Raw genomic sequence first — 144,179 nt, 5'->3', positions numbered from 1 at the left:
TTATTTTATTTTTGTATATTTGATGTATCACGTGATACAAGGTAAAACTTAACTTGATTTATCAACTTATAATCTAAATTCTATTATCAGTTTTATTAAAAAGTTTAATTAAAATTTAGAATTTGTTATAAAGAAACAAAAAATTTAATTGTATAATATTGATAAATTATTAAAAATACTTTCAAATGTTAACTAACTTGCAAGAACATTTCAATTCTAATTTAGATTATGATTTTGTTATGATAAATAAAGCAAACTTGTATTAAACATCAAAACTTGTATTTCAAATGATGACGGTGATATTACTTTGATCTAAATGTAACTTATTATTTTCAGAAAAATAATTTTTAAAAAGTAAATCTGCTTTTAATTTCTTTTTCATACACAGATTATAATAATGCTACATCAAAAGATAATGAGAAGTTGAAAGGAACCCAGTCTCCTTTAAAAAGTTATGAAATTGTTGAGAGATCGTCTACAAAATGTATTTTAAAAACACAGAGCAGTGTTTCAAAAGTACCGTGTGACATAGGTAACAAGAAATCTTTGATAATAAACCAAAATACGATTCCACCAGATGAAAGTAAATTACTAATTATTCAATTATTAATAAATTCTACAGTAATTTCTTTTGTATTTAATATTAAAACCATTTAATTAGTGTTTCTGCCTTAAGCTCATTTTAAATGAATTATAATTCGCGACAGAGTTCAGGATAGAATGTTATTTATAATTTTATATGCCGTGTAATACAAGAAACATTTGAAACATTGGAATACACATATATATTATATACGCTTTTCGATTTTTCAAATATTTTCTATTACGTAAAGTTACTTAATTAACTTCTATCTTGAATTTTGTTTGAAATTATAGATCATTAAAAATAAGCCTGACAGATATCAGTTATTTAAAATTAAATACAAAAGATACATAATGTCATGTGATGTTCTCTAGAAAATGTCATAAATGAAAATTCTAATATGGAAAGTGTATTTGATAAAGTTCCAAGCAATAAAGCTTCAGTTATTAGTAATGTTCCATTTTCTACTTCTATACGGATATTACCACCTAATTCGAAACAAGAAATGTCTTTGAATCAAAGGTAAATAACAAGTTTTGTGTTACATATTTAAATAGTTTTGTATTGATAATAATGATTTAAGCAAATTATTATGTATTCTGTTTAGTGCTAGTGACAAGTCAATGAGTACTGACTTGTTATCGGAAAGTCAAATATCAATTGCAAATGAATCATTAAATAACGAGTTGAATTGGGATTGGGACGGAAATACGTTAGTAGTACCTCAATGCGAAGATAGTAATGAACAATTAGAAAATTCAACTTTTGAGTCAGATACGTAAGTCATTTTTATGAGAACATATTATTGTTTTTATAATTTATAACTAAGTTTATTTTAATATATGATTGTTTTAGAAATAATAACAACGCGATGTTGAACGATACACTCAAGTCAATCGAAAAAATCAATTTAGATGATTCTCAACAAACATGCGAAAAACAATCCGTGGTTTATTTTCCAACAAATGGTGATTAATATTTTCAAATTGAATATTATTTAAACAATTAAATTTTAATTAATGTTGACCTTAATTGTACTTTAATTGTTTTAGATTCACAAAATGATGATGACTCACATAGTGAGTATATTCCATCTGAACATTCATCTGAAGAACATGATGAACAAGATGTCTCAAATAATAGATCTGCAAATAAGAGTTTAAGAAAAAGTAATTCTTCCAATAATTCTGTTAATTCAGGATTAAATATTTCATTAACAACCAATGTTTGCGGCAAATCATCACGTAATGACGAAGAATGTTCAATCAGCTCCTCCAAAAGGATCTAAACGTATTTTTAGGAAACATTTCTGCTTATTTTGCAAAACATGGCAATCAAAAATTGGTCGCCACTTAGAAAGAAAACATAAAAATGAAAAACGAGTAAAAGATTTTACTGATTTACCGAAAAAAAGTAATGAAAGAAAAAGATTTATTAACATGCTGCGAAGAGATCGATTTGGGTAGACTTCCGAAAACGGCCCCCCTCCGATTTCGATGAAACTTTGTGAAAAGCTTCGTTTTTGGTTAAAATGAAAGCCCTTAAAAGGAATTTTGGCGACTCCTATGATAAAGCCATTTTTTTAGATAAAATGATAAAAAATATAGGAAAATCTTCGTAATTCTACAGGATGTTATAAATTGAATATATACTGTTTGTATTTAATGATTTAATGTTTTTATTATATACTTACAGCAGAATACATAAATAATATGCTTTGTAATATATTACACTTTCCACGCGAACCGAGGTTCACGCACACCCTCCCGTGCTTTCGGGGGAGGTGCGGTAGTCCCGAAATAGTTCACGCATACACTTTCCACGCGAACCGAGGTTCACGCACACCCCCCCCGTGCTTTCGGGGGAGGTGCGGTAGTACCGAAATAGTTCACGCATACACTTTCCACGCGAACCGAGGTTCACGCACACCCCCCCCGTGCTTTCGGGGGAGGTGCGGTAGTCCCGAAATAGTTCACGCATACACTTTCCACGCGAACCGAGGTTCACGCACACCCCCCCCCGTGCTTTCGGGGGAGGTGCGGTAGTCCCGAAATAGTTCACGCATACACTTTCCACGCGAACCGAGGTTCACGCACACCCCCCCCCCCCCGTGCTTTCGGGGGAGGTGCGGTAGTCCCGAAATAGTTCACGCATACACTTTCCACGCGAACCGAGGTTCACGCACACCCCCCCCCCCCGTGCTTTCGGGGGAGGATAAAAACATAAAGTCATTAAATACAAACAGTATATATTCAATTTATAACATCCTGTAGAATTACGAAGATTTTCCTATATTTTTTATCATTTTATCTAAAAAAATGGCTTTATCATAGGAGTCGCCAAAATTCCTTTTAAGGGCTTTCATTTTGACCCAAAACGAAGCTTTTCACAAAGTTTCATCGAAATCGGAGGGGGGCCGTTTTCGGAAGTTTATCCGGAGATTTTTATTACAATGTTAATAATGACGTAAATAGTGGCGAATTAATAGTTTGCAGAAGACCTGCTGAAAAATGTAAAAATACTGCGCAGGATTATGTTTGTTGCCCAAAATGCAAAGGATTCTTTAACAAACTAAATTTGAGACACCATACAGCGCATTGCATCGATCAAAAACGTAAAGGTTCTAAAGTTTGTCCTGTTCTTAGTCGACAAGTTATAGGTAGATATGCAAGCCAGGCTGATAATATTTTACGCCAAATAGTAATGCCACGATGTCATGAAGACAGAATAACGCATATTATTCGCTATGATCAATTAATTATGGAACATGGAAATAAACTTTGTCTAAAATATCTATCTCCACACCATCATAACATGATACGACAGCGATTGAGACAACTTGGTCGTTTCCTTTTAGAAATTAAACAACATTGTCAGGATATAGATGACTTATCGTCAGTTTATCATCCAAAATATTACGGACTATGTATTGATGTCATAAATACTCTTGCTGGTTTTGACATTTCAACAAAGACTTATAATACTCCGTCATTAGCAACTTCACTAGGCACATTATGAAAAACAAAAACAGGTGGAAAATTTTTTAACATTGTTAAGTAATGAATATGGCACAGCAGTCAATAAAGTTGCCTTAGAATCGCAACTGCAAGTAAAAAGAAAAAAGAAAGTTGTTCTCCCTTCTATTGACGATATTAAGAAATTGGACAGCTTTTTAAAAATACAACGTACCGCAGCTTTCAAAAATCTAGAACAAAAGTTTTCGTTTCAAGATTGGCTAAAGCTTTCTGAAAGTACATTAATATCAATAATGCTATTTAATAGACGAAGAGCAGGAGAAATGGAAAGGACATTAATCGAAGACTATAAGAACTATGAAAAAATTGATCCAAAGACGAATGCAGATGGATTTAATGCACTGTCGTCTGAATGCCAAAAATTAGCGATGGAGTACGTGCGATTTACGATACGTGGAAAGCTGAGCCGTACTGTACCTGTTTTATTAGATTCTGAGTTACAGAAATGTGTAGAATTAATTCTTCAACATAGAAAAAAAACCGGTGTTAGCCTAACAAATCCTTACGTTTTTGGCACACTAATATTGATCGCCGTAAACATACACGCAGAAAAGTGTTTGGTTGTGGAAACCAAAAATTTGGTTAAAACAACAGAAATTTTTGGTTGTATATGGCCCAATGAAACACGCTGGTTGTAACAACTAAAATAATTGGTTGACGAATTTTTGGTTAAGGCTAACTTTTGGTTGTATTGAACAATAACCAATTAATTTAGTTGTCATTACTAAACTTAAACTAGTGTGGAGTACCATAATTTATGGTTGTAATTTGGTTCAACTAATGTACTTTAATTGTCTGCGTATTAAATGTTTGGTACCTATAACCTAATTAGTTTGTTCTTATTACCAAATGTATAAACTTGTATTTTTAGTTCACTGAACCAAGATGACGTAAGTATAAATGCATATTTATAACATGGTTATTTTTAATTTTAATACATTAAAAATATTTTTTTAGATTGATATGGAAGACATGGAGCTCCTATTCAAGGATTCCTGTGATTTTTCCGTTTCTCAGGACTCTTCAAATATTGTTACTGTTGCTGGCCTTTCGCGTACCGCTATTGCTGCCGACTTTTCAAGTACTGCTGCTGCTGTCGGCTCTTCGAGATCCGCCGCTGCTGCCGGCCCTTCGAGTGCTGCCGCTGTAGCCAATCCTAGTATCCCTGTACCTGTTGTTGCCGACCCTTCGAGTGCTGCCGCTGTAGCCAATCCTAGTATCCCTGTACCTGTTGCTGCCGGCCCTTCGAGTGCTGCATCCAATCCTTCTGGTATCTTTACTGTTACCCGTCCTTCGAGTATCCCCACCGCTGCCGGTCCTTCGAGAACCTCTGTTTCTGCCGGCCCTTCGAATACCGCCGCTGCTGCCGGCCCTTCGAGAACCGCCGCTGCTGCCGGCCTCGCTGATTTAGGTAAATTATACATATTGATTATATTTACACATATATAATTGGTTATATTCATATTTATAAATATTATAATGACTTACTTTTTTATTATAGCGCGAAGAGGAAAGGGCACGAAAGCTGGCAAACATCGTAAGGCAAAAACATTCTTTCAGTTTTTGTTCCACATGAGCGACACATACAGCAGCCACTATTATGGCAGAGGAAGAGGAAGAGGAGATGGAGGAAGAGGAAGAGGCAGAGGAAGAAGTCAAGGAAATTAAGTAGGCAGCATATACAAACAAGGTATATTTATACAAGATTTGGTATACACTGGAAATATTTAGATTCAAGAAAATATTTATTCAGATAGTACAAATGGCTTATTTACTTAATATAATCACATATTTATTTAGATTTAAGTAAAGATATCTAATTCTAAATAAATGTGACTTTATTAAGTAAATAAACCATTGGTACTATCTGAATAAATATTTTCTTGGATCTAAATTCAAAAACTTATTGTGACACGCAATTTTTCTATTTCAGATTGGAGAACTGCTCGTATCGAGACTAGTACGTTTCTTTCCTTTTTCGTTTTATAGATCAAATGAATTGATTTATAGAAAAGGAACACACCACGCGCTTTCCATTCTTTTTTTGTAGATCGTCTTTTTCATTCTGTTTTACGGCAATTTTTCTTCGCGGCTTTCTCGGTGTTTTTTCGTTCTCAGCGCGAGAGAAACGTATCCCAAAAAAAGAGAGAGAATCGCGTTTCCACTCGAGCCACTTGTATAAAGCGAGAACAATTTCAATGTATTTATTCCCGCGGTAAAAGTAAGAAAAATGAGTTCTATCTTTCTGTATATTATATATATATATATATATATATATATATATATATATATATAGAGAGAGAGAGAGAGAGAGAGAGAGAGAGAGAGAGAGAATTGATCTTTATTAGCCTTCTCGGCTATTTTTTACAACACATAATCTTACAATAATTCCTCTACATGAGGTATAATATATACTTTTAACTTCCGCTTAAATTGTTCGATCCTCTCGCATTGCCTTATATCAAATGGTAGGGCGTTATACATATTTAGACCTTCATAGAATAGACTCTTTTGTCCGCCCCTCGTTCTACGAAACCGCACCACAATATTCTCAGCCTGTCTTGTTTGTCTATTACTCACATCACCTACTATTTCTATTTTGTTACCTAATTGTCTAGGCATTATTCCTCTTATTATTTTAAAAATAAAAATACATACATTATATAATAATCTCTGTTTTATATTCATAAACTGGAGTGCTTGCAGCATCAGGTCTACCTTGGTACGTCGATCACATTGAAGTATAACCCTCATAGCTCGATTTTGCGCAACTTGTAGCCTATTCAGTAATGTGTCACCCATACCAATTAATAACGTTGCACAATACTCAAAGTGAGGTGCTATAATTGATTTATATACAAGACATCTGGAATATATCGATATATCCTTGCCTATTCTATTTAAAAAACTTATCTTTTTTCCTATCTTTTTTAACATATAGTTACAGTGGTCCTCTAACCGCAGTCTATTATCGATAATGAAGCCCAAATACTTCATTATTTCCACGCATTCTATTACTGATCCATCATTACACTTTAATGTAACCCTTCCTTTCAGCTCTTTCCTTATACTCCGAACTATCATCATTTTTGTTTTACTCGCATTCAATTTTAGTTTATTTCTACACATCCATTCTTCTACTATTTTAAACAGCCTATTCATTTTTCTTTCCAGCTCTTCACAGCTTTCTCCTATCACATAAAACAATGTATCATCCGCAAATATTTTTGCATGAGAGAGAGAGAGAGAGAGAGAGAGAGATATGTGGCGTGGCGTGGCGTGGCGTGGCGTGGCGTGGCGTGGCGTGGCGTGGCGTGGCGTGGCGTGCGTGGCGTGGCGTGGCGTGGCGTGGCGTGGCGTGGCGTGGGCGTGGCGTGGCGTGGCGTGGCGTGGCGTGGCGTGGCGTGGCGTGGCGTGGGCGTGGCTGGTGCGTGGCGTGGCGTGGCGTGGCGTGGCGTGGCGGCGTGGCGTGGCGTGGCGTGGCGTGGCGTGGCGTGGCGTGGCGTGGCGTGGGTGGCGCGTGGCGTGGCGTGGCGTGGCGTGGCGTGGCGTGGCGTGGCGTGGGCGTGGCGTGGCGTGGCGTGGCGTGGCGTGGCGTGGCGTGGCGTGGCGTGGCGTGGCGTGGCGTGGCGTGGCTGTGGCGTGGCGTGGCGTGGCGTGGCGTGGCGTGGCGTGGCGTGTGCGTGGCGTGGCGTGGCGTGGCGTGGCGTGGCGTGGCGTGGCGTGGCGTGGCGTGGCGTGGCTGCGTGGCGTGGCGTGATGTGATGTGATATGATTTATTATGCCCAAGAAAAACTAAAGGGCAAAGATTAACAATACAAAAATAGAGAACAAATATGCGTGCACTCTCTTTCACAAAATAGTTAAGAGTAGAGCAAAACTTAACAGCTTATCACAACAGTATACACTGTATAAAGAAGAACTAACGCAGCTTAAAATAGGAAAAATGTAAGTAGAGTAAACTACCTAATACTAAGATTAAGACGCAACGCAACTTACAAGCTAATAACAGGGAAAAACACCGTCATAGACTACGCACAGCAATGAACATCATGCAACTTCACGCGCCAACAGATATGCTCTGAGAAGACCTTTGAAGGAGACAATTGAAGAAGCAGACGTAATATTACTGGGAAGGGAATGCCAAAAGTATATTGATGAAAGATGAAAGGAGTTTCTATAAGTGGTAGTTCTGTGAGAAGGAATATGAAAGGTTTGGGATGCAGCAAGACGGCGGTCAGATCTCCTTAACAGCGGATCAAGCAAAGCAAAATTGTCACGCAGATACGTAGGAGAGCGCATGTAAAGCAAACGAAACATTTGACAGCCAAGAAAGCATAACCTCCTGTTTTCAACTGTAAGCCACCCCAATTGTCGCCTGAACGGGGTAATATGCTCGTCACGCTTAAGATCAAATATAAAGCGAATGCAACAGTTTACAAGTCTCTGTAATACAGTGTTCAATTCTCCAGTCAAACCATGATAGACTAGGCAGCAGTAGTCAATGTGCGGCATAATTAAAGCTAATACCAGCCTTATCTTTAACCTTGTGGACAAGGAGTTTTTGTTAAACTTAAGCTTGTACAAAGAGTAATGCACTTTTTGAGAGACATGCAATATATGTTTTTTCCAAGAAAGGTTATTCGTAAAAATTACACCCAAATTCCTAGCTTCGTTGACAAAGGGTAAAGGCGTATGGTTTACAATAATAGGAGGTAGACAATGGAGGTCAATATCATTAACATAAGCCTGACTACCAAATATAAGTACCTTTGATTTTGCAGGATTGAGTTTAAGACCATTTAACGTAGCATAATCAAAAATGGCGTTCGCATCCCTTGAAATCAACTCAAGACCATGAAGAATGTCGGCACGTGTACATTGTAGATATATTTGTACATCATCCGCGAATAACATATGATAAGCAAAAGACAGGAATCCACCTATATCATTGATGTAAAGAGCAAATAGAAGTGGGCCAAGTACAGAGCCCTGAGGGACGCCAGTCGACGTGAAAAGCCACTCAGAAAAATTACCCTCATCGTCGAATACAGCTTGAGAGCGGCCAGTAAGGTAAGAAAAAATCCACGCGAGAACCCCATCAGAAAAACCAATTTCTTTCAATTTGATAAGCAAGCGAAGATGTGGGACCGTATCAAACGCTTTACTGAAGTCAAATAGAATCATGATTGTAATAAGTCTTTTATCGATTCCCATTCTAATATCATCACAGACACGTAATAGAGCAGATTGCGTATTGAAACCAGAACGATATGCAGACTGTCTCGGATTAAGCAGGTTGTGTTCATTCAAATAGTCGGTGATTTGTGAGGCAACCATGCGTTCAAGAATTTTTGACATTTCAGGAAGGTTAGCAATGGGTCGCGTATCAGACGGTGACAGTGGAGTGCGAATCTTTGAGAGAGGGCGAATCAACGCACGTTTCCATGATGAGGGAAATACGGAAGCTTCAAGTGAGCGATTGAAAAGAGGAATAAGCCACTGAGAAATAACAGGCCAAGCAATGCGAAGAACATAAAGCGGGATGCCATCATATCCAGACGCATAAGAGTGAAGAGGTCCATTAAAGATAAGCTTGTAAACAGAGTCTGGCTGTATAGTAGAGAAAACAAAATCAGGACGTTGAGAAGAACAAGAAACTGAGGCAATGGCAGAAATAAAGTTCGCATATGTGCAAGGCAATACCGTACTAGACACTGAGACATAGTAAGAGTTAAGTTGATCAAGGCCTTCACACATAAAATGCCGTAAGGACGTAAAACGTAAGCGTAAGAAAATCGATCAATCCCAATCAAGTATTTTCCCCTACTGGAGTTACGGACAGCGCAATACTTGATTGGGATTGGTCGATTTTCTTACGCTTACGTTTTACGTTCTTACGCGATTTTATGTGTGAAGGCCTTCAGGTGTGAAAAAGCGGAAGGGAGAAACCGACGTAGATTTAACCAGTCCCAAACGAGCAAGTTCTCTCCACATTTTAGCAGAGTCGGTAATATTGGTAAGGGAAGCCAAGTGAAACTCACTTTTAGCACGTTTGATATCGTTGTTAAGCTGGTTGCGAAAATGACGGTAACTGGCATAACCCAGTAGACTGCCCGAACGTTTGGCCCGCTTGTACATCTGATTGCGAGTGCGGAGCCGGCATCTCAAATCATCTGTAAGCCATCGAACAGGAGGCTTCCTAATCACGGACACACGGGCAGGAGCGAATACATCAAGTGCATCAAGTAAGGTACCAGACAGCCAGGAACAAAGCTCATCAACATTAGAAGGGCAGCCATCAACAGTCTGAACGTTAACAGCAATGGCATCCAGATGTTCAAGGAACACAGAGACATCAATGCTCCTGTAACCACGTCGCAGAATAGATTGATCAATGTCAAGCTTACGATCAAGTGAGTACGACAATTCAAGTAGATCATGACCGGCGACGAATGGACTCAAGGATTTATTATATGCAAGAACCTTATCACCATTATCAACAACCAGAACATCCAGCCACGAGTCGGAAGTGGCAGTATGAAAGGTAGCATCAGAGTTGACGATGGTCAAGGATAAGCCTGACATTAGCTCACGCAAGTAATTCGCCTCATAACAGTCAGTCAAAAGGTTGCAATTTAGATCGCCGCCAATAATAATATTTTTATATAAATGAGAGACACCAGTGAGTGATTCAACAAAATCATTTAAAAGAGTGCCGTTAGGTCTCCTATATACAGACACGAACAATACCGCTTCATTACTCGGCAAACGAATCTCAACCATGATATATTCCGGAGCATTGAACTCGATCCCGATAGAAGTTGCAATTAACCTGACTTTTAACGAATTACACGTAACAAGCAACGCCACCGCCCACACGCCCCACCCGGTCATGACGAACAAGAAAGTAGCCATCCAAAGCCACAAGATCGTCTGACACACCCGCATGAAGCCACGTTTCAGATACAGAAATTATATGATGAGAATTAGTACTAAAATGTAAGCGAATAAAGTCGATATGCCCACGTAGGGAATTGGCGTTAAACTGAGCAATGCGGAGCGAAGAAGGATTACATGCTGAGTCATGTCGGACAATCGAAGGCAACGGACAAGACGGCGAGACACGTCAGACGAGCTTAGCGAGATCAGCGTCTGAGTCAATGCGGATAATAGGTTGTCCATCGGAAGACCTTACACATATATGGCCATTTTTGACCCAAACGAACTTATAAGAATTCTCCGCCGCAATATGCTTGACTCGCTGTAGCAAGTCATATGTGTACTTCAGGAGCAGTACGTTTACATAAACATGCCGATCGGAACCAGCATCGCATATATCTCGCTGTTTAAGAGCACCCTTTTCACGCTTTTTCGAAATTATGACGTCGCACACAGTACTAGAAGCGAGAGTGACAATCATCGAGCTCGACGCTGTAGTCGCCTTGGAACGGCCCTGAGTAGCAGATGGTGCTCTGCTGACCATTCTCACGCCCAGAACGTGACACGCCAAGTGAGGTACATTTAATGCCGCGAGTACATTTTCAGAGAGCTTTGCAGGAGTAACGGATGTTGTCGATGGCAAGCCGGATATAATAAGCTCATTACTCAAATGAGCGTCATGAGTTGACCGAGCAGACTTAAGATCGCGGATCTCACGAACGAGATTGGCATTGTCAAGCTCCAATTGCGCGGTGCGCTGACTATTTTCCGCTACAGTGTCAGTAAGACGATTTAAGCAATTAAGTTTATCATTGAGCTCCTCATTGGTACGTTGCTGACAGTCAATGAAAGCAGAAATCTTAGCATCTGTCGCCTTCACCTGCTCGATCAACCCACGCAAAAGCTCATTTGTAGAGTCGAGCGCGGCACCGCCTGCAGTATCGCGCGTAATAAAATGCGCCTGCGCGCCTGAGTGCGCGGCACCGACAACAACAGACGCGGTGTCACTCAAAACAGTAGGAGAGAACGCACGGCGTTCATCTCTCACGATCGACATACTCGACAGCTGAGACTTGCAACAGTCACCAGCAGCTTTCATAGTTAAGTACGATTTGACACAACCTGGATGAAACTCCCTCGCGCATACAGTACAGGAGACGGATTGACCAGCGATTGTTTTGGTGCACTTGATGCACACACGCTCGCGCTGCATGAGCATCTCAGAAATAAACTATGTAACTATAAACTGGTTACAAGAGCACAAGGTTCACAACAGTTCTCAACAGTGTCACTCGACGCAATATCACCAGAAGTCACCACCAGTATCGTACTGCAACCAATCAGGCAAGGCCGCTCACGCAGATCACCGCAGGCACCACTCAGTTAGCTGCATGCACACATCCAACCAGAAGAAAGTAAAGAGCAGGAAGAGCAGATCGACAACGCATGCGCAGACGGAGTCGACGTATTTTACAGGCAACTCCGAGAATTACACGATGATTCCAAGAATAGGTTAGGATGAGAAATGAAGCTTGTCACGAAAATACTCGGAGTCAAGTGGCAATCTCCAAGAAAGCGAATAAGGCGCGTGACAAGCAGAAAAAAGACTTGAGAGAGAGAGAGAGAGAGAGAGAGAGAGAGAGAGAGAGAGAGAGGAAGGAAAAAATTTATTATATGAGATATTGTATTTAAAAAGTATCGTCTACCATACTGTAGTGTTGCCAGTTTGGTGATTTGGAGAATTCTAGAGATTTTCAAGCTCGTTTTTTGTAATGTTCCAAAATTCACTACCAGCGCTGCCAGCGCTAAAAATCTATAGTTTACGTTACATATACTATAGATTTTCAGTTGACTCGACACTTGCTACGTGAGACTCGTGAGAAGGATATTGTCGCGGGAGAACACTGTGTGCCGATTGGTCATTTCGAATTGCATTTATCGCACGGTATCATCGTGGTTGCGATCTCGTCGCGTGTGATAACCTTCTCCTCACATTTCGCCGTTTTTTGCGACACATTGAATCCTGAAACGGACATCGAGCGCGACGTCGAATCGAAAAATCCATCGCTACATCGTCCATCGTTGCGCGTGGTCGTCGATCGTACGCGCGTTCTCGTGTGTAAGGTGCAGAGAGTTAATCGTCAGCTAATCGCAGCTATCCATATCCGCCAATTATCTGGTGATAGCTACGACCAGAAATCTGGTGATAGTTGTTGATACACCGTGACATTATCTCATCATCTGTGAGTGAGTGAAGGTTATATTGTTGTTGATATATTGCGATATCTCTGAAACAATATCTCTTTCTGTGAGTGAGTGAATTGTTTGCTAACAGATTACATCCAGCGGACGGTGAGTCGCGTCGGCACCGCCCCTGCTTTATCCTGTATACCCGCGCGGCCCATAACAAGGTAACTATTTTCTTTTATTTCGAAGTTTATGTTTCATTGTATAACGATGATTCAGCAACGACGCTGAACATTAAACAAATTCAATTTCATTTCTTTGATGCGTCAAAGCGAAACTACCACATTCACCTTGTTGATGACGCTCATTTTTAGCGTCTCATGAATTGACACCTTGAGAAAGCAATGTGCAAGTTTCTACTTGCACACTTAAAAACTATGAGGAAGCAATGTGCACATTTCTACTTGCACACTTTTTTTATTGTGATAAAGCTTTATTGCAACTAATATCTGTTATACTAATATCTGTTATTTTAACGATACACACTTTATTTACAGTCAACAATTTTCAATTCATAAGCAATTAAGTGAAACCAGCGTCAAGCGTCAAAGCTGAACACAGTTGAGCTTTTGCCATTTGCCGCTGAAATTAAAAAGACTATCACGTGACCTATCACGTGATCAATTTTGACGCTCAACTCGAGCGTCGAGCGTCAGCATGAAAAAGCACCATAGTTTTTAAGAGTGCAAGTAGAAACCTGCACATTGCTTCCTCATAGCTTTTAAGTGGGCAAGTAGAGACTTGCACATTGCTTCCCCATAATTTTTAAGTATGCAAATCATAAATTTACTGAGTTCTAGAATAAAATACCTTTCCCAGGTAGCACATACACGTTTCAAAAATGTTTTACAAGCGTTTTTCCGAAACGTTTTATAATCGATTTCCAGAAACATTTAATTCTCATGAGTAAAAATGTCCATTCGAAAAACGTTCAATGAAACTTTCTTTTTTGATAAAATAACGTTTAAGAAATTATTATAGAAACGTTTTTTTAATAATAATTTATGACGTTTTTAAGACATGCGTGAGAATGTTTTAGCTTTATGCATTATACCATCTATGGCGTCTATTCTTTTTCGAAGAAATTTCCTGAACTGGTACAGGCAACTGATTCATGCAATAAGTTAAAGTGAAACAAAATATACTTGTTTCACTCTAACTTAAGGAAGATCGGGGCTCGTTGGCACAAGAGGCAAATTAGCAATGCGTTCCGTTTATGTATTTATGGAAAGAAACAATGTGGAAAAGTTATTACAATTGCTGAACTGCCTAGTTCAGAGTTTATTTCTGTTACTCCACCTTGCGACATTGGAAGGAAAAAGATAAACTCTGAACTAGTTCAGCCAGTTCAGCAATAGAAAACAGACTCAAAATATCTTTTTTATGACATAGATACTTTTCCCAAAGTTTTATTTAAATCAAACAAGTATTACAATAAAAAAAGAGAAAACTGATTCAAGAGGTGGCAAGTAAATTTTCGAGCGTTTCAAAATATCGTATTTGTTCTTCAGCTTGAGAAGTAAATCAAAGTGACGTATTATTGTTAGTTAAAAGATAACAACAGTAAATTATTTTAATAAAATGACTTAAATCAAACGTATGTAAAGATGGGATATGTTGACTTATATTGATTAAGGTACGTTTAGTTTGACTTGCTGTTGCCGCGAGCGTGAGACGTGTGTAAATATGTGATTTGCTACTTATAATGCTAATAGAAGTTGCTAGATATATTTATATTTATTTTTGTACTTATAATGCTGATAGAAGCTGCTATATATATTTATGTTTATATATCGAAGAAAGCTACATCTATAAAATAGTTAACAATTTTTTGCAATAGCATTTTGTTATTCGATAGCGAACTTACCCTCTACTATCGGGGCAAGCTGGCTACAATGCAGCATGTTCATATTTTACTTATTACAAAGAAACTATATAGTATAAAGGATCGTTCCTGCTATGAAAATGTAGAGAAAGGTTCTCTCTATCATATTAGTACTGTTTAATCATGATAATTAGTTGTTTAAAAAATCAAATGCTGAAATTGTGAAAACTGTGCCAACGAGCCCCGATCTCCCTTACTGATGTGCACCAGTTTAGGAAGTTCTTCAAAATAAAACAAACATATAAACGTTCTTTTAATACAGCAGAACGTTTATTTTGCAACTGTTGGAAGTTTTTTAAGCTCAGATTTGTCCGATGACAAATAGATTAAGACTGGTAGGACAAAATTAATTTAAGTAAATAAGTGGGTATATGTGCATGGATAAAATAATTTATTTTGTGCAATAATTAGTGCAGTAGGGGTATTCAAATAAGTTAGAGTTTAACGGTTTGACAGGTTATGTCGGGTTAAAGTCGAGTAAAAAGTTAATTAATTAACTTTGGGCGTGCTACTTTTTAAGGTTATGCAAAATACATAAGTGACTCATTAACCTATCACATTAATCTTTGGGTTAAAAGTTTAAAAATTAACTTTTTACCCGACTTTAACCCGACATAACCTGTCAAACCGTTAAACTTTAACTTATTTGAATACCCCTAATATAAATTCAAATGTTAAAAAAAGACTATTAAAGCTATTATAGGTAAATATGATATTAGGTCAAACCTCACCGATGACCTTGACCTTGACGTATGTCGTCAAGGTCATCGTCCTGAATAACCTTCAGAAGGTTTTAGTTGGCGGTCATTGTTTATTAAAAAGTTATAAACAAAAAAGTTTGAAAAATATAGCAGTTATTTTGAGTACTAATAGACATAAATGATTGATATTTATGTGGAAATAGTACATGTATGAACAAAGAAAAATTATTTAGTTTGATAAATCTCTGAACGTTTATGAAGGTGTCTTGCAATTGCTATATGGGACCGGAAGTGGTACTGTATTTATGTTGCAACATTTTATATGATACATATATATTATATGATTATAACATTTGTATTGTTACGTCCTGCGGACTCCACGATATCCCTTTTTCGCGGGAATTCTTATGCACCTAAAATAGCCCTAAAATTAGGATAAACAAGCCGCGTACGGACGGTTATCGATCGGGGTGAGGTTAGATCTCGCATTCCTTTTTTTTATGATCAAACTACCTATTTGCTTGGGCAACTAAAAGCAACCTCTCAGATGACAAATTACTAACAGACGGGGAATATGGTGACCAGATTCTCGTCAACCTCGTCTGGCCCATAACTATAAACCCGGCGACACGACGCGCAGAAAGGAGCTTTAACTCCAGACGGGGGATGATGGAGATCTGTATTATATTGCGATGTTCCGACAAACAGAAACGAAACCTAATACGTGCTTTTAAAAATCTTAAGAGCACGTGGCGGAAGTTTCTGTTTGCAATAAAACTGCACTTAAAATTGAGAAGTATGGATCGTCTGTCAACATAAAAACAGGGTCGCGAGATAAGTAAGGAATCCCAATAAAAGAGAAATCGGCGATAGCCAAAAAACAAATGCGTCACTGGAAAGAACCGATGGGTTACACCCCCAGTAAGACAGTGGGGCCTTAAGAGGGGGCTCACCAATGGAAAACCGGAAAAATCGATAACCGTCTCTAGCTTTCTAGGATAGGCGTAAACTCAAAATCTACCCCTTGGGCGATAAACATCTCGCCCAATAAGAATTCCCTTAAATAATAATTAGAAACATTCCGCCAACCAGAAATCCTTTAAACGAAAACCAGACACATCCCACACGAAATCCACCCCTTCCATCCTTCGAACCTTCCTATTTAAATCGCGACGTCGCAGGACTCGCCCTCAGAGAAATTTTCTCAGCCTTCCAAGTTCCAGTCTGCATTGCTCGGTATTATAATCTGAATCTCATTCGTTTCGAGTCTCGACTCCACGTTTAGAGTCAGTGCAACAGATCCGACGAACCATCAGTCGCCCCGACTCACCCACCGACGAGTCCAACGTCCATTTCAGAGAGAATCAACAACCACCAGAAATTCATCAAGTAGTGAGTCCCGTAATTTTCTTGATTCTTTCCTTTTCCGCGTTATCGCCCCCCTTCTTAACCCCTTAACTGTCGATGACGGCTATAGCCGCAAAAATAAAAGTGGCCAAGAGTGCGTATGACGGCTATAGCCGCAACGTAGAAAAAACAAAGTAAAACTTTTTGAATTTGCTTGAAACTTGTTACACGGGGGTTTTTGGGGTCGCTGATTACGAATCCGAAGTCAGATGTACAAAATTCAAAATGGCGGATCCAATATGGCGGATCAAAATTACAAAAAATGGTCTGATTTTTATGAAATTTGGTACCCTTATGTTTTTTGAGTTTCTGAATCCGAATATGAAGTCAAATGTACAAAATTCAAAATGGCGGATCCAATATGGCGGATCAAAATTACAAAAAATGGTCTGATTTTCATGAAATTTGGTACCCTTATGTTTTTTGGGTCTCTGAATCCGAATATGACATCAAAATTAAAAAATGGCGGATGTAATATGGCGCTAATGTTAAATTTAGATTCGGAGATCTAAATAACTTCAAAATAATAATAAAATTCCGTCTATTTTTTGTAATTTTGATCCGCCATATTGGACCCGCCATTATTTAATTTTAATGTCATATTCGGATTCAGAGACCCAAAAAACATAAGGGTACCAAATTTCATGAAAATCAGAACATTTCTTGTAATTTTGATCCGCCATATTAGATCTGCCATTTTGAATTTTGAAAATCTGACATCATATTCGGATTCAGAGACCCAAAAAACATAAGGGTACCAAATTTGATGAAAATCAGACCATTTTTTGTAATTTTGATCCGCCATATTGGATCCGCCATTTTGAATTTTGTAAATCTGACATCATATTCGGATTCAGAGACCCAAAAAACATAAGGGTATCAAGTTTCATAATAATTCGATAAACTTTTTTTCAACACACTTTTGGCCCAAATAGTAAAATTCTCTTAAACAGCCAATGGGTTAAACGGTCTATCGATTGTCGGATCCTCGGAAGCTTATTATTTTGGGGTCGGTCAGTGTAGGCATCAGGTTCCCAGCGGTCGTTGGCGTTGTCGTGGGCCTGACTTGGCTCCCGGCGTCTTCGTCGCTGTCGTGGACTCAGCCGGTCCACTGACCCCCCTGAGCTCGTGATCGTGGGTCGGTCGGTGTAGGCATCAAGTTCCCAGCGGTCGTTGGCGTTGTCGTGGGCCTGACTTGGCTCCCGGCGTTTTCGTCGCTGTCGCGGACTCGGCCTGTCCACTGACCTCCCCTCCCTTGAGCTCGTGACGATTTCCTTTTGTTCGCTTCCGACCGGGTCCGAGAGAGAAATCGACTAAATAAATAAATAATTTTAGTGAACCCGAAAGTCCTACCCCCTCGAGGACAGAATCTCCGCACGATCAGGCGACAGAGAAATCGACAGAACAAGCGGGCGCGACGGGAGGTCGAACTCCCCCGGGAGCAGCTCAACGCCGGTCCTCCGCGACTCGCCATTCCACCGCCCCTACCAGTTTTTTTGGAGGAACCCTGTTCTTCACATCAGAATCGCCCCGCTATCATCTTGTCTTATCGCCCAGTTGTCCTACCCTCTCGCCCAATTGCTGAACATTCTCGCCCTATTTGCCGCGTGGCTCCGTTTCCCGTGGTCCCGCCTCGCGTGGTCCCGGTTCGCGTGGCCCCCGTCAACCCCGATCCAGCCCGGTTCCTAGAACCTCCCGATTCCCCCTCCTCTTCCCGAAGTCCGTCCCCGACCTCCTCAACCGCCTCGACTCTCGATTTCGAGGACATAGGCGATCCTGAAACCATAACATTAGACTAATCTTAACTTCATTAATTTACATACACTTTAATTTTAAGCCCGACTTAATTTAGTTTACACACATATAACACCTACCCAAATTCATGTAATCACATTCTGATTTCAATTGTAATAATAGCGGGCAGGATGTTCATTTCCAAGTAGGTTTAAAGATCTTGCCCGACCACCCCCGCACCTATGTAACTCCCGCGATAACTACACACTCACACACACTAATGACATTCATTTCGCCTCCGTTCATTCATCTCAATTGCCTCACAATTTCGATGTTTTTTATGTGATTAATGTTCAGCTCAATGTTATCAACAAATATCATTTTTATTGTAATAAATGTTTAGTTGTTAGGAAGGTTAAATTAAATGTTTTTTTTTTTTTTTCATTTTAAATAAGACCTCGCCCACAAATTACCTCCCTTTCTCGAAATTGCACGAGGTCCGATCCTGAGTTAAAGGGATTAAATTCTCTGACTCGAAAAAGGATCGACGATCGCACCGCTCACAAAAGGCGTCCTAACGTCTTTACGGACGTTGACCCTTTCTGAGTCATAAAAGTGCGCTCGGCTCGCGCCACGCGTCTCAGAGCGCGTACCTGCGAGCGACATTTGTAAGTATCTAGCTGCGTCCTCCCTTCCCCCGACCCTTCTGGTTAGCCTTTCCCTTGCTTCCCAGATTTTCATATCCTAATCCCGGGGTTGGACGTAACAGTATCATATAACATATTCACGAAATTAGCAACAACAACAAAATAAATTTTAGTAAATATGTAGTATAATAACGGCATCCTCTCAGATTTCTTTGAAACTTTTAATTTGAAAAATGTTCTGGGATAATTTAAAGGATTACAATTAAAACAGATAACAGTGCTTTTGGTTAAAGCCTCGGTTAAAGCAGAGAATACTCTGTATTTATGCTTTCTACTATTCTCTGCTTTAACAAAGATTATAGTTTTTCGTGTGTGTATATATGCAATTTATATATTGTATAGATTGCATCCATTCACGTAAGAAAAAATTTAAAAAAATTTGACTTACACCACTATCAAGAGACACGGTAGTGTCTCGCGCCAAGTACGCGCGAAGCGAGACGCACCGTGACTCTTTTACGCGAACGCATGAGTTGCGAGTATCCGAGATTTTGAGATCTCAATAACGAGTGAACGGATCAATTTCTAAGTAGGTTCGATCGATAGCTTGGGGTTTGATTTATAAATAAGAGTTTTTTTCCGTTACGTGCCCTACGAGCGAAGATATTGCGATGCAAAGTCCAAATGTGGAAAATTTTTTTTTAAGAAACGTCCACGTCGGACAAAAATGGCGGCTGGTGTGTCACTTTCCCATTTTTGACACGAGAGTGCATTCGTGCACTGTCGCAGTGCGTGACAGTGACAGTTTTTTACAACCTAGAAAAGGATAAGTGTAAGTGTGTGATAGTCGTGACCGTTGCCGCGTCGTGACAGATAGTGAAATATATATAACCGTAGAGAGCTGATGCCGATAGATCTTTAAGAAAGAAGGTGTATCTACAAAATCGTACAAACACGTACGTATATGCTGTCTTGTAAAAGTTGACAAACTGTATGTTTACGCGAGCGTTACTTCTGTAGTAACTTACGATAATTCACTCGTTTACGCGGAGTAAATTATCGTAAGTTACTACAAAATCCCGTTTACGCGAAGGAAAATTCTGTTCACGCGAAGGAATTATCGTAAGTTTACTACAGAAGTAACGCTCGCGTGTAAACGTAGTAAGTGAAATATATAAAGTATTATAACCACAGAGAGATGTCGAGGAGATCTTTAAAAGAAGGAAGGTATATTCAAAATGGCACACGTACGTATATGCTGTCTTGTAAAAGTTGTCGAACTATATGTTTACGCGAGTGAGTACATCTATAGTAACTTACAGTAATTCATATTAAGATACGTCGTCGTCTCTCAATCAGAGAAACGTAACCTTCACTACTTTCAACGGTGGCTCTTGATTTCCGATCATAATAGTTACTATAAAATCTCCCGTTTACACGGAGGAATTATCGTATCGTAAGTTACTACAAAAGTAACGTTTGCGTAAATAGGTTATAAAAATAACACGATGTTATATACGTGGTTTGCCGTGAATATATATATATGTGTGTGTGTGTGTGTGTGTGTGTGTGTGTGTGTGTGCGCGTGTGCGCGTGTGCGCGTGTGCGCGTGTGCGCGTGTGCGCGTGTGCGCGTGTGCGCGTGTGCGCGTGTGCGCGTGTGCGCGTGTGCGCGTGTGCGCGTGTGCGCGTGTGCGTGTGCGTGTGTGTGTGTGTGTGTGTGTGTGTGTGTGTGTGTGTGTGTGTGTGTGTGTGTGTGTGTGTGTGTGTGTGTGTGTGTGTGTGTGTGTGTGTGTGATTTCTGCCTAGTGCTCTGAATGTCATCTAGTCATACATATCAAGAACTTTCGATGGGCTTCTTCAGAAGATAGGATATGAAGAAAATCCTAATGCATGATGACGATACCACAAAGATGCTAAGGCTAGATGCCACGAAATGTGCATGTATCGTCGATCACGCGGAATGCAAGAGAAAATCCGCCGTTAAATTGAGCGAACATTCACGAATCCTGATACTCACAAGTAATTTCTTACAATCTTTTTATGATCCTGATTATCTCATAATTTGTATTTTTGTACGTGTATTTTATGCTTTGATAGAAGGAACGTGAAAAAAAGCAAAAAAAGGAAAGAGCACTAGCGGCGAAGCAGACAGAAAAGAACAAACAGAAGAGACAGATTCAAGCTTTGTCTTTTAATCTGGACGAAGACGAAGATGAAGCTGAGATGTCTTCTGACGAAGACAATGCCGAAAAATCCCCGCAGTCAGAAAATGTGCAATCTGATGGCCCTGCGATTAAGAAGATTTAGAAAAATCCAGATGTAGATACATGTTTTTTGCCAGTAGGGAAAAGGACGAGGAGAAAAATAAACTTAGGGAAGAATTGAGACAAGAATGGGCTAGAAAGCAGAACGCGTTGAAGGAAGAAGAAATTGAGATCACATTCAGTTATTGGGATGGATCTGACCATCGTCGGAGTGTTATAATGAAGAAAGGTGAATGTCTCAGTGGTTTAGAGAACGTTTAAGTTATTAAAATACTCCAGTGTCACTTTTGGAGTAACATTGGCATGATATATAATGTTCTGCTGCATAAATTAAATTTTCACATACAGGTAATTCTATCTATTAGGTTCTTCAGAGATGTTTAGAAGTTCTGAGGCCCGAATTCAGCCAGCTTAAAACAGTAATGGCAGATCAGTTAATGTATGTCAAAGAGAATCTTATATTACCGCACCATTATACGTTTTACTGCAACTGTAACTGATTTTATTGTAACTAAGGTAAATATACCAAATGATAAAACTTATGAAGCAATATCACAATGTTGGCATGTTATTTTAATGTATGTAATATTGCGATTAGGCACGAGGAAAGAGCGGGCCTCTGTTCACATTTGACGTTCACGATGATATTCGTATTATGCACGATGCTTCTGTCAAAACCGAGGAATCACATGTCGGAAAAGTTTTACTTAGGTATTTATTATTAAAAGAATATTTTGCATAATTCTTTTTTATGTTATTTTTTTATTTTTCTCATTAGATCATGGTACGAGAGGAACAAACACATTTTTCCAGCGAGTAGATGGGAACCTTTTGATCCAACGAAAAGTTACAAGTATACAGTGTCGGATAAAAATAGGAAGAAAGCTAAAATCTGATCTTAGATTCAACGAATTGTCCAATTTTGTTTAAAGAATTCAGATTCAAGGACTGTAAATATTATAACCAGATAAATAACTTTGTTTCATCGTACAATTGATTCATTATAAAACAGCTAGATATATATATATATATATATATATATATATATCTATTTAATCTATTTACAATGAATATATATATATATATACCTATATATATATATATATATATATATATATATATATATATATATATATTATTATACAATATAATAATAAAATATAGGTATAGATTTAAAAACAGTAATAGTTTTTTAAAGCGAAAGATAAGAATAGGAATAAAATATGTTTATAGTTTATGTGTTTGAAAGTTAATTTATAATCTTTAGTTTAAAATTATTCAAAGTTATGTTAATAATTTAGAGTTTTTCTGTTTTACATTAAGTGTTTTTATTTTCAATTTTGTTTGCTACAAATATTAAACGAGAGAGAGAGAGAGAGAGAGAGAGAGAGAGAGAGAGAGAGAGAGAGAGAGAGAGAGAGAGAGAGAGAGAGAGAGAGAGAGAGAGAGAGAGAGAGAGAGAGAGAGAGAGAGAGAAAGAGAGAGAGAGAGAGAGAGAGATTGATTGATTGATACGTTTAATTATGCCCGAGCAATGGCTAAGGGGCAAAAAAAGACAACAATGTCTGATTACAACTGCATATGCTCACTCTCAGACAAAGTAATATAATACTAAAACAAACTTATAGCTAACGCAACTTAGGGACTAGCGCAACTTAAAACCTAATAGGGTAACGCAATATAATACAAAAATAGGGAGTGCACAGAACAATGAAGAAAAAAGAAGAAAGAACACAAGACTTACACGTCCGATTCAGATGAAAGCAAGAACATGCGAAGTAGGCTTTTAAATGATGCAAAAGACGATGCTGAGGTAACTGAGTTAGGAAGAGAATGCCAGAAGTAAATGGAGGAAAGCTGGAAAGAGGATCTATAGGCGACTGTTCTATGAGCGGGAATATGAAAAGTTTGAGTAGAAGATGAAGCAAGCCGGTCAGACTTCCTAAGAGTAGGATCAGGCGGAGTAAAAAGTTCACGCAGGTATGATGGTGAGCTCAAGTGCAGGATACGATAAATCTGGCATCCAAGAAAGTAGTACCGTCTATTTTCAACGGAAAGCCAATTCAACCTACGTCGATATGGAGTAATGTGTTCATCTCGCTTAAGGTCGTAAATAAACCTAATACAACAATTGACAAGTCTCTGCAACTTGGTGTTCAGTTCCTTGGTCAGACCATGGTATACAAGGCAACAGTAATCAATATGCGGTATGATCAAGGTTGTTACGAGCTTGATCCTGAGATTGATGGAAAGAGAGTTCTAACCGTTTACGAGTCATTTATAATATTCGTTTTTCTCCATTCTCCTTCACGTACTTGTCCATTTATACAAGTTTTGTCAACGTAACTTTCTAAACAGTAATACTAAGTATCCATCGAAAGATTATGTAAACAAACCGTTGCTTCAACTATCGCATCTGCCGTTTCGAGACTAGTATTTATAGGTTTATGGAAAATACGCCGACTTGCTGGTATGCCAAATGCATTTTCTACCACTAGTCGAGCTCTACTCAATCTATACGTGAATATTCGTTGTTGCCTGATTAGCCTGATCGACGATGGATATACGGTAGCGTCATAAATGCATTCGGTTGAAAGGCCTCGTCAGCTACCGTAACATATGGTACATTATGTCTGATGTTAATGGCAGTGGGATCAGGTAAATTAATTGCATTATTGTAAAATCGTTGTCCCATTGCGGAATGTTTAAATACTCCTCCATCGCGCTGTGTCTGCCTTGAGCACCGATATCAACGATTAAAAATGTATACTTAGCGGACACAAGCGACATAAAAATTATACTATGGAATCCTTAATAATTATAATATGTGCTTCTTGCTTTTTCGAGACACTGTGAAAACAACAGTTATTTGAATCTGTAATAATTTTTTTTCAACTTTTCAAAATTAGACGTTCTTAAAATTGTTTTTATATAATCTTACAATTATAGCAACGCATGCTTAACGTGTAAAGCACCGATACAATTTGGAAAGTTCCATATTTCTTAAAATTCCTCAGCTATTTCTCGTCATTTATCTTGTGTAGGAGTAAATAACACTTCTTCGTGAAAACAATCACATATAGCTTGACAAGTTTCCTTTATTATACCTCATGTGGTACTTCTCCCAGTCCGATAGCGTAATGAAATGCTATGGAGCCCATCTCCACTTGCTACATAACTACAAATTCAGTTCATGAATGCTAATTTAGTATTTATCTTGTAAATATTTTTTTATGTATTGCTTAATATTAAATATTTTAATTGTTAATGTAATTACACTACTGGAAAAAATTGACAACACTTTTCATACCCTGAAAGCCCAATTTTTAGGATATAAAATATTTCCTATTTTTTTACTGCTATACATACCGTATAATCATAGCTAATCTTGCAGATGCTGGAATAGGAACTCTCCCATTAGTTTCCATTTTTGTTATCAAAGGTCCTACCTTTCGTAATATATAGTCAAACGTATCGCGTCATCTTCATGTATTCGAAAAATTTCAATACATCTTGCGACCGCGTTTCATGTATCAAATTACGCCAATCTCCTTGTTGTTTTCGTCGAAGAATAGGATGTACCCAATATTTTTTGTTGCTTTTAATCGAAATAAAATTCATAGAAATTAAAGTTAAATTGCTTGAAATTCAAATAAAATTCCTGTTAAATTCAAGTTTAATTGTTTAAAATTTAAGTGAAATTGAAGTAAAATTCATAGAAATTAAATTAGTTGCAATAATTTTTGGAAAGAGTACTGAAATAATAACATCTGAAAATCGATAGTTAGAATAATTTTGAGAAAGAGTACTGAAATGGTAAAATCTTAAAGACGATAGTTGGAATAATTATGAGAAAGAGTGGTGAAATGGTCAAGTCTGAAAATCGATAGTTGGAATAATTTAGAAAAACAGTGCTGAAATAGGAAAATCTTAAAATCGATGGAATAATTTTGAGAAAGAGTACTGAAATGGTCAAATCTTAAAGACGATAGTTACGATACTTTTTAAAAAAAGTGGTGAAATAGGAAAATCTTCAAATCGATAGTTAGAATAATTTAGAAAAACAGTGCTGAAATAGGAAAATCTTAAAATCGATAGTTAGGAAAGGGAAAGAGACGGGGGCGCCAATGAAATCTACGACATTTATATCAAAGTTATCATTAAACGCTACTTTTTTTACAATATATATACATTTTTTTTACACCTCTACGTTGAAACAACGTTCTCCCTTCGCGGTTGTTTTTTCCCCTTTAGCGAAGACTGAAATAATAAAACAGGGAACGATTATAGCTAGCGTACGAACGCGTTAAATAAAACGAAATAGAGAGAAGGTGAGGAGTGTATATACACTCGTGGTGTATACACTCGAGGTACACTTACCGACGGATCTTGGCGCTGCTCGGCCCCGGCTGCGGATCGTCGGGATCCTCGTACTCGTCCTCCTCGTCCTCGTCCTCGTCCTCCTCCTCTTGTTCCTGCTCCGCCTTCTCCTCCTCGCGCCTGATGCTGAAAAAAGATTAAGTGATCAACACGCAAACGCACGCACGCACGCACGCACGCACGCACGCATACCTTTTCTCCCTTTCCTCCCTTTCCTTCTCCGACTCCTCGTCCAATTGCAGCCTGAGGCTCTCAATTATCCTTTCGTGGGCCTGCCAAACGTCCTCGTCATTGGCCGATCTCGACATAATGTCGGCGGATATATTGCAAAAGAAGTCGGCCCGGACGCGGAAATGTTCCTCCTTGTCCGGCTGCCAACTATTCAAATCTAGATGGGTGTTGAAACACCCCCTAGGCCGGACGGTCAGATTTTCAACGTCCGAATCGGAAGGCGGCGAATTGGGGGTCTTCCAATTCCTCATAAATTGTTTACAGGCTAACGACGCTGCCGCTCCGCCACCCTTTCGTACGACGATGGCGTGGAGTTCGGCGTCCCTCCTCCTAATCCAATACTCCTGTCGTTTTGACAGGTGTATTGGTATCGCCCATTCGTTGCCGCTGTCGTAATCGGTTTCGTTGCCGTCGCTGCTGCTGCTGCTGCTGCTGCTGCTGCTGCTGTCTCTGTCCGCCATCTGTACCAAAGTGAACGTTTAAGAACAAAAGTTGATCGTTCAACTCGACCGTGTGTAAGAAAATGTAACGAGGATCGAATACTTACTTTTCGGTTTGACGAGGTCTCGAATAATTAGGCTTCTCGCTCTCGGGATGTCTAATTATGGAGGTCTCGCTCTCTGGAATCACTATGAAACATAAAAAGAAATAATTATTAGAAATAAAATGGTCCATCGTCGCGCGTAATCGTGGCCGCTCTTGATCGCGCCGCGCGTTTCCTCCTCCCGCGCAAGGAGGGAACACGCGGCGCTCAAGCACCGTCACCACGTCAAGGTGACGGCCACGTCGACGGGGGGGAAAGGGGGAAATGGGAAGGAAAGGGTGGGAGGGCAATGAAATAGACGACATTCTTGTCAAACCTTTTTTTTATTAAAACAAGGGGTACAATTCTATTAGCGCAGTCCGTATCTTCGCGCTACTTCTCCTCCTTCTCGTCCTCGTCCTCGTTCTCGTCCTCGTCCTCGTCCGTCCTCGTCCTCGTCTTCGTCCTCGTCCTCATCCTCGTTCTCCGTCTCGTCTGGTGTGTCGTGCAAAAAACTTATAGTGCACTTTTTGTTGTTTTCGTTCTTCGACGTTGTCGTTAATCGTTTTGGCTTGTAGTGCGGCTTTTCTATGTGCCTAGTGTGGTGATCAATAGGTATCGGTTTGAAGGGTTCCGGCGGCTTATCAACGATAAGCGCTTCGCGCTTGATGCTGAAAAGAGAAAAAGTGATTAATACGCACGCACGCACGCACGCACGCACGCACACACACATACACACGCACGCTTAGTATATATACTCGAAATACTTACCGACGTATCTTCGCGCTGCTCGGTCCTGGCTGAGGATTGTCGGGGTCCTCCTCCTCCTCCTCCTCCTCCTCCTCCTCCTTCTCCTTCTCCTCCTTCTTCTCATTCTTTTCCTTCTCCTCCTGCTTCTCGTCGTCGTTTACGTAGCTGCTGCCGCTGCTGCTGCTGCTTTCGTCGGCCATGTTCGTCTGTAAGAAGGAAACGTTAACAAGATTAAAGTTATTCGTTAAAGTTGATCGCGTAATAAAATAAATAAACGATCGAATACTTACCTTTTTCCGAGTGATGCTTGAATGAATGGATTATCTGAAACGTGAGAAAAAAAATTATTAGGAAAAAAAGTAGTCGAACGCTAGGAACGACCGTGGATTCGCGTAGGGCTCGTCGAGACGAGTAAAACGAGGTGCGACAACATGGGGTTTGGGACAACCTTCATTGTCGTGTAATTGTAGCCGCTCTTAGTCGCGCTGCGTGTTCCCTCCTTTTTCTCTTGACAACGTAACGTAAACATTTTTTGACGGTCCTACCACTCACAAGCGACCCATTTTTTTGTCAGTCAAATATCATAATAGTCGTAGAATATATCAAAGAATTATGGTGCAAAATGACTGACGTACCGAAATGACTTGAAAAACATATATTTTGCACAAGTGGGGGTGGCTGTACCACCCAAAGCGACATACTTTTTTGTCAATCCCCGGAGCTTTAGTCATTGAATAACATTATGAATCACCACAAAAAGTTTCACAAGTACCAAAATAATCACGAAAAAATTGAGCTAGCTCACCTACTGGAAGAATGTGTCGATAAAAATGAATTAGATGAATCAACTTTAAATACATTTAAAGAAGAAAGATTCGCGTATCGAGTAAAATATAATTCGTTGAAAAAATTGAAAATTCTGATTGTTTTTTTACATTAACGTTACGTTTATACGTACTTGGTATTGTGCGTATATACTTACATGAATATTGTTTCTCATATATTGATATATTCAATTATGATTTGTGCAAACAATAATCGTCATTCGTACAGACAGAAAATGAGACTCTTCTTTCACTGTCGTTATATAAAGAATACGAAGAAGCTGTAAGCAGGGGAAAATTAACATACGGGAGTTTTTAATAATATAGGCTGCGTTCCACTTATCGCTCGCGACGCTCGCGAGCATCGTTTCGTCCCTGTTTAACATTTGACGAACGAGAAAGAAAAGATTCCATGAGCGTTGTGACGAGCGATAAGTATAACTACGCCACCCATAGCGAAAAGTATGAATTCCGAAGGATATATATGGAGTTACTGCGGCACAATGCTCTTGAAAAATAGACACATTAAAAATAGTACAAGTCTAAAGGATCGTAACGCCCAAAGTGGCAACAGCCCAAAAACCTGTGATTTTTATGAGGTTAAATATATTATTCAAATATTTAATTTAATTATAAATATATGATTATGTCTGTACATTGTTTATATTGTTTTGTAGCAACTCGATGAAATATTTTGTAAATAAAACTTGGATAAATCCCATATCAACCGCAGGTTCTAATTTGCCACTCGATAACAGGCCAGTAAAATGACAAAATTCGGAGAAAATAATACTGACGGCTGAAATTTTTCAAACGGGCTTCTTGTAGGGTACAGTTTTACGTATTAAAAGTCGTCGTCGTGTGTAGACGCTACGTTGCGGGCAGGGGAGGCTCCGAAATGTAAAAAAAAAAAAAACAGTTATTCGCTAATAACTTTGGAAAATATCAACTTTACGGAAATTTATGTAGATATATGAATTGTAGCTTAAAAAATTTCGCACAATTTCGTTTTTTATTCAAGTGCGTACGAACAAATGGAGCAGAGACGAACGTCTTTTCAACACCGGTAGTTTTGCGACGCAAAAAAGGTATACTTGTCATTTGAAAAAGTAATAAAAATATAAGGAAATGTAAAGAGTATTAGGGCTTAAAAATATACACAGAATATACCTGATCTGAATGATAAAAAACAAGAACAGACTGCTATTTGTAGCGTAGTATTAATTTAAAAAATTAGTCGTCTTTAGAATATGTCTTGAAAACAACATCTACGATATGACTTACATCGGAATCATGTATCTTTCTTTAGACCGTACAACTTTTGTCTGAAACATTGTTCCATAACTTGCTAATTTTTTTAGATATTTGCCTGCGTCGATAAAATGACTCACTCTGTATTTAAAAAATAAAAAGATATAAATAATTGCTTAATAAAGAAAAAACAATGATACGAGGATATAGATAATTGACTGAAAAAGAAGAAACAATGATATAGACAACCTTAATCGTAGTGAATTAAATATATCTCATTTGATTAATGTTACAAATTGTTGAACCGTACAGACAAACTGACTTTTATATCACAAAGTAGATTGTAATTCAATTTTATGTACAATAAGAATTAAAAACCAGAAAATTCTAATAAATTTGTTCCGAATAAAAGTCATAATGCGTACGAAAAATGTTTTAAATGTTTTCAAGAATTATATTTTATTGAAAATGGAACGAGAGACATTTCCTGATATAAAAATTTACAAAAAGATATTATAGTTTCCTGTCCTCACCATCATACAGGCGTATCTTGTTTGGAAGAATTAAATAAACAAAATTAAACAATTTCCATTGGACACTTTACATTTGGTATATTTTGATAAAACTAAACTTAATACAATAATGAAAAAGAATTAAGTTATGTCAGTTTTTATCATGTACGGAACCAATATTTTTATTAAATAATGTACCCTCTTACATGTACGCATATTTTTTACACCTAAATATAAATATTCAAATATCGAATGTTAAATATTAAATAGCTGTGCTGACAAACTGTTAAAAAAGTTTTTTATGTTATTATACTGAATATTTATGGAAATTAGAATATAATATATAACGTAATGTTCTCACAATTTGATACATAAATTTAATATCAAAAAATAAACCAGAAAATTATTAAGAGAATTATTGATAAGACAAAATAAATGTATAAATTTTAATATTTTGTGTGCTAATTATCTCCTTTAATTATCTAAGAAAGTATTGACAGAGGATGCCAATATATATATATATACGATTTTATTATATTTTAGATCCGCGAACTATGTTGGGTCCAATAGCGCCCAAGTTAAATTATTGAAATAGAAATCTTCATTTTTTTTTGTCTTTTTTTACTTATTAATTTAAACAACTTTTGTCCGAAACATTTTTTTATGTGTAATACTTTTTAAAATGTAAGAAAACTTGGTGAATTTTTAAAAATATTTTTAGCTCTTACGATATTCTCATAATTGTCCGTCAGAGGAAAAAGTAGTACAGGACTTTCTGACTTGATTTGATCTCAAGAATATGCTGTTGCAATAGTATCTCAAATTTTTTACAAAAAAATATATTTATGTATTAAAGCTCCAAGGAGATATGTATATATCTATACACAAGTATCAAAATGGGAATATTATTGCAACAGCATATTCTTGAGACAAATACTATTTTTTCCTTCGACAAATAATTATCGAGATATTGTAAGCTAAACATTTAAAAAATTTAATTTAGGTCGTACTGGGCCCAACACGGATGCTTGACCCAAAATCTAATAAGATTGTTTATTGGCCCCTTCTAAACCGTTCAACTTTTATCTGAAACATTTTTCCAACGAACCAATACTTTCTGAGATAAATGACGGAGATAATTGGCACTTAAATTGAAATCACCCTGTGATATAGGGTGCATCATTTTAAGTGATTCAGCTGAATATCTCTTAAAGTAAAAGAGATTGGAAAAATTGTTTTAGACAAAAGTTGTTTGGTTCGAAGGGGGACGTAAGATGGTGTCATTGGTTTCACCATGAATGGTCGTTTAAAGCTCACGTGAACGACACCTGTAATTTTTGAAATGGAAACCCATATTTTCCAATACATATTCTTGTAGCTAATTTCGCCAGCTTTTCAAAACACTATAATTAAGTATTTTTTCGTTAAGAACTTTTGGAATTATAAGGCATGAAAGTTGTAGTATTTAGACATAAAATACAAAATATCTTGTAAAACATTATTTTTTTTGGTAATGTTACTTTAAAACTTTTATGCACAGAATAATGAGACGAATCAATTGATACGAAAAAAGGCATAGTTTGTTTAAGAAAAAATATGTAATTTGCAACACGCATCTGCATACTTTTTCTTAAAAGCAACTATGTTTTTTTTTTTCATACCAATTGATTCGTCTCATTATTCTGCGCATAAAAGTATTAAGGTAACGTTACCGAAAACTTAATGTTTTACAAGATATTTTGTATTTTATGTCAAAATACTAGAACTTTCAAGCCTTGTAATTCCAAAAGTTCTTAACGAAAAAATACTTAATTATATTGTTTTGAAAAGCTGGCGAGATTAGCTACAAGAATATGCATTGAAAAATAGGGGTTTCCATTTAAGAAATTAAAGGTGTGTTCGCGTGAGCTTTAAACAACCATCTATCGTCAAACCAATGACACCATCTTATGTCCCCCTTTGAACCAAACAACTTTTGTCTGAAACAATTTTTCCAATCTCTTTTACTTTAAGAGACATTCAGCTGAATCACTTAAAACAATACACCCTATATATTTCGTATGTAGTCTACTATGGAACACAATAATTAACATTTTTTAAATATATTTTGTAATACGGAAACTTTTTTAAAAGACAGCTTTTTAAATTTATCTAAGTTTGACAGTAAAACCATATAATAATAAAATATATATGTAACATTCACAAATTATAAACTCAGATATTTAACATGTATATACCATTACTTGTATATTTTAATGCTACGTATAAAAGAAATGTAAAACATAATTTTTTATTTTTTTTTACAGATGTACTTGTCTTTTACAAGCTGTATTGTTATAGAAAAAAATATTTTTGAAATCACTTTGCAATATTTTGCAAAAAAATATATAAAAGTAAAAATTTTTTTCGAAACACCCGAAAAAGTTAACTGTTATAATTGTTGGTTGTTTAAAATTACAATAGTTGTGATTTTTCTTATTAACGATGTATTATTGACATGAAATTCTATATAAAACTGTCTATCTAGACTAAAATAACTATCGAGTAAGACAAATGAAATTTCCATTCTAAATTTTATTCTCGATAATGTAATAATAATTCTATATGTATATTATTATCATTATAGCTTCTTAATTGTACGTAATAATTATACATCTCGAAATTATCTCAAGAGACTGTGATTGAAATTGATCTCACGAAGCGTAAAACATCGCGTATTGTATAACATACATCTTCCAAAATACAAACACCTGTAAAATAATCATATTTTATATTTTTATTTGCAAGAATGAAATAACAATAACAATTTCTGCAATATATCTCACCGATTTTAAGGTAGTACATCCGTAAACTCATTTTTTTAGGAATCTTGCAAAAATTTAGACAGCATATTAACGTAAACGTGTTCTACACACATGTACAATGTAAATAAAAGTTAGCTTTTTTTTACATACGTGTATTTAATGAAAAACTAGATGATAAAAGAACTTGTAAGAATATGACGGCTAACCTTTAAAGATGTATAATAGTATACATTAGTGTGTGTATATATATATGTGGACAGAAAGGTTGTCCGACTTATACACCCGTATTCTACTGCTACGAATACGGCTCAAGTAGTCGGACAACCTTTCTTCGGACAACCTTTCTGTCCGCGACTATACATATGAGATTTACACACATCCGTAACACGGACAATCCCAGCCAAATACCACAATGTCGTTTATCTGTATAATTGACTGTTTAACAGTATCGTCACGGACAAACTACCTTAAAAATGTTCCAAATGATATCGAATGATCGAGACGGTAATTTTATATGTATTGTGTTACATACCTTTAGACACCGTAAACACACACGCGGTTGCGTCAAATTCCAGAGACAATCCTACAAGTACATAAATATTTAATATTTTTCATAATTATACGCAAAAAGGGACAGCAAACACTCTACTTACAAATTGGAATACTAATGGCTTCTTTCGTTTGCTTCGTTCGTTATGAATCCTTGCTCAGTTCACGGATGCGCATCGCGTCATTGACATAAAATATCAAGACTAGAACCACGAACGTAATAAATCATGATAATCGCGCAAACTATCCCTGTCGGTAATCCTCTAGTTTGTTGATAATCGCGTATCGACGTATCGATAAACAGTATGTATTAGCAATCTTATAATACATAATGGTGGAAAAAAAGAATTAATTATAAGATATTACAATACCGCGCGGGATCCCATACTGGAAGTCTAGCTTGCTTATACGTTTTTCTTTGTGCGTTGGCTTACGTGTCGCGTAACGCAAGACGCGTACTTGGCGCGAAACGCTATACCGTGTCTCTCTTGATTTTACAAAATTGCGAGATTTGAGTCAAAAAGAAGAGGGGGAGGGTAGTGAAAAATATCAAAAATGCAAATAATGCACTGCAATTGCTTGTATGTAAGATGAAAAATATTGTCGATTTAGCTACGAATGAAAACAAAAATTTGTTTTTAAAAGACCAAAAATGGATCGCACAGGGTATCATTGTAGCGCCCAATACTAAAGAAATGTATGATAAATGAAAAAAAAGTTGTAATAACGAAGAGACTGAATATGAATGTAAAAATTATTCTAAACTACTGCAAAAAGTTATTGATAGAGCCAATTTGTCATATGCGATAAGAATAATTAATGACGTTGAAGAAAGATGTAATAAATAGTAAGTCTCTTTGGAATTATGGTTCGAGAGAAACGAAACGAAAAGAAATCTAAATCGAGTGGTATATGTATAGTCAAATTAAAACCGAGGGGAAAGTTATCGATGATCCTATAAAACTTAGAGGGTGCAGTCCCATTAAGGTGCGATTTCAATGACGCTAGAAACCAGCGCGGCAGCGTCAAGAAAATGTAGTGGGGGAAGAAGTTTCGTTGAATTTTGCGGTACGCTAAAAAGTTGAGACGGTCTGAACTTCGAGACCCCACTACATTTTCTTGACGCCGCCGCGCTGGTTTCTAGCGCGTCAAAGAAATCGCACCTTTTTTAATTATTGAACGCATATATGTGGATTTTTTTTACAATGTGGTTTTACCACATTGTTTTTCCATATGGTTTTAACCGCATGATTTTCAGCACGTAGATATTTTCATTGCGAACAACATATCAAATATTATGCGATTCATGTAGTTATACATGTGTTTGATATTTGCAGGCTGTAAAATGCGGTTACTGTGGGCAGATAATGTACGGATCCTGTGTGTGCGGAGATTCAAGCCCCCATAAGTGCTTCGAAAGCTATGACGAAAGTATTCGTGTCCTCGCGTTGTCGCGACGAGAAGGGGCGTGCTACAATGAGTAATTTTATTTGAAAACAAATATTTTTTAACATTTGTTTGCAAAAATTAAATATATTTAATAAGTATATAATTTATGTGTAAACAGAATTGAAGGAAATAGGAGAAAGTACGCAGAGAGACGCACTACCATCGGAGATGAGTAGAGCGCAATGAGTCTACTTCATACTCGGCAGACATCATGGACGAGATGCTCATCGATGCCGTAGAGCAGAGACCAGGTCTATGGAATCAAAAGTTGCCAGTTCAAAAGCGAAGCTCCTGTGTACGATGAGAATTGTGGAATCAAGTCTTTAATAATCTTGGTAATATATATATATTATCATTTTACTTTGTTTTATGTACTCATAAATGTATATTTAATGTGCACTCGCAAATGGGCTAAATATGTACGTTTGTATTCGTGTAAGCGAGCTGTAGCGGGATTTCCCATAACTCCGACAGTTTTAGTATTATATATGCGCAGGTATTATATATGTTAAAAAGCTGCGCAATGATATCGAAACTCGTTAAGGATTTACAGAATCCTGCCTCTGAATTCGTTATTTAAACTAGGAATTTTCAGGTTTTAAAGATGTAGCGTGGATGAAATCTCGATGGACATACCTCCGAGAGACTGCTATTCGAAAGCTCGTAAAAAAATGAAAAGTTACGTACGCAGCGAATCGTGTGCGGAAGCGGGACGTCCGCCAGAAAAGTACATTCCGCTTCTGTTCAAGGATGCAATTTCTAGACGAGGCTGCACAAGAAACCCCCCGTACGTAATAACTTGTCTTATATGGATGGGTAAAAGCTATATATAGTGGTGTAAGTTAAAACTGAAAGTCAAATCTGAAAAATGATGGAATATTTTGATGAAACAGTGCTGAAATGATCGAATCTTAAAGACGATAGAATAATTTTGAGAAAGAGTACTGAAATGGTAAAATCTTTAAATCGATAGTTACAATATTTTGGAGAAACAGTGCCGAAATGATAAAATCTTAAAAACGACAGTTGGAATAGTTTTAAGAAACAGTGATAAAATAGGAAAATCTTTAAATCGATAGTTAGAATAGTTTTAAGAAACAGTGATAAAATAGGAAAATATTTAAATCGATAGTTAGAATAATTTTAAAAAACAGTACTGAAATAGTCAAATCTGAAGAACGATACTTAGAATAATTTTTAGAAAGAGTGCTGAAATGGTCAAATGTAAAAGACGATAGAATAATTTCAAGAAAGAGTACTGAAATGGGAAAATCTTAAAACCGATAGTTGCAATAATTTTGAAAAAGAGTGCTAAAATGATGAAATCTGAAAGACGATCGTTAGAATAATTTTAAAAATCAGTGCTGAAATGATAAAATCTAAAAGACGATAGTTAGAATAATTTTAAAAATCAGTGCTGAAATGATAAAATCTTCAATTCGATAGTTAGAATAGTTTGAAGAAAGAGTGCTGAAATGGTAAAATCTTAAAAACGATACAATAGTTTCGATATAAAGTGCTGAAATGGTACAATCTTAAAAACGATGCGATAGTTACGAGAAAGAGTGCTGAAATAGTCAAATCTGATAAACGATAGTTACAATAGTTTCGAGAAATAATGTTGAAATAATTAAATATAAAAATCGAACTTTTCAGTTTTAAAATATTGACTTGTGTGCATAGATGCGATTTATATATCGCACAGATTGCATCTATGTACACGAATCAATATTTAAAAAATTTTAACTTACACCACTTGCACTATGGCTTTTACCCCTCCATATATAGGCTTTAATATATATGAAAAAGTACACTTTTTTACATATCTTTGCTGTTCAATTTTAGTACAACGAGCTCTCTACCACGGAACATATGTCGCGATGAAGATAATGCGCGGATCCTGAACGATTTGGAATTAGAGGAATGTAATGTGTCTTCTCCAATAACTTGTAGCACGCCAGACAATCCTGAAAGAACGGGAAATTGGGCTAATTGTAGACCAGTGAAAAAAAAAGTGAGCTAATTTTGAATAATTGATAATAATCGACACACGTCTCATACATTTTCATAAATAATTGATACATCTTCGTATTATAATTGTGTTGTTTTTTTCATGGACAATCAGCTTTGTTTAACAATGTATGAAAATGTAGGAAAATTCATTACTTTGAATGCGTCAAATGGAATTGTTTGTGTTACAGGAAGACAGCGCGATCCCGCGATGCGCAGGCACTGCGTAACAACATATTGCAGCGGTTACTTCGCGAAAATGCGAGCCGAAGAAGGATGTGCGGTGGACAATTTCCTGGAGCAGTTGGGAGATATCCTGCGTAGATTGTGTGTTATCTTCGAAGAAGGCAAATGCAAGTAGAGCTGCTGCGTCTCGTTCGCAGGACGGAAGACGAAGAATTAGCGGAGGCGAAACATATGAAAAGCGACAAAATTTTTCGTATTATTATTCTATTATATTTTGTATTCTATTATCATTATAAATTTTTATCTTTCTACCAATACATTATACATTACGTAATAAACAAATAAAACATTTATTTCTATTTCAATAATTTTTTCAATTTTTTTCTATTTCTATTATTTTTTACTAATTTGTTGCTCGGTACAAAATATAATGCGCGTGTAATCGTCTGTTTTATTTCAGACTGCGAACACCATCCGTCCACCGTCGGGAAGCCTTTCGTTGGCAAAAACGTACGCGTTCTTCGTCGTACCATTTCACATTGTGTACCGTGTGCAACCGTGGAATAAAAGCTCTCGCATAGATATAGCAAATGTCATTGGCGCGCACTTTTCTTTCCCTTTCTTTCTTAGCGCTCGATCCATATTCCCCCGAGGCGTAAATCTGAAAAACAGTACAGTTTGTTGCATTAATCGTTAACCTCACAATTCTTAGAATATAACAGATAAAGTACTTTGTTAACAGTTGCGGCGGTCGACAGACCGCGCACGCAAAAAACCGCGCCTGCGGAACGGCAACCAATGTTACGCGTACCAAGCCGACGGAGCCGGCAGAACGGCAACCCGCCGACGCGCGTACGATAATATACTACAGTAATATATTATTAATTACGAGAAAGTGGTCTCTAATCGGCCATCAATACTCGTCATTATGCCGATAGTAAAGTTAGGGACACTATTGACAGCTAATCATAATAACAATGTTGGCACGATGACGAGTGTCGTGGTTTTTATGAAATGGAGCGAGTGACCGATTCAGACCAGGTGACCGATTGAAGACCATTTTCTCCTATATATAATTATTAGTTATTTTAATTAACCAGTTATTTTTATTCGTTCAATCATTTATTAGTTATTTTTAAAAAGAATGTAATAGAATATATATTAATAATTGAAATATCATTACAAAATGACATGGTACTTAATCTGTTACTGAAAACTATTACAACCATTGTAAGTGTACGATGATGAAAAAGTTAAAATTTGTTTACAAAAAGTTAGTAATTGTACGTTTGTTTTTTGTATTTTTTTTAATATTACTCAATTACAAATTAATAGTTGCTTTCCATTTACATGGAAAATCAGATAATTCTCACTTGTGACGTCGTAACTCAGTTAAAAGCACATTCTTTTTGCATGCTGGCAAGAAGAGATTCGACTCAGTTTTTATCAACCGATCAAGACCGTGTGCTTCAACAAATCTAATAAACTAACATTGAAAGTGAGTACGTGGACCTGTATCGTTATGCGATAGCTTTGTCACCAAAATAAACAGGTAAATACAAAACGACATATCCTACCCGAGTATGAAATACTCAGAAAACTGAGTGACATTGATCACTCGAGTGTAAATGGAAAACAACTAATGTTATTTAGTTTACGTTAACTATGAAAATTAATGTTATTCGTACACATTTCGAACCATTTAGTTTTCAAGTTTTCCAAAACAAAACTTACGAGATTTTATGTCACGAGATGAAATGAAAATAGAGATATTGAAATTGTTTTGTGGATAAATCTTGTATTTTCAGACACTGGCACTCTGTGCAACGTTAACGAAATTGACAGTTACCGCTAAATGGATCGAATGAAAAGATATAGATTATTTCTGGAGACCTTTGCTGATAAAGAATGGAGCACGCGGTAACGATTGCTTTGTCATTTAGATATAAAGGATCTCTTATTGATTATGCAACGAGAAAGGAAAGACTTCTGCTAGATATGAATAAAAATATGGATACAAAAACATTTAACGACTTTTATAGCAGTGGGACTGCCAGACTTCATTATGAATAAAATAGACAGAGAAGAACGTGAAGATTCAACAAAACTGTTAAATGAAGTAAGGAGAAATGAGAGTTTAGTAAATAAAAAAAAGTTTTCCAAAGAAGAAAGAAGAGAAATTTGAAAATAAAAAAAAGACTGAAGAAAAAAGGCCATGCAACAACTGTGAAAGTTTAAGCATATCCAGGAAAGGCATATCCGGATATCATCCGGAGGAGTCGTGCTGGAGTTGAAGAAGAAAGAAAATAATAAACCTAGTGTCGTAGGAAACAACTTAGTAATAGAGGTAGAATTGAACACAGAGGAAATAATTAACTAGATACAACACCATTAGTCAAAATTAAAGTAATACTAGAAGATAAGTTGGAGATAAAAGAGATCTGTGAGACTCAGTCTCAGATCTCACTGATAAATTGAAAATTAGTTAGTCGCGTAGAAGATAGAGATATGAATAAAATACATTTAAAAACGGCTAATGGTGTGAAGAGAACAAATGGTGTAACAACTATTGAGGTAAAAATCTGTAATATTGCAAAAAATGACAGATGTACATATTGTTGAAAGAGATGATTTTGAAGATTTTATAATAGGACTAGAGACACCTCATTGAAGAATATCATACAGTCCATTTGCAGCATCGGTAACATTGGCATTTAAAAAAGAGGAAAACAAAATGTGTAGACTTTGCATTGACTTTAGAGACCTAAATTAAATAATAGTACCACAAGCTCAACCATTCCCGATGATGGACGATTCGATAATAAAAACGAGAAACTGCAGATATTTCACAACGCTGGATATAAACTCAGCTTTCTGGTCTATTCCATTCCGAATTGAAGACAGAAGTAAAACAGGTTTCGTTACACAAGATGGACACTTGCAATGGACCTCTGCCTACCATTTGGCTTGAAAACATCACCGGCAATTTTTCAACGAATTCTAAGTAGCATCTTAAGAAAAGATCGATTAGCAGGATTTGCAGTGAACTACATCGATGATATCTTGATATACTCACCGTCGTTTTTTGGAACACATTGAACATATAAAACAGGTATTACCGGCAATAACCGAAAAAAAGGTTTTAGATTAAAGTTTAAGAAATACACATTCGCCTCGGATTGAATAAAATATTAGGGCTATATAACGACGGTACAACTCGGTAAGACCAATTAAAGACAACTTAGCTTCAATTAGAGAATTCCCCACTCCAAAGACACAAAAGGATGCAAGATGGTTTTTGGGGTAAATACATTTTTATCGCGAGCACATACCAAGAAACGCCAATACTTTTAGATCCGCTACATAAGCTGTTAAAGAAAAATGATAAGTGGGTATGGTCGGAAGAGTGTGAAAAATCATTAAAGAAAATTAAAAAACTCCTGTGCTCCCAACCAATATTAGAGATATTTGCTAAAGATCTGCCTATACACAGATATGCATCAGATAGAAGGTATTGGCGCAGTGCTGAAACAAGAGCAACCAGATAACAAAGAAAAGCCAGTTGCATATTTTTCGATAAAACTTAATGAAATGCAAAAAAGAAAAAAAGCTATATATCTAGAGTGTTTGGCAATAAAAGAAGCGGTAAAATACTGACAACAATGCGGCTTATAGGAAGATCCTTCGCGGTATTAGTAAAATTTAAATATAAAAGCAAAAACATATAAAGACATGGGTGATGTAACCTATTATTTATCGCAATATGATTTCAAGATAACATATATTTACCAGGAAAAAAGAATTTGGAAGCAGACTGTCTGGAGCAGAAACACAGTGTAGTTGGAAGCAAAAGAGAACAAAGAGGAACTGTGGAGAATAGTAAATTTAATAAAAATAGATGATATGAAAAGAGATGGAGAGAAAAATCGGGTAATAAAAAACTAGAGACCAGGCATAATATAAAAAGATGGAATATTCTATATAGAAAAAGTAAGAAAATAAGAAAAAATAGTTTTGTCAGAAGATTTCAGTAGGAAGATCATGAAATAAGTCCACGAGGAATGGTGTAATGTAGGGGCATTAGACAAACGCGGAAGAAAATTAGCCCGGTCTACACAGCGAAAAACTTGTATAAAAAATGTAAAAGAACCATGCAAAAATTGTGAGGTATGTAAGACAAATAAATCGAGGTCAAGGAAAATACGGGTTAATGTCATACTTTGGACCAGCAACGAAACCATGTTTGAAATAATGAATTAATAAATGAAACAATTGTAATCATGATTGAAAAATAAATTAAAATTATTTTGTACTAACTTGTTACTTGGTACAAAATATATACTGCGTAATCGTCTATTTTATTTCTGACTGCGGTAGTAAACACCATCCGTCCATCGTCGAGAAGCCTTTCGTTGGAAAAACGTACGCGTTCTTCGTCGTACTGTTGTATATTGTAACCCGAAAGCTGTCTTTCTCCATTTTATCCTTCACACTTGATCCATGGATTCCCCCGAGGCGTCTGAATCTGAAAACGGAAAAGTTTTATTACAATCGTGTGACGAAATCAATTCTTTCCTTGCCCATCGGCGTCGATCCGTCGTTGTCCGTCGTTGTTTTCAAGGTATGCGGTGTGACGCGAGGATCCGGGAAGTCGGCAGCGGCAGCAGCAGCGACGATCCATCCGAGGCAGGGACCTGAAACCGATAAAAAAGAATTACTAAACAGCACTTGCGATTTTTTCTATACTATAGGCACTAATCTAGCCGGAATGATGTACATTCCTAATCGTCCCGACTTAAAAAAGAATCGGATAAATAACAAATCGATTTTTCTTGATCCTACTACAGCTGGAGAAACAACTAATGTCACAAACGGTCTACGAAATAAAGACCTGGTGGAGCTGATGGGGGATCGGTGCTCAGATTGTTAAGTCGAGATTGTATGCGAAATTGCAGATCCACTGAAGTATGGTTTTAAATGTATGTATGAAAAATGGTGAATGGCTGGATAACTTAAAGTATGGCCCGTTGTTGTAACCTATTTGCAAAGCTGGGGAAAGGTGCAATGTGTGACTGATTACCGACCGATCTCGCTATCTAACTTTGCAGAAATTATCTAGAAAATACTCCGTAAAATAATGCACAAGTTTTTCACTGACTCAAATATTCTGTCTGAGAAACAATTTGGGTTCACGAAAGGTAATAGTCCAGCAGCCACCGCCTGTTTTTTTCAGTGATCGATAACAGGCTAAATTTTTGTCGAGTAGGTTCGGTTCGACAAAACGCCCAAGTTCTTCCCTGTGAAATTTCTCTATAAAGATAGCTAATGAAGTGCACAGTTGTAAAACATGTTAAATTGATGTGGGGTGCAAAATTATCTGACTAACAGTAAGTTTGTCATTGAAATGTTAAGATAATTGGATAATAAACTGGAAAAAACAATTGTTGTACAAAATGGATGTGGTTCGACTGGAGCGTCCTCCGCTCCGAATATGTCCAAATAACGAGACCATAAAAATTATTAATAACCAGCTGATTATTTGTATGCAGCTTAGTAAATATTTGTATAATGAAATGACCACATAGTCCTACAAATGTGACGGTACGTTTTCCCAGTCCTACTTTCAAGTTGTCTATTCCACGGTAACACTTATTTCATTAATAACAATTGACAGGGAAGAACTTGGGCGTCTTGTCGAACCGAACCTACTGGACGAAGATTTAGCCTGTTATTAATCACTGAAAAAAACAGGCGGTGGCTGCTGGACCATAAAGGTAGTAAGGATGCTCTCGCACTAATCTCAAATTATATGTACGAAAAATTGAACGATGGTACATGCGCGATTGCAACTTTCCTTGACTTGGCAAAAGGCTTTTGATACCGTGAATCATGAAATACCGCTGGACAAACTGTACGACTACGGAATAAAGGGAAATCGTTACTCATTGTTGAAAAATTATGTAAATAATAGAAAACAAGCTCTGATTATGATTGTAAATCATTCTCGATGCTAAAAGGAATGATTATCGATGAATGAAACAATTGTAATCATGATTGACAAATAAATTAAAATTATTTTGTACTAACTTGTTACTTGGTACAAAATATATACTGCGTAATCGTCTATTTTATTTCTGACTGCGGTAGTAAACACCATCCGTCCATCGTCGAGAAGCCTTTCGTTGGAAAAACGTACGCGTTCTTCGTCGTACTGTTGTATATTGTAACCCGAAAGCTGTCTTTCTCCATTTTATCCTTCACACTTGATCCATGGATTCCCCCGAGGCGTCTGAATCTGAAAACGGAAAAGTTTTATTACAATCGTGTGACGAAATCAATTCTTTCCTTGCCCATCGTCGAGAAGCCTTTCGTTGGAAAAACGTACGCGTTCTTCGTTGTACTGTTGTATATTGTAACCCGAAAGCTGTCTTTCTCCATTTTATCCTTCACACTTGATCCATGGATTCCCCCGAGGCGTCTGAATCTGAAAACGGAAAAGTTTTATTACAATCGTGTGACGAAATCAATTCTTTCCTTGCCCATCGGCGTCGATCCGTCGTTGTCCGTCGTTGTTTTCAAGGTATGCGGTGTGACGCGAGGATCCGGGAAGTCGGCAGCGGCAGCAGCAGCAGCAGCAGCAGCAGCAGCGACGATCCATCCGAGACAGGGACCTAAAACCGATAAAGAAAAATTACGAAACAGCACTTGTGGCGAAAGTGCTTGTGAAGATGGTGATTGAATTTGACGTTAACAAAAAGGAGGATGACGATGCGGTGAAGGTAGAATAAATGCTGGGAAAGAAGTTTGTCCAACACTCGTCGTCTTTTTCATATTCTTTTGACATGTAATTACTGGCAGTTCCGAACCGTCGAAATGTATACGTACCATTATACATGTCAATGTCATAAAAACAAACTAATTTTATTTGTGAACGAAGAACATACTTGCGAGGCATAATTATACTCTGTCCGTCAAAAATAAAGATATTGACAGTAAAGAGACCATTGTGGCCCCACGTACAGGGGTGCACATGTACGCTGTCTCTTGTCCATATTTACCCGTTTTTGAGCTACACTACGACCTGCTCAGGTCTTTCGCTCTACCAAATCGCTGGCGAATTAACGTAGCACGCATTTCGGCGGAATCTTTGCCCGATGGTAATCAAATCAGGCGATGAGATTATGTCACTCGTGTTTCGATTTGATTTCTGGATATTGATCGCGTATCTCTTTTGTTGGTGTAAATTGTGAAAAAATTAAGTTTTATTAAGAAATATTGAATTCGACCGGTAAAACTTTTCACTTTTTACGAGTTTATGCTACAGGGAAACATACGCGTGTGATTATGATATCCAGAAATGACACGAAATTATAAATGACATAACCTAACCTTATCGTCACACGCGACACGCAAAGTAATTTATATATGCAACTCACCTGACGTTTTATTCGACGAGCTACCCCACATCCGATGCTCCTCCGAGTCGTCTTTGCAAAAATTTTTGCCGGTATATTCCTTCCACTTTTTCGCGCGTACACGTAGTTGGGATTAGCTTTGACAAAAGCGATCGATTCTTCCTTTATCCAAGCGTCGCGCGTTCGCGTCATCCTCTTCGTCATTTACGTCGACGAACATTTCTTCGTCGGACGTGCTATTTTTGAATATTTTATTCGATTAAAGACGAAAATTTATGTAAATAATAAAACTGACACACGGGTTGCGTTTGAAAATTCATCGACTCACTCAGCTCCGATGACAGAAGACCAAGCAGCTGAATAGCAGTCGAACGTGATTGGCTGTTACTTTGAAACTAAAACCAATTTGACGCATTGTCTGCTGAACGCGCCCTATTGGCTCGCGATACCTGCCGCGTAAACCGTATTAGGTAGTATGCGGTACGAAATGGAAATATTTTCTACGACTACTGCTACGACCTACGACTCTGCATTGTAGATGGCCCTTCGAGTAAAGCCCCTTGCACAATGCCAGGCAACAGGCAATAGGAACAGGGAATAGAAATCAGAAATCATGTATAAATGCAGAATAAACAGTGACACAGGCAATAGACACAGAGTTTCCGTCACGTTGGAAATTTTATGCCTATTGCCTGTTGCCAACCAATCATAGCATTCAAACTTTTTAGGTTGTAATTAACGATTTTTTGGTTATTTCCTGTTCCTATTGCCTGTTGTCTGGCATTGTGCAAGGGGCTTAATAATCTTAAGCGACAGGTCAACGCACTCGTCAGGTACCGCGCACGGCGTTTGTGTACCCGCGCGTGTTTGATCGGTCGCTGTGTCTCATTGTGTCTCACGCTGTGACCTCATCGGCGAAAAGTGAATAAGCTTGCGAAATATACAGGTAACTTTTCAACGGTTTATCCAAACCCCATATCGTGTCGCGTATCGTTTTACTCGTCTCGACGAGTATTTTACGAGCGAATCCACGGTCGTTCGTCGCGTCCAACTTGTTTTTTCTAACAATGTATTTCTTACGTTACAGCGTGCGAATCCACTGCGGAGCCTCTATTGTGATCGTCATCCGAACCTGCTGCCTCGGCAAAAGGTAGGTATTCGATAGTTGTTATATTTTCTTGTTACACGGTAAAGTTTAACGAACAAATTTTATCGTTTATTGTTTTTCGTACAGCGATGGACAGCGACAGCGGCAGCGACAGCGGCAGCCCGATTGACGAGCCACGCGGTATGTGATATACCCATATAGCGTTTTTCTTTGGCAAAACTGGTGCGCGCTCAGTGCACATAAAAGCCGTTGTACACAAATCAACGTAATGCGTATGTTTAATATATACGGGTTAAGTCATATTAAGGCGAAAGCCTTAATATTCTTTATCGTACTGTTTGGTAAAATATGTATTGGCTATTTTATCAATTGAAATATTTGCGTTATACTTAAAATATTAAATATTAAATCAGTGTACAACGGCTTTAATGTGCGCTAAGCGCGCACTATTTCTGCCAATGAAAAACGCTATTACTTTTTCTTACACATTTAACACGGTGACAAATTACTTAATCTTTTTTACATAATTCTTACAGATATAGAAGAGATACTTCGATATATTGAGTATCGAAGGCGTCAATATTGGGAGAGACGGAGAGACGCCAATCTGCAAAAATTGATCGTCCGGGCGGGTGGCGGAGCGGCGGCGTCGGTGGCAGCGAAGAAATTTATGATGTCGTGGAAGAAGGGAGACATCATGCCTTCCAATTGGCGGGAAATAATCCAGTCGTACCGGCCAGGAGATTTGAACACGCATCTCGACTTAAACAGCTGGCAACCGAAGCCGTACGAAGCCGACGATTATTTCAATGATCACTGGCGTTACACGCCAGAATTCGTCGCCAATGTAACACCAAGGCAGGCAGCGAAAAAGAGGACCGCCGAAAGGAAAATGTGGCTGGCTGCCGAAGAAGAGCTGGAACGCCGATGCCTCAGACTGCCGAATGCGACAACAAGGTGTGCGTGTGTGTTTTTATGAGCGCGTGCGTGCACGAGTGCGTGCGTGCGTGCGTGTTAATAATTTTATTTTGTTTCAGCGCCACACGAGAACCATCGCCACCGTCGACCTCGTCCGAGGAATCGGCGGAAGACCCCGACGACGATCCACGCCCGGGGCTCAACAGTGGAAAGCGTCGTCGGTAAAATACCTAAAACCTAACGCTACCTTCTCTATTTCGTTTGAAAGTTTATTTCGTTCGAAGCGTGCGTGCGTGTTAATAATTATATTTCTTTTCAGCGCCACACGCGAACCATCGCCACCGTCGACCTCGTCCGAGGAATCGGCGGAAGACCCCGCCAATCCACGCCCGGGGCCGAGCAGTGGAAAGCGTCGTCGGTAAAAAAAAATAAAACCTATAAGATTTACATTCTCTATTCCGTTTCAAAGTTTATTTCGTTCAACGCGTACTTAATCGTCTTGTATTTTATTTCAGACTGCGGTAATACACCACCCACCCGCACCGACAAAGCCTCAATGTTTCACTGTATTTCCCTACTTAACCTCCAGCGCGTAGTTATCATAAATGTCATTGGCCCTCCTTTCCTCCCTTATTTCCCATCTACTTTATCCATATTTCCTTTCCTACCCGTTCACCTTTCCACCACCCCTCCCCCCCCGTCGATGTGGCCGCTACCTTGACGCGGTGACGGGGCTTGAACGTGCGCGTTCCCTCCTCCTTGGGGAGGACGCACCGACCAAGAGCGGCCACGTGTGAAACGAAATGTCAAGATTATTACATCGTTGTCCATCGTTGTCAATTTACACTTTTGTGCTCTTTAGGAAGAACGGCGGCGCGCTCCTACTTCTCCGGCCCGCTGACGCTGCAGCTACTGTGTATAGAACTGCCCCACCGCTACTGCCACACTGCCTCAGCTATACTGTAAATGCCACTGCCTCGGTTGGCGGCGCCGCGCCGCTCCGATCGACGATCACCGCACGCTCCTACTCCAAACGAATCTCGCGCGTCACACTGTCCTCCTCCTCCTCCTCCTGACGTTGCGAACGGAGCATGCGTCTGATAATAGTGGGACGTCGCTCCGAAGTAGGGGCGTCGTTGGACGCGTCCGGCAAAATGTCGTCTAGACGATAATGGTTGCTCGGTAAATGGAATTGTAAAGCAAAGCTTTGACGGTAAAAAATATCCCGGAAAGTCCAAAAGAGAAATGAATGAGCGTAGAAATTTTCATAACATTTCACAGGATTCTGATAGCGAAGACGATAACGATATACTCTCGCTTAAAAGAATCTCGTGCTTTGTTAATGAATTGTTTTTTGCCGCTTGATTATACGGGTCTGCTGCTCCTCCAAACTCTTACATATGCATAGAATATGCCGCTCTCAGTTATATTATATGTGAAATAGATGTTGAATAATGTTAATGAATAGCATAAAATATTACAGTTTATATATACAACGTTTATCACAGGTCTCATAAGATGAGTATACAAACCGTATTGCCTTAATAATGCAGAATCAGCGCTTTGCATTGTAAAAGACTAATTATTGTGTGTCACACAGCACTGACGTAGATTTTGCAACAAATACCACGATACGCTGTTTGTGCCAAAGTGATGGAAATTGAAGTGTCACTGAAAATAAGAAACATCTATCGTATTGGAGTATCTCTAAGAATGTCACCAAACTGCATTTTTATCTTGTTCGAAACATATTCGAATAAACGATACTTACTAAAATAGTGACGTATCAAATTAATGCTCCGAGAAGAATTGGTTCCAAATGACAGTTACAATTATATTTCATAGTTCCCGATATGTTCTTTTTCTTTATGATTACATTAATTTATCTCCCTTACGAATGGTCATTGAAAGGACACGTAGTCCGGAAAAGAAGATATGGAAAATGTACAATTAAGTATGACTCTGCAAATATAATAATAATAAGTTACTTATATAGGCTCATATATTCACATATAAACTCCAATATTTTATCCTATTCATTGACATTATTCAACATCTATTTCAGATACAATAGAACGACCTATTCTATGCATATATGTAATAGTTTGGAAAGCAGACCTGTGTAATGAAGCACCGAAAAAGAATTCGTTAACAAACCATGAGATTCTTTTAAGCGAGAGTATATATCGTTATTGTCTCCGCTATTAGAATCCTGTGAAATGTTATTAAAATCTCAACGCTCATTTATTTCTTTCTTGGACTTGCTGGAATATATAAGTCTTTTACCGTCGAAGCATATTTTGCAATGTCATTTATCGTCCGGTACGAGTAATATAAAATATGCGGTATGATTCAATGTGTTACATATACACAGAGAGCAACGCCATGTATCAATTGTATTGTAGAATTAAAAGATTACGTTGTACAATATTTGTATACTTACATATGCGTGTGTAGATTTCTTAGGAAAATATCTAAATGTATACCATGTGTAGAATTTATACAATCTTACACACATGTATTACATAAATATATAAGTATTCCAATATACATAAGCGCGCACATACGCATACGAGATATCTGAAATAGGCGTTAAATAATGTTGTTAAGCAGCAAAATATCTTAGAATATATACCGAACAGCTTTAGTAGAAATTGATAATAAAGTTAATCTGTACATGGAATTGTATTATATTTTCTTATTTATCGACACTATTGAATGCTTATTTCAGATATCTTATTTATATTACGATACTCATATTGAAGTAATATATGTGCGTAAGATTGTATAAATTCTACGCACGGTATACATTTAGATATTTTCCTAAGAAACACACACTTGCATATGTAAGTAGAAACATTGTACAACGTAAGCTTTTAATTCTACGATACGATTGATACACGGTGTTGCTTTTTATATGTAAAACATTGGAATCCTATAATGCATATTTTATATTATTTGTACTGGGCGATAATTGGCATTGCAAAATATCTAATTTGACAGTAAAAGACTTATATCCCGGAAAGTCTAAAAGAGAAATGAATGAGCGTTGAAATTTTCATAACATTTCACAGGATTCTAATAGCGGAGACGATAACGATGTACTCTCGCTTAAAAGAATCTCGTGCTTTGTTAATGAATTGTTTTTTGCTGCTTGATTATACCGGGTCTGCTGCTCCAAACTCTTACATATGCGTAGAATATGTCGCTCTCAGTTATATGATATCTGAAACAGATGTTGAATAATGTCAATGAATAGTATAAAATATTAGAGTTTATATATACAATTTTTATCAGGTCTCGCGATACGAGTATACAAACCGTATTGCCTTAAGAATGCAGAATCAGCGCTTTGCGTTGTAAAAGACTAATTATTGTGCGTCACACAGCACTGACAGAGATTTTGCAAAAAATACCATGATACGCTATTTGTGCCAAAGTTATGGAAATTGATGTGTCTCTGAAAATAAGAAAGATGTATCGAATTGGAGTATCGCTATAAGAATGTCACTGCATTTTTGTCCCGTTAAGAAATATTAAAATAAACGATACTTACCGAAATAGTGATGTATGTAATTAATGCGAGAAGAATTGGTTCCAGGTGACAATTGTAATAAAATTAAAATTTTGTCTCTGATATGTCCTTTTTCTTGACGGTTACGTTACTCCGTCGACCGTCCCTTACGAAGAGTCATTGCAAGGACACTTGGTCCGGAAAGGAAGATGTGGAAGATTCACCGCGGTTAAGTATGACTCTGTAAAAATAATAATAAATTGTTAATTATATATATGAATAATTATTGTTATTACTGTGCGATGACATTAGGAGAAGAGGTTGAGAATACCGCGGTCTGTCATGACCGCGGTATATTAACCGATTCGCAAGCCGTTGTATTTCTGCTTTTTGCCTGGCGTGTGCTCTCTGTAAATAATCGATAATGTTATTGTATCAGTTCGTAAATTTACCTATAGCGTACCGTTGTTGTGACAAATGTCCTAACCTATCGTCGCGCGTAATGCGTCATCGCGTGGAAATAATTAACGTCGGTTTATATCGCACGATAAAAGCTGCGGTCCACTTGACGCTATCGGAGCGTAAAACGCGCGTAATATACCTATTATAGCCAAGTGTCAATTTACACTTTTGCTTTTTAGGAAGAACGGCGGCGCACTCCTACTCCTCCAGCCCGCTGACGCTGCAGCTACTGTATACAACTGCCCCACCGCTGCTGCCGCCGCTACTGTAAATGCCACACTGCCCCTCAGCTACTGTAAAAGCCAAACTGCTTCGGTCGGCGGCGCCGCGCCGCTCCAATCGACGATCACCACGCTCCTGCTCCAAACGAATCTCGCGCGTCACACTGTCCTCTTCCCGATGACGTTGCGAACGGAGCATGCGTCTGACAATAGTGGGACGTCGCTCCGAAAAATAGGGGCGTCGTTGGACGCGTCCGGCAAAATGTCGTGTCTAGACGATAATATGGTTGCTCGCCAAAAAAGGAGTGGTAATTAACGATATAAATTAAAAAAGTAGATTTAAGAAGAAAAAAAAAGTTAAAAATCGGTTTAAATAGTAAAAAGAAATTCCGATACGCGCGCGCGATCCTTTTAATAATACTTGACGCTTTGTTTTTAATAATACTCGAAATGCTTTTGAAGAATAACCATGAAAGAATTGTGCGATATAAAATCGTATAAAATGTTGCGATAGAAATGTTTTTCAAACCTTTCGCATCAAGATAAATTTTCACAATTCTTACCCGCGAGTTACCTGCTCTGAATCGTTTAACGCGTGAAATAATTTTATAAATCTTTCGATCGAACTCTGTTTCTGAAAAACTGTTTCTCGCGCGATAAATGTGAAAACTTACCAAATTCTTTACTTTGTCAGTGTCAAAAAAATTAACGCAGGTCGTATAAGTTTGACCAAACTGACATTTAATATACTGAAATTGAGAATTATATCGCCCAGTAAGTGAAAAGAATCTTCGGCGAGTATAAGGTCGCATTGAATAAACTTTAACGGGGGAAAGCTTCATCGTCCAAACACAAAGACAAATGGGAAGGGATCGTCTCTGTTCCAGGCAGAGAGGTTCTGGATGAGGTAATTCAATCGATCCTTGTTCCAAGCTGGAACCAAAGTCACTGTGAAATAAACAATGGACGATAAAATTTCAAAGAAATTAATATATTTATCAAATAAAATAAAATGGTATAAATGATATAGTAAATAAAAAAAATAATAGTCGTCCTCTCCGCGCGCGGGGACCACCCGTTCTTCTCCTCATATCTGTCGTGCGTGCCAGGCCTGAAAAAAACGTAAAAATACGTGAATAAACACGTAAAAAATTGTGAAACGCTTGCGATACGTAGCCCTCGGTATCATTTATATCGCACAAACTTACCCTATAGAATAAACGACGGCGATACTCCTCGTCGTCGGCTCGCTGCTGCCGCCGCTGCAGCTCCTGGCGGTAGGCTCGCCGCCGCTCCTGCCTTACCCGCCATCGACGCTGTCCATCGATGTGCCGTCGACGGCGCCGCTCCACCTGCTGCTGTGCGAGACGCGCGATACGTCGATCCATTGCTTCGGATCGACGTAACAATGATCGCAATAGTTGCTCGATCGTCCGACGGTCGGTGTCGGACGATGATCCGCACGGCGCCAGCTCGATGGGGGGACGTCTCCGCGGTTGGGCCGGCGGCGGCGAGATCGTCCTGTCGGTGTCGGACGATGATCCGCGCGGCGCCAGCTCGATGGGGGGAGGACGTCTCCGTTGGGCCGGCGGCGGCGAGCTGCAGCTCGGCAAGTCGCGATCGTCGAACCTAATGGGCCGCGGATAGGCGGGAGTTGTAGGAGGGACGACGACAGCATCACCGGCGGCCAGCGCGGGACGAAGAGACGCATCGGCGAAAACTTCGATAAGGACTCCGGGCATTTCTTCGGCCGCCCGCCGAACGTGCACACCGTAAATTTTCTCGACCCTCGCCTGCTCGCGCGCCCGAAATTCAACGGACGAGTCGTCCGACTCGTCGTCGCTGATTACGATCGCCTCCCGACGATGCTCGTCCACTACTCGCTCATCCATGGTTGTCGGTTCGCGTTACGTTTTCTGAAAAGTAAAAAGAAAATGAATTACGTACGAGTTTATAAAAGATAAATGTAATAAATCGCGTTGAATGAAAGGAATATCTCACAAGTACGTACCTACGGACGAGACGAGACGATACGAGACGAGACACACGTGCACGCGGTTCGAATGGTTCGATGCTGAACGTTCTAGACAAACGGGTAACGTGGCGCGTCGAATGACGAAAGCGCGCGTGTAATTACTCATCCCGCCGCCGCCGCCGGCGCCGCTGCCGCTGCCGCTGCTTTGCGAACACGGATTAAAAATTACTAGACTCACTAGGCCGAAGGAGGCGCTACACCAGGGAGCGTCTATTCGCTAATAGGATTCGCGAATCGTGCATTTTGCATCGTGCATAGCGTGTTTGTTTATACCTTGAGTTTTTCTCACGATAGAAAAAAAGAACGTTATTTTCAAAGACATTCCCAAAGACGCGTGAAAGCGTTTGACGCATCTACATATGCACGTCCTTCAATTGTCAATCTACATTGTATTTCACCTGTGTGTGCTTTTCTCGAATGTCCATTGCCAGGAGGCTTATACGTTCGACGATGTCGTCACGCCTGATACGTGAGTATTTTGACACTTTAGTGCGCATTTTGCCGGCAAAAATAAATTCGTCATACATATGCGGCACAATTGCTTCCTAAGCTGCGCGCAGTGTACTTATATTTCTTCCTTATATCTTTTTAAGCAAAACAATCCACCAATCGCTTACAATCGCAAGAGCTGCTGTCCCGGATGCATATAAATATATTATTAATCGCATTGTTATATATTACAAATAATACACATATAAATGTATTTTTATTTTGGATACTCTATATATAAATGTGTATCTTTTAGAGCCACTCCAGAGGTCAGAAATATTATACACTCGTTCTTCTGTATGTCCAGCGAAGAAGATTTGTCTAGGGGTACGTGTTATTCCATATAAGATATAAAATTTTAGACAATTAGTTGATAGATCACATTTTGATTCCTCTTAAATTGCAGTTTGGCTCCAGAGACAAGGCTGAAGAACGAACAATCGCTTAGCAATGCAATGGCACAGCCATCGACGAGCAGCAGCTGTCGAGAACTGGACGAACGAAATACTCGGGAAGCAATCTTCTATAAACGTTTGATCGCTATATTATTATCAAATCTCGCGATACAGGCAAGTAGTTGTGTCACGTATAATCCAAGAGCGTGGTCTATAAAACCAACGAATCTCGCGCGTCACACTGTCCTCTTCCTGATGACGTTGCGATGAACGGAGCATGCGTCTGATAATAGTGGGACGTCGCTCCGAGAAATAGGGGCGTCGTTGGACGCGTCCGGCAAAATGTCGTCTAGACGATAATATATGGTTGCTCGCCTAAAAAGGAGCAGTGGTAATTAACGATATAAATTAAAAAAGTAGATTTAAGAAGAAAAAAAAAGTTAAAAATCGGTTTAAATAGTAAAAAGAAATTCCGATACGCGCGCGCGATCCTTTTAATAATACTTGACGCTTTGTTTTTAATAATAATACTCGAAATGCTTTTGAAGAATAACCATGAAAGAATTGTGCGATATGTCGTATAAAATGTTGCGATAGAAATGTTTTTCAAACCTTTCGCACGAAGATAATTTTTCACAACTCTTACCCGCGAGTTACCTGCTCTGAATCGTTTCACGCGTGAAATAATTTTATAAATCTTTCGATCGAACTCTGTTTCTGAAAAACTGTTTCTCGCGCGATAAATGTGAAAACTTACCAAATTCTTTACTTTGTCGGTGAAAAAAATTAACGCAGGTCGTATACGTTTGACCAAACTGACATTTAATATACTGAAATTGAGAATTATATCGCCCAGTAAGTGAAAAGAATCTTCGGCGAGTATAAGGTCGCATTGAATAAACTTTAACGGGGGAAAGCTTCATCGTCCAAACACAAAGACAAATGGGAAGGGATCGTCATCTGCTCTTCCAGGCGGAGGTTCTGGATGAGGTAATTCACAATCGATCCTTGTTCGAAGCTGGAACCAAAGTCACTGTGCATCCACACGCTCCACCATCGGATATTGAGCCTGCAAAACAAGATTTTTATGAATAGAACAAGATTGTTAATACAATAAAATATCGTTGTTCGGATATAATTACTATGTACCAGAATCAGCAATGTCTATATACCCATGAAAAAGACATAATCGGCATTACGCAGATTGCCGCGTGAGAACGATCGAAAATAATATTTTGTAGTTAAAAAACTGAGAGCCTGAATTTTTTGGGGCCTGAATTCGGGGATGTGCGCTTCCCTGCGTCAAGTGCCCCCCTATACAGTTAGGGAAATTCCACTTTTCATAGAATCCATCAGCTACGTTACGCGCCAATCCTTTCTTGTCGTGCTGGGTGGTAGGTATATTGGCTGAAGCGAGCTCTTATATAATTGCGTTACATGTCTCGCAGGGATAATCTTATAAACTGTTGAGCGGCCAATGCGGAAAGACCATAAATCTTCGACCACGCGTACTATCAGCGTGCGAGCAAGATATCTGAAATACAGTAATAGGAAAAATATTAGGCTCTGCATTGATAAAGAAACTTATTGTCTTTATTTACCCAAGAGTGACGGCGAGTCTCTCGCACAATTCCGGTGGAAACGGACGCCTCGCATATGCTACGTTTCAATAAATACGGATATGTTTTTTCCAACAGCCAATTAAACTGCGGTCAGGAGTGCGGATTCTTGTATATTCGAAGAATTCTTCGTGATCGCGCATTGGTCTTTAGTTCTTGGAATAGCTGTGAAAAATGTCCTAGTTGATGAAAATGATTATTCGCAATGGCCGCCGACGCCACCATCCAAAGACGTGATAACGTGATAAAATGTGATAAGATGACTGTCAAAAAGACGAAAATAATTAGCTTTGATTAGCGAAAATTATAGTGGTCAAGTATACTAATCTCCTTCCTTATTGATTCCGTCGTGACTTGGGCCTACACCGCGCATACACGATGAAACTGAATGTACGGCATATTTGCATCGACGTTAAAATTAATAATAAATCGTCTTCCCCATATCATCTTTTCACAATTTTGCACGGTAAACTTTTAAATTTGCAATTAAGTTAAGTAAAGTTTGTACTAAAAACAAATATACGATATAATGCAGTCGTAGCGCGCGCGTAACACCTTAATCTTCCGCCACGAAAATTGTCTCATCTCTGATTGGCTAAATTATCGCGTGACATTATTGGTCCGCTACGACTCATTGTACATGCAAATTTCCTACGACTAACGACTCGTGACTTCTGACTTACGATCCAGCAGCGTGCTGTGATTACGACTAACGACTCATCGTAGACTGGCCATTTTATAGATATTTCTGAAATAAAAGTTTCTTGCGCTGTATATGGGAATAGAAATGAACAATGGACGATAAAATTTCAAAGAAATGTATATATTTATAAAATAAAATAAAATCATATAGTAAATAAAAATAATAAAATCAAATGAAATCAAAAGTATATCACACATACTAGGTGCGCAACTAAGTTTCCGGGTTTCACACATAGATGGCACCAATAACACATGTACTCGATTTAAATGTTTGAAGTTGTCTGAAGTTATAGCTTGGACATCTGTTAACAATAACCAGTCGTTATACCAATACATATCGCAACGCAAAAATATTTTTTCTAACAATGGAGATGTCGAATTTTGTGCCAAATAAACAGCATTTGCGGGAAGTTTTGCTTTTCTGTTTTAACTTGAAAAAAAATGCAGCTGAAGCACGTCGTTTGCTTGAGGAGGCCTACGGCGAACATGCACCATCGAAAACTACCTGTGAAGATTGGTTTAAACGCTTCAGAAGTGGCGATTTCGACACTGAGGACAAGGAGCGCTCCGGAAGACCAAAAACAATTGAGGACGCCGATCTGCAAGCGTTATTGGATGAAGATGATACGCAAACACAAAATCAACTTGCGGAGGCATTAAACATGACTCACCAAGGTATTTCCAAACGTTTACATGCCATGGGAAAAATTCAAAAGGAAGGAAAATGGGTGCCGCATGAGTTGACTGAGAGACAGATGGAAAATCGAAGAGCCACTTCCGAAATTTTGCTTTTGCGGCATGAAAGAAAGAGTTTTCTTCATCGAATTGTTACTGGCGATGAGAAATGGATATATTTAGAGAATCCCAAACGCAAAAAATCGTGGCTTTCACCTGGTGAAAAATCAACATCGACGGCACGACCAAATCGTTTTGGAAAGAAGACAATGCTCTGCGTTTGGTGGGACCAGAAAGGAATCGTGTACTATGAGCTGCTGAAACCGGGCGAAACTGTCAATGCGCATCGCTACCGACAACAACTGACCAATTTAAACCATGCATTGCTCGAAAAACGGCCAGAATGGTACACGAGACACAAACGAGTGATATTGCAGCACGACAACGCTCCGTGCCATCGCAGTTCCATCGTCCAGGACACCATCAAAACGCTCAAATGGGATCTGCTACCGCACCCGCCGTATTCGCCAGACCTGGCGCCTTCCGATTATTACTTGTTCCGGTCGATGGCGCATGGCTTGGCTGGGCTACACTTGACCAATTTCGAAGAAGTGCAAAATTGGTTGGATAAATGGTTTCGGTCCAAAGACGCGTCGTTTTATCGTCGCGGTATTCATGTATTGCCAGAGAGATGGCGAAAATGTATAGTTAGCGAGGGACGATACTTTGAATAAGCCATTTTTTGTATTTCTCTTGAAATTTTTCATTTTTTATTGATAAAAAAAACCCGGAAACTTAGTTGCGCACCTAGTATATGTTTAAAATTATAAAATTAAGAGTACATGTCCTCTCCGCGCGGATCCGTTCTTCTCGTCATCTCTGTCGTGTGCGTGCAAAAAAACGTAAAAAAACGTCGATAAACACGTAAAAAATTGTGAAACGCGCGCGATACGTAGCCCCCCCCCCCCATTTCATTTATCGCACCACCTTACCCTATGGGAAGAACGGCGCCGCTCCCGCTCCTCGTCGTCGGCTCGCTACTGCCGCCGCTGCAGCTCCTCGCGGTAGGCTCGCCGCCGCTCCTGCCGCTCACGCCATCGACGCTGCCCATCGATGTGCCGTCGACGGCGCCGCTCCACCTGCTGCTGTGCACGACGTGCGATACGTCGATCCAATGCTTCGGATAGACGTAAGAAGGATCGCAATTGTTCCTCGATCGTCCTGTCGTCGTCGGACGATGATCCGCACGGCGGCGCCAGCTCGATGGGGGGACGTCTCCGTTGTGCCGGCGGCGGCGGCGGCGGCGGCGAGCTCTCGTCCGATGAGCTGCAACTCGCGACGTAACATTCGTCGCGTAAAATGGACCGCGAATCGGCGGAAGTTGTAGGAGGGACGACGACAGCAGGTGATGCGACAGCAGGTCCCGCCGGTGAGGCGGCCGCCAGCGCGGGACGACGAAGAGATGCACCGGCGAAAATTCGGGACATTTGTTCGGTCGCCCGAGTGTGCACACCGTAAACTTCCATCAGCCTCGTATGCTCGGCCGCAAAAAAATCAACGGACGAGTCGTCCGACTCGTCGTCGGTGATTACGATCGCCTGCGGATACTCGCGGTCCACTCGCTCATCCATGGTCGTTGGTTCGCGTTACGTTTTCTGAAAAGTAAAAAGAAAATGAATTACGTACGAGTTTATAAAAGATAAATGTAATAAATCGCGTTAAATGAAAGCAGGAATATCTCAAGTACGTACCTATACGGACGAGACGAGACGATACGAGACGATCGAGAGACACGCGGTTCGAATGGTTCGATGATCTCTGACGATGCGTGAGACAAACGGGTAATAACGTGGCGCAAATGACAAAAGCGCGCGTGTAATTACTCCCGCCGCCGCCGCTGCCGCTGCTTTGCGAACACGGATTAAAAATTACTAGACTCACTAGGCCGCAGGTGGTGCTCTACACATCAGGGCGCGTCTATTCGCTAATAGGATTCGCGAATCGTGAATTTTGTATACCGCGCCGCTTACGTGACGCGAATCGCGATATTTGTCGAAAACGCGCATAGCGTAGCCCAAGCGCGTTTACGCTTGACGCGCTCTCTACCTAATCATAATCTACACACCCAACGGTTGTACCATTTTACATAATTACGAGCCGATAACGTATGTCAATTCAGGGCGCGATAACGTGTTATTTCGACGAGAGTTGTATGCGGTTTCAACGAGATATGCTTCAATTGCGCGCGACTGTCAGCCAATGAGGAGAGCGCACACTTTTGTCTCTCTCGTTGAAAGCCAACGATGTATCGGAATAATGTTAGAAGAATGCATCGGATACCGGAAATGAGAGAAATTGTTAACGAGACGGAATAATTTTATAAAAGTTTAAAAATGGTATAAATTGTAAAAAAGGAGACAATTTTTAACGTTAGTCCGAAAATTGAAAAAATTTAAAAACGGTATTTTATTTCGAATAAATGAAGAAAAAGATTATCGTGGCCGCTCTTGGATTATTGTTGCAGCGCAAACCGCAGACGAGCCTCGCGCTCACAACTAGAAACAAATGCTCTCCCCCGTTTGGGACAGCTGCTCTCCCACAAACTGCGCGACGACAGCGACCCGAAAGCGCGCTGGTAATGCAAATTACCAACTCTGCATTACCGACGGTTTCGGATCACAGCCGCGTCGCGCAGTTTGGGAGAGCAGCCGTCCCAAAAAAAAAAAGCACCTGCTTCCAATCGCGAACGCGAATTACCCATCCGCGGTTCGCGCTGCGACAATCGGACAATTTTTTCCGTGTAAGTACCTTGAGTTTTTCAAAACGATAGAAAAAAAAAACGTTATTTTTCAAGACATTCCCAAAGACGCGTGAAAGCGTTCGACGCATCGACATGCGCGTCCTCCAATTGTCAATCTACATTGTATTTCACCTGTGTGTGCTTTTCTCGAATGTTCATTGCCGTCGGGAGGCTTATACATTCGATGACGATGTCACGACGCCTGATACGTGAGTATTTTGACACTTTAGTGCGCATTTTGCCGCCAAAAATAAATTCGTCATACATATGCGGCACAATTGCTTCCTAAGCTGCGCGCGCGCGGTACTTTCTTCCTTATCTTTTTAAGCAAAACGATCCACCAATCGCTCATATACAATCGCAAGAGCTGTCCCGGATGCATATAAATATATTATTAATCGCATTGTTGTATTACAAATAATACACATATAAATGTATTTTTATTTTGGATACTCTATATAAATGTATGTCTTTTAGAGCCACTCCAGAGCTCAGAAATATACACTCGTTCTTCTATATGTCCAGCGAAGAAGATTCGTCTAGGTATACGCATGTTATGTCTGCCGTATAAGATGTAAAATTTTAGACAAGTCGATACATCATTTTGATTCCTCTTAAATTGCAGTTTGGCTGCAGAGACAAGGCTGAAGAACGGACAATCGCTTAGCAATGCAATGGCACAGCCATCGACGAGCAGCTGTCGAGAACTGGACGAACGAAATACTCGGGAAGCAATCTTCTATAAACGTTTGATCGCTATATTATTATCAAATCTTGCGATACAGGCAAGTATAGTTGTCACGTGTCGGTAATCGAAGAGCGTAGTCTAAAACCATTTAGCACGTACAAGTTTATGTTACTCATCAAAGTCAATATGTACATTCTTATTCGTATATATATGTATAATAAAACAAATTGACAAATTGTTCTTGTAGAGAATTGACGACGGATTAATTGGAAGGCTTGACATAGAAGCGTCTTCTTCGCAATTCGAGTACCTTCGGAACTTTGTAAACGGCCAAGGTTCTATAAGGGAAGTTGACAGAATTCTCAAAAATGCGATAAAGCGATCCGCATACTCGGCGTGTGATTATATGGCCGTCTTTTCCGTCTTTTTATCCGGGGCGTCTTATTATTTCAATTTGTTTACGAGCAAAGCATCCGAGTATTGGACGCTTATGAATGAACACGTAAGAATAATAGTATTTGTGTATAATATTTAAGATTATACCTCCACACATTTTGAGTTTATGTGTTTAGCGATGTGGATCTAAATCAATTTTCTTAACTGTCACAGTGGGACATAACTGTAATCGCCTTCACGCTCGTAACTAGTTTTATAATTTTGAGAAGACAAAGATGAGGGTCTCGAGGCTTACTTATCTTTCTCATGATCGACGTTATATTTGTAATCAGTTTCTTCATAACTTGGTGGCGACTTCCCAAGCAGCAAAGCAGGGCATCTTAACCAAACCAAAATTAGATTGCCCTAATTAAGTGAAGAATTACCAACTTTCGACATAAAAAATGTCTTAAAAATCAAATAGCGTTTGAAGTCTTAAGTACAGGTTGAAAATTACGTAGTTCAAACCTACAAAATGCCTTCAAAGTTTAATGACTTTAAAGTTATACATTAGGTTGTAAATGACTAAATTTTGATCAAAGGTATGCCTTCAAAGTCGATTCAACTTATAAGTCAAAATTAGACCCCCATTTGAAGGAAATGTGACCTGGTTGTATTACCTAATTTCAATTTCGTAGGCGATATGACTTAATTGGTCAGGATTACTTAATTTTTACCATATATAAGTCCTGTGTGTTTGACTTGACTAATAGGGAATATTTTAGGCGCGAAATAAACCTCGCGGCCGTACTACGAGTTAACTACAAAGTTGAGATTACCACGGAAAATGACCTATAAGGGAAATTGGTCCGAGTTTAGGTCGAAATGCCCAGCAAAATTGCCCTGAGAGTTAGTTATTGGTCTTGGACCTTAAATTATTGAAAGTTACCATAACCTATTTATAATTATTGCACGTATCGATTCCTGTTTGCTGATAAATAATTATCCATTTTGTAAGACCTACTGTATTTTTCTCATTGTACAAGGCTTGCGATCGTTATGCTAGGAAACGCAAACACACGGGAATTAATTCGGCGCTCGTCACCCGGGGGGGATGAGATTTTTCAAGAAGTTACGAAGTACAGAAGAAACTCTCTATACTGTAATAAATAGAATAATCGAGACGATTCGCGCGAGCAACAGCGAATTTGCGAGAAAGAGTCGTTACAGAACAAAACACGTTCGCACTCGACCGCGTCACACGGTGAACTCATGATCAATGTTTACGTTCGCGGCACAGCCGACCGGCATTTCTCGATATATCGATCCACAGATCTCGAAGCACGCCGTGTCTCGAAGTCGATCTTTGAAGTCAATTTAACTTATAAATAGGGAAATCAGACTTATTAGTCAAAATGCCTTATTGATCGACAAGACGATTTTAAAGTCAACGACTTTGAAGTAAAAATGCCTTAATTAAGGAAATCTGCCCTTAAAGTTTAGTATTTGGTTTTCACAGTAGGGAAATTCGACCTACAGGTCGAAATTCAGACGAAAACGTTAAATCAGCCATTATTATGAGAACCAGTATGCTTTCTAAAATTATAGGCATTATAAAATAAATTATATTATATCTCTCGGAGTAACTAAGAATTGAAAAAAAATCTATTTTGCGATACTTTTCACGTTAGGTGCAAGATTAAAATATTTTTATTGTGCTAAATGCAAAAAATATTATTGCTAAATAATTAACGATTAATTAATAATTGCTTAAATTATTTATTTTCGACATCGCGTTGCTTTTAACGAAGTAAAATAAAATTCTGTACAGAAAATTTTCTTTCGCACTTATATTTCTGTTACATGTCACACGATATTCAGTTTCAAAACCGACGTAGTGGTGGACTCTATTAATATTTTACTCCGAGTTTCCATGGCTGGTTGAAACCATATGCTATGACTGTAGCATAGACCCGTCTTGGTAGAACTAATATGGAATATATATTTTTTCGTGATGTGCAGCGCTGCCATCTACTAGATGTCTCAAAGACAAAAGTTAGGTCGAAGAGAGGGCACAAATTGGTCAAAATTACCAAAATATTACCGATATTCGACCTTCTGATAGGTCCATTTCACCGAATCAGACTATGACTTATAAGGCGAAATGCCTTGCATTACCTAATTTCAACCGTAAAATTACTTCAACTTTATTCCCCACTTACCTTCTTTCGACGTCGATTCGACGTAAGTTGGGCTTGGTCGAACAGACTTTTGAACCTATCAGAAGGTCGAATAAACGTAATTTCGCCTTATTTTGCTGCTTGGGTTATACAGGTAATTTATATATTATTTTATCACGGAAAAAATGTTCACTTTTAAGTATATATACATTTGTATATCGATCATATTGCGAAAACTTGTGTAGCGTATATTAAAAATTAAGTATATAACGTACATATCTATATTTTGCATAAAATAATGACTACCCATGTGCGAATTTCAAAAAGGCTCAGTGCTGGCTTGGTACTGGTGCCAGAGTTACCAGTACTGGCTGACGATTCTGGACCAGTACAAGCTAAAATCGGGGTCATTACTGGGGCAATGTCGGAATGATAACACGGGTCCCAGTCTTGGCGCCAACTTTGGCCCGACACAGAGTACTAGTACGGGGACAACACTGATTGCCAGTATTGGGCTAACTCTTGGCGCCAACTTTGGCCCGACACAGAGTACTAGTACGGGGACAACACTGATTGCCATATCACTCGCGGCGTGTTGCTTTCGTGCCGCGGTCGTTACCTCCGGCGCCGCTCGAGCAAAAAGCTTTCTAAATCCCCTCGCGGCGTGTTGCTATCGCGCGGTTGTTACCTCCGGTCCCGAGCAAAAATTTTCTAAGTTGACCCAATACATCCCCAGTACTGAGCCAACTTTCGACCGTAGATCAATATCATTTCTGGCCTTATACGCACGGTCAGTACTGAGACGAGACTCGCCTCGGAATATGGTTGGGAAACGATGCTCCCCGCATCGACTTCGTCGTACGTGCCCCTTTCGTGTACGTATTCCACAAACGTTTTACACATTCGTACGGACCAAGCGAAACGCGTTTGCACGTCTGTACGTATCGCTCGTGTCGCTCGGCTCGCCGAGCGCACCGAACCTCTTATAGTACCCAACCAGCCGGCCGAGCGATCGGCGACGCACGGTCTTACGCACGGTCGCTTACGGGCGCCGGAGGCGAAATGTGAAGCGAGACGAATGATACCATAATTCGGGGTACTTGTAACCGAGAGGCACGAACGCGGTCGTTACCTCCGGCGTGGGCTCTAGCGAAAAGTCCCCTCGCGGCGTGTTGCTTCCGCGCCGCGGTCGTTACCTCCGGCGCTGCTCGAGCCAAAAGCTTTCTAAGTCCCCTCGCGGCGTGTTGCTTTCGTGCGGTTGTTACCTCCGGCGCCGCTCGAGCAAAAAGTTAAGTCCTCTCGCGGCGTGTTGCTTTTGCGCGGTTGTTACCTCCGGTCCCGAGCGAAAATTTTCTAAGTCGACCCAATACATCCCCAGTACTGAGCCGACTTTCGGCCGTAGATCAATATCATTTCTGGCCTTATACACGGTCAATCCTGAGACGAGACTCGCCTCAGAACAGAGTATGGTTGCATGGGAGTACTGGTCACCGAGACTGGCACAATACTGATCTAGCGGTTTATCCGTACTGGGGCAGTGCCACCCATCAAGTCTTGGCAGCCAATATTGTGCCACTTTTGGGCCATGCGGACAACTCTGGCAGAAGTCCGACATTCGCACATGGGTATAGATTATAATTTTTAAGATTTAAAAATTTCTTCTATTTTGCAGGAAGCAGAAATTAAATTAATGGCGGCACAAGCGCGATTTGCTGAAATGCCAATTGCCTGCCAGCCGGATAAAATGAGTCTGTGGGACAAGATGTGGGAGAAGATTGCATCCTGTGAGTATCTGTGATATGTAATGCATTAAAAAAAAAAAAAAAACACTATTATACATTATAATGTAAGCGAAAATCTGTTCGCACAGCTACGAACGATTGCGAAAGATACTATGAAACGATCAAGACAAATCCTAGATTGCAAGTGACACCGGCATTTGCATTGACCCATTTTGTCACTACGACTTTTGTCCAACCTTTATCGTACTTTGGATCAGTTATGTCTGAATTCATAGATAACGCTACCGGTAAGTTGAATTTGGTTCAATGTCAATAATATGCAAACATTATTGGATTATTAACTGTGTGTTGTGCATTGTTTCGCAGGTAGATTAAACTTTGTGTACAAGTTTCCCGTCGTAATCGCTCTTTTCTTAAGTTTCTGCGTATGTATAATATTGATACCGTTTTTCTGGATTGGCGGATCTATTAATTTCGGTTTTGGACCGTTCTTCAAATTTGGAATAAAAGGCAGACGAAACTCCATCAACGAGAAGAAAGAACGCATCGAACGGATTTACGAGGTATTGATTACACTGTTGTTGTATACTCTTAAAATTAGTTTTCGTTACGTTTGTGAATTAAATCATCGATTAAACTTATTGATTTATCGTTTCCTTCAAAGAGATTATTGTGTTCCAATTTAGTTATATATGTTTGGCGTATCGCCTTGTAAATAGTATAGTTACTTCATGTTCATGTATTTATGTATCGTTTATACTTAGTTGCATAAGTCGTTTGTAACTCTCGCGCGAAACGTCGGCGGATCGCGATCAGCCAAATCATGCGACTCACCTGTCGGTGCTGCCATCGCCCATCCGCCGACGGTATCCACCCCCCCCGGAAAGGGAACAACTACTCGCCGCAGCGACATGTTCCAGGACCGCGGGGACAGAGCATTAGCAATCCAGCCGTCTTACGGCAAACACATTTTGGACAGCCGTCTTACGGCACAGACACTCCTCGTCAAATAGTCGGAGAGGACACACCTCTCATCAGAAATTAGCAATCCAGCCGTCTTACGGCAAACACATTTTTGGCCAGCCGTCTTACGGCACACATATCATCGTCAAATAGTCGGAGAGGACACACCTCTCATCAGAACTCATCGTCAAGCCGCCGTGCGGCACACACACACACACACACACACACACACATAGTCTAAGAGCCGTCTTACGGCACACGTTCGCCGGGCAAAACGCATCACGGAATCGCCTTTGCCGCCTTGCTCAACCGGGAGTGCGCACGTCTCTTACTGCCTTTTCCTGCCTGCTCTATCGCTTGCTCTCCACCGTTTTGCTTGCTTGCACGAGTTTTGCCAACGCATGCCGAACGAGACCCACGGAGCGGCCAAGTTCAGGGGACAGAACGAGGATTGGCGGAATCACGGGGACGACGGCCGACACGGTGAGTCGCTTCGCTTAATATTTCGTTGCATGCGTTTCTGCTTTCGCGTTAAACATTTGATAGTCGTGAGGGGAACCCCCCTCTGGTCCTTCGAGTGTCGCAAATCTTGCCTCCGGGGCGAAACTATCCCCGTTCATTGGTCCTTCGAGCCGGATCTCGCGTTAGAAAATTACCGCCGACCTTTATGCCGCTCACGTCGCATTATTCCTTAACTTGTTAATTTTCGCACATTCTTGTAATCGCGCATCGCGATAACACGTGGCGCGTGGTAGCCTCTCGCGATATCTTTCGTTCGCAATTCTTAATTCGCGACGAGAATACTCGCGTGAACTTCTCGCTGTCGCAACCATGCTATCGTCGTTATATGCCTTTGTCGTGAATACGCTTAATTGTTCGTTCTCATAGTCGCGAGACGCAATAACGCGCGGCGTGTTAAAATCTTTAGTCTCGCGCGATATCTCTCGTTCGCAATTCTTAATTCGCAGCGAGAATACTCGCGTGAACTTCTCGCTCGTCGTAACACGTTCCGCCGCTGTTATTCGCATTAACGCAAATTGCAATAACGCGTGGCGTGTTAATAATCTAATTAATTCGCGACGAGAATACTCGCGTGAACCCACGATCTCGCGCGATATCTCTCGCTCGCAATTCTCTCGCTCGTTGTAACACGTTTCATTGCCGTTATTTGTACTAATCGTAAATTGCGCAATTGACGCGGTAATTATTAAAGCCCGTCATTGTTAACATAGAAACCGAAATATTCAGATCTCGAATATTCTCGGGCAAGCCATACGTTTTCGCCGCGCCGTCGACGGCCTTGACGCTCGGTCACGGGCCGGCAGCGTATATACACATTTTTTCTACACAAGCTCGCGTTCCATAATAACGCGCTACATTATTTTCGCTGTTGCTGGGTGTGTTTCGGCCAGACTCGAAATACATATTGAAAATACATACTGAAACTATTATTCCGATCGTTGGAATTCTCGCAAACATAATTGCCACCGATCGAATATACTGTTCGCCGGCACTGGTTCCCGGTATATAATATATTGTAGCACTCAAGGTAATCTTATTAAAGATTATAAGTACAATTATAATCACAATTGCAAAAGAAGTTGGCGTAATTGATGCTCATGTCGTGGATTATTGCTCGTGTCATGTGTGTACTGCTCATGTCGTATACGCTGCTCGTGTCGTAGTTCCGCGCACAACATGTATTGCTGAAAACTTAATCTGAACAAATACTTGAGTGCATTTCTCGTCGTAACCGGGCACCTGTGCCAACCTAATTGATAATTTTGATCGCTGATACAACTATTTTCTTATTTGTACATCCCTTGCAACCCTCTTCCTTGCTAGCTCTACACTGCATTTGATCCCCTTTTCTTGCGTTCGTCATTGGCTCTTGCGATTAACAAACTTGTCATTTTGCTTGCGCTATTATATCGTGTTTGAAAAACATTCTAACGGGAATATCGTGCCTTCGCGTAGGAATCCGAATCGAGCCATCCGTTATTTGTCACCTTGGCGAGCGGAACAGTTGTGTTGTTTTTCTGGCATTCCAAAGTCGAGGCTTTTTGTTCTCTAGTGTTTGTCGACATTTCGTGCTGAGTTGAGTTGTCGTTGCTTTGAGTTCACGTGAACCCCCAATCCTGCGCGCGTGTTCCACTTGTTTGGTTGATTTAACGTCGTATTCCGATCATCATGGGCCGAGGTCACATAACTAAACGCGAGCTGTGTATACAGCGGATGAGGGAGATCCATGAGCTGTCGATGCTCGCCGTGGACAATGAGGCACAGAGGCCAAATTTCCTAGTTAGATACCCTACCGTGGCTGGACTGATTAAGGATTTTGAGGCGGCTCACCTCAAAATAATCCAAGACGCCTCAGACGAGGAGTTTACCGCGGAAGACGCAATCCGTAAAGAATTCGATACGATACGCTTCGGAGTAATCGGGCGTTATGAGAAATTTGTGGGCGCCGACCGAGCGGCCGCCGCGGCCGCTCAGGCCCCGGTCCAAACGTCGTCTATCCGACTGCCCAAAATCTCACTTCCGGAATTCTCGGGAGACCTCGCGCTTTGGCCCTCGTTCATCGCGTTGTTCAACGTTTCTATTCACGAGAATCGGAGCATCTCCTCCATGGAGAAGTACCAATATCTGGTAGCCTCATTGAAAGGAGAAGCGCTCAACGTCGTGAAGAACCTCCCCCTCTCCGCCGACAACTACGCGATAGCCTACGACGCCCTGATTTCGCGATATCAGAATAAGCGGAATTTAGCGGATTACCACGTGGACTTAATGCTAAACGCCAAGCCGTTAAAATTGGAGTCAGTCGCCCCTCTCCGCACGTTGTTGGACACATTTACCGAAAATACGCGAGCACTGAACTTGTTAGGGTTCCCCACGGACTCTTGGGACTATTTACTCCTCAAATTCTTGTTAGAAAAACTACCTCGTTCGCTTCGCGAGAAATTCGAATCCGAACACCGGGCAGAGGAGATACCAAAGTACGCGCAACTCACGAAGTTCCTATCGGATCACTGCCGGGTTCTCGCGTCCGTATCGGGCCCCACGAATATGTCGATCAAGTCACAGTCGCCTTCGGCAAAAAAATCCGCATCGGCCTCGTCGCTTGCTACTCAGACTGCCGAGTGTCCGGTGTGCAAAGAGCAACATCTCGTGTTCAAGTGCCCTTGATTCTTGAAATTATCCCCTCGGGAAAGGCAATCAACGGCCAAATCCGCGAATTTGTGTTTCAATTGCCTTCGCGCGGGTCATGGCACTAACAACTGCACATCGACGGGGACGTGCCAGTCGTGCCAGGCTAGGCATCATATCCTATTGCACTTCGGACGGAATTCGGGTCCAGCGAGCACCCCGGCGGATACTGGAGCCCCTTCCGAATCGGCCGTCGACGAGAGTTCGTCGCCACAAAATAATGAACCCCTCGTCACCATGGCTAGCGTCGCGAAATCGAGTTCGACAGTATTATTGTCAACGGTGCAGGCCGAAGCTCTCGACGTTCACGGAAATCCCTTCCCTGTTCGCATTCTTTTGGATAGTGCCAGTCAATTAAACTTTATTTCGGAAAATTGCATGAAAAGGGGTGGTTTCAGACGAACTAAGTGTCGTACTGTAGTCCTAGCGGTAAATGATACTAAAGCGGCTGCCACTTGAGGTAGCACCTCACTCGTGATTCAAGTACAGGGTAATGACAATACTCGCGTTCCGATAAAGGCTACGATTCTCCCACGCATCTCCGCCCAATTACCTAGTAGGCAAGTCGAACAAAGAGCGTGGAAACACATAGAGGGATTAAAGCTCGCGGATCCGCAGTATCACCGACCTGGTCCCGTCGACATCTTAATCGGCGCAGATATCTTTGCCTCGTTGATTCGGGACGGTCGTCGTGTAGGAAGGAAAGGTGAACCAGACGCCTTTAATTCCATTTTTGGCTGGGTTTTGGTTGGTTCAGTGTCGATGCAAGCATCTCAGTCTACACATTCGTTTCTAACTCTCGATTCTCTAGATGCATCTCTCAGTCGATGTTGGCAGTTAGACGGGATCCCCACACACTCGGGGGTCACAAACTCAAGCGGGAGGTCTCTCGTCCGCACGCCGCATGGGCGCGTCGCGGCGGGGACAACCGCGCGCGTGATGTCTCTCGTCCGGGCGTCGCATGGGCACGTCGCGGCGAAGGTATCCGCGCAATCGTTGTTTCGCTTCACCACGCGGGACGTCTCTCGTCCGGGCGTTGCATGGGCACGTCGCGGCGAAGATATCCGCGTAATCGTCGTTTCGCTTCACCACACGGGATGTCTCTCGTCCGGGCGTCGCATGGGCACGTCGCGGCGAAGACATCCGCGTAACTGTCGTTTTGTTTGGACGAGGTCGAGTCCTTACACGCTCACCTCGTCATCATGCACCGCCGAGCCACACGCGCTCGGGGGTCACAAACTCAAGCGGGAGGTCTCTCGTCCGCGCGTCGCATGGGCACGTCGCGGCGGGGATAACCGCGCGCGTGGTCTTTCTCGTCCGCGCGTCGCACGGGCACGTTGCGGCGAAGATATCCGCGCATCCATAGCATTGTTTGGACGAGGTCGAGTCCCTATACACTCATCTCATCATCGCGCACCGTCGAGTCACCTACACTCACGGTGCCCTTGGATACCGCCGTCTCGGCGTAGCACCACTCGGGTGTCGCCGAACGGTAGGACCTTACCGCCGCCTTGGCGTATCGCCTTGTTCCTCCCGCCATCGCGGAGGGCTCGTTGGGTGTCGCCAAGCGGCCGGACCTCATTCGGAGGTCCTGAACGAACTCGCATCCTTGATCCAGGGGGGCTCTTGACCCCACTGATGTTCGCATATTGTCTCCGATTCGTTACCAAAACTAGATCAAATGCGCTCACTCTCGTCGTGGATCAAATCGAATTTCACTCGACCTTGTTATACCTCGTCAAATTTGTACAATCTCGTTGTTTCGCAGAGGATATCGGTAGCTTAAGATGCAATCAGAGTTGCTCCAAACCTCTGCGAAAACTTGCCCCCTTCTTGGATGCTCGCGGAGTCCTCAGGGTGGGCGGCAGGCTGACCCATTCCGCCATCTCACACGAGGCTAAACACCCGGCAGTGCTGCCTAACCGACATCGACTCACGGAACTTCTAGTAGAGCGCACCCACCGCCTACATTTGCATCCGGGACGTCGAGCGTTACATTATATCTTGTCACAAAACTTTTGGATCCTGGTCGAAGCTATTCTGAACTCCAGACTCCTCTGTCCCACCAGCTTAGAGCCCAGCGACCTCGGGGTGCTCTCCCCGGGGCATTTCCTCACCCTGGAGCCTCTCGTGGCGGTTCCACACCCTGACCTGAACCCGGTGCCAATGAACAGACTCGATCGGTGGCAAATGGTGTAACATATGCACCAGCAGTTCTGGAAGAGGTGGCATGACAAATACCTGCACACCCTCCAACAGCGACCGAAGTGGTTGCAATCGGCACCTACGGTAAAAAAGAACACACTGGTCCTGGCAAAGAGCGAAAACGCCCCTCCCTTGCAATGGAGGCGAGGGCGAATCGTGGAACTGCGCCCGGGCCGTGACGGCGTCGCTCGGGTCGCTACGGTGCGGACGACGGATGACGTACTTGCCCGTCCTCTGGTGAAGTTGGGCCCACTGCCGATGGACATTTCGCCAGAGGAACCTATTCAAGCGTAGAAAATACGTCGTATTTTGGTGGGCGGTATGTTCGGCGTATCGCCTTGTAAATAGTATAGTTACTTCATGTTCATGTATTTATGTATCGTTTATACTTAGTTGCATAAGTCGTTTGTAACTCTCGCGCGAAACGTCGGCGGATCGCGATCAGCCAAATCATGCGACTCACCTGTCGGTGCTGCCATCGCCCATCCGCCAACGGTATCCACCCCCCCGGAAAGGGAACAACTACTCGCCGCAGCGACATGTTCCAGGACCGCGGGGACAGAGCATTAGCAATCCAGCCGTCTTACGGCAAACACATTTTGGACAGCCGTCTTACGGCACAGACACTCCTCGTCAAATAGTCGGAGAGGACACACCTCTCATCAGAAATTAGCAATCCAGCCGTCTTACGTCAAACACATTTTTGGCCAGCCGTCTTACGGCACACATATCATCGTCAAATAGTCGGAGAGGACACACCTCTCATCAGAACTCATTGACAAGCCGCCGTGCGGCACACACACACACACACACACATAGTCTAAGAGCCGTCTTACGGCACACGTTCGCCGGGCAAAACGCATCACGGAATCGCCTTTGCCGCCTTGCTCAACCGGGAGTGCGCACGTCTCCTACTGCCTTTTCCTGCCTGCTCTATCGCTTGCTCTCCACCGTTTTGCTTGCTTGCACGAGTTTTGCCAACGCATGCCGAACGAGACCCACGGAGCGGCCAAGTTCAGGGGACAGGACGAGGATTGGCGGAATCACGGGGACGACGGCCGACACGGTGAGTCGCTTCGCTTAATATTTCGTTGCATGCGTTTCTGCTTTCGCGTTAAACATTTGATAGTCGTGAGGGAAACCCCCCTCTGGTCCTTCGAGTGTCGCAAATCTTGCCTCCGGGGCGAAACTATCCCCGTTCAATATATTATTCGGAACATTCCAAATATAATAATATAAAACTTGTCTAATGTTACAAATACATTTTGATGTACATACGTTTCTTTTTGGTTACAGGAAATTTCACCTAGGATGAGATTAAAAGATTCAGACGAAACGAAGCGCATTACGTCGGGACGAGATAATGGTAATGCTAAAAAAAAAAATAGCAAGATATTTGTAACAGATTCCTATAAATAGTTAAGTAATTGTTATTGCATCCTGCTGGAGGTGACACTGGTGATACCGATGTACAACTGAGAGAAAGATGCGAGGGTAAAAAATGCAAGTGTGAAAATAAAAGTGGAGATGGAGACGTGGAATGAAATGAAGAAGAGAAAAATAGAGATTGCTAACAAAATTGAGGAGCATTGTACGACAATGCTCCTCAATCTTGTTTATATTGCTAACGATCAATTTTTTAGATTAGTAATTATTAATTTTTATACTATTAATAATTAATAATAACTGCATATTGATGTTATACATTTAAAATTATAAGCTCATTTTATTTCTTATCTTATAATCCGTGGGTTCCGTAAAGCGTTATATATGTATTATATTATTATAGCTGCCTAGAATAACAATGCCTGCTTAGAATAACAATATTCTGCGCGTCATTTTTATCATTTCCCGCCTTTTATTTTGTAACTGAAATTTTGTGGTGAAATTCTGGTTGAGGAAAGGCTTTTGCAATCCTGACGTTCTGTGGCCGCGCCCCGCGGAATCTCTCTTAACAGAAAGGCACGATTGACCTTCGCAGGAATAACCGCATGCGGTCGCAGGAGTAACGTAAATCGGAAGTCGGTGGTGCGTAAGGGTGTGGTAGTAAGGGTGTATTCGGCATTTCGATTCTGACGGCCGAGGGGCGAACGGAAGAGGAAATCCCGACGGGAATCGGCAACCACTCTACTGTACTTTGTGTTCGTACGGGACGTGAATGTATTTCGAATTCGTTCCGGGGAGATAAGGCCTGCTGTCCATCGCGTCTCCATCCGCGGACACGCTTTGCCTCCTTTTATTTGCCTCGAATATACAGTGACCGTTTTATGCGTGATTCTCACTGAAATTTTATTAGATTTATCAATTTTGAAAAAGTACTGTTTGTTTAAAACTGGTTAAAATTTAACTTTATATAATTATAAATTGATTTATACCGCGACAGATATTTTTGTTGTTGTAATATAAATATTTTTAATGCATTTTTCCAAGTTGATAACATTTGTTAATTATTATTATATTTTTATTAAATGTTTTGTGACAAAAATTTAATAGATAAGTCTCTTATATGTTACGCGTTGTGTAATTTATATGCGCGAGAAACTTGTTTGGAAAATTCGTAATTTCGTTTCTTCTTATTGAATTGATAATGACGAAACGATTGAGGTAATTTCGCGAAACTACACTGTCAAATGAATACATCGGTTTGCGAAGAGCTAAAGAAAAAAAAGTTTTCGTGAAAGTCGACGAACAATGGACGCGCGCATGATCCTAATGGCATCCTTCCTCGAGTGTCTTTCATGGAAGAGAGATTGGCAGAATCGAGCGGCCGGTGGTATCTGTGAAAATGGCTCGATCGTGTACCGCGCCGGAAGGGATAACGATGTTTGTTTTCCAGAGAAAATCGCGTTAAACACACGCTACCGCGCTTCTTTATTGCAAGGTCGATACAATCGGATTGCGAGTTGTTAAAAAAAAAAAAAAGAGACATTGCAAAACCCAAGACAATTAAGTCTCCGTTTTCTTTCCGTTTCCTATAGATATTGTTAAAAAAAGAAAAAAATAGAAAAATTCGATGGCGGTTTTAAAGAATTAAATTTATAGAAACGATTGCGCTCTATGGACATGAAACTTATATTTTAAACCGTGAAAAATATTTTTTCTACGTGGATAACCATACACATATATGCAAAATTGCGATGTTACGTGATGTATAAAAACGCATGTGAAACAATATGCAGTCTGCATTTCTCTCCTGTCAGCTCGGAGATTATAGCGAGATCACGTCGACGGAAAGCTAGTAAGGTAAAAGTACCGATAACTGGCCACTCGAGCGTACGAAGAAAATAAATCTTAAATCTAACGCATAAAATTAATTTTATGCTACAAAAAACTTTTTTATTTAGGAAGTTGTAACTATTTTCTACTTAAACGAGTAAAAAAAGTTATATTTTTGGCGGTATTTTATTTAAATTAAATAAAAATGTAGTAGACATCGATGTACCGATATACATGACCAGCCAAAATGCGATTGTCCCAGCGTCCAAATTATGAGGTCCTAGTAACTAGCCATGACTTTTTAAGTGTATAAAAATAATTTTAATGAAAGGAATTTTATTTTGCAGAGTAAAAGCAACAAGAATATAATAAATAAGTTAATAAAAAGCATTAGAAAAGTTAAAAATATAAAAATATTGGATAAAGAAATGCTAGTAGGTTAGTAAAGATATAGAGGTTAGAAAATATATAGTCTTAAAAAAAGTTTTTACAATCTGATAAATGATTTATTTTTATTATTAATGTTTTAAATAAATAAATTTATTTATTATTAATTAAAAAATAATTTTACACTTAATTTTAAACTTAATTGTAAAAAAAAAATAAAAAAAATAAAAAAAACGGATTGCCGCAAAACCGACGCGAACAAGATTCGCCGCAACACCGCATCTGAAAAATAAAAAACATAACAAATAAATACAATGTTTTTATTAGAAATAAATAAATTTTTGTGTGTAAGATATCGCGATCTATTAATAATTTGACACGTAGCCGCATGTTGCGTATAGAGTGGTCGACAACTTTACCTACCCTTTTTTTTTCAATAAGGCGGCATATGATGGAAAGACGGCAGCGCCGTCCCCGGCACGTATCCGGCGCCCGGCGGAAAGTAACTTGGCGGCGGCGCGGTAGCGCCCGGCGAAAAGTACCCCGATGGTGGCGTCGGGGGTAGGTATGCCGGAGGAACATAATATTGCACCGACGGCGGCGCAGCAGCAGCAGGTGGCATCATCGGAACGTAATATATTGTGGTCGACGACGGCGCAGTGGACGCCGTCGGTTGGGATCCGCCTGATGACGGAGGCGGTGCCTGCGACGACGTCGATGGCGGCTGCTGCTGCTGCTGCTGCTGCTGCTGGTCGCCCTGATGAAATTTACCGGGCGTTGACCGGGTATTTTTACTTGCGTAAAAATACCTCGTCGGTCTCCTCGTCGTCGGTGGCGCCTTTTCGTTGCGCTTGTTTGTCTGAAAAAATTTGTAAATTACAAACAAATTAAATAAATTTAAGTGCTCTCCCCCCCCTTTGCGCTGTGGAGAATTATTAATTTTTAACCGTTAACGTACTCTGCGCGGCCTCTTTCGTGGCCTCTCAGTGGGATCGTCCCACTGAGTGTGCCTTCCCATGGTTCCGGGCTTCGCAGGCGGCGACGCAGCCCAAGTCTTGGACGTTGGCTGCGACGTCCTGCTTATTGTCGACGGTCTCAGGATGTTCTTCGACTTTGGTGATTTCTGCCACTGCGTTTGCTTGCACACCATTACCACCAGCTTTGTCGCAGCCGCCGGTGTCGTCGAGGTGGTGGTCGTCGACGACGACGTCGTTGGACCCTGGCGGCACGCTATTGGCAAAGTCGGCGTCGAAAAAAAACCAAGACAACGGCGTCGCAGCCGACGTCGTTGCCGCCGATGTTGTTGTCGTTGCGGTGATCGTCGACGTCGTTGCCGCCGCGGGTTCCGTCGACGACGAAGACTTGCTTCCGTAAGAACCCATTGTTCACAATTGAAAAAATTATAGCGAATCTCGCGCGGCTGGCCGTTTTGGCGGTCTGGCTACGTGTGGCGCGGTTACACGTTACACGTAGGCGCGCACTGTCTTATTCAGACGCGCGCTATCCCCACCTTCTTCTACCGCGGGCGCCAGGCGGTCGCGTCGCGTGTCGCCTCGATCATTCGATCCCCGATACACGTGTGCGTACACTACACCTTAAGGAAATGGAAAAGTTATCTTATGCTTATACGTATTACGCGTTGTGCGAAAGCCCGTCCGCCCGCTTTTTTGCATTGCAATCTATATAGTTACGCTAGCGTTCGTATACTACAACTATGTATATATGAATGTTACTGAACCTCTGCGATTAATCTCGCGCGCCGTGTAATCTCGCAGTCATTCGTTGGAAAGTAAAAGATACGTAAGCATTTTTAAAGGAGGAGGGTCCCTAAGGCCTGTTTTCGGCACCCCTTCAAAATTGGGCCAAAATGGCTGGAATCACTTCCTTATACCCTTGGAAGTAATATTTAGTCAATTCCAGCCTAAACGGAAGTATTTAGAGTGTATACTTCAAGTATACATGGTGCATCAGCACGCCCGTATCAAGCATTTTTTTGGAAAACTAAGCGTTATTGAGAAAAATGTTTTAGATAAAAGTTGTATGGTTTCAAGGGAAACATAAGATGGTGTCATTGGTTTGACCTTGGATAGTCATTTCATCAGACTCACCTTAACCAAGCACTCCAAAAGGTGAGAGGCAAGGGGATTCACCTTAATCAAGCACCCCAAAAGGTGAGAGGCAAGGGGACTTACCTTAACCAAGCACCCCAAAAGGTGAGAGGCAAGGGGACTCACCTTAACCAAGCACCCCAAAAGGTGAGAGGCAAGGGGACTCACGTAAATCCAACACCCCACTCTACGTGGCTTCTTAAAGGAAGATTACGTTTACGATTTTACTGTTCACGTGTGGAGAATCAACAAGAATGAATAATATGATTTCAATCTCGGATCTCCTTAAGTAACGTTTCTACAAATCTATCTGTAAGAAGCCTCATAACTCGCAAAGTACTTAATGAAAAATGACTTAGTTATGAGTGTTTTGGAAAGCTCTCGAAATAAGCTACAATTAAAGATATGTAAAAAAATAGGGGGTTCTATATAAAATATTGAAATCGACATTCACGTGACTTTCAAATGACTATCCAAGGTCAAACCAATGACATCATCTTATGTCCCCCTTGAAACCATACAACTTTTATCTGAAACATTTTTCTCAAAAACGCTTAGTTTTCCAAAAAAATGCTTGATACGGGCGCGCTGATGCACCATGTATACTTGAAGTATACACTCTAAATACTTCCGTTTAGGCTGGAATTGACTAAATATTACTTCCAAGGGTATAAGGAAGTGATTCCAGCCATTTTGGTCCAATTTTGAAGGGGTGCCAAAAACAGGCCTTAGGGACCCTCCTCCTTTGACGAGATTCGACAAGCTCGAGTTATTTTCCAATAGACCGACGTTTGTCAAATTTATAGCTAACGTTTACGAGATTGCGAAAACTTTATTAAATTTGAAATTGCGATTGACGATGCGTACGCCATGTCTGTCTATCTCTCTTCCTCTCTCTCTTTCTCTCTCACTCACTCACTCTCTCTCTCTGTTTCTCTGTCCCAAAGGTCCTCCTAGGGTATGTCACTAGGGCGCTGCACGCGTGTCGCGTTCGGAAACGCATCGCAGCGAGGGCGCCATCTTCATGTTCGTTAGCGAACCATGTCTATACGTTTGAACGGTACGTGGATTACGCAGTGATCTCTCCGTCGCGACCGGTACACAGAGTGTATACTACGTCACAGCGATCGAGATTATTCGAGATTCACTTATGCGTATCTGCGTTTCTCTCCGTCGAGTTTCACGCATACGCGGTTCTACGCGAGCTGTGATAAAAGTTATATAGTGATTCGATTATCCGTGGATGTTGATTAACAGTGTTTTGTCGTGTGTGCGGAACGTGACGAGAGCGAGTGCGCGCGCGCGCGCGCGCTGTTCACCGTTCAACGCGAACGCGGGGTGTGCCTTCGCCCTGCCGCGCGCGGTACCGCATACACGGATAAAACGTCAAGGAGATCCACGCGGAGAGACGTCGAGGAGATTTGCGAAAAAATTAAGCGAGAGAAGCAACGCAACCGCATAAACGGCAAGTAATTTTATAATTTGCATGCTGGTATTTGTCGTTCGCCATTTCATACGTCGCCCTGCCCCGGCATACTGGTACCCTGTTAAAAACGTCATTGTGACGTGTTAACTCGTGACGCGTTATACGTTACAACGACGTCTCAATTGCCACCTTGCTCTGTGTGACGTAAGTAACAGCCAAATTCTTGGTGACGGAAACGTTGTAGTGACGTGTGTATTTGCGAGACTTTATGCGACGGGTCGAGCACACCTATTTGCAACCTAAAAATAATCGCGATCGGTTTTGAGAAATTAAGATTAGTTTTCATTGTATTACATATGTTAACGGTATATACGGACAAAATGTGTGTGTGTGTGTGTGTGTGTGTGTGTGTGTGTGTGTGTGTGTGTGTGTGTACATACATACATACATATACATATATACTTATATACATATAGAACGTTAATTGAAATAGAAATAAAAATTAGTGCAACAGAGACCCACGGAAAAGAGCATGTTGCAATTATATTAATAACTATTTTGATCGTAACATAGTCGATTGAAACACTCGAACAATTTGTATGTAATAAATTATCGCGTTGGAAAAATTCCACGTAAAAAAAAAATTTTTTTATTGACTTTTAAACTTACTCATATTTTTTTTGTGCTCTTTGCTTTTGCACGTTTTAACCATTCTGCAGCAACGGAAGAAATTTCCTCGCACAAAATTTTCGATATTTGCAAATTTTGAAATGCAGCCTTATATATATGTCTTTGTCCTAACCAGCTGTACTTTTCAGCCTTTTCGTCAGTCCTAAGATTATGTTAAATATTAATGCGTTGTGCGCCCAATTAATGCGGTAAAATTGGTGACCCCGATGTGATCGCAAAGAGAGGTAGCAACATGAACGATCCCAACGCATCAATACAGATCGTCGAGGAAAGCGTCAGCAGACTCGCTATACGCATACCTCCGTTTTGGGGAGATGAACCTGAGCTATGGTTCGCACAGCTGGAAACGCAGTTCACCATCAGTGGCATCACCCAAGACTCGACGAAATACTTCTACGCTCTGTCTCAATTAGACTCCCGTCAAATCAAGGAGATTAAAGACGTGGTCACACAGCCCCCAGAGGTTAACAAATACGAGACAGTAAAAAGAGCGCTCATACAGCGCATGTCCGTCTCGCAGCAGCAGCGGACACGACAACTCTTGGAGGTCGAGGAATTAGGAGATCGCAAGCCATCTCAATTCTTACGACATCTCCGAACTTTAGCGGGTGAGAATGTACCCGACTCTCTTCTACGGACACTATGGCTAGGACGACTTCCTACGCAAATGCAGATGGTTCTCGCTACCCGGACGGAAGATCCGCTCAACAGCGTAGCCGAACAGGCCGATCGCATCCACGAGATGACGAGCAAGGCTGTGGTAGCTGCAACAGCTACGCCAGCGAATAAAGAGTCATTGGAAGCAAGAATCCAGACTCTGACCAAGCAAGTGGCCACACTTACTACACGCCTCTCGAGAGACAACTCGAGGCAACGTAACAATTGGAAAGGCCGTAATCGAAGTCGAAGCCGTAGTCAGAGCCGCAACCGCGGTAAAAACACAGAGGATAAGGACGATAAGAATGATAAGCACTGCTATTACCACAATCGATTTGGTGAGAAAGCAAGAAAGTGCACACAACAAGTGTACATATAAATCGGAAAAAGACCAGGGCAGTCACTAATGGCGGCCAGTAGACCCGCCCCAAGCCCTCGCCGCCTAATCGTTACGTGCCAAGACACTAAGAGACGGTTCCTGATAGATACAGGATCGGATGTGAGTGTATACCCTCGCTCCATGGTAGCAGGACACACCACGCCAACATCTTATGAACTCTATGCAGCAAACGGCTCAACAATCACTACGTACGGCACAATTACACTGCAGCCGGAAATTGGGTTACGACGCGCATTCCCATGGCGCTTCATTATCGCCAACGTCACGCAGCCCATCATCGGAGCCGACTTCCTTGCTTATTACCATATCCTGCCAGACCTACAGAAAGGCACTCTGCTCGATGGTAAAACATACTTGCGCAAACGCGGCACATCAGAAAAAGGGGCAGTGGAGTCTATCAGAGTGTTGGCTATTGAAGACGAATACCACAGAATCTTGGCAGAATTTCCTGATATCCTAAAGGCTACTGCTAAGAGGCATACGGTAAAACATAGCACGCTCCACCACATCAAAACCACGGATGGCCCACCAGTTGCAAGCCGTCCTCGCCGGTTAGCCCCCGACAAACTCAAGGCGGCCAAGGCTGAATTCGATCTCTTACTCCAAGAAGGGATCATTCGAGTATCGAAAAGCCCATGGTCATCACCATTACATATGGTACCGAAGAAAGGCGACTCCTGGAGATCTTGCGGAGATTACAGGGGAGTTAACGCTAGAACAGAGCCGGATCAGTACCCGATCCCGCATATCGAAGACTTCTCGCAGAACTTGCACGGAAAGAAGATCTTCTCGACAATTGATTTAGTGCGAGCATACAATCAAATACCCGTCAACCCGGAGGATATTTTAAAAACGGCTATAACAACTCCTTTCGGACTCTTCGAATACCTTTATATGCCGTTCAGGTTACGCAATGCCGCACAAACCTTCCAACGCTTCATTCACGAAATTACAAGCGACTTGGATTTTGCCTATGCGTATATTGACGACATCCTCATCGCATCAGAAGACGAGGAACAACACAAGAAGCATTTACGCACACTCTTCGAACGACTCCAGAAATACGGCATTCTACTCAACCCTTCCAAATGCGTTTTCGGAAGGTCAAAGGTTCTTTTCCTTGGTTACGAGGTTTCAGAGAACGGAACTTAACCTCCGCCAGAAAGAATCGCAGCGATCAAGGAGTTTCCCAAACCGGAGAACATTCAACAGCTTCGACGGTTCCTGGAGACTCTCAATTTTTATCGCAGATTTATTCCAAAGGCCGCTAAGGACCAGTCAATTTTAAACGGCTTACTCAGCGGTACCAAAACCAAAAAGAAGGCTCCCATAACATGGAACACAGAACTGGAAGCAGCCTTCGCAAACTGTAAGAACAGTCTGTCTCGCGCAACTCAGCTGGCACACCCAAAGCCAGAGGCAGACATCACTCTTACAACCGACGCTTCTGATACAGCTATCGGAGCAGTCATCCAACAACGGGACGGAACGGAGTGGCAACCATTAGCCTTCTTCAGTAAAAAGCTGAATCCGGCCCAGCAAAAGTATAGCCCCTACGATAGAGAGCTGCTAGCGATCTACGCCGCTATTAAGCACTACCGGCACATGTTAGAAGGAAGGATCTTTACGGTGTTCACCGATCATAAGCCGATCACATACGCCTTTCGACAAGATCCACTCCACAGCTCTCTTAGGCAGGCACGCCAATTTTATGGGCGCTGCTACTTTCCTTCAGAGCGGTGATCTATCTTAGTCAGCTATGCTTATTCTAACTTAGTCAGCTACTGGGTGCGTGTGTAGGAATCGCCCAGGTTAGGTGAATCGCAAAGGAGGGAAGAGATATATGTAGGCGACACAAAATATATGTTTACATACTATATTTACACGTTATTTACACTTTCGGTTATCGGAATATCTCGCCTTGACCTGTTGGCCCCCCCGTTGCTTCGTTTGTGTCGAGGCGTCGACCTTCGTGGCCTCTGGGTCCGTCTGCGTACCGACCGTGACCGAAGCTGGGGCGTCCCTCATTGCCGGCTCTGCATCTGTGGTCGTAGAGGCGTCGCGCGTCTGTCTCTTTTTGCCGGAGCTCAGGCCCTTGTCCGGGTTGACCTTCACGCGTTTCGGGGGTTCGACGAGCTTGGCGGCGTCTGCGGCCGCGGTCGTGCTAGGCACACTTGTCACTCCGGACGAGTATGAAGAGAGCTGCACGTTTCGTTTTCTGTATGTAATAGCCCGTAAAGGCATCGGCAGGGTCCGGCGTCGCCGAGTAGGATCATCGTCCTTCTGTTTGAATCGTTCCTCGAACAGCCGCGGCGTCTTGCCTTCCGACGGTTTCCTGTCGGGCGTACGAGATTCCAGGATGCGAGCGTCTGTATCGCGTGACGATCCGGGTCGTTGTGTCGCGGTCGCGGTATCGCGGAGTGGTATGCGCGAGATGTAGGGGCTACGCGCAGTTATTGGCTGGCGTCTCGCGCCTCGTGTCAGACGGCCGCACGCCGCGATTGGCCGGGCGACTTGCGCCTGGTAGGCGACTAGCGCCGTTGAAGTTGGCCGCGCACCGAGGAGACAACTGGTGCTGTTGGCGACTTGCGCCGTGGTAGGCGACCGAGCGCCGTGTTTGGCCGGGCGACTCGCGCCTTGTAGGCGACTCGCGCCTCGTAGGCGACTCGCGCCGAGTAAGCGGCTCGCGCTGTAGGCGACCGGCGCCGAGGGAGCGACTAGCGCTGGGGAGGCGACCAGCGCCGAGGAAGCGACTAGCGCTGGGTAGGCGACCAGCGCCGAGGAAGCGACTAGCGCTTGTGAAAGCGGCTGGTGCCGTGAGCGGGCGTCTTGCGCCGTGAGAGCGTCTAGCGCTTAGGTAGGCTTCAGCGTTCTGGCGCTTCTATGCCGTAGGCGACTTGCGCCGAGAAGAATTGCTCGAGCCCGTAGGGGGTCTCCCTTTATATTCGTTGATGCAAAACTTTGAACTCGCGAAGCTGCCCCGGCAATGCGACGCCTGGCGGCGTCGCTGTGAACTGCCGGTATTGCAGGCATCGCGCAGGGATGTATCGTTGGTGGCGTAGACCGCCACAATGCGGATTGTTTTTTTTATATCTGCGCTGGTAACTTGCGTCAGACTTGTTTTCTACAAAAAATAGAAATTAAGTTATTTTAATATACATATAGTGTATATTGAATAACGTAGATTCACAGTAGATCAAGTAATAATATACCATTTTTACCAAATTTTTTTTATATGCGCAATTATTCTTAATCGTGCTTTCCACTTCTTTAACGCTAGCTTCAGTTTCTATAGCAACAATTTCAAGTGTATTGCGTTCGTCCCAAACAGATTCAACTTTTAAAGAATCACAATTTTTTTCAAAAATATCTAGCCTTTGAATGACTTGTCGAATTAAACAAGTGAGACCGTTCATAGATATGTTCAAATTTTCCACTATTCTCAAAATTTGATCAATTTCGTGATTAATTTCTTAAATAATAATAGATACGTCGAAACTTGTTTACAAATTGATATTAAATATAAAGAAATGTTACATTTTCTCTTACCGTTATTATTACAAGACGATACTGAAATGGGAAAATATTTAAATCGATAATTGGAATAATTTTGAGAAAGAATGCTGAAATGGCAAAATCTTAAAGACGATAGTTAGAACAATTTTGAGAAAGAGTGTTGAAATGGTAAAATCTGTATATCGATAGTTAGAATGATTTTTAGAAAGAGTGTTGAAATGGTCAAATCTTGAGATCGATAGTTGGAATAATTTTGAGAAACAGTGCTGAAATGGGAAAATCTTCGAATCGATAGTTAGAATATTTTTGAGAAAGAATACTGAAATGGTAAAATCTTGAGATCGATAGTTAGAATATTTTTGAGAAAGAGTACTGAAATGATAAATTCTTCAAATCGATAGTTACAATATTTTTGAGAAAGAATACTGAAATGGTCAAATCTTGAGATCGATAGTTGGAATAATTTTTAGAAACACTGCTGAAATGGGAAAATATTTAAATCGATAATTGGAATAATTTTGAGAAAGAGTGCTGAAATGGCAAAATCTTAAAGACGATAGTTAGAAGAATTTTGAGAAACAGTGCTGAAATGGGAAAATCTTAAAGACGATAGTTACAATACTTTTTAGAAAAAGTGGTGAAATAGGAAAATCTTAAAATCGATAGTTGGAATAATTTTGAGAAAGAGTACTGAAATGGTAAAATCTTAAAGACGATAGTTAGAATAATTTTTGGAAAGAGTACTGAAATGATAAATTCTTCGAATCGATAGTTACAATATTTTTGAGAAAGAATACTGAAATGGTCAAATCTTGAGATCGATAGTTAGAATAATTTTTGGAAAGAGTACTGAAATGATAAATTCTTCAAATCGATAGTTAGAATAATTTTTGGAAAGAGTACTGAAATGGGAAAATCTTCGAATCGATAGTTAGAATAATTTTGAGAAACAGTGGTGAAATGGTAAAATCTCTAGTTTGATTCAAAATGATACGATATTGTAATTGTATGAACGTGTAAAGCGATTGTACGCTCCTCGCGGAAAAATTGGATGAACGCTTAAATTATCTTCAAAAATGGGCAAATTTGAAACAGCTGTATTTTCGTTAAAAATGAACGAAATAAAAGTTTTAAAAAAGGGTTTTGAAGCTTGAAATCTCTACTTTCGGAAGATCGCTCGTTTTTTTTAGTTTCTTTGAGTTTGCTAATTTTTACGAATATAGAAACCACGAGCTGGACAATGTTCTGTGTGTAAAAATTGCCTGACTCACGAAAACTGAAAGAAAATAGTAATCTTCTGAAAGTAGAGATTTCGAGCTTCGAAACCCTTTTTTAAAACTTAAATTTCGTTAATTTTTAACCGAGATACAGCTGCTCAAATTTTGCCTAGTTTTTAAGATAATTTAAGTGTTCCTCAATTTTGTTGGTGAGGAGTGTATATATATTAAACTCATAAATGCCTGGTTAATTATATTGAAAAAACAATTGCTCGTTTACCTTTGATCTATTGATTGAGATGAGTTGATTACTTAATTGCGATATTTTGAAACTTTCTATTTTTGAACTGTCTATATTTAAAAAATATCTTTTGTGACTACAAATTCACAATTGTATCGCGTTCGATTGCGTATTAATTGATTCGAGTTATTTTTTTTTTGCAGACTTGCCGCGGTCGTTACCGCGAGGCGTCGTACGCGCGGATCGAGTGACTCGTGTTTTTTTTTTTTTTTCAAAGTGCTTCTAAGCGCACTTTTGTGTCGAACGCTTTAGTGGACACAGACGCGAGTTTAGAGTACGCGAAAAATGTCCGACGCCGAACATCCCCCGACCCCCTCGGAGGTTTGCGTCATCGGCGAGACGCGGGCGGTCGTCGACGACGTTCCTTCGACGTCGACGACGGCGAGCGACCGGGATCCTCTTCCGCCACCGTCTAGTTCGACAATAGTGTCGACGTTGACCGTTCCAGCCGACCCTCTGCTTTTCGGTTACTCGCGTTCTCCGAAATCCGCGAGGATGAAGCTCGAAATGATGCGAAAGGCCCTGGCGTTTTTGAAAGAACGATGTCCCGAGGTATCCGTCGTACAATTGCGAGATGCTACACCGCCGCCGCCCTGCAATGTATGCGTCACCGACGACGTGTGCGTCCTTCTGTCAAGCGACTCCGAAATGGAGAGTGAGGAGACATGCGACGATATGTCTCCTCTGGTATTATCGGATGACGAACGGGAAGACAATGATTCGATTGTCACAATTTCGGACGAGTAGGAAGAAGCCGCTGCTGCTCCTGCCGCTCCTGCTGCTGTGCTGACACCGTCACCGCCGCCGCCGCCGCGACTGTCGACGATCGAGATAAGCGATTCGGACTCGCCCACCTCGACCCCGTCGTCGTCTACCCGGAGGAAACGCTCCACCGCGCGTTACGCCCATGATGGAGCTTTTCCGGGAACGTCCAGTTCCGGCGGTCGTCGTTCTCGTTCTCCCGCTGATGTGGCCGACCAAGAGTCGAGTGACTCGACCACTTCGGGCGAATCACCGGATCTCGCTAGAAAAAAGCGGGGTACCGTGTCGAGGAGCCAAGAGTTCAGTCCGTACATGGACCGTCTTCTAATAAGGCACGCCCTGGAGACGAGTATTCCACCGGACCAGCTAAGGTCGTGGGACAGCCTCGTCGCTAGGCACTCTAACGTGTTCGCGGATTTCACGCGACAACAACTGCGCCGCCGACTGGTTGAGTTGGCGCAAGGAAAACACAGCCGAGGTTTCGGTGAGGAGCACCGCAACACGTTGGAGCGGGTAAGAGAAATGTGCCGCGATTTAAAATTGCGTTATTAGGATAGAGCGTGCACGAGTGATGACACGCGCGAGTGATATCGTTGCCTGTCGCTTCGTTTCTTATGGAGGACAATCCTGTGAAACGATATTTTTCATATATTTCACAAATGTTTGATGATACAAAATGCATACGAGCACACACACATATATATAATGTTGTATATATACATATATATATATATATACTATATATATTCTCGATATATATATATCATATATTATGTCATATATCACAACTGCATATATATATATATATATATACGTACATCGCGCTGCATTACGAATCGAAGCGTGCAAAAGTGATGACACGCGCGAGTGATATCGTTGCCTGTCACTTCGTTTCTTATGGAGGACAATCCTATGTGAAACGATATTTTTTATATATTTCAAAATCGAAGCGTGCAAAAGTGATGACGCGCGCGAGTGATATCGTTGCGTGTCTCTTTCGTTTCTAATGGAAGGCAATCCTGTGAAATGAAATATTTTGCACTGTTTGAAATATTTTAAGTAATAAAAACTTGACTTACGATGCATGTCTATGTGAGACGTCCACGGTGTGTTATCTGGGTAGATATGAGTATGCGTGCAATGATGCGTAAAAAAATTATACTTAGTCTCCTCTAATATTCCTTTCCCTCGTCCAATTTCCCTATCCTTCCCATTCCCCCCTCGCCGATGTGGCCGCTACCTTGACGCGGTGGCGAGGCTTGAGCGTGCGTCACCCCATTGACGCACCGACCAAGAGCGGCCACGCTTTACGATTTTTTACAAATTTCTTTCGAAGCGATTTAACGCTATTTATTGTTTCAGCGAAACGAACGCGGACAGCAGCGGGAGCAACGGAAAAAGAGTCGCCTATATATATACGTACGCGTATAGACCGTCCGAATCTTTTGACAGGACGAAACGAGTTGGAATCATTTCAAAAGGAACGGTACGAATATGGTGGAAGCTGCAAAAACGTAGTTGGAATAATTTCACGGAATAATAGGTAAATGGTAAATATGTTGATATGTGAATATGGTAAAATTTGTAAAAACGGAGTCGAATTGTAACGGGGGGGGGCACCGTGCGAAGACATCCGGCAGTCTCATTCCGGGAAAACGAATTAATAGCGTTGATAGCAGACACCTGCGTTTACATAATTTATTGTACCAAGTAATGCATTTGAAGAAAAAAGTTATTAAATGTCTTCGATTCAAGTAAATTTTTTTATTTTTATACAAAAGAACCTTTAGATTCTTCTCTCTTTAACGTTATCTCTTTAAACGAAATAAAATAATTTTGCTTCGTTTGTTCTAGATCCAAAGATGAATTGATACAACTTGTTTCACAAGAGTAATTTTATAAAGAAGCTCCACAAAGTATCTCACGACCTATACGTATACGAAAGTTGTACGGTGATAACTTGAGTGTGAAATTGTGTGTTTTTTTTTTCTTTTCTTTTCTTTTCTTTTGGCAACACATACGCATACCCACGTACAAAACGGAAACATGTTTTAGGAAATAACACGGAATAATCCTCATCGATTGAGACTGGCTCGTTTGTGGAATGGGAACTGACGCAACGAAAGCAACTAGCGGCATTGCGTGCGATGAATTGACACAAAGTAAAAAGGCGGTAGCGGCATGTATTGGAACGAAACAGACTCGTTCGGATAATCTCGCGCCGCAATTGCGTTCTATATTGGAAGTGAGAAAATATACGAAATGTTATATGCCCTTTTATTAATGTTCTTATACACGTGTCAAACTTAATTTTCATATTCTCAGGCGAGCAAACCGTTGCGAGAAAGTCTTGGATTGCCGTTGGACAAAATTCGCCAGGAGCATCGAAAGGCTTCGTTGCTTGCGTCACCGCTCTATGTATTGTACGCGAAGGCATCTGCTTACACAGGGATGCTTATGGTATATAATTCGTAAACGTTGTATATTTATGTGACGGTTTTATGAGATAAAATTTCTTATAGCTGTTATTTTTGAAAATATCTTGTAGATAGTACATTGCTGGTCACAGAGTGGAAGGTGACGAAGACGAAGCGAGACGCGCGAACAATCGTGACGGTTTACGAGAGTCTCGGACTCGGATACTGAAAATCAATCGGAAAGTATCGTGGAAGAAATGCCCGTGCGTAAGAAAAGACATCACGGATTGTATCCCGAGAAGCTAGGCGAGAAGCGAGAAACGGTGCAAACTATTGCAGCGACATCCGTTGCGCGTAAAAACAGTTGTTACGCTATGCACATGCATTTGTCACATTTATGGTCAGGCAGATTTAATTATGGTGATAATATGATGCTTAATGTAACGATATAGGTAAGTTTTACACCATAATCGCATTAATCGCATCACCCTACGGAAAGATAACTGTATAACGAAGCTGAACCGTTTATGATTCCAGGATTACGCGACTGTCGCGATAACGATGCTCTGTGGTGGTATTTTAACCGTACCAAGTTGCCCCTTACGTATACTTGTTCAATACGTTGACTATTCTCGTGACTGTGCTCGAGTTGGCAGACTTTCCTCCAATTTTTTGGATATTTGATGCTCGTTCCTTGTGGCGCGCCAGTACACAGTTCCTTTAACGATGTTGTTACATAAGTAATTACACGCATGCACACACACGTGTGCAGCTACGATAATAAAAGAACTAACGTATAATTATTTATTCAATGTAGATGTGTGTAATTCCGTAATTCAACCAACTTAATTACATTTGTATATAATGTCAAGTATAGTTTATATAAATTGAACTTTATTTTACAATCTCTTACGAATCATTAGAGTGTTCTTCGATAGACTTCTTTAATAGGGATGCGATTACACACATACGATAAATAAAATTAACATTATTATAAAAGAACAACATGGATTTGTACCGGGACGCTCGACAACGACGAATCTTGTTAATTACTATGATTTTTTAACTTCTGCTGTTGAGAGTGGATCCCAGGTTGACTCAGTTTATAGAACCGATTATAGAAAAGCCTTTGACTCAGTTAATCATACAATATTAATGTGTAAACTTCGATCTGTAGGGTTCGCGGAGGTTCTCTTTTGCGTTGGATATCCTGCTTCCTATCAAACGGGTCTCTCGAGTCATAAAGTTTGATAATAGCTTCTCCAGAAGTATAAATGTTTTGTCTGGAGTGCCCCGCAGGGCTCGCACATCTTGGTCCTCTTTTATTTGTTTTATTTATCAATGACATAGCTGCTTTTATTAAATTCTGCTTTTTCTTACTGTATGCCGATGACCTTAAATTATACCGCCAAATTAATGGACCTGCCGTGATGCGCTTTTATTACAACATGACTTATATTTCAACTTGAGGCCTGGTGGTGTAGGAGCAACTGTCTTCGGCTTAACGTCTCTAAATGTTTTGTTACACACTTTTCTCGTAGACGTAACTCATATTTATATAACTGTACTCTTGATGGTTTTTACCTCTCTGTCAGCGGTGCGCGAAGCTCGAGATCTCGGGGTCTTGTTCGGTGCGGACTTATCATTTGATACACATATACGATCGATAGTTTCATCTGCTTATAGAACGCTTGGATTCATCCTCCGATGGGGTATATTTTTTAAGAATATAACCATTTTAAAATTATTATACCGTACGTTACTTCGCCCCAAGTTGGAGTACCGTTCCATAGTTTGGTCTCCGTATTTTGAATGTCGTCACAGTTATCGATTGAACGTGTGCGGCACAAATTCCTGAGTATGGCTGCTTATCGGCTAGGTAATCCCATGTCGCGTACTTGCCATGAATACTGCGCTATATTGGATAGATTAAATCTGCTATCGTTAGAAAATAGGAGACTAACCTTTGATCTTACATTTATTTTTAAGCTTCTTAATCACTCTATTGATTGTCCGGATTTATTGGAACGTCTATCTATTTTAACATCCCGACTAGAGAATTAAGACGGTACTCTCCATCTTCCACCTCGAGTATCACCGTACTTTGTATAGCGCAAATTCGTGTGTAAATAGGCTAATAATATCTGCGAGTAATTTCTCCAATAGGGTTGACTTTTTTGGTGGCTCTGTGTCAACTTTTTGACAAAAACTTTCTCGTCTACTCTCTTTTGTAACCGGAATTTCTCCATATTGTGTTGTAAAATTTTTATTTTATCTTATTGTTCTTGTTTTTTCTTTTCTCTTGTACGCTAAAGGGTTTATTACCCGTTGATAAAGTTTATTATTATTGTTATTAATAAAATTAAATAATTACATCTTTATTTATATTTTACAGGTTTATGATCGCAGATTATTGCCGTTACCTGAAAAGATATTGCGACGAATCATTTCTAGATATCTATCGTCATAGGCGGTAATTCCTTTTTTTCTTTTTTTTTCATATTGCATAACGATAATCTATGTCTGGGCCTTGGTAAATATAATATGGGTGAATAAAATGGGCTTGACCAAGCGGTATCTGAAATACGTGCCGGCAGATAACGCAAACGTAATAACGAGCCCTCGGTGCAACGTCGTCTTCGTGTAAAGCTGGACGGTCGGGAAGGTAGAATCGTGGCTGCTGCTGCTGCTGCTGCTGCTGCTGCTGCTGCTGCTGCTGCTGCTGCTGCTGCTGCTGCTGCTGCTGCTGCCGCTGCGTGCGAACACGTATATACATTTGGGACCGGGAGCATTTGGGAGCGGCTCGGAGAGAAGGTAAATTGAAAGGACGTAAGATGCTTTGTGATACGATTTGTCTTTATATAATTATTTTTTAAGTAATATATATAATTTATAAGCACATATTTTTACAGAAATATCCTATAAAATGTGATACGGTTGAAAGCATAATAACAGGCGCGAGCGGACGAGTTGTTTCATTAAAAGTTGACTCCACATGTAAAGTTCTTGGATGTCACGCGGCGTGGGAAATTCCATACAACTGTTTTATCTACTGTCTGAAGATATAGTAAAAGATAGATTTACGAAAAGATTCGAAGAAAGAAAGACGAAAGGCTCATAACTGAGTTTTAGCAAAAAAGATATTTTTAATTTATCTAAATAGAATAAGATTTAAATACATATTTCTTTGCCTCGTCAATAGGGAAGGAAATGACGCAGACGGAAAGAGCTACCAAATGCACCATACCTACGACAGACGAGATGAGACGTTTTTACCTATTGTTAAAATCTCTGGCAAAGCGAAAGGACTTGATTTAATTATATAGGCAAAGGAAACGCGCGAACTCAGAGTTAGTAACAGCTTTTATATAAGACAAATTAAAAATCACCTGAAAGGAGGAGGGTCCCTAAGGCCTGTTTTTGGCACCCCTTCAAAATTGGGCCAAAATGGCTGGAATCACTTCCTTATACCCTTGGAAGTAATATTTAGTCAATTCCAGCCTAAACGGAAGTATTTAGAGTGTATACTTCAAGTATACATGGTGCATCAGCGCGTCCGTATCAAGCATTTTTTTGGAAAACTAAGCGTTTTTGAGAAAAATGTTTCAGATAAAAGTTGTATGGTTTCAAGGGGAACATAAGATGGTGTCATTGGTTTGACCTTGGATAGTCATTTGAAGGTCACGTGAATGTTGATTTCAATATTTTATATAGAACCCCCTATTTTTACATATCTTTAATTGTAGCTTATTTCGAGAGCTTTCCAAAACACTCATAACTAAGTCATTTTTTATTAAGTACTTTGCGAGTTATGAGGCTTCTTACAGATAGATTTGTAGAAACGTTACTTAAGGAGATCCGAGATTGAAATCATATTATTCATTCTTGTTGATTCTCCACACGTGAACAGTAAAATTGTAAACGTAATCTTCCTTTAAGAAGCCACGTAGAGTGGGGTGTTGGATTTACGTGAGTCCCCTTGCCTGTCACTTTTTGGGGTGCTAGATTAAAAAAGTGAGTCCCCTTGCCTCTCACCTTTTGGGGTGCTTGATTAAGGTGAGTCCCCTTGCCTCTCACCTTTTGGGGTGCTTGGTTAAGGTGAGTCTGATGAAATGACTATCCAAGGTCAAACCAATGACACCATCTTATGTCCTCCTTGAAACCATACAATTTTTATCTGAAACATTTTTCTCAATAACGCTTAGTTTTCCAAAAAATGCTTGATACGGGCGCGCTGATGCACCATGTATACTTGAAGTATACACTCTAAATACTTCCGTTTAGGCTGGAATTGACTAAATATTACTTCCAAAGGTATAAGGAAGTGATTCCAGCCATTTTGGCCCAATTTTGAAGGGGTGCCGAAAACAGGCCTTAGGGACCCTCCTCCTTTGTTGCTATATTTTATTTTGTCCCTTTTGTACAGTTATGCGTGTTGGAGTCGATAACAATTCGAGATCGAGTTGCATTCTTTGTACGTGGAAGAGAAAGATTCCCAAGTAAAATGTTTGCGTTCAATAGCGGCACATAATGGCCATCGCGTACACAGATGTTCGAGCTGTCTGTTTTAGCTCCGACAATTTGGCATTAGCTATACCGTTAACGGAGATTTTGTCTGAAATTATGGAACAGGTAGAGTGTCTTATGAAATATGTGTTCTTGATAAGTAATGGATACATATTACAGAGAGACGTAGTAACAAATGTGACAATTTTTAGGGTCAAGGCTATCGTACTTGCGCACAGTGCAGTGCGGTTATATGCCTTGACGCGCGGTAACGATTCGTGCCGGCCGGTGACAGACATATCTGATTGTTGGTTCCAAGGACGGAAAAATGCTTATTGTCGATGCATTGCATCTGGGGATATCTTGGAACGAGTAGTGCCGGCGCGCACTTCAAAGAGCTTTGGACCGTGACACATAATTTCCGGACTTGGTAATATTTTTGAACAAAATATTTTAAAAATTGTTATTAAATTGAAACTTATTGTAATACGTTTTTGTGCGAATAGAAAGGCATTGCCAGCGGTGGTGGTGATCGAACGGTTAAATTTTGGAATTTTCAACTTATTCACGATTCTATAACAATCGGATAAAAGCTCAAGTTCTATCTGTCTTGCACGTAAGGACACGCTTAAGCTTGAAGAAAGCGTCCTGTGCGTCGGATCAAGTCCGAATAATAGATTTGTGTGGCTCTGTTTCTCTATCGGACTGTATTACTATTGAAATCTTCTTTTTCGACACATTTTAGATACCGCAGTTATTTTGAGATACATTATTACATTATCTGGAATGTTATCTTTTATCGTTTTATATTTTTATTACAGTTGTTTGTGTCGCTTTACGGGCGCACAAGCTACGACCGGGGTACTGTGTGCATGGATATATCCAGCGACTCCACGCTCGTCAGCCACCGCGGTTCTGCTGATCGCAACGTCAAAAGATCTGGAATTTGGATTTCGGTGATTGCCACAAGTCTTTGTTCGCGCACGATGACTCTGTCCACGCGGGTCTCATCTGCTCTCATTCGTGCCTGGAACTCACACGCTACTTCTTTACACCTCTGGTAAAGACCTGGGCAGGATTGAACAATATGGGATGGCTGATATATTTCAAAACATCACCACGCTACGAGTACTGTATTTCATTGAATATTTTGTAATACCGCGTGTTAAATCGGTGATTACGATACTTTTATGATTTTTTAAGGGACACGCTGGATCAAGTTGGAGTTGTTACGTTTCAGCGAACGGGGTTTCCGTCGCGTCGTGCGGTTCCGATAGAGTGCGTAGTCAGACTGTACGAGAAGAAGACTATATAACGAACCTTTATTATTACAAGACGAAGCGGAAAAAGAAAGGGAACGACGCGGGAGAACGAATTAGTTACCGGGTCAAAAGCACTGCGGTATTAGGACAGAAACAACAACAGAGGCGCGTTACCTTCCAGAAAGACCGTTAACAGTGAGAAAGCTGTAAGTTGAATATTATTAAACTATATACAATTTGCAACACAGGGAATTAAAATCTCTTTGTTTTACTACGGACTTTCTTATCAAGCTGAGCTGATAATGTACTCTGGAATGCTTGGAAATATGCAACCAATGTGAGATGGAATTAAGTAAAGCTGTTTCTGCTTCTGACACAAAGCGCCGCGTCTCTTTCTCTACTGGATGCAGGCTTCTATACGAATGCACGAGAACGGAAGATTTTCTAGTGGAAACTTTTACAAACGAGTTAGGGCGAGGTATATGAATCTGAAAATGTGACGAAGCACGCAATAACGTTTCGTATATAAGAATGAATAACGTAACTTGGAACGTTGCATTGTTTCAGTGAATTGGAGGAGACGTTACCGCATTGTTACCATATTTTGCCGCCTGTGATATTCTCAAGAGACTCTTTAATTTGTTAAAAAATGATTGTCAAGTTGAGCTATTATCCAGATTAGCTCTGTGCTTGGTACAAGCGCGTCACGGACCGCGATAGTTGCCCCCCATCAAAATCTTTTGCCCACGTTGGAGATTGTGAAGAAACTCGCTGTGGAAAAGATCTCTACTTTGAGCTGAGTAATAACAGCTTACTTTACCGACTGCATATATGTTTACGCGAAAATGTGTACCGTTATTTATCTCACGAATTAACGAACGATATCTTTTAGGATGCTATTTTGGCTTAAATTTACCTGATATGATGGTACGTGCGACGCATCTTTGCAAGGAACGGGAAGGAATCGAACGTCTTCGGAGACGCCACCAAGAATGTCGAGAACGTAAGAAGAAAATCAGAAGAAACGAGCGGGAGAAGGCTGTATAAAGAGAGCGATCGTGAACTTGTTGATCTTATCGACGACATAAAAAATTTTGTTTTCTTTATTTTTATATCAGCACTTTATTATCGCGTAATACTTGACGTAATAAAAATCGATGTACTAAAGATACGATACATATATAACAGATACACGGAGAAAATTTTATAGTAAATATTACTATGGTGTCGCACTAGCTGCGGACCATCGAGGAATTTCAAGTTAAAATACTATAATTATTGTTTTAAAAACGATTAAATAACGTAATTTTTACCATAAACATAGTAATTTAACTTAAAATTCCTCGATGGTCCGCAGCTAGTGCGACACCGTAGTAACATTTACTATAAAACTTTCTCCGCGTATATAAAAAATATGTTTGATAAAAGATATAATATACAAAAAAATATACCGTGTGGCTCTACGTGGGTACGTGTGAGTGGGTGTGGATGTGCGCGCGTGTGTATTCGTGTAATTGTTCGATTGTAGCATATTATATTCGTGGAAATAACATTATATACATATAAGATTTTGCGCGGAAAACCTGTCTGTCTTTTCTTCTTCCCTTGCTTCCCCCCTCAAGAAGGACCGCGGAAGAATCGCGCGCGCGCGTTTACCGGGGAAAAGATCGCTTCTGGAGTCCTCCTCGCCGAAGAAGCTTCGCCGCCGGGGCGAGTCAAGTACCAGTGCGACGCATCTTTGCAAGGAACGGGAAGGAATCGAACGTCTTCGGAGACGCCACCAAGAATGTCGAGAACGTAAGAAGAAAATCAGAAGAAACAAGCGGGAGAAGGCTGTATAAAGAGAGCGATCGTGAACTTGTTGATCTTATCGACGACACAATGAATTTTGTTTTCTTTATTTTTATATCAGCACTTTATTATCGCGTAATACTTGACGTAATAAAAATCGATGTACTAAAGATACGATACATATATAAGAGATATATAAAAAATATATTTGATAAAAGATATAACATACACAAATTTACCGTGTGGCTACAACTAAAATCTTAATTAATCTTAAACTCGAATCTTAATTAATCAATGTTCGTACAATGAGATATCACAGCAGAAACGAAATTTATTTCGTTTTGATACAAAAATATATCTCTCCGATACTACATACACCACACTAATGCGGCTCGCGCGTGACTTAGGGCCGGTTGTTCCAACCTATTGGTAAGCTACCTGATAGTTAAATCACATGTCTATCTTTGTCCAATGTAAAAGATAAACAAAGACATACATATGATTTAACTACTGGAACAACCAGCCCTTAAACGGTAAAAAGTTTAAAATATCGTGCACGCTGTATATATACGCGTGTCGCGAAACCGTGCGGGAACTGCGCGGGTCCGCGATTATTCCTATGCCTTTCACACTTAAGAGCATAGTCTGTGAAACGGACGCTCTCGCCAAGGTAGCGAGCGTACGATGATCCTCCAGGGATAAATAAAAGAAAAAAAAGAGAGACAGAAACAAGGGGGCGGAGGAGAGAGAAAACAAACGAATATAAAATTCAGAAATATTTGATATCTCTGCGCGTCAAAAAAACTAATGGAACGTCGCTTAACGTGTTATTTGTACATTTTGTGCTAAATTCGACGGCGTGTCTCAATCGTGTCTCAATCGCTTTTGTTCTCAATCGTGCCGGCGTATCGGTGCGCGAACAAAAATTAAAATATAAATTTATAATAAATGAAATGAAAAAAAAAAAAGAAAAGATCGCAATACCGTGACAAATAAAACACTCGTCTCTCGATCACGCGTAACAAACATAACGCGGCTCGTTGGACGAATCGCAAAATCTTATTCCAATAGCGTCTACCCTATTGAATTATCTCAAAAAGAAAATGAATACAAGTTCAACAGCGTAGGCACTTTCTCTCGACCTATTTCAACTTTGTTGGCGAGAATTCTCGTTGCTCCACAAATCATCTTCAACGTCACGTTGTTGGTTCGACCGCTACAAACGTCTTTGGCAACCTCAAGAGTGGAGTCGGTAATATTCCTACATCCAAAGAGATCCAACAATTGTAATTCAGGCGAGGATCGGATGAGCGTTGTCATGGCCCGATCGCTAAATAGACATCTTCGGCACTCAAATTCTTTTAAGCCACGCACGTTTTCCAAGCCATCGTCGGTAAGTAGACGCGTATAATTGACGACTAATTTCTCGAGTTTTACCAACGAGGCGATAGCCGTTAATCCGACATCGGTCGTAGTAGCAACCTGTTGGATGTAAAAGAATAATTTTAAAATAGGATAAAAAAAGTGGCAAATATACATATATATATATATATACACACACACACACAATTGTAATTTACCCGTAATGTCTACTTTGGTAAGCTGCTGACAATGTTGTACCAAATCGACGAGGAAATGGTCCGATACCTTAGGATTGTGCGTGATTTTTAAAACTTGCAGATCGACAAGGTGATTCAAATGCGACATATCCGTCGTTTGTGCGAAACGAAAGTCACCGTTGAGCTCCAATGTTGTGAGACTTTTGCAATGCTGACCGACAACTTGAAACGTGCCTTCAGCTATACGGTGACATTTCCTTATCGCTAGATGTTTCAAATTTTCGAGATTCTTCAGTGCCTGTAACAGAGACGACGACGTGACAATATCACGGATGTGTGTATCACCGATCGAAAAGTTAAAAGTGAAAAGTGAACAACAACAATCTATATTTACCGTTGAAAGGTGAGTGTCCCCAAGACTGTAGCAACGGTCCAATATAATTGTACGCGTAGTTTGCGCTGGCAAGCCCGATAAGCATTTGCCCGAAATACAATTTCCCGTTATCGCGAGATATCGAAAGTTTTCATTTAGCGCAAACAGACGCTTCAACTCGCTGTCGCATTTGGACGTGAGTGATCCCAAATGAAGCTCGGTTATGTTTCTGCAACGTTTTCCTAACGCACGTATCTCTGACGCGGAAACTGTAAGCGCGGTAACGTCGATATTCGTTAGATTAGGACAAAGTTGCCCGATAACGGTCAACGTGTCTTCGGTCAGAGAATTATTCGGGTCATTTAGATTTATTCGCGTTAAGAATTTGCCACATTTGAGCAATATTTTGCGAAGTACAACCGTAAGGATGGTATTGGTGTACGCGATACCCCACGTAGATGGCGAGAGATCCAACGTCTTGGTGGTGTGCCACGAATGTTTGATTACGTGTCTCCAGCGCTTGCAAACTGTAAATTAATATAGTAGGGGGATAATGTACGAGGTCGCGATATGTATAAAATGTTGGACGCGCCATATGCGTTTGAATAAGATCTGTATATTATACTCGCCTATCTCTATGCGGACTCTGTCTACGATTGGCAAAAACTGGAAGATATGTTTCAAGCAATGGTCATTCAGCATATGGATCGATACATTTTCGGTGTCGTTCGGCAGATGATACTTGTGAACGTATTGTTCCGTGCTGAGGTTTGTTTCGCCAGTTTCGATCGAGTCCCCATTTCCCATCGCGTACATGAATGTCTGCTCCGTACTGTCGGGTTGATACCAAGAATATGCGGGCCTCACCGTTAAATGTCTGTCGTGCAACGTTATACTCCCGTCTCGCATCGCTCTGCGACAAACAATTGGGCTTACCAACAACCGTATCTCGTTGCGGTCAGTAATTCGAGTAGCGTATATAGCCGTAGCCTCCTATAAAATTGAAACTTACGTCGCTGCATCTGCCGCTTTGGTAAACGTGACGAACGCACAGTTATTTAACCCTTGATTTCGGTAAACGAAACGGCAAGCGTGGACGTGTCCGTACGTCGAAAAGCACGTGCGTAAATGGTTCTTATTTGTCTGGAATAAATAATGTTTGTCAGACAAACAGAGAGAGATGGACGCGCCGGATAGTCGCCGGACAAATCTAATGGAATTATATATATATATATATATATATATATATATGAGATTTGTGGCATAAAAATTGAGAGAAACAAAGACGAGAGATACAAACCTCCCGAGCCAAATTGCTGACGAATAATTTTCGTATCGGTACGCCGTCAATCATTTCCGAACGTAGCAGGCAATCTGAGCGAAAGGACAGAGAGAGAGATGAGACACAGTAGTACAAGAGACAGACGCGTGATTCAGCCCCGTCAAGTTTTCGTTCGAGATGCGCAAAACGAATATGAATATATCGATGCAAAAACGTAATCACAGGCAGCTTACCGTCTGATACCGTTACGCTTTCGGCACGATCCAATTTCGAATTATCGTCCATCGTGTTGGTGTTATGTATATTTCTATCTCGCCAAAAGCCTTGTTTCTTCACTTGGATGCAGGATGATTCGATTCGCTTCTATATGCTTCTTCGCGCACCGAGTCGCACGAGATTCCGAACGTGGTCACGTGTTACGCGCAAAGTAGAAAATTCGATCCTCGTGGGTCCCCCCCCACCCTCCTTAAGGCAGTCGCGCAACAAACAAACATAGGCTGCATAAGCGTAAGCGTGTAAGACCGCGCTCGACCGACGAGCGTGTTACGTCGACATCAATACGGCGACTTTATGCCGGATGCTCATTGGTTTAGCGGTCTTACGTTACGCTAATGCTACGAGCTACGCACGTTTGTGTGCGCGCGATTGGCCTTTAGATATCTCGCCGTAAACGAGGGGAAACGCCGCGTGCGACAGAGTGGTGCGTGAACCAATCGTAAGGCTGCCGCGAATCGCCTGCGGCGAATTGAAAATTTGTGATTGGTCAACGCGCACGCTCTGCCGCATGCGGCGTGTTTTCCCGCGTCTATGGAGTCGTCTCTTGGCGGAAGACTGATAAATTCTTATGCAAACTTGTCGAATGAATACAAATAATAATAATAATAAAGTTACCGTGGAAAAACACCGAATATATATGCGATTTGTTACGAGTAAAAATACGATCAAATTAATCGCAACGTTATAATAACGTTGGTCTTGAAAAATTTATAAATGTTGTCGTACGCGAACGTTCTTTCGACGCGTACTTGTTTAATTGAGTTGAAATAAATCAAGTTGCCTCGCGCAACTACGTGCGCGATCCGCGGTACGCGATGTAATAATAAAAGTGTGCGCGCACACTTTTGTCCGCGCGATGTAAAACGTGCGACTGTTTCGTAGTAAAATTGGCGAGTACTTTGTCGAAATTGAAATTTCTTTTGACAGACTTGTGCGTTTGGTATATAAAAACGGTTCGTCGCTTGACGAATGTATATACGCGCGCGATGTGTACGATAGACGAATTATACGCGTGCGTTTTTGTCCAAAATTTAACGTCTGACTTTGAAACGTAACGTTTTATTCGTGTCTACGTTGATATTTCTTTCGACAGACCACTTTTCTAACTTTATCTAATTCGATTAAATTTGACGAGACTGCGCGCGAAAGCGTGTTTAAATTTCACGAGCTTAAGCCTATTTCCACTAGATTTGACACACAAGCTTCCCTTATAGAAATTAAATACCGTAAGTGATTCATTGGCTATAGTAATTAATCACTTAAAAGCACTATTAAAAGCACTGTTAATAGTGCTTTTAAATAATAATAGCGATTGACGCTGCGTACATACGCCGTGTCTGTCTGTTTCTCTCTCTCTCTCTCTCTCTCTCTCTCTCTCTCTCTCTCCTAAGGCGCTGCACGCGTGTCGCGTTCGGAAACGCATCGCAGCGAGGGCGCCATCTTCATGTTCGTTAGCGAACCATGTCTATACGTTTGAACGGTACGTGGATTACGCAGTGATCTCTCCGTCGCGACCGGTACACAGAGTGTATACTACGTCACAGCGATCGAGATTATTCGAGATTCACTTATGCGTATCTGCGTTTCTCTCCATCGAGTTTCACGTATACGGTTCTACGCGAGCTGTGATAAGGGTAAGTAATTCGAAATCTGTGGATGTTAATTATATTAACGGTGTTTTTTCGTGTGTGCAGTACGTAAGATCGTGCCGAGAGCGAGTGCGCGGTCCACCGCGTTCAACGCGAACGGGGATCGAGTGCCTTCGCCCTGCCGCGCGGTACCATACAGATAAAACAACGTGAAGGAGATTCAGAGAGATCCAGAGAGAGAGAGAGAGAGAGAGAGAGAGAAAGACGTCAAGGAGATTTTGAAAAAAATTAAGGAAGAGAAGCTACACAACCACGTAAACGGCAAGTAATTTTATACTTTGCATGATATTTGTCGTTCGCCATTTCGTACGTCGTAAAGTCTTTCAAAGTCGATAGTCGCGCGATACTTTGTACAAACAGTGGTTAAATGGTAAAATCTTGAAATCGATAGAATAATTTAGACAAAAAAGGTGCTAGCTCAATTTTTTCGTGATAATTTCGATACTTGTGAAACTTTTTGCGGTGATTTACTATGTTGTTCAATGATAAAAGCTTCGTGGACTGACCCAAAAAAGTAGGTTGCTTTGGGTGGTACAGCCACCCCCACTTGTGCGAAATAAATTTGTTTTTCAAGTCATTTCGGTATGTCAGTCATTTTGCGCCATACTTCTTAGATGTCATCTATATGACTATTGAAATAATTGACTGACAAAATGTGGGTCGCTCGTAAGCGGTATGGCCGCCCAAAAGAGATGAAAAAAGAGAAAATAAAGTAGTCGAACAATCGTATCGTGATTGTAAAATAATGTTACAGAATCAAACAACGACCTTTCTGAGGATGAAGATGACCTAAATGATTGTGACAAATACGATGAAGAAGAAGAAGAAGAAAAAGATTCCTAGTTTTTTTTTTAATTTTTTACGACGATGATTAAATGCTATTTTTCATTTATTTTTCCGTTTCGATTATATAATAAATGACCGTAAAAAAAGATTTCGACTTCAGTTTACGATGTACTTTTAATTACTTGGTTGAGTAATGAAAAGACGATAAAAATTAAAACGAGTCCCGATGAATTTATAACATTTTATCATAAAATATTTCAAATTCCAGTTTGTGACTTGTGAATTTTTCCCTTCTTTAAATGTACCGTTGACGATCCTGAGGACTCATTTAGTTGTTATTGTCTTTTCATTACTCGAATAAATAATTAAAAGTACATCGTAAACTCAAGTCGAAATCTTTTTTTACGGTCATTTATTGTATAATCGAAACGGAAAAAGAAATGAAAAATAGCATTGAATCATCGTCGTAAAAAATAAATAAAAAAGACTAAAAATCTTTTTCTTCTTCTTCTTCTTCATCGTATTTGTCACAATCGTTTAGGTCATCTTCATCCTCGCGAAAAGTTGTCGCTCGATTCTGTAACGTTATTAAAAAAAATCACGATACGATTGTTTGACTGCTGATTTGTTTCTCTTTTTTTTCTCTTAAACGTAACAACGTAACGTAAACACATTTTTGGACGGTCCTTCGCAAACCGTAAAAATTAAATGATACTTAAAATAAAATTCCATATTAAACACCCTAAAAAAAAATACATTACCAAAGAAACATTAACAACCACTGATTGTACTGATATCAAAATAATTGACGTATTAACTTGAAACATATTTGGTTGCCTAAGGCTCATAATGGAACATCCTGTTTATGGATGTATAAATAAAACAAGTAGTTTAAGCGGCTTATTTGACTGTATTTCTGAAAGATAAAGATATAAATTAACCAAGCACTTTTATATTTTTGATGGAAGGCAGGTTTTCGATGAAATAGTATTTTTTCAGATTTGTAAAAAGTTTAAACTGTTGGAAAAAATAAAGAAATAATTATAAATGTCAATTTTATAGTAAATAAGTAATATAAGGCTATTTATTGTCATATTTATATTGTGTTTACCGATCCAAAATTACATATACCAAATATATATATACACACAGGGTGTCCCATTGTAATAAATCACTCCCAAAAACTTTTATTTGTGATTCTAGAAAGAAATGCTTCGGACAAAAGTTGTTCGGTTTAAAGGAGGACGTATGATTCCAATGTGAGTCATGTTATACGTGTCGTCGTTTTCAAGAAAATGTAAAAAAGATAAATTTTTTTAATCAAACTTGATTTTTTCTTTGGGGTAAAAGTTATACGTCTCGTTGAGACGTTTTCAAAACACTATAATAAAGCCCTGTTTTATTAATAATTTTTTGAGATATTTAAAATTTTGTTACACTACTTTTAATAATGAAATATTTTACCAAGTATAATTCATTTTTCCATAACTTTGCCTTCATATTTTTGTACATGGAATAATGAAAGGAATAATAATAATTTTAACATTTGCAAATTGTGCTAAATGTTATGTGTCTACGAAATGCGATTAATTTTTTTGAAATAACTTTGTTTTGTTTTACGATAATAAATTCCTTTCGTTATTCTACGTTATACAAAAATGAATACTTTACGAGATATTTTTCATATTTTATATTAAAAATATTATCTGTAATAAAATTTTTAATATCTCGGGAAATTCTTAACGAAAGAGAGCTTTATCATAGTGTTTTTGATACGTCTCGACGACGAGACGTACAACTGTTGTTTTGAAGAAAAAATCAAGTTCCGTTTAAGAAATTCGTCTCCTTGAAAATTTCTCGAAAATGATAACACGTATGACGCGTCTCACATTGGAATATCATATGTTGTCCCCTTTCAAATCAACCAACTTTTGTTCGAAGCATTTCTTTATAGAATCACGAATGAAAAAGTTTTTGAGAACGATCGATCGAGACGTTCCGTATGTGATTATATATGTAGGGTAACTCGGGTAAATATGCCACATTTACGAAATATTTGATTTTTTCCTATTTTTCTTTCTTTTTCAAGTATCTTTGCATACTGGTTTTCCTTTTCCTTTTTTTACCTGTTATTTATATATGGTTTTAATAAAATATTTCGATTGTTTTCTATTAAAAAGAAAGGGGTAGACTTCCGAAAACGGCCCTCCTCCGATTTCGATGAAACTTTGTGAAAAGCTTCGTTTTGGGTTAAAATGAAAGCCCTTAAAAGGAATTTTGGCGACTCCTATGATAAAGCCATTTTTTTAGATAAAATGATAAAAAATATAGGAAAATCTTCGTAATTCTACAGGATGTTATAAATTGAATATATACTGTTTGTATTTAATGATTTAATGTTTTTATTATATACTTACAGCAGAATACATAAATAATATGCTTTGTAATATATTACACTTTCCACGCGAACCGAGGTTCACGCACACCCCCCCGTGCTTTCGGGGGAGGTGCGGTAGTCCCGAAATAGTTCACGCATACACTTTCCACGCGAACCGAGGTTCACGCACACCCCCCCCGTGCTTTCGGGGGAGGTGCGGTAGTACCGAAATAGTTCACGCATACACTTTCCACGCGAACCGAGGTTCACGCACACCCCCCCCGTGCTTTCGGGGGAGGTGCGGTAGTCCCGAAATAGTTCACGCATACACTTTCCACGCGAACCGAGGTTCACCCACCCCCCCTCCCGTGCTTTCGGGGGAGGTGCGGTAGTCCCGAAATAGTTCACGCATACACTTTCCACGCGAACCGAGGTTCACGCACACCCCCCCCGTGCTTTCGGGGGAGGTGCGGTAGTCCCGAAATAGTTCACGCATACACTTTCCACGCGAACCGAGGTTCACGCACACCCCCCCCCCCGTGCTTTCGGGGGAGGTGCGGTAGTCCCGAAATAGTTCACGCATACACTTTCCACGCGAACCGAGGTTCACGCACACCCCCCCCCCCGTGCTTTCGGGGGAGGATAAAAACATAAAGTCATTAAATACAAACAGTATATATTCAATTTATAACATCCTGTAGAATTACGAAGATTTTCCTATATTTTTTATCATTTTATCTAAAAAAATGGCTTTATCATAGGAGTCGCCAAAATTCCTTTTAAGGGCTTTCATTTTGACCCAAAACGAAGCTTTTCACAAAGTTTCATCGAAATCGGAGGGGGGCCGTTTTCGGAAGTTTATCCAAAGAAAGAAATACAAAAGTTGAGCAAAGTGGCGTATTACCTACCTGTGCGTGAATAATATGCCACATATAGTAATTATAGATAGTAGTAATTTAATTTCAAAAGTTATTTTTTATTTAAAAAACGGTACGAATAGTTGAAAAAAATAATCCGTATGAATAATTTTTAAAATAAAAAATAAAATTTTGAAATTAAATTTAAAAATTAAATAATATTATATTTAATTGCACATTTAAAATTAAAATAAAAATAAATTTTAATAACTTATTTAAGAGGAGATGCGTTGTTTCCTCATCCTTCTTTTAGAAGAAATTCCAAAAGAAATTGTATACGTTTAAAAAAAGGAACAGATATACGGAGTTTTTCCTTCGTTTCGTCGAACAGATGTACTTTATGTGAAAAATCATCTTAGATATCCAAGCATCGAAAGTAATATACCTACCACAAATAGATATTAGAAATCCATCGTTAGTTTATCGAACGGTTAGTCATCTCGAATCCCTTTTAAACTTTAAAACTTTATAAACTTAATATTTTATTAAAAATGTATAAATCTTATCTACTACCTTGTGTCAACTACTTTTTTTTGCAGCATAAAGCTTTTGACGAGCAGTTGTTAAATAAACTGATGGTCGACCCCTAGGGCTCCTTTATTGAAATTATTTTTGTTGATCCATCTTTTTAGGATTCGATAAGATATACCGTTTACAGCTTCTGTTAAAAAGATTCCTGACCCCAAGAGGCTCAAACCTCTATGTCTTTCATGTCTTTCTCGTACATATTCGAGGCATTCTTATCCTAAAAACATGTAAAAGAATATTTTTATTACTTAGTATTTCAATAGTACCGTGTGTGCTACGAGTAAGTCTAAATTATCCGGAATACAATTTTGCAAAATATTAAGTACGCGTAGCCTATAATATTCATAGGGTATGAAATAAATGTTTAAGTTTATTCTTAAGTTTTCAATATTTCTTCGATATTTATACAGCAAAATATTTGTTTATACCGTTTACAGCTTCCTCTAACCTACTGCTAATAGATTAGGAAGATGTAAACAGTATTTTACCCCTATCTAAGTAGCGGTAGTATATTCCTCGTAAAACTGCATAGTTTTATGTTGTAATGAATTTGTACGAAATACCTTTGCCGGTAAAACGAATCAGCGACGTACCTACCAATGACTTTCGTCATAACCGATATTAATAAAACGACAAGCTGATTGAGTTAAAATTAATGTAACGCTTGAAAAATATCTTATATAAAGCACTAAGAAAGTTGTATAAAAAACACGTTGTCGTATGTACTTGTTCTATGAAAACTATATATAATACTGACAGGAACTAAACGGAACTTGGCTACGACACTTTTGATAATTTTACAGTATTTATATATATACATACATATATATATACATACATACATATATATATATATACATTGCATATACATGTTATAGTTTAAACATTTATTTCAAAGTTTATTTATTTAACTCACGTATATGAATCTTAATCTGTTTATGTTTCTTGTAAGAAGACCTAATAATTGATCTGATAAAACAGGTTACACAAGTAACGCATCAATATTCTTTTACGATAACAAACTTTCCATAGCAACTAAATTAACATTACTGCTGCTGCTGTCTTCACACATGTATGTTGTAATATATATATATATATATATATATATATATATATATATGTATATGAAAGGGCAGATTTCAGGTCGTTCCGTCATATCACACGGCAGGATTCAGAACTTTTGGCAGTTACCAGGTCGGTACTGAAAATCCTGCCAACGAAGCGGTACTTATCAGTACATTACCTGAATACTGCCTATTCGTAAATTTTTTGAAGAGAGTACTTAAATCTGCCTTTGAAACAAACAGTGTTATCTATAATATATAGATATCTTTTAATTTAATAATAAATGTATACATACATATTTACTTCATATAGATACACTCCAGAACGGTTTTTTTATATATCTATACAGTTATAACAGCTATGTATAACTTATATCTCATTCTTTAGACAGTCAGACCTCAAAAGTACCCTTCCATCGATTATATTTTCCTAACTATTGTACGAGATTGTACATTGGAAATTAATTAGTCCTTATTAAGTAATTAATTATAATTTCTTGAGTATCATCACACATGTGTTATACTGCATTAAAAAACAAGGCATACAACATGAGTATATTTCCTACGACACTGTCCACTTAATCGATTAGTATCTCAAAATAACGAACAAGATGCAACAGAGATGTACTAAAGTACTACAATTAATAAATTTGATTAAAATAATACACAGCATTAAGAAAACAGTGTTTTTGAAAAACAATTATAATTTTTGCGGTTGCCGAGATAAAAACATTTAATAAAAAAGAAATATCGTTTGTACAATTCATTAGGTTTTCGCTCGTTTCCTCGGTTTATTATTAGAAAATGTATAATTGCTCACAACAAAGAGTATTTCCAATAGAGCCGAACACGAACTAAAAAGTGCTTTGTGAAACATCTTTGTTTCTTTTGTAGTTCCTGAGATAAAAAGGTTTAATGAAAATGAGACCGCTTAGCGCCGATTCTATAGATTTTCGCGTAATTTTCTGCCAATAATAAAATTGAGTGTTTTTAAAAAGGCAGAGTGCAAAATAAGATGTGCTCTTTGAAACATCCTTCTATCAATTACGGGTTCCGAGATGTAAAAGTTTTTAGTAGTTAAAATAAGAATTGGCTCGGCGCCCCGGTTTGTTAGACCTCCCCGTCTTAATAGAATAAAGTGCATATTTTAGATTCTATTTCGGATCAGTAAATTTGAAATGCCTCTCTAGCCGACTGTACCTATCTCATGTTATTTTTTTTCGCTATCGTCTATAGCTATCTCTTATAGTTATAGAAATTAGTGAAAAAATTCACATGTAATAGGTACAGTCAGCTAAAAAGGCATTTAAAATTTGCTGATTAAAATTTGATCCAAAATATGCACTTTACCCTAATTGAAATTGTTTAATTGACAGTATTAAAAATCCAATAGGCAAAGAACAAAATAACATGTTTTTTTTTAATCAACCTTCTATCTTGAGTGGTTGTCAAGATATAAGTATTTAATGATAATAAGAAGCCGCTTAGCACCCAATTCTTCAGGATTTTGCGCACCTTTCCATGTTAATAATCGGAACTGAATAATTGCCCATAATAAAATCGAATAATTTCAACAGAGTAGAGTACGATCTACAAAATGTTTTTTGAAACATCCCTTCTATCATTTACGGTTGCCTAGATATAAGAGTTCAATTAAAATAAAAAATCGTTCGCACAGTGGGGCCAATTAAAATCAATCAATTCTAATAGGGCAGAGTATAAATTAAAATGTTTTTTGAAACAATTTTCTGTCTTGTGTGGCTGCCAAGATATAAGCATTTAATTAATAAATATGGGAGACCGCTCGGCTTCTAATTTTCGCGCACTTTTCCGTCTCAGTAATCAGAAATGTATAATAGACAATAATACAATCGAGTTGTTCCAATAGGGCAGAGTTCAACCTACGAAATGATTTTTAAAACATTCTCTTAACATTTACGGTTGCCAAGAGTAAATGTAAGGGTTTAATAAAGAAGAAAAATTGCTCGGCGTGCGATTTCTTAGATTTTCTGTCCTTATAATAGGAAATATTTAATTGCCAGTAACAAAATCTCAATTAATCTTAATAGAACAGAGCACTAATTAATAGATACTTTCTGAAACATCCTTCTATCTTATATAGTTGCTGAGATATAAGCATTTAATGATAACACCGGCACACAAAAAAAAATAAATGTCGAGTGCGAAGACTGCCACATGGTAGGTTCTATTCCTTGCAATGTATCTAAAGACCTGAAAGCGTCCCACTTCGAGATTGGCTCTTGATTCCATTCTACAGGTTTGGTGAGAGGGTGAAGTTTAAAAAATCCAAAACATTTTTTATATATTTTTTTTATTTTACCATTGATTTTTTTACGATTTTTTTGGGACCTCATACTTGCTGCAAACGACGCAGAAGCAATTCGCGTTATCTATACAATCGTGCAAATTTTTACGGTTACATGATGACGACGCCCGCGGTCCCGCTTTCCCAACCTGACCGGTAAAAATTTGCACGATTGTATAGATAACGCGAATTGCTTCTGCGTCGTTTGCAGCAAGTATGAGGTCCCAAAAAATAGTAAAAAAATCAATAATAAAAAAAAAAAATATATATAAATGTTTTGGATTTTTCAAACTTCACTCCCTCACCAGGCCTGTAGAATGAAATCAAGAGCCAATCTCGAGGTGGGACTGCTTCCAGGTCTTTAGATACATCGCAAGGAATAGAACCCACCATGTGGCAGTCTTCGCACTTGACATTTATTTTTTTTGTGTGTAATTGAAGAAATGAGAAACTCGGTGCCCGATTCTTTAGGTTTCGTGGGCTTTACCACTTTAATAATCGAAAGAGTTTAATTGTCAATATCGAGTAATTGTAATAGATCAGAGTATAAACAAAGATGAGTTAAACGGAAATACATAATTGTTAGTAATAAAATCGAGATGTTCCAATAGCGCAGAAAATAAACTAAACAATATTTTTTAAATCATCTCTAATATTTGGGGTTTGCCAAGATGTTTATGATAAACAATAGAAAAGACTTCCTGGCGTCAAAGTACATAGTGATCTTGTGCGGCAAGACTCTTGTCAACTGTAGACTAACCTAGATTGTTGATCTTGATCGCCGAGTCCGGGAATGCTGGCGTGCATGGCAACGTCATTATAAACAGAATTTCTGCACTGCATAAAAGTATGAAAATAAAGTCACAAAAAAATGAATACTTCACGCGAGACATTCTATATTTTACATTAAAAATATTATAACAAAATTTTAAATATCCCAGAAAATTCTTAACGAGAGAGAGCTTTATTATAGTGCTTTGAAAACATCTCGACGAGATCTACAACTTTCATCTTAAGGAAAAAATCAATTTCCATTTAAGAAATTAGTCGCCTTTAAAATTTCTTGAAAATAACGAAATCTACGTGACTCACATCGGAATAATGTGTCCCCCTTTAGACCATACAACTTTTGTCTGAAACATTTTTCCGTATATTCCATATTTTTCGAGATTTTTGTCTGCGTCGATTAAAATGACACCCTGTATATGTATAAAAGTGTGAATATAAAAAATAAATTTTTTTATGGTATATAAAATTATAATTATCTATATGTACAAACTTAAAAAATATGTTTTTTAAATGATTAAAATGGTTTCTAATGGTTCTGTGGTTTCTAAAACGTTCTGTATAGTTCTGTATTGAAACGTTCCTTATATTGATACTTGATGGTTATAAAACATAAGATATGTTTAGGAAACGTGTATGAAACTAACATGTGCTATACCTGGATTGTTTGTTAGAAGGAGAATAAACACGTCTGGCGCGCCTAACTCAGTCCGTCCCGTTCGTAGTGATACCTTGTCCCTTTGAATTGTTCAGCAGTAGTCAGCCAACATATGGCGCAAGGTTCAATGTTCATTCCAGATAAACAGGTGTTTTGGTAGCAACTTTACTAGTCAGTTAATAAATGTTGCCTTATGAGTGTTTCATACAATACTCACATTTATCATATAGACTGACGATATAAAAATACGAGTATATAATAAAGATGTGCTCATAACAGTATGTAATGTGAAATGTAACATAAAAATTTGAGTGTATCTTTATCTGTAGTAAACTTGTCGCTGCATGAATGCAATAAAACATTTACATACACTAAAGTAGATGTAAGTATGATAATTAATACAATACGGTATATTTATTTCATGAATGTAATTGTGAAGTTCTCATTATCGATTCGTATATCGCGTCGTGATAATCATGAAAGTCTGGAAAATCTGGCAGGTTTATGGATTAAGATTAAAAAAAAAACTCTAAGCTCTTTTTTGGTGGGTCTTAAAATTCGTCGATAATAGGTCTATTCGTTTTCGCTGCACTTCCGAACTAGTGCAATAAGTTAGAATGAAGAAAAATATATTTGTTTCATTCTAAATTATTGCACTAGTTCAGAAGTCCAGCGAAAAAAAAACAGGCCTAATGTCTCCAAATTTCTTGAACATAAAAAATGTATCAATTTTTATCATGTATTGTGCTTAACTGAAGAAAAATCGTATAAGACGAAAAGAATCGTTAATATTAATAAATTGTATACATCGCTTAAATAGAGGGTTTTAATGGAAAATATTTAAAATTGGATATATTATTTAATATAAAAATATTTTAAATTAACCCTTTGTAGCTCCTGGTAACAATACTGTTACAAAAACCGGCAAAGTGTCAATCAAAATTCTAAATCATAAATTTATCTGTTGCAAATCAATTTAAAATAGTTGTTATATACCAACGCATCAACATGAGTTACAAAAGGTTAAGTCGATATTTTAAAGAAATCATGCAAATTGGTGTGGAATGTTTAAATACAATATATGATTTAAAATTTTAAATAACAAAAATTTTAGATAACACAAAATTATGGATGATAAATAAACTTTGAGCTTATTTTTGGACTTAATAAAAATATATACAAAACACGTCAGGAATTCCATTTAACAAATTTGCTGCAATTAATTTGCTGTAATTTCAGTTTGATAACAGGATTAATTTTAAAAAAGGAAAAATAGAAAAAAGCAGAAAACTTGTATATATAAGAATCATAACTGTAATCATTTTATTCTTTACTCGTTACTAAACAAAAACATTCAAATCAGTTTCATGAAAATAAAATTGACACAAATAAAATCCACAGATATAAAAATCAATGAAAGTACAAATACGCAAACGTATATATCTATATTTAAGGAAACATATCAAAAGGAATGTGAAATTAACACAAATAAAATAAACGCTCTGTTCACATTTTATTCACACGGTGTATTCGTGTGTTTTATCACTGTGTCTTATCAGGATCTGAAACATTTATTATTTTATATCTATGTTTTTAATAGCTGTAGCACAACACAATTATATAATATTAATTATTTAATCTAATATAAAATAAAGAAATATGCTAAATTGTAGTTATCTCTCAAAATCTTTTCAAATAAAAGTTGATAAACATATACAGTATACATGTTTAAAGACATATATATCTATAATATTTTTTTTAAAAAGCAAGATGCATTACTTTAATCAATCACAACTTACAATTCTGTTGAGTTTCATTTTACAAAAAAGAACCTTTGACAAAAGTTTAAAGAATAAAGTTAGATTAAGATTGTTTTAAATTTTTAAAATTGGAATTACTGCAATAAAAATAGTCATCATTTAAAAAAACTTAAGATAATCTAACTTGACCTTAACAACGCCACGCAAGCATACACAAATATTACAGTATATTATTGTCTAAAACGCACACAATTATTGTCTAAAATGTTCTTTTGTAAGATAAAACAACAGAATTGTAGCAATCTGTTTAAGAAAATTTAAAAAAGTATGTTACTCACTCTTAACAGGTTTATATTTTTTAGAAATTTGGTTATGAATCCAACTTCTAATCTGTGGAATAGAACGGCGGCTCAAACATTCGTTTTTCATTTTAATTTCTACCATTTGTTTCCCTGTGGGTATATGTCCCTCTTTCATTATAGGTTTAAATGCGTTAGTGATTACGTCACATTCTTTCTGCGTCCACCTAATACGTTTCGTGGGACCATATGATGATGCTGTAGAATATTGATGTACATAATATTACGAGAAATCACATACATAATAAGAATATAGGAATTAATTATTTTTTTTATACACTTACTACTGCGTTTTTTTTTTATTTGTTGCATTACAGATTGTATCTGCGCTAGAACTATTACTATCTACGTCAGAATTATCATTATCGATGCGATTGTCTGCTTCGCACGTCTTATTTATTACAAGATCAGTCTCATGTTCGTTATCTTGTACATCTTCTCCAGTATCGTCAGTTTCTCCTTGTGCTATTTTAAGTAATCGCGATATTTTTACTATTTCCAATTGTGGAATAGACTGACGATAATGTTGCATATGGATACTTCTTTCATGACCCAAATAATTGGCCAATTGTGTTATATCAGGATCTGACAGATTTAATGTAATACATTTTGTTGCAATATGTTTACGAAGTTTTGTACCTCGTAATCTAAGAGGCATTTTTGCCCCACAATCTAGAGAATATGTACGTAATAAATCACATGCTCTCAAATATTTAAAACGTTTCTTGTCATAACCCGGTAAGGCAAAGACATAGGGATTTCCTTAAGGTATATTTACTTCCTTACGATAACGTAAAATTAAGTCTATACAACATTTCATTTCATCATCCAAAAGAACAGGTACAGATCTTCTCAATTTTCCTCTAATAACAAATCTTACATATTTATTAGCTACCTGAAATATATAAGATTATACATTTAATTAATTGCACAAATATTTATTCACGAAAAAAATCATTATTAGATAGCAATTCAAAATAGAAGTATAAAATAACAGCATATATAAATAAATATATGTGTAATCTAGTCATCTAGTAAATATTTTATAAGAATCAAAATCATTTTTATGTATTGAAAAACCCATAATATACAAGATAAATCATTTTAATCGATACAGGCAAATATGTCGAAAAATATAAAAGATACGGGAAAATATTTCAGACAAAAATTGTATAATCTAAAGGGAGATGTATAGTATATAGATGTATGCAGGTAAAGTCATAGAAAAGTGAATACTTTACAAGATATTTTATATTTTATATTAAAAATATTATAGAAAATTATAAATATCTCAAGAAATTTTTAACGAAAGAGAGCTTTATTTGGTATTTTGAAAACGTTTCGACAAGATCTACAACTTTTATCTCAAAGAAAAAATCAACTTTCTTTTAAGAAATTAGTTGCTTTTAAAATTTCCTGAAAAAGACGACAACTACGACATGATTTATATCGGAATCGTGTGTCCCTTTTTAGACCATACAACTTTTGTCTGAAACACTTTTTCGTATTTTCCATATTTTTCAAGATATTTGCCTGTGTCGATCAAAATGACTCACCCTGTATATGTATGTAAAATTAAAATGCTTGTTGTACTATCTACAATTGGATCGTGCTTATTTTATCTCTTTTTATTACTAATTACTCGAATTTTGGAGCCTTATAATGTTTTACAGCATTAACAATATGCATAAATGTTAATTAGAGGAATACTTACACTTCGAGCTTCGTGTGACAGTGATTTATATAAATCTGGATTTGTCTGTTCGTTTATACCTTCTTGGTGCTTATAGTCATCGACAGATATACGTTCAATTTCTCCAGCTCTTCGCCTATTAAATACTTGAACAGATATCAAAGTAAATTGCGCTAACTGCCGCCAAGTATTATATGTAAATATTTCACTGAGCTGATTAAATGCCTTGCGTCTGTTAAGTTGCAGAAAATTGTGTGACAATTTTATGTCCTCTAATGAAGGTAAATCTTGTAATTGATGACGCTTAGCTTGTAATATAGATTCTTCAACAGTTTTATTAATTAAAACATGTAAGTCTTTTTGTAGTAACTTTAAATAGTTTTCTATATCTTGTTTTTTTTCAAATGTGTTTTGTTTTATACATTCAGCAATAGCTAGATTTCCTATTTGCTTTATAAGTGTACCAAGTCCTGATGCAACAGAAGGAGCTGCATAGACATTTGTGCTTATATTAAGGCCTGCAACCTGATTTACAGTTACAATACAATCATCGTATGTTGATGGATGATAGATACTAAAGAAATCGGTCACTTTCTTATTAATCGTTCTGAGAGCTTGTAAAAATCGTCCTAATAATCTTAAGCGGGCTCTGATCATGTCTTGCTGATGCTGATGCTTATATTTAACACATAATTTGTTGCCATAAATAATTAATAGTTCGTCATATCTAATTAATCTAGTAATATCGTCCTCTTTTAATACTGAAAATACAATATTTCTTAGAATAGTATTTGCACACTGGTGAATTCGACTTTCAACTTTTCTTCCAAGTATTATGACAGATCTGCCAATAGCTTTCTGTGTACATTCTTTAAAATGATGACGAATATTATTTTTAGTAAAAAATCCTTTGCATCCACCACAACATATAAAATCACGTGCAGTCCTTTTTTTAGATTCTGTTGGTCTTCTACAAACTATAAGCTCTCCCTTATTATATGTGGGATCTGTATTGAATGAGTAATCACCCTTTCATCTGAGAACTCCAATAATTTTCTGTCTTTCTTTATTACCTATAAATCATTAGATTTATATTAAAAACGAGAAATGCAAATTCATAATACAATTAGTATAACCTAAATTCTAATAAATTTAGTAGAGAATATATACAATAGTATCATATATTTTTAAAAAATTCTGAAAAGAACTTGTAAGCAAACGATAAAATATTTTTCTACTTTCAACAGATTTCTACTTTCAACAGATTAGATTATTATCATTATAATTGCTACAATATTATAGTATTATTCTAGTGTTACACAGATCATTATTATTATGATTATTACAGTACTTAATAAGACCAGGATGTTACCAACGGTCTCATATTGTTGCTCATTTCGGTAATTTAAGCTATTCAAAATTATGTCTTATTCAATTATTCAATTTTTCAGAAAAATTGTAAAATTTAAGTTACAATCTGATGGTATTATATATTAAAATATATTTATTTTTATAATATCTATATTAGTATATTTATTTATATGAATTTTTTATACCTTTTGGTAATATAGCAAATTTTTTCACTTCCTCTTCATTTTTGTGTACAGTTTCAAGATGCCTACCTATCTTTGATTGCAATTTTTTACAATAATAAAAATTTTTCTTTCCGGCACCTTTAGATTTAGAACTTTCACCACGTAAATCAGTGTTATTACAAACTGCTTGTCCAGAAACATTCAATGATGTCTGTAAGCTATCCCGCGTACTGTTATTAGATGTTTTTGAACACGATTGTTCAGGAATATTATTCTCTTCCTCAAAACTTTCCGAAGTTTCATTATGACAATAGTCAGGATCATTTGTTGCATCGTCACTGTCACAATTATTAATAATAGAAGACTCAGAACTATTACAGTCAGGATAATTTTTGTTGGAAAGTACTTCATTGGCTTGCTCTAAATTGTTATTTATTTCTTGCGCCGTGTGCATATCAGGACTATGATTAACTGATTTACTCCAATTAATATCTTCAATTTCTGTCAGATCATTATCATTATAAGTATTACAGCTTTTGACAGGCATCAGAATATTATCAATAACGTCATATTCTTGCACAATTTGATTGTTTGAGCTACTCAACACGATGTCCGCATTATTCAATTCCTTGGATAAATCCATAATATTCAAGTCACAATCTAGTATAAGAACATTATCGGTACAGACTGACGCAGACTGACTGATTTCAAACTGATTAATTTCTGTCTGATTTGAATCTCCACATAAAATATTTTCTGACAGTGTGTTGTTGGACATAACATTTGCATTTTTGGGCAAAATATATGTGCTAAGGTTAGGATCGGCTATAAAAAAAAGCAGATAAATCGTAACATTTGACATTATCTCATTTAGTAATTTAAAGTAAAATAAACAGAAATTATAACTCACCAATGTTCTTATTCAGTCGTACGACTGGTATATTTAAATTTAAATTTCTTGCTACTTTAGCAAGCATTTCACGATTTCCTGTGTACAAAAAGTTATGTTACAAATGTAATAAAGGTGAAACAAAAGTAATTTCTAAAAGATAAGTATCGAAAAACCTATTGGTAATCATTACTGTTAATATATAAATGAAAAAATCTATGAACCACGCTAAATATACAATTTTCAACATAGTACTGACATACTTACTGTTAGATACAATCAACTTCCTTTTTTTACGTGCATCTCGTAAACAAACAGAGTACTTATTTCGATTTTTGTATAACCCATACATTTTAGAATGAATTATATGGCATTAACGCAGTCGATATGTCCGGGAAATATACAGTAACTATACAGTTCTTTAAGTAATCACATACGTGTTTTTAACTCCTAATTGAGACGGGAAAATTATTCTAATACGAATAATAACACACAACGTAGAAAGCGTCTTACGAATAGGCCACGATTGATACGGAGATCACGGCTGTCAATAAACAATGCAGGATGCGTCCACGCATGTGGCGGCAGCGCACAGCTGAAGAACAAAAAACGCGCGAATTAAGCCCCTTACGCAATGCGAGACAATAGTGACAGTGATAGCGACAAAATTTTCAACCTATCGGAATTCGTGTATCAATGCTGTAGCTTTGTCGACAATTTTGTCGTTATCATTATCGCCTTGCATTATGTATAAGGAGTTTTAGGCGCCGAGAGAATTATTATTTTCATTAAACGCTTAAATATCAATAACCGAAAAAGATATAAAGATAGTTCAAAAAGTACTGTTTAGTTCATACTCTGTGCCATAAATAATACAAGACTATATTACTAGATATTAATACATTTTAATTAATAAGACGCGTGAGAAAACGCGTGGAAGCCTAAGGATTCTGCCGCCAATTTCTCATTTACATTAAACGCTTGTATCTCAGGAATCACAAAAGAGAGAAAGTTGTTTTAAAAAGACTTTTTAGTTTGTAATCTATCATATCAGGATTACTTGGTTATATTACTAACCAATATAACATTTCTGATTATTGACACAAAAAAGCGAGCGAGTGTTTAACAAAACGGGAGCTGAGCGATTTCTCATTTTAATGAATCTCGTATATCTCGGAAACCGTAAAAGATAAAAGGATGCTTTAAAAACACTTTTTAGACGGTATTCGACCTTATTGAAATTACACGTTTATTGCAATTATTCAGTTCTGATTATTAAGAAATGCGCGCAAAAACCTAAGGTATTGGGCACTAAGCGATTTCTCATTATAATTAAATGCTTATAAAACTCGGCAATCACACAAGATAGAAAGATGTTTCAGAACTGTATATACTTTACGCTATTAGAATATCTCGATTTTATTACTAACAATTACGTACTTCCGTTTATTTGACGCGATAAAGCGAGCATTGTTAGTAATAAAATCGAGATATTTTAATAGCGCAGAGTATAAAAAGCTAAACAGTCCTTTTTGAATCATATGTATATCTTCGGTATGCTTGCCGAGATATTTACGATAAACTATAGGGAACAGACTTTTTGGCGCCAAGACACATGGCCTTGACCTTACGCAGCGAGATTCTTATCAACTGTATGTACGCTGAGTCCGGGAATGCCGGCGTGCACGACACGTCATTGTAAACGTTTCGATGTTTCTGCTACCAGTGATCGATTACGGTTTTCGAAACACGGTAAAAATTACAATAGTGAACAGATTTACTAGATTTCGACCAATGAAATCATAGATACTCTAGTGAATCTCCTCACTTTTGTAACTTTTATGCTAGGTCTACAATGCGAGTCGTAAAGTCATGAGTCGTAAGAATTGACCAATCACAGTCGATTATTCTCCTCAAATTCGATTGTGATTGGTCAATTCTTACGACTCGCGACTTTACGACCTCGCATTGTAGACCTAGCATTACCTCGTTTCAGGAACCGTAATAAACCCATCGCTGATTTTTAATGGTTCATTTTAAGTAAAGCGAGAGGCCTGCTTCCAAAGCAGTTTGCACTGCTAAAGCCCGGTCTACATAGGCCGCAGTTCGCAAAACGCAAGCACACACACAGTCTACATGTCAACCTAACCTCTTTGTTAGATTGACATGTAGACTGTGCGTGTGTCTTGCGTTTTGCGAACTGCGGCCTATGTAGACCGGGCTTAAAGCCTCCTCGCTAATACGAAATGTGCCGTTGATAATATTGTAATCACGTAACTCGTGTAGCGCTAATTACAATGTTTTATATCGTTTTTTAATTATGTCGATATCTGTAATGATTTCTGAGATGCAAATATTTATTGAAAACGAAAAATTGCTTAACGGCTGATTCTTCATGTTACAGCACACTTTAATGTTTTAATAAACAAAAATACATAATTAACAATCATTAATAAAATCGGATAATTACAATAGGGTAGGTTACGATCTACAAAGTCTTTCTTTAATCATCTTTCTGTCATTAGCGGTTGCCGAGATATAAGTGTTTAATTAAGACGAGAAATCGCTCGATAGTTCCTTAGGTTTTTGTCGCTTTTACGTCTTAATAATCGGAACTGAATAATTGTATGAAGTCGAATAATTATAGTAAGGCGGAGATCGGCTTACAAAACGTTTACAATGACGTGCCGTGCACGCCGACATTCCCGGACTCGGCGATCAAGGTCAGCGCGTGCATACAGCTGATAAGAATCTCGCTGCACAAGGTCAAGACCATGTGTCTTCGCGCCAAAAAGTCTTTTCTTTATTGTTTATCATAAATATCTCGGCAAGCATAAAAGAAAAGACTTTTTAGCGCGAAGACACATGGCCTTGACCTTGTGCAGCGAGATTCTTATCAGCTGTATGCACGCGCTGACCTTGATCGCCGAGTCCGGGAATGTCGGCGTGCACGGCACGTTATTGTAAACGTTTTGTAAGCCGATCTCCGCCTTACTGTAATTATTCGACTTCATACAATTATTCAGTTCCGATTATTAAGACGTAAAAGCGACAAAAACCTAAGGAACTATCGAGCGATTTCTCGTCTTAATTAAACACTTATATCTCGGCAACCGCTAATGACAGAAAAATGATTAAAGAAAGACTTTGTAGATCGTAACCTACCCTATTGTAATTATCCGATTTTATTAATGATTGTTAATTATGTATTTTTGTTTATTAAAACATTAAAGTGTGCTGTAACATGAAGAATCAGCCGTTAAGCAATTTTTCGTCTTCAATAAATATTTGCATCTCAGAAATCATTACAGATATCGACATAATTAAAAAACGATATAAAACATTGTAATTAGCGCTACACGAGTTACGTGATTACAATATCATCAACGGCACATTTCGTATTAGCGAGGAGGCTTTAAGCCCGGTCTACATAGGCCGCAGTTCGCAAAACGCAAGACACACGCACAGTCTACATGTCAATCTAACAAAGAGGTTAGGTTGACATGTAGACTGTGTGTGTGCTTGCGTTTTGCGAACTGCGGCCTATGTAGACCGGGCTTTAGCAATGCAAACTGCTTTGGAAGCAGGCCTCTCGCTTTACTTAAAATGAACCTTTAAAAATCAGCGATGGGTTTATTACGGTTCCTGAAACGAGGTAATGCTAGGTCTACAATGCGAGGTCGTAAAGTCGCGAGTCGTAAGAATTGACCAATCACAATCGAATTTGAGGAGAATAATCGACTGTGATTGGTCAATTCTTACGACTCATGACTTTACGACTCGCATTGTAGACCTAGCATAAAAGTTACAAAAGTGAGGAGATTCACTAGAGTATCTATGATTTCATTGGTCGAAATCTAGTAAATCTGTTCACTTTTGTAATTTTTACCGTGTTTCGAAAACCGTAATCGATCACTGGTAGCAGAAACATCGAAACGTTTACAATGACGTGCCGTGCACGCCGGCATTCCCGGACTCAGCGTACATACAGCTGATAAGAATCTCGCTGCGCAAGGTCAAGGCCATGTGTCTTGGCGCCAAAAAGTCTGTTCCCTATAGTTTATCGTAAATATCTCGGCAAGCATACCGAAGATATACATATGATTCAAAAAGGACTGTTTAGCTTTTTATACTCTGCGCTATTAAAATATCTCGATTTTATTACTAACAATGCTCGCTTTATCGCGTCAAATAAACGGAAGTACGTAATTGTTAGTAATAAAATCGAGATATTCTAATAGCGTAAAGTATATACAGTCCTGAAACATCTTTCTATCTTGTGTGATTGCCGAGTTTTATAAGCATTTAATTATAATGAGAAATCGCTTAGTGCCCAATACCTTAGGTTTTTGCGCGCATTTCTTAATAATCAGAACTGAATAATTGCAATAAACGTGTAATTTCAATAAGGTCGAATACCGTCTAAAAAGTGTTTTTAAAGCATCCTTTTATCTTTTACGGTTTCCGAGATATACGAGATTCATTAAAATGAGAAATCGCTCAGCTCCCGTTTTGTTAAACACTCGCTCGCTTTTTTGTGTCAATAATCAGAAATGTTATATTGGTTAGTAATATAACCAAGTAATCCTGATATGATAGATTACAAACTAAAAAGTCTTTTTAAAACAACTTTCTCTCTTTTGTGATTCCTGAGATACAAGCGTTTAATGTAAATGAGAAATTGGCGGCAGAATCCTTAGGCTTCCACGCGTTTTCTCGTCTTATTAATTAAAATGTATTAATTGCTAGTAATATAGTCTTGTATTATTTATGGCACAGAGTATGAACTAAACAGTACTTTTTGAACTATCTTTATATCTTTTTCGGTTACTGATATTTAAGCGTTTAATGAAAATAATAATTCTCTCGGCGCCTAAAACTCCTTATACATAATGCAAGGCGATAATGATAACGACAAAATTGTCGACAAAGCTACAGCATTGATACACGAATTCCGATAGATTGAAAATTTTGTCGCTATCACTGTCACTATTGTCTCGCATTGCGTAAGGGGCTTAATTCGCGCGTTTTTTGTTCTTCAGCTGTGCGCTGCCGCCACATGCGTGGACGCATCCTGCATTGTTTATTGACAGCCGTGATCTCCGTATCAATCGTGGCCTATTCGTAAGACGCTTTCTACGTTGTGTGTTATTATTCGTATTAGAATAATTTTCCCGTCTCAATTAGGAGTTAAAAACACGTATGTGATTACTTAAAGAACTGTATAGTTACTGTGTATTTCCCGGACATATCGACTGCGTTAATGCCATATAATTCATTCTAAAATGTATGGGTTATACAAAAATCGAAATAAGTACTCTGTTTGTTTACGAGATGCACGTAAAAAAAGGAAGTTGATTGTATCTAACAGTAAGTATGTCATTACTATGTTGAAAATTGTATATTTAGCGTGGTTCATAGATTTTTTCATTTATATATTAACAGTAATGATTACCAATAGGTTTTTCGATACTTATCTTTTAGAAATTACTTTTGTTTCACCTTTATTACATTTGTAACATAACTTTTTGTACACAGGAAATCGTGAAATGCTTGCTAAAGTAGCAAGAAATTTAAATTTAAATATACCAGTCGTACGACTGAATAAGAACATTGGTGAGTTATAATTTCTGTTTATTTTACTTTAAATTACTAAATGAGATAATGTCAAATGTTACGATTTATCTGCTTTTTTTTATAGCCGATCCTAACCTTAGCACATATATTTTGCCCAAAAATGCAAATGTTATGTCCAACAACACACTGTCAGAAAATATTTTATGTGGAGATTCAAATCAGACAGAAATTAATCAGTTTGAAATCAGTCAGTCTGCGTCAGTCTGTACCGATAATGTTCTTATACTAGATTGTGACTTAAATATTATGGATTTATCCAAGGAATTGAATAATGCGGACATCGTGTTGAGTAGCTCAAACAATCAAATTGTGCAAGAATATGACGTTATTGATAATATTCTGATGCCTGTCAAAAGCTGTAATACTTATAATGATAATGATCTGACAGAAATTGAAGATATTAATTGGAGTAAATCAGTTAATCATAGTCCTGATATGCACACGGCGCAAGAAATAAATAACAATTTAGAGCAAGCCAATGAAGTACTTTCCAACAAAAATTATCCTGACTGTAATAGTTCTGAGTCTTCTATTATTAATAATTGTGACAGTGACGATGCAACAAATGATCCTGACTATTGTCATAATGAAACTTCGGAAAGTTTTGAGGAAGAGAATAATATTCCTGAACAATCGTGTTCAAAAACATCTAATAACAGTACGCGGGATAGCTTACAGACATCATTGAATGTTTCTGGACAAGCAGTTTGTGATAACATTGATTTACGTGTTGAAAGTTCTAAACCTAAAGGTGCCGGAAAGAAACATTTTTGTTATTATTGTAAAAAATTGCAATCAAAGATAGGTAGGCATCTTGAAACTGTACACAAAAATGAAGAGGAAGTGAAAAAATTTGCTATATTACCAAAAGGTATAAAAAATTCATATAATGAAATATACTAATATAGATATTTATAAAAATAAATATATTTTAATATATAATACCATCAGATTGTAACTTGAATTTTACAATTTTTCTAAAAAATTGAATAATTGAATAAGACATAATTTTGAATAGCTTAAATTATCAAAATGAGCAAGAATATGACACCGTTGGTAACATCATGATCTTATTAAATACTGTAATAATTATAATAATAATGATCTGTATATAACACTGTATAATAATACTATAATATGATAGTTGCTTTTCCTTTACATCAAAACTCAGATAATTCTCACTTGTGACGTCATTCTGTCTCTATTATTCATTAATGATAAAAAAGGATAGAGCGACGTCACAAGTGAGAATTATTTGAGTTTTGATGTAAATGGAAAGCACCTAATGTAGTAACTATAATGATCTAATCTGTTGAGAGTAGAAAAATATTTTATTGTTTGCAAGTTTTTTTCAGAATTTTTTAAAATATATGATACTTATGATATGATATATGATATTGTACATATTCTCTACTAAATTTACTAGAATTTATGTTATACTAATTGTGTTATGAATTTGCATTTCTCGTTTTTAATATAAATCTAATGATTTATAGGTAATAAAGAAAGACAGAAAATTATTGGACTTCTCAGACGAAAGGGTGATTACTTATACAATACAGATCCCACATATAATGAGGGAGAGCTTATAGTTTGTAGAAGACCAACAGAATCTAAGAAAAGGACTGCACGTGACTTTATATGTTGTGGTGGATGCAAAGGATCTTTTACTAAAAATAATATTCGTCATCATTTTAAAGAATGTACACAGAAAGCTATTGGCAGATCTGTCAAAATACTTGGAAGAAAAGTTGAAGGTCGAATTCACCAGTGTGCAAACTCTATTCTAAGAAATGTTGTATTTCCAGTATTAAAAGAGGACGATATTATTAGATTAATTAGATATGACGAACTATTAATTATTTATGGCAACAAATTATGTGTTAAATATAAGCATCAACACCAGCAAGACATGATCAGAGCCCGCTTAAGATTATTAGGACGATTTTTACAAGCTCTCAGAACGATTAATAAGAAAGTGACTGATTTCTTTAGTATCTATCACCCATCAATATATGATGATTGTATTACAGCTGTAAATCAGGTGGCAGGCCTTAATATAAGCACAAAAGTCTATGCAGCTCCTTCTGTTGCATCAAGACTTGGTACACTTATAAAGCAAATAGGAAATCTGGCTATTGCTGAATGTATAAAGCGAAACACATTTGAAAAAAAACAAGATATAGAAAACTATTTAAAGTTACTACAAGAAGACTTCCATGTTTCAGTTAATAAAACTGTTGAAGAATCTATATTACAAGCTAAGCGTCATCAATTACAAGATTTGCCTTCATTAGAAGACATAAAATTGTTACACAGTTTTCTGCAACTTAACAGACGCAAGGCATTTAATCAGCTCAGTGAAATATTTACATATAATACTTGGCGGCAGTTAGCGCAATTTACTTTAATATCTGTTCAAGTATTTAATAGGCGAAGAGCTGGAGAAATTGAACGTATAACTGTCGATGACTATAAGCACCAAGAAGGTATAAATGAACAGACAAATCCGGATTTATATAAATCCCTGTCACACGAAGCTCGAAGTGTAAGTACTCTTCTAATTAACATTTATGCATATTGTTAATGCTTTAAAATATTATAAAACTCCAAGATTTGAGTAGTTAGTAATAAAAAAAGATAAAATAAGCACGATCCAATTGTGTATAGTACAACAAACATTATATATGCTGTTTATATATGCTGTTATTTTATACTTCTGTTTTGAATTGCTATCTAATAATGATTTTTTAGTGAATAAATATTTGTGCAATTAATTAAATGTATAATCTTATATATTTCAGGTAGCTAATAAATATGTAAGATTTGTTATTAGAGGAAAATTGGGAAGATCTGTACCTGTTCTTTTGGATGATGAAATGAAATGTTGTGTAGACTTAATTTTACGTTATCGTAAAGAAGCAAATATACCTCAAGGAAATCCCTATGTCTTTGCCTTACCGGGTTATGACAAGAAACGTTTTAAATATTTGAGAGCATGTGATTTATTACGTACATATTCTCTAGATTGTGGGGCAAAAATGCCTCTTAGATTACGAGGTACAAAACTTCGTAAACATATTGCAACAAAATGTATTACATTAAATCTGTCAGATCCTGATATAACACAATTGGCCAATTATTTGGGTCATGAAAGAAGTATCCATATGCAACATTATCGTCAGTCTATTCCACAATTGGAAATAGTAAAAATATCGCGATTACTTAAAATAGCACAAGGAGAAACTGACGATACTGGAGAAGATGTACCAGATAACGAATATGAGACTGATGTTGTAATGAATAAGACGTGCGAAACAGACAATCGCATCGATAATGATAATTCTGACGTAGATAGTAATAGTTCTAGCGCAGGTGCAATCTGTAATGCAACAAATAAAAAAAGGAAACGCAGTAGTAAGTGTATAAAAAAAATAATTAATTCTTATATTTCTTATTATATATGTGATTTCTCGTAATATTATGTACATCAATATTCTACAGCATCACCGTATGGTCCCACGAAACGTATTAGGTGGACGCAGGAAGAATGTGATGTAATCACTAACGGATTTAAACATTTAATGAAAGAGGGACGTAAACCCACAGGAAAACAAATGGTAGAAATTAAAATGAAAAACAAATGTTTGAGCCGCCGTTCTATTCCACAGATTAGAAGTTGGATTCATAACGAAATTTCTAAAAAATATAAACCTGTTAAGAGTGAGTAATATACTTTTTTGAATTTTCTTAAAGAGATTGCTACAATTCTGTTGTTTTATCTTACAAAAGAACATTTTAGACAATAATTGTGTGCGTTTTAGACAATAATACTGTAATATTTGTGTATACTTGCGTGGCGTTGTTAAGGTCAAGTTAGATTATCTTAAGTTTTTTTAAATGATGACTATTTTTATTGCAGTAATTTCAATTTTAAAAATTTTAAACAACCTTAATCTAACTTTGAAAGCATCACTCAAAGTGAAACAGATACTGCCATTAAATACGTATTCTTTAAACTTTTGTCAAAGATTTTTTTTTGTAAAATAAAACAGCAGAATTGTAAGTCGTGATTGATTAAAGTAATCCATCTTGCTTTTTAAAATATTATATATATGTCTTCAAACATGTATACTGTATATGTTTATCAATTTTTATCTGAAAAGATTTTGAGAGATAACTTCAATTTAGCTTCAATATTTCTTTATTTTATATCAGATTAAATAATTAGTCTTGTATAATTGTGTTGTCCTACCGCTATTAAAAACATATAGATATAAAGTAATAAATGTTTCAGATCCTGATAGCACTGATGAAACACACGAATACACCGTATGAAATAAAATGTGAACAGAGCGTTTATTTTATTTGTGTTAATTTCACATTCCTATTGATATATTTCTTTAAATATAGATATATACGTTGCGTATTTGTACTTCTATTGATTTTTGTATCTGTGGATTTTATTTGTGTCAATTTTTATTTTTATGAAATTGATTTGAATGTTTTTATTTAATAATATAGATATATACGTTGCGTATTTGTACTTCTATTGATTTTTATATCTGTGGATTTTATTTGTGTCAATTTTTATTTTTATGAAATTGATTTGAATGTTTTTGTTTAATAATGAGTAAAGAATAAAAAGATTACAGTTATGATTCTTATATATTCTTTTATACAAGTTTTTTGCTTTTTACCTTTTTTCTTTTTTAAAGTTAATCCTGTTATCAAATTTAAATTACACTGGTAATTACAGCAAATTTGTCAAATGGAATTTCTGACGTATTCCTTATATATTTTTATATAAGATATAGTCCAAAAATATACTCAAAATTTTTCCACTATCCATAATTTTTTATTATCTAAAACTTCTGTTATTTAAAATTTCATATATTGTATTTAAACATTTCACTCCAATTTGCATGACTCCTTGAAAATATCGACTTAATTTCAAATATTTTTATATTAAAATACATTCAATTTTAAATATTTTCCATAAAAATCCTCTATTTAAGCGATATATTATCTATAAAAATTCGTTACTATTAAAGATTTTTGTCGTCTCATATGATTTTTCTTCAGTCAAGTACAAAACATGATAAAAATTGATACATTTTTTATGTTCAAGAAATTTGGAGGCATTAGGCCTATTTGTTTTTGCTGGACTTCTGAACTAGTGCAATAAGTTAGAATGAAATAAATATATTTTCTTTTATTTTAACGAACGGACCTATTACCGACGAATTTTAAGACCAACCAAAAAAGGGCTGAGAGTTTTGTGTAAATGTTAATCCTTGAACCTGCCAGATTTTTCAGACTTTTATTATCACGACGCGATGTAATCGATAATAACAGCTTCAGAATTACATTCATGAAACAAATATACTGTATTGTGTTAATTATCAAACTTACATCTACTTACATCATACTTTAGTGTATGTAAATCTTTTATTGCAGCGACAAGTTTAGGCTTATTATCAGATAAAGATACACTCAAGTTTTTATATTACATTTTACATTCTGTTATGAGCACATCTTTATTATTTACTCGTATCTTTATATCGTCATTCTATATGATAAATGTGAGTATCGTATGAAACACTCATAAGGCTACATTTATTAACTGACTAGTAAAGTTGCTGCCAAATCAACTAACCTGTTTATCTGGAATGAACATTGAACTTTGCGCCATATGTTGGCTGACTACTGCTGAACAATTCAAAGGGACAAGGTATCACTACGAACTGAACAGAGTGAGTTAGGCGCGCCAGACGTACTTCTTCTCCTTCTAACTGACAATCAAGGTATAGCATATGTTACTTTCACACACGTTTCTTAAACATATGTAATGTTTTACAACAATCAAGTATCAATAAGGAACGTTTCAATACAGAACTATACAGAACCATTTTAATCGTTTAAAAAACGTATTTTTTAAGTTTATACATAAATATAATTATAATTCTATATAAACATGAAAAAGATTTATTTTTCATATTCACACTTTTATACATATACAGGATGAGTCATTTTAATCGATGCAGGCAAATATCTCGAAAAATATGAATATACGGAAAAATTTCAGACAAAAGTTGTATGGTCTAAAGGGAGACACATGATTCCAATGTGAGTCATGTCGTAAATTTCGTCATTTTCAGGAAATTTTGAAGGCGACTAATTTCTTAAATGGAAGTTTATTTTTTCCTTAATATGAAAGTTGTAGGTCTCGTTGAGTTTTCAAAGCACTATAATAAAGCTTTCTTTTGTCAAGAATTTCCTGAGATACTTAAAATTTTGTTATAATATTTTTAATGTAAAATATAAAATATCTCGTAAAATATTCATTTTTCTGTGACTTTATCTTCATACTTATATACATAAAAGTATGAAATATTTTTTCATATCTTCCATATTTTTCAAGATATTTGCCTGCGTCGATTAAAATAATTCGTCCTGTATATAAGGTGTCCCATACAGGGTGTACGTATGTACACACATACAGAGAAAAGGTTTCTTTAGATTTATGTTTCTTTAATGTATGCCTGCTTGATTTATGTTTCTTTGATTACTAATCGTTCTTAACTTTAATTCGATTTATTAAATAAAATCTTCATCAGGCAGAACTTTAGGCGTTCTCATTATTAACATTAGACATATTATATTGTTTTAAATATACAAATCTTATATTAATATTAAATTTAATATTAGTATTAATATTTATATTATTATAATATTATTTAATAGTAATTAGTTGATGTTAATCAATATTATCAATATTTATTGTATATCAAAATTTTGTTTTTGCATTGTTTTTAATATTTGTTAGTTAATATATTAAAACATTTTTGAACACTTTAAATATGTGTTATAGACAAGTACAGGTAAGAAAGGGCGTCAAAGTCAAAAGATTGCGTCATTTGTCCAATTCAATCATCAATTTCGTACTTTATGCTACTGGAATTACTCGATTTTAGAACTATCAATAACACATTTCTAAATATTAAGATGAAACCGCTCGCAGAAATGGAACAAGTCAAGCATCGAGTAATTTTTCATTTTCATTGAACGCTTTTATCTCGACAATTACTAAAGTTATAAAAATGATTTAAAAAACACTGTTTAGTCCCTACTGTGTTTTCTAATTACTCGGTTTTATTATACTGGCAATACGTCTCTTGTAAGTCCCAGAGCGCAAAAGACGAACAAAACTGCTTTTTGTATAATACATATGTTTGGCGCACCGCCGTGTATCATAGTGTAAATAGTAGTTAATGATAGGATTGATTTCGTGTTGTCGTTTCACATTGTTAATTGTACGGTTCTTGTATTGATCAGTTATACCGGGTTGAATTATCGCGCCTATTAGCGAAACGTCGGTGGATCGCGATTAGTACACTTGTCTATATTCGCGCGACTCACCCGACTCGTGCTGCCCGCCCACGGGTGGCATCCCCAATTATGAGAAGAATTCGGTACTCGCTCGCGCCGTACTTCGCAGGTGCGCGAGCCGAGAGAACGGAAGAGAGGGACTCATCAGTCGAACGTCGTGAAGCTCACACGTTACCGTTTCGCATGTGCAAACTTGGAGTGCTCGGTCGCCCATCGCAGACCACGAAGGCCTAATCGCTTGATATCCTGCCTATCTATGACTGCTTGATATCCTGCCTATCTGTGACTGCTTGCTATCCTGCCTATCTGTGCCTGCTTGCTATACCTGCCGGTCCGTGCCTGCTTGCTATACCGGACTGTTGCATGCTTTCGCCTTGCACGCCAGAGATCTCGCCAACGGGAGGACGACGTCGACACCCAGGAGGCGCCGGGCAACGACACGGTGAGTCGCCTCGCATTTTTTGATATTCGTTTGCTTGCTTCGCTTTATTCACTTTCGCGAGGGCACGGGCCCTCTGGTCCTTCGAGAAAATTTGTCGACCAATCGCAAATCCGGGGAGCGCCTCATACCCCCCCGTGCATTGGTCCTTCGAGCCGGATACGCGCGCTAAAGCAATAACGCCGACCTTTCGCTCGTGGGTAGCATTTCTTAGTGGTTTTGATCGCGATTGCATTACAATTAATCAGTCGCGTATTCTACACCCGCCGCGATATCTCTCGGCCGCAACATTGCTTCGCGACGAGAATACGCGCGGGAGACTTGTCGTTTGATCGCTTTGTGGTTAATTGCTCTTGTCGTTCGTTATTGAATATTGTCGTTAACCGAAATATTCAACATTGGAATATTCTCGGTTAAGCCATACGTTCTCGCCGCGCCGTCGACGGCCTTGACGCTCGGTCACGGGCCGGCAGCGTATATACACATTTTTTCTACGTAAGCTCGCGTTCCATAATAACGCGCTACATTATTTTCGTTGTTGCTGGGTGTGTTTCGGCCAGACTCGAAATACATATTGAAAATACATACTGAAACTATTATTCCGATCGTTGGAATTCTCGCAAACATCATTGCCACCGATCGAATATACTGTTCGCCGGCACTGGTTCCCGGTATAAAATATTGTAGCACTCAAGGTAATCTTATTAAAGATTATAATTACGATTATAATCACAATTGCAAAGAAGTTGGCGTAATTGATGCTCATGTCGTGGATTATTGCTCGTGTCATGTGTGTACTGCTCATGTCGTATACGCTGCTCGTGTCGTAGTTCCGCGCAGAACATGTATTGCCGAAAACTTAATCTGAACAAATACTTGAGTGCATTCCTCGTCGTAACCGGGCACCTGTGCCGATCTAATTAATAATTTTGATCGTTAAGACAACTATTTTCTTATTTTGTACATCCCTTGCAACCCTCTTCCTTGCTAGCTCTACACTGCATTTGATCCCCTTTTCTTGTGTTCGCCATTGGCTCTTGCGATTAACAAACTTGTCATTTTGCTTGCGCTATTATATCGTGTTTGAAAAACATTCTATCGGGAATATCGTGCCTTCGCGTAGGAATCCGAATCGAGCCATCCGTTATTTGTCACCTTGGCGAGCGGAACAGTTGTGTTGTTTTTCTGGCATTCCAAAGTCGAGGCTTTTTGTTCTCTAGTGTTTGTCGACATTTCGTGCTGAGTTGAGTTGTCGTTGCTTTGAGTTCACGTGAACCCCCAATCCTGCGCGCGTGTTCCACTTGTTTGGTTGATTTAACGTCGTATTCCGATCATCATGGGCCGAGGTCACATAACTAAACGCGAGCTGTGTATACAGCGGATGAGGGAGATCCATGAGCTGTCGATGCTCGCCGTGGACAATGAGGCACAGAGGCCAAATTTCCTAGTTAGATACCCTACCGTGGCTGGACTGATTAAGGATTTTGAGGCGGCTCACCTCAAAATAATCCAAGACGCCTCAGACGAGGAGTTTACCGCGGAAGACGCAATCCGTAAAGAATTCGATACGATACGCTTCGGAGTAATCGGGCGTTATGAGAAATTTGTGGGCGCCGACCGAGCGGCCGCCGCGGCCGCTCAGGCCCCGGTCCAAACGTCGTCTATCCGACTGCCCAAAATCTCACTTCCGGAATTCTCGGGAGATCTCGCGCTTTGGCCCTCGTTCATCGCGTTGTTCAACGTTTCTATTCACGAGAATCGGAGCATCTCCTCCATGGAGAAGTACCAATATCTGGTAGCCTCATTGAAAGGAGAAGCGCTCAACGTCGTGAAGAACCTCCCCCTCTCCGCCGACAACTACGCGATAGCCTACGACGCCCTGATTTCGCGATATCAGAATAAGCGGAACTTAGCGGATTACCACGTGGACTTAATGCTAAACGCCAAGCCGTTAAAATTGGAGTCAGTCGCCCCTCTCCGCACGTTGTTGGACACATTTACCGAAAATACGCGAGCACTGAACTTGTTAGGGTTCCCCACGGACTCTTGGGACTATTTACTCCTCAAATTCTTGTTAGAAAAACTACCTCGTTCGCTTCGCGAGAAATTCGAATCCGAACACCGGGCAGAGGAGATACCAAAGTACGCGCAACTCACGAAGTTCCTATCGGATCACTGCCGGGTACTCGCGTCCGTATCGGGCCCCACGAATATGTCGATCAAGTCACAGTCGCCTTCGGCAAAAAAATCCGCATCGGCCTCGTCGCTTGCTACTCAGACTGCCGAGTGTCCGGTGTGCAAAGAACAACATCTCGTGTTTAAGTGCCCTCGGTTCTTGAAATTGTCCCCTCGGGAAAGGCATTCGACGGCTAAGGCTTCGAACTTGTGCTATAACTGCCTCCGCGCGGGCCACGGCGTTAATGACTGTCCATCGTCGTGGACGTGTCGGTCGTGTAAGGCCAAACATCACACGCTCCTGCATTTTGAGCAGAACTCGGGCTCGGCAAATGCACCCACAGACGCCGAACCGCCCTCCGAATCGGGGATAACGTCATCGCAGGGAAGCGAACCCCTCGTTAGCATGGCTAGTGTCGCGCGGTCGAACCCGATCGTATTGTTGTCAACGGTACAAGCCGAAGCGCTCGACGCACACGGAAATCCCTTCCCCGTTCGTATTCTGTTAGATAGCGCGAGCCAACTAAACTTTATCTCCGAAAGTTGCATGCAGAGGGGTGGTTTCGGACGAACCAAGTGCCATACGGTAGTTCTCGCGGTAAATGATACAAAGGCGACTGCAACTCGAGGCCGCACCTCACTCGTAATACAAGCACAGGGCAGGGAAAGCACGCGCACCCCAGTAGAGGCTACGATTCTTCCGCGCATCTCCGCCCCGTTACCTAGCAGTCAGGTCGAGCGAAGAGCGTGGAAGCATTTGAACGGATTGCGGCTAGCTGATCCGCGGTATCACCGACCCGGTCCCATCGACATCCTGATCGGCGCAGAAATCTTCGCATCGTTACTTCGGGATGGCCGTCGCGTGGGAAAGAAGGGCGAACCAGACGCCTTCAATTCCGTCTTCGGCTGGGTCCTCGTCGGTTCGGTATCGACGCAGGCGCCGGGATCCACACATTCGTTTATGACTCTCGATTCGTTGGACGCATCTCTTAGTCGATTTTGGCAACTAGACGAGATTCCATCGGTCCCACCGTATTCGCAGGAGGATAAACGTTGCGAGGAATTATTCGCTCAGACCACGCGTCGGGACGCGTCCGGTCGTTTTGTCGTATCGTATCCTTTCAAAAGGGATAAACCTTGTTTTGTCGGCACGCGTCAAGTAGCCCTAAATAGATTTCGCGCACTTGAGCGTCGCTTTAAATTAGATGCAGAGTTTAAATTGAACTATAACAGATTCATGCAGGATTATTTGAATAATGGTTATATGAAAATGATTGAACGGCCGTTTCCGGTGGACGGACCTGTATTCTATTTGCCCCATCATGGGGTAGTTAAATCGGATAGCACTACCACAAAATTGCGAGTCGTATTTGACGCCTCGGCGAAGGACTTGAACGGCGTTTCGTTGAACGACGTATTGCGATCCGGGCCTAAGTTACAGACGGATATAGTCGTGATATTGTTGAGGTTCCGGGTAGGCCGCGTGGCGCTCACTGCGGACGTCAAACAAATGTTCCTTCGGATCTTGGTCGAGCGCGGTCAATGTGACTACCAGAGAATAGTCTGGCGTTTCTCGGAGAATGATCCGATGTTAGACTACTTGATGTTGACTGTCACTTTTGGATTGACGTGCTCTCCGTTCCTGGCAATCGCCTGCTTGTTGAAGTTGGCAACGGAAGGCAGAGTGAGCTACCCTCTGGCCGCGGCGGTCTTGGAGGAGAGCGTCTATGTCGACGACGTGGTGGCGAGCGCCGAATCTGAGGGGGAAGCCCGTGAGCTTCAGCGGCAGTTACAAGCTTTGCTTAAAACCGCGGGTTTCGAGCTCAGGAAATGGGCCAGCAGCCATCCGTCAGTCTTAGCAGATCTTGATCCAGAGCTTTGCAGTCAATCATTGCTATCGTTTGAACCCTCGGAAGATCAGTTTCTCAAAGTTCTCGGACTTCGTTGGTATCCTCAAACGGACAACTTCGGCTTTCAGGTCCACCCGTTGGACAGAGATTGTACCAAACGCACCATTCTTTCGGAACTGGCTCGTATTTTCGACCCGTTAGGCTTTCTGACTCCCCTCACGTTTGCAGCTAAAAGACTGATACAGCAACTCTGGGTGCTCAAATTAGAGTGGGACGATAGGCCTCCTTCGGAAGTATGTTCTCGATGGGGACGATACAAATCGGAACTCCCCGCGCTAGCTTCCATTCGCATACCTCGTACTATCGCCATGGCCAACGTAATCCGACGGGAGATACACGGATTTTGTGACGCGAGTGAACAGGGCTACGGAGCCGTTGTATATATCAGAATCGTCGCCGAGGACGGGGTACTGATTCGGATGCTCAGCGCCAAGTCAAAGGTGGCCCCGCTTAAGGCCATCACCTTGCCGAGACTCGAGCTTTGCGCAGCCGTTTTACTGTCGGACTTAGCGGAGTATATCGGGAACATTCTCCGGCCTAAGATTACTATCGACGGCACGTACGCGTGGTCTGATTCCGAGGTCGCGCTCGCCTGGATACGTTCGGCCCCCCACCGTTGGAAGACATTTGTGCGTAATCGTGTGGCCCGCATCCAGTCCAACACAGATATCTCTTGCTGGAGACATGTCGACACCAAGTCTAACCCCGCCGATTGTTGCTCAAGGGGCTTGTTTCCTCAAGAATTAGTGGATCACCAGCTTTGGTGGACTGGCCCTGCGTGGCTCGCCGAATTCGAACCCACTCCAGAAACGATATTGGAAGCTGACGATTTTCCGGAGGAAGAAAAATCTCATGCTTTTGTTGTCGTAAATCCTGCTGATGTCGTAAACTCTGCTTCTGTTGTTGACTCGCTTCTCGATCGTTTTTCGTCATTGGATAAACTCGTTAGAATATTCTCTTATTGTCTTCGTTTTGTTAATCGACTCAAGTCGAATTCACCCCACAGAACTCTTGTTGTAGACCAAGTCGAATTCCATTCGACCCTGCTATACCTCGTTAAAGTTGTTCAATCTTGTCGCTTTGCAGAGGATCTCGATAGGCTGAAACGCAAGCAACATTGCTCCAAACCTCTGCGACAACTCGCCCCTTTCGTGGACGCGCGCGGAGTCCTCAGGGTGGGCGGTAGACTCACGCACTCCGCAATGTCTCATGAGGCTAAGCACCCCGCGTTATTGCCCGGTAAACACCGGCTCACGGAACTCATAGTGGAGCGCACCCACCGCCTACACTTGCATCCGGGGCGTCGAGCGTTGCATTACCTACTACTGCAGCATTTTTGGATTCTGGGGGCCCATCAGGCCATCAAACGTTGTTTGTCGCGTTGTTACCAATGTTTCCGGGCGAACCCGCGTACCTTGCAACCGCCCATGGCGGACCTACCGCTCGACCGGGTACGTCAGGCCAAACCCTTCTCAATCGCCGGGGTCGACTACGCGGGCCCCTTCTTTGTATATAATCGTCGTTCTCGCGGGGCAACGCCGTTCAAGGCGTACGTGTGCATTTTCGTTTGCTTTACCACGAAGGCGGTTCATTTGGAACTTGCTTTTTCCTTATCTACAGACTCGTTTTTGTCAGCTCTGAGGCGTTTCATCGCTAGGCGCGGTCGCTGCTCGCGGATCTACAGCGACTGCGGCACCAATTTCGTGGGGGCTCAGCGCGAGCTCGTCAGCTGCATGGAGGCGGCCTCAGGGCGAGAACAAATCCAGTGGTCCTTTAACCCCCCTTCCGCGCCACACTTTGGTGGCCTCTGGGAAGCGGGGGTTAAGGCGACAAAGACCCACTTGAAACGCGTGGTGGGAGCGCAGATCCTCACGGTGGAGGAATTCAGCACCCTCCTAGCACAGGTAGAATCCATCCTGAATTCCCGACCTTTGTGCCCCACCAGCTCGGATCCCCACGACCTCGGGGTGCTCTCCCCGGGGCACTTTATCACATTAGAACCGCTCGTAGCGGTTCCTTATCCCGACCTAGACCCGGTGCCGATAGGCAGACTCGATCGATGGCAGCTGGTGCAGCACATGCACCAACAGTTCTGGAAACGGTGGCATGAAGAATATCTACACACCCTCCAGCAACGACCAAAGTGGTTAAAGCCGGCTGACGCGATATCAAAGGGCACGTTGGTCCTTCTAAAAACCGAAAACGCCCCTCCTCTGGCGTGGAGACGAGGGCGCGTCGAGGAATTGCATCCGGGTCGTGACGGGGTCGCCCGGGTCGCTACGGTGAGGACGGCGGATGGCCTCCTTAGTCGCCCTCTGGTGAAGTTGTGCCCTCTGCCGATGGACGGCTCACCGGAGGGACTCGCTCAAACATAGAAAATACGGTGTATTTTGGTGGGCGGTAATGTTTGGCGCACCGCCGTGTATCATAGTGTAAATAGTAGTTAATGATAGGATTGATTTCGTGTTGTCGTTTCACATTGTTAATTGTACGGTTCTTGTATTGATCAGTTATACCGGGTTGAATTATCGCGCCTATTAGCGAAACGTCGGTGGATCGCGATTAGTACACTTGTCGATATTCGCGCGACTCACCCGACTCGTGCTGCCCGCCCACGGGTGGCATCCCCAATTATGAGAAGAATTTGGTACTCGCTCGCGCCGTACTTCGCAGGTGCGCGAGCCGAGAGAACGGAAGAGAGGGACTCATCAGTCGAACGTCGTGAAGCTCACACGTTACCGTTTCGCATGTGCAAACTTGGAGTGCTCGGTCGCCCATCGCAGACCACGAAGGCCTAATCGCTTGATATCCTGCCTATCTATGACTGCTTGATATCCTGCCTATCTGTGACTGCTTGCTATCCTGCCTATCTGTGCCTGCTTGCTATACCTGCCGGTCCGTGCCTGCTTGCTATACCGGACTGTTGCATGCTTTCGCCTTGCACGCCAGAGATCTCGCCAACGGGAGGACGACGTCGACACCCAGGAGGCGCCGGGCAACGACACGGTGAGTCGCCTCGCATTTTTTGATATTCGTTTGCTTGCTTCGCTTTATTCACTTTCGCGAGGGCACGGGCCCTCTGGTCCTTCGAGAAAATTTGTCGACCAATCGCAAATCCGGGGAGCGCCTCATACCCCCCCGTGCAACATATATGTGTATTATTTGCGATTGCTGAGATATAAGAGTTTAATGAAAATTAGAAAATGCTTGCGCCTAACATATTTTGCTTACGGACGCTATCACATCTTAATAACTGAAAATTTATTATTGTCAGTAATAAAATCGAGTAATTCCACCAATACAAGATAAGAACAATAATATTTTTTGTGAAATTTATAGATTTTTAGTTGTTTTATAATTTTTTCTATAATTTATATGTTTTCACATTAAAATAAGCCATTCACGACGGCTCAAGCCGTATTTTTTTAGTATAATACGTCTCAGACAACATACATGTTCAAAAGCGGGACATCTTTTAGACGTCTTATGAAAAAGATGACTAAAAGACGTCTAAAAGATGTCTTATATCCCTTATTTAAGACATTGTACTGTCTGGGATATATTGTTCCGAACTTATTAATAAACTGTGCGCCTAACATATTACACTACAAATACAGTTTTCCATTAGAGTAAAAAAAATCCTAACCTTTCCCTTAATTACATTGATTCGATTTAAATAACTATAAAGAATTTATTACAAAAAATAGTATCTCAGCCAGGGTTCGAAACTGGAATCTCTCTCATTTCGTGAAGGCTGTCGTCATGTCGTAATATTTATCGCAATAACCGGTTAACAATATTTTGAACGTCTTTCTCAAACGACGTGAAATAAATAATAAGAATATGACCATTATGATATACAATTAATCAACATTAAACTAAACCATTTACGGTCCGAGCTTGGATTTTAGTAGTTTAATAATATTTTTTGTGTACAACACATATATTTTTTCAAACTTATTACTCCAACGGAAACTGTGTTTTTAATTTGATATGTTAGTCAGTGTGCAGTTCATTAATAAATTAGGAGAAATATATGTGTTGTACATCAAAAATATTATTTGACTACTAAGATCCAAGCTCGGACCGTAAATGGCTTATTTTAATGTTAATTGATTGTATATCATAACGTATTCTTGTTATTTATATGTTTTTAGTTGTATGAAATTGAAAGACTTGGAAACTGCCCAACTATTGACATCGTGTCTGTCAAATGGCAGTTTTGAGGTTGCAAAATTTTATTCTGGATTTTTATTATCTTCTTACTTATTATTATTTAGCAACATATTGTAGCATTATTAATCTTGTAACTTTATTCTCAAACCGGTAAAATCGTAAAATATGTACCGGTTTTATGTTTTAAACATAAAACTATACGATCTGAAAAATGCCTTTCTATAAACATATATGTTTACTAAAAGGTTTATTTCAAGACGTAAAAGAAATTGACTTAATATTTCTAAATTATACCCTCGCAAGGCCTAGATAATGCTTCTCATTACTTACATAAAATAAATCTAACAGAAATATTTCTAAAAAATAATATAATTTAACGAATTGTTTGAAAAATGTATTAGTCCTTAAAAATGCCGTTTAATATATCAAAGTTTATATCTCGGAAAATAGATTACATTTTTAAAATTTTCCAATTATTTCAGCTTCCATAAGAGGTGAACTCAACATCTATACAATAAAATTAATAAATTTTTTTGGGTACTGAAAACTGCCCTTTCATATACATATATATATATATAGGATGTAAAACAAGTTCCATATTCTCTTTTTTAATCGTATATAGCTTGAATTGAAATGAAAAGTTTGGCAGTACCGTCTAATCTAAAGAATATTTTTGTACGTTGCGTATAGTCTCGTTAAGATTAAGCTGTATAATAGAACCCTAATGTATGTATAATAGAAGCGCTAATTTCTCGTCGATTTATTTGCAGGATTTCTCATTTACGTGTGTAGAATGTGACTTTTCCATAATATTCTCAACAATTTTTGCATACTTTAATTGTAACATACGTAATGTTTTTACGTCGTACGATACCTTTTTTTTGTTTATGAAAAAATTTTTTTAATTTTATTTTTTTTTAAGCAATAATAATATATTACCCTATGTATAACGCACTATTGTCTTGACAAATTTTTTTGAATCAAGCGTCAATAATAACGGATTATAAATCTTTTTACTTATGAAATAATGTAAAAGAGGACTTTATATAAAAACTATTTACTATTTATTTTTTATGTAATGTTCTATTCAATCAGAGTTGTAGTACGTAAAAAAATATATTGATAATTGTTTAATTTGAATGAAATTTTAACAAAGTTGATATAAGTGATAAAAATATAAATAAAACTGTTAGAGAATCTATTATTCACATTTATTAAGAGAATATTATTTTTTAAACTTTCAAGGTTTAACGTTTACTTTATCAGCTTAAAATCTTATTAAATAATTATAATAATTAAGGATATTGAGAGTCTTAAATTATTTTTCAAAGTGATTTTTAATATTTGTTATTTACATTTAAATTTGTAAAAAAATTTATAATTGAGTATTCTGTTTACATACATGTATAGTATAATTTTAGAGCTTAATAATTTTGATTTAGAATCATTTTGAGAAACAGTGCTGAAATGGTGAAATCTTGAAATCGATAGTTACGATATTTTTAAGAAAGAAAACTGAAATGGTCAAATCTTGAGATCGATAGTTACGATAATTTGGAGAAAGAGTACTGAAATGAGAAATTCTTCAAATCGATAGTTAGAATAATTTTTGGAAAGAGTACTGAAATGGGAAAATCTTCGAATCGATAGTTAGAATAATTTTGAGAAACAGTGCTGAAATGGTAAAATCTTTGAATCGATAGTTAGAATAATTTTGAGAAAGAGTACTGAAATGGTAAATTCTTCGAATCGATAGTTAGAATAATTTTGAGAAAGAGTGCTGAAATGGTTCAATCTCTAGTTTGATTCAAATTGATACGATATTGTAATTGTATGAACGTATAAAGCGATTGTACGCTCCTCGCCGAAAAATTGGAGGAACGCTTAAATTTTCGTAAAAAGTAGGCAAAATTGAAGCAGCTGTATTTTCGTTAAAAATGAACGAAATACAAGTTTTAAAAAAGGGTTTTGAAGCTTGAAATCTCTACTTTCGGAAGATCGCTTATTTCTTTTAGTTTCTGTGAGTTTGCTAATTTTTACATATAGAAAACCACCAACTGGACAATGTTCTGTGTGTAAAAATTGCCAAAGAATACTGAAATGGGCAAATCTTCGGATCGATAGTTACAATAATTTGGAGAAAAAGTACTGAAATGGTAAAATGTAAAAGTCGATAGTTGTAATATTTTCAAGAAAGAGTGATGAAATAGGAAAATCTTCAAATCCATAGTTAGAATAATTTATAGAAACAGTGGTGAAATGGTCTAATCTCAAGTTCGAAACAAATTGATACGATTTTGTAATTGTATGAACGTGTAAAGCGATTGTACGCTCCTCGCCGAAAAATTGGAGGAACGCTTAAATTTTCGTAAAAAGTAGGAAAATTGAAGCAGCTGTATTTTTGTTAAAACTGAACGAAATAAAAGTTTTAAAAAAGGGTTTTGAAGCTGGAAATCTCTACTTTCGGAAGATCGCTTATTTCTTTTAGTTTCTGTGAGTTTGCTAATTTTTACATATAGAAAACCACCAACTGGACAATGTTCTGTGTGTAAAAATTGCCGAAGAGTCATGAAATGGGCAAATCTTTGAATTGATAGTTAGAATAATTTGGAGAAAGAGTCGTGAAATGGGAAAATCTTCGGATCGATAGTTACAATAATTTGGAGAAAGAATACTGAAATGGTAAAATGTAAAAGTCGATAGTTGTAATATTTTCAAGAAAGACTGATGAAATAGGAACATCTTTGAATCGATAGTTACAATAATTTTGAGAAACAGTGCTGAAATGGGAAAATCTTCAAATCAATAGTTAGAATAATTTTGAGAAAGAGTGCTGAAATAATAAAATCTTCAAATCGATAGTTAGAATAATTTTGAGAAACGGTACTGAAATAGTGTGATAAAAACGAAATTTAGACTATTTTCGAGAAATACGCTGGAAAAAAAGTGTTCGATCCGAACCAAATTTATTTGTTTTAAGTAAATACTTCAGTCGCGTAGTACCAATGGCCAATATTTTTTATCGAATTAAAATATTGTTTGGAACGAGATACTGTCTCCTGAAAAGTAATAAATCATTTATTATATACGAGATATGTTAAGTAAAATGTAGAAAATAATTATTTATATAAATATTCCATGTACTGGTTTTTGCATTACTATAATTGAGTAACTGTTTGCCACGTTTGAATAAACGGTTGTTTAATTTCGACTATTCGCGAATTTTATCTTCGGAAACGTTTCTTTTAGTAACGAAATAACTGAAATTCAATTGATCGTTTTATGAAAAATTGACGTAGACTTCAAATGGACTTAATGTTTGCTTAAAACTGAGCATCCCGAGTCTAAAAATGAAGAAGCGTGTAGTCTCCTTTCGAATTAATGTTTGATTTATTAAGAAAAATAGTAAGATGATTTTCCATAAATATTTCGTAAATTTAATAAATATTTGTTAAAATGTAGTACGTTGTTCTTTAAAATAATTAAATTTTACTTGTAATTAATTTCATATTGATTTATCTCAGCTTGTCATAATTTTATATCGATTTATCGTTGCTTTATATTGATTTATCGTGAATAACATTGATTTATATTAATTTTATATATGTCTGTTAAAGCTGCGTGCCGATTAACGCTGTTGGTACTGAAATCGCGATATCCTCCATCTGTATACAATTGGAATGTCTCCGTCGCGGAACTATTCTCTCATTCTTTCTGCATTTATCTCGAATTCGTTATCCAAAATCGCCGCGTCGTTATTCCGAGAATCAGTCTCGATATTCAAGGTCCTTATTTTTCCAATTCACACCTAGCTAAATTACCGTGGTACGTTGAGTATGCTCAACGTCAACGAAATATTAAATGTCTTTCAACTAGGCTTATCAATGTCGTTCGTGATGCCGCGAACAGATTGCTTCGTGAATAAAATCGTATTGTTAAATACGATTTGTATTTTTTTTTTTTTTTTAATAATATACATAATTTTCATGAATTAAGGACGAAATCGGTCCTTTTCAGGACCGTAATGATGTACGAAATCCGATCGCGCAACCTTCTTGCGGTGCACATTGGGTAACGCTACACCGATAAATTTGTATTCTCATTTTAAGAATATACCACTTATCCTTATAATATTTTACACTGAAATAAGCGCCAAAAGGATCCTCTTAGTTTTAGAGGGAAATCCTCTAAAGATTCTTAAGTTTCAGATATTCTTCATGTGTAAGAATATATACTAAAGATATTCTCAAGTATCAGATATTCTTAAACTTGTAAGAATATATACTAAAGATATTCTCGAGTTTCAGATATTCTTAAACTTGTAAGAATATATACTAAATGGAATGTTTTCTTATTATTCACTGACAGAAAGGTTTTGTTACTATACGTGAACAACCAACATTTTTTGCTACGAGAGCTAATTAATTTTGCAATAACAGCAAAATCTTTCGTTGCAATAGCAAAGTTCGGTAAGACTTTGCTATTATTGTAAAATTAATTAGCTCTTGCAGCCAAAATGTTGGTTGTTCACGTATAGTAACGAAACCTTTCTCTCAGTGTTATATTATTATATCATTTATTATTTGGGATTATTGATCGTGATAACGTAAAACAGTTCTACGAATGAATAATCTATTTATTAAATGAACGCATACACACATTGCTGGAGCATTTTGTCACCAACGTCAAAATTGGACGTTAGGTAACGGCTAACGTGAGAAAAATTTAAGTGTTCCGAAATTGGTTCGCTTACCCTATATTATACGAAGCATAATATTACGGAAAATGCCTAAAAGCTACGTATGAATTTCCATCGGCCTCTATTCTACATCTAGTTGGATAAAATGAAATAAAATTTTGATACTCTTTATAAAACCACTCCAGAGTTGCAGGTGTCACCTCGTAACAGTCGAGATGGGCTATATTGAATCTAACGGTATAAAAGCCTGGAGAAAATGAAACCAACTCTATCGTTAATTAGTTGTGGTTTTATAATCCAATGCAATGATCCAAAGAGAGGCAAATCATTTTCATAGTTTATCGCAAGCACCATATTTCTCTTATACTAGGTGTTGCGAATAGTTACTTATTTTTCAACTACGACACAGTTCTCAAGACCGGGAGGTAAAATAACGTTATAATTATTATAGTTACAACAGTGAATCAGAATTTTTTCTTTAAAATGATAAACTACATCCCGCGCTGAAAGCCCCGCTTGGATAAAAATCTAGCCGCGAAAGACTGAGAGAATATTTCTTAGCCACTGTTACCGGCAAATTTTTCCGACGAGTTGTAGCCTTATGGCTACTTGTTTTGTCACTGGTCGATGTTTTCCCTCCATACGCATCGACCGTACGTGAATAAGAGGGCCAATAACATTTATAATTCTAGAATAACGAACCGTAAAGTGGTGTTTGGATTTCAATGTCTTGGAGAATAATTTGCGATATAATTTATGATGCTCGGCAATGAAAGTTGTCAGATACAGGGTTAAGTTTGTGTCCACAAATGGAGCGGTAACAATATCCTAATATTTGAACAAGTCGAATGTACATTTGCCAAACTTCTTCAACCTCAGGCACCAAATCTCCGATCGCGAGACCAAAATGTCGAACGAAAAACAGCATTTCAGATGCAGACATTTTCAACTTTTGTCCTCGAATATAATCGAGTATTATAATAGAGGGTTTATCACCGATATGAAAATTATAATCAAATATTTGTATTCGATCGTTGACAGTCTCAAGAGTAAAATATTTTTCAACAGAAATCAAATCTTACAAAATAGCACAAATATCGTAATGACAAACGCCTTCCGGGAGATCGTGCGTTAAGTCTGCAACAAGATAGACGATCAACGCGTGGTAGGTTTGAAGCTCATTCGAAACACATCGATTTTTAATACCTGTTACAATGATACGTTATTGATAAGAATATCAGCTTGATAATTTTCTGTATTACGTAAAAGCAACAAATTTTCTCAAACTTGTTATCTCGCAACTAGTTTATATTCTTTACAAAAACGGCGGTAATAGTTTGCGTTAAAAGATTCGGTAAATCCAGTAATAGAGTACAATCCTAAGTTGTCAGCGAGAAGTAAACGGAAAGAAAAGTAGACTTGTTGATTGCCAGAGTTGCTGTATGCACTAATATGCCATTGTCTTCTACATCTTGGAGTTGATTTAGAAACAGAGGGCGGAAGGCGTTTTCATTGTTTAGATATCTGTCGTCTGATAAAAATATAGAAGATATACAAAGATATTTTCAAGAGTGGACATATGATGCTGAGGAATACAAGGAATTTGGTAATATAACGCTCCAAGACTATGATCACCCGCGTGTAAACCT

At 38.9% G+C, this 144,179-nt stretch overlaps 4 protein-coding genes, 1 long non-coding RNA gene and 5 pseudogenes across 5 annotated transcripts; 6 read left to right on the top strand and 4 right to left on the bottom strand.

Moving 5' to 3' along the window:
- The first annotated feature begins 11,771 nt into the window (after positions 1 to 11,771).
- On the top strand, positions 11,772 to 22,453 carry LOC139812923 (protein FAM50 homolog; annotated as a pseudogene).
- A 1,261-nt stretch (positions 22,454 to 23,714) lies between these two features.
- On the bottom strand, positions 23,715 to 26,519 carry LOC139812920 (uncharacterized; annotated as a pseudogene).
- A 26,429-nt stretch (positions 26,520 to 52,948) lies between these two features.
- LOC139813355 (uncharacterized) lies at positions 52,949 to 72,203 on the top strand (annotated as a pseudogene).
- Positions 72,204 to 78,688: 6,485 nt separating this feature from the next.
- On the top strand, positions 78,689 to 79,492 carry LOC139812918 (uncharacterized). The gene has a single exon (XM_071778102.1). It carries the CDS (start codon positions 78,689 to 78,691, stop codon positions 79,490 to 79,492), a length of 804 nt encoding a protein of 267 aa, XP_071634203.1.
- A 5,340-nt stretch (positions 79,493 to 84,832) lies between these two features.
- On the top strand, positions 84,833 to 94,294 carry LOC139812917 (WD repeat-containing protein 3-like; annotated as a pseudogene).
- Positions 94,295 to 96,377: 2,083 nt separating this feature from the next.
- LOC139812916 (putative RNA-binding protein EEED8.10) lies at positions 96,378 to 98,784 on the bottom strand. Its single transcript, XM_071778101.1, has 7 exons — positions 98,733 to 98,784; positions 98,518 to 98,591; positions 98,230 to 98,360; positions 97,847 to 98,130; positions 97,239 to 97,744; positions 96,849 to 97,142; positions 96,378 to 96,767 (listed from the first exon to the last, which is right to left on the bottom strand). The coding sequence occupies exons 1-7, from the start codon at positions 98,782 to 98,784 to the stop codon at positions 96,378 to 96,380; spliced, it is 1,731 nt and encodes a 576-aa protein (XP_071634202.1).
- Positions 98,785 to 111,248: 12,464 nt separating this feature from the next.
- LOC139813258 (uncharacterized) lies at positions 111,249 to 113,900 on the bottom strand (annotated as a pseudogene).
- A 1,503-nt stretch (positions 113,901 to 115,403) lies between these two features.
- Positions 115,404 to 116,685, bottom strand: LOC139813259 (uncharacterized). The gene is made up of 3 exons (XR_011732097.1): positions 116,370 to 116,685; positions 116,124 to 116,201; positions 115,404 to 116,038 (listed from the first exon to the last, which is right to left on the bottom strand). It is a non-coding gene; the product is annotated as an uncharacterized lncRNA (long non-coding RNA).
- Positions 116,686 to 121,185: 4,500 nt separating this feature from the next.
- LOC139813120 (uncharacterized) lies at positions 121,186 to 126,512 on the top strand. The gene is made up of 7 exons (XM_071778448.1): positions 121,186 to 121,472; positions 121,641 to 121,718; positions 121,804 to 122,610; positions 123,236 to 124,287; positions 124,544 to 125,156; positions 125,244 to 125,462; positions 126,037 to 126,512. The coding sequence occupies exons 1-7, from the start codon at positions 121,388 to 121,390 to the stop codon at positions 126,075 to 126,077; spliced, it is 2,895 nt and encodes a 964-aa protein (XP_071634549.1). The 5' UTR covers positions 121,186 to 121,387; the 3' UTR covers positions 126,078 to 126,512.
- Positions 126,513 to 130,906: 4,394 nt separating this feature from the next.
- LOC139812915 (uncharacterized) lies at positions 130,907 to 136,030 on the top strand. Its single transcript, XM_071778100.1, has one exon. It carries the CDS (start codon positions 130,907 to 130,909, stop codon positions 136,028 to 136,030), a length of 5,124 nt encoding a protein of 1,707 aa, XP_071634201.1.
- The last annotated feature ends 8,149 nt before the right edge of the window (positions 136,031 to 144,179 follow it).

Source organism: Temnothorax longispinosus, chromosome 5 (assembly GCF_030848805.1).
Source record: "Temnothorax longispinosus isolate EJ_2023e chromosome 5, Tlon_JGU_v1, whole genome shotgun sequence".
Classification (NCBI taxonomy): Eukaryota; Metazoa; Arthropoda; class Insecta; order Hymenoptera; family Formicidae; genus Temnothorax; species Temnothorax longispinosus.
The sequence above is the reverse complement of the archived record's forward strand: the minus strand, read 5'-3'. Positions and strand labels throughout refer to the sequence as shown.

Bases quoted from the DNA above. Each gene is read 5' to 3' on its own strand.
- LOC139813120 (XM_071778448.1), top strand. From the start codon at position 121,388: ATGTATGGGTTATACAAAAATCGAAATAAGTACTCTGTTTGTTTACGA. The intron at 122,611-123,235 runs GTATAAAAAATT...AATGATTTATAG, and splicing joins ATTTGCTATATTACCAAAAG to GTAATAAAGAAAGACAGAAA. The intron at 125,157-125,243 runs GTAAGTGTATAA...AATATTCTACAG, and splicing joins TAAAAAAAGGAAACGCAGTA to CATCACCGTATGGTCCCACG.
- LOC139812915 (XM_071778100.1), top strand. From the start codon at position 130,907: ATGGGCCGAGGTCACATAACTAAACGCGAGCTGTGTATACAGCGGATG.
- LOC139812916 (XM_071778101.1), bottom strand. From the start codon at position 98,784: ATGGACGATAATTCGAAATTGGATCGTGCCGAAAGCGTAACGGTATCA. The intron at 98,361-98,517 runs GTTTGTATCTCT...TATTTATTCCAG, and splicing joins TCAGCAATTTGGCTCGGGAG to ACAAATAAGAACCATTTACG. The intron at 97,745-97,846 runs GCGAGTATAATA...ATTAATTTACAG, and splicing joins CAGAGTCCGCATAGAGATAG to TTTGCAAGCGCTGGAGACAC.
- LOC139812918 (XM_071778102.1), top strand. From the start codon at position 78,689: ATGAACGATCCCAACGCATCAATACAGATCGTCGAGGAAAGCGTCAGC.